Source organism: Phascolarctos cinereus, unplaced genomic scaffold (assembly GCF_003287225.1).
Source record: "Phascolarctos cinereus isolate Bilbo 61053 unplaced genomic scaffold, phaCin_HiC Scaffold_4;HRSCAF=312, whole genome shotgun sequence".
Classification (NCBI taxonomy): Eukaryota; Metazoa; Chordata; class Mammalia; order Diprotodontia; family Phascolarctidae; genus Phascolarctos; species Phascolarctos cinereus.
Genome location: NW_027555847.1, coordinates 255,800,129 through 255,911,396, shown reverse-complemented (window position 1 = coordinate 255,911,396; position 111,268 = coordinate 255,800,129). Strand labels below are relative to the sequence as shown.

Below are 111,268 nucleotides of genomic sequence, written 5' to 3'. Positions count from 1 at the left end.
CAGCTGTCCATACATCATGGTCCTTATACTTATGCTTTCCCCCAAGAATAATATAAGTAACAAGGGGGTAAGAACAATGTCAGAGTTTTAGATTAACTCATTAATCCTATTATTAATCCTATTAATGAGTTAATTTGCTGTTCTACATTGTTATAAATTAAGGGAAAGGGGACTTCAAATGCTGAGCATAAAACTGAAGAAAACAATATAGAATTTTAAATGAATTTGCTCTTTTCTCTGGATTAGAAAGACAAAACCATGAAAGTTATTTTGGAATAATAAACCCCTCAAGTAGGTAGATGATAGATAGATAGATAGATAGATAGATAGATAGATAGATAGATAGATAGATAGATAGATAGATAGATATGGATACGAATGTAGATGTAGGCACAGATGACGATGTAGATATATAGATATCATTACTGTCGAGGAGATGTGTAAAACTTGTACAAATCAAAAAAGTATTTGTGGGCAGGCACTTCAGAAACATTAAGTTTCAGGGGAAACATGACGGAATTTTAGAAACACAGTTGGGGGTAGGGTATGGAATAGAGAGGAAACGTAGGGAGGCTGAGGGTGGTAGTTCATTGCAGCGTTGAGGACCCTATCCCTGATTGGTGGGACTGCCCATATTTACCTCTATGGCGTCATTAGCTACTTGTTGGTAAAATGCCCCGTCTCCATGAGGTCACATATCCCTGGCCAATGAGAAGCCTTGGTTTGCAGGACTAGACTAGGGCTGTGGGCATTTTTTGTGAATGAAACTCTACCGAATTCCCCTCCAGGGGTCCGCAGTAGCTGCTGGCCCCGGCGCACTCAACCTATTCACCTACCGGGGCTGTAGCAGCCTTACTAGCCGCTGTGTTACCATCATAAAGCAGCCCTCTACCATCATCACCACCTTCAAGCTGCAGGGAACGTGGGGGCGGGTTAAAAAAGAGAAGGAGGAGGAGAAGGAGGAGCTGCCGCCGTTGCTGTTAATGCTGCTGCTGCTGCCGCCGTTGCCGCCGCTGCCGAGAGGGCTGCAGGCAAAAGGAGGCAGTGGCGAACTAGGGGCTTCCTAGTCTTGCAGCTGAGGCTGTTCGTAGTGTGAAGAGGAGCGTTAACTTGGGCTCCTCCTCTTCTTCCTCCTTCACCACTTCCTTCTGCTTATAGCTGCTGCTGCTGCTGCTCCTCCTCCTCCTCCTCCTCCTCTCCTCCTCCTCCTCCTTCCCTTCCCCTCCTCCTTCCCCTCCCCAGCTCCATCACCACCGCCAGAACCCCTCCACCGTCACCGACGCCACCACCGACGCCACTACCACCGAGCACCATCGCTTCCCATTCCCCACCCCCTCGCTCCCGCCCCCTGCTTTTTCTCCTCCTCCGGAGTGCATTGGTGCGGGGCTGGCGACGGCTACGGCCTCACGGGCGGGAGCTAAGGGCAATGGTCGTGGGTCCCTGGACGCATCGCGCTCGGCTCCATGAAGCGGAAGAACGAGAGGCAATCCTCGAGCTGGCTCAAGGTCTCCAACACCAAGAGCTCACTGGACTTATTGGGAGCCAAGAAGAGCAGGAGCTCGACCTCACAGGACCTGGGGGGAGCTGGAGCAGGAGGACGTTTACTTGGACATCACCGGTAAGAAGCGCAGCTGCAGGGGTGAATATGTACCCCGTCCCGCCCTTCCTAGGTGCCACGCAGATTAAGGATTGTTTTTTTGGGGGGGGATGCTGGTGAAGGAGATGAAGGGGCGTGGTGGTTGAACCCCTTCACTACTCCCAGTCATCTCCGGGCGGGGATCACACAGACCCCCTTCCTTGAATCCATGCTCACCAGCTCCCTGTTGCTCTGCGACTGGTTCAGGTGCTCTTTGGCATTTGCGGGAGCCAGGAGGAGGTGGAGAGGGAGTCCAAACCTTTTGAATCACCCCTCCACCTTTGAGTATCCCTCATCCCCCTGATCTTTCGCAGTCCTGAGGTGCAGCCCCCAGGCCTCACCTTCCCCCATCCCCGCCCCCTTCTCCACTTTCTGTTTCTTCCAGCTGCAAGCCAGGAACTATTCCATCTTGCTCTTACCCTACCCCGCTGGCCCAGTCCCTTCTTTTAGGACAATGAGAAATAAGCAACTTGGCACCAATGGTTGTGTTGGTTGAACAGAATCGAAATGGATTTCAAACTTGGAGCTTTAGTCTGTGGGGAACCTAACACTTTTTCCCATCATCTCCGGGTTTTTCGGAGTTCTTCCATGGAATCGGGCTGCTAGCCAGGATTTGGAGAGCCTGGCGCACATGTTAGTTTTGAACATCTTAAGGAACTAAATTGTTTCCTTGAATCCTTTTAGGAGAAAGAGGCTTTTGCATCTGGTTCAGGAGAACCCCGTTTGCTTTTTGCTGGGCTATCCAGTTTTTTAGTAGGAAATCAGCTAGAGAAGGTTGTTCAGTCACCAATGGAACAGCATTTCCTGAGTCATAGCACTAAGGCCCAAACACTCATTTTCTTTGGCTGTTTTGGTGTTTCCCTCCTCTCCCTTTCTTGCTTCCCCCCCAAAAACAAACAAACAAAGCCAAGACAGGGCCCAAGTGCTTGAAAAGGAAATCTGTTATTTTGATGGAATTTAGACTAGTCAAGTTATTCTCACCACAGTTTTGTCACTTCTAAAAAAGCAGTCCTTTGATATCTGTACCCATTACTGAACACTTTAATAAAGCCAAGCTAGCAAATAGAGGTCAGATTTCCCAAATCAACAGAAAAGGTTAAATGCATTTTGTACAGCCTGTATATCATATCTACTTTGTTTTTAATTCCATTTTTGTTTGCATCACCTTAACCTCGGAAAAACCAGGCATATGGTAGCTTTTCCTAATACTAATATAGAAATGGAAGATTTTAAAAAATGAATTTAGTAGGAAAGTAATGATATACCATATCTTAATTAACAAATTCCCTGCAAACAATTATGCTTTTAACAGCACTCTGGGTAGATCATGAGATGGAGAAAGTTCCAGGCTCTTGCTGGACCCAGAAAGTATGTGTCCAAAGTGGCTGAAAGGGAGAGGCAGTGAGGTTTCTCAAATTGAGGCCTCTTGTAGGCATAGCTACAGGGCTTTCAACCCCTACTCATTTTGGGGGTAGGTACTGTGGAGGTCACAGACTGGGAGAAACTATACCCAAGAGACTGGATCACTCCCCTTCTCTCTTCCTTATGCCCTCCCCTACGGGGGCTAGAGAGGAAAAACCTTTTCTAGGAAGAAGCTCCATTCCTACACAAAACAGAAGTGAATCCTTAAACCTGAAAAGCAACCCCATCCTGCCCCCCACCTTTTTTTTTCAGCCTCTAGAAGTGAAATTTCTAACCGCAGCATATGTCACTGGAATGCACCCTCTTCCTTAATAGAGATATTGCTATATCACATTGAGGGTTTTGTGAGGATGTGGCAAGTATGGAAAGCCTTCAGAAAGATAGCCAGGAAATATTTTCCTTTCTGGTTGCTTAATCAAACATTGAGGGAGAAAGTCTGTTGTGTTATTTGAAATCTAGATGCATTTTTTTCAGATTTAAAAAACCTGGCAAGATGAGATGGGAAGAGATGAAACTAGTCTGAGTAGACTCTTTAAGGAAGGCTTCTCTGATGGAAAATCATCACATTTTTCAATTTTCTCTCTGCTCTATTTTGGAAATTGGTGAAAGGGAAGAAAGAGAATTGGATATTGTACAATCATTCTATTTTAACGTAATTAAAAATAAAGAATTTAAAGTAATTTATTTACAAGTTTTAAATTACCTTTAGCTAACGAGACCAACTTAATGAAGATTTAACTCCAGGTGCAGGTTTTACTTTGAAATGCCTTGCATTGACCCTCAAGCTTTCTACATTGTTCAAAACTACAATCTACTTTCTTTATTTTGACTTGTTCTTCTTTTCTTTCCAAAAGATTTCAAAGCTCCTTTCTGCAAATTTTTGAAACTTCTAGGAAGCTTATTCTACTGTTCCACCTTGAGAGAAATATGTCAAGAAAAATTTTTGTTGTTAATTACTCACATACCTGGGGCTTGTTGGCACTAAAATTTGGTTATAACTGAAAGTATTTTGAGAAATTGAGGGGAAATAAGGGTTGGAGTTTGTTTCTTTGGTTTTTTTTTTGATGCAGTGTTCAATATTTATGTTGACTCTGCCTGCACTGTTTCCTTAAATATTTAAAAAATGAATTTCATTATTTAAAAAATAAGCCCCACTCATCTATAAGTTTACAGTATCAATTAATATAGTGTGCCTACTACAAAGGCACACAGTTTATCTTCTTTTCACCATATACTTGTAATATCTTCAGGAATTTCTGCTGCTTTATATAGCTGTTTGTTTCCAATTCAACACTCCAGAGATAAGATTTTACTCCATATTGTCCTTACAGATTTTTTCTAGGTTGGAAAGAGGGATAGAAGGAGAAGACTACTGTAGATAGTAGGGAAAAGGCTCTGTCCCTTTAGCAAGGACACTTTCCTAAATAAGCCTTCATATTATATGAAGAGGAGAGACAACAATAAAAACAAATTCTTTATCAAACCATTTTTTAAAATTACTAGGGCCTGTGTGACATTTTGATAATTAGCATGGAATTCAAAAGGGAGAAAGGTATAAAAGATTAGAATCACACAGAGGACCTTATATTTAAGAGACAAAAGTATATTTAAATGAAGCAGAGAATAACTAAATGCAGCATTTAAAACCATGCAATGTAACCTAGTATTGACTGTATGTATGCATGCTGAGTAGACATGGATTATGTGACTAGGCAGAGAGGTGGTGGGAGAAGGGGCTTTTTTTTTTTGAGGCAGTGAGTGAGTTTTGATTTGGTCTATAAGGTCCCTTCTAGTTATAAAATGCTGTCATTCTTCCACTGAAAGGAAAGAAGCCGTTGCAAGTAAAGAGGAAATAAGCAATATGTTGTAAATAAGGTAAACTGAAGTAGAGGAGAAGCTGTGTTAGGGAAAGTTGTTTTGTTATGGTCTGGACCTGTGTGGAAGCATAGTATTGAGCAATGACAGTCTGACCCAGGTTCATCTCCTTTCCCTTTTTAATGCCATCAGGAATTTTTTTTTAAATGACTAGGAAAATAACTGTTACATTTTTATAATACATTGAAATGATTCAGAGACTTGATTTTTGTATTTTGTACTGCGGTTGCTAAAGAAAATTGGCAATATATATGCAGGTTGAAGAAAGATTTAGGATATTGTGGGGGGTTTTTGTTAAAATATATATTCTACTTGGCAAGTTGTCTCCTAAATATCTCATCTAATTTTACATCTTTTGACATGTTCATATCTCTTAACACACACTTTATCAAGAGTTGATATATTATATGCCAAGACTGTAATTCTTTTTAAAGCCCTCATTACACGACTTATTCCTTATGCATGATGTTATGCTGGATATACTAGAGGAAAAGATATAATTGATAAATCCCAAGAACTTAAAGAATTTATGGTCTACAAGCTATGACATTGATAAGAACAAATTTATAAGAGGTTATATATACTCAGGGACCATTGAATAGATATTAATATGTATGTAGGCAGTGGTGCAAGCTTTTTTTTGTGATAGGAAATGAAGAGTATGATGGGGATTGCATTTTCAAATAAAGTGGAATCCAGGGGCATGTATTTATTTCTGTATTAGTTTTCAAAGGTTTCATGAAGGAGATTGAACAGAATTTCAGAGTTTCAAGAAACCTTAGATGATCTAGTCCAATCTTTCCTTGAACAAGAATCTCTTTTACAATACAACTGACAAGTCATCATCCAGCCTTCAGTTAGTACAGAACCCACTATGTTCTGAGACAGCCCATGCCAATTTTTTCTTTTTAAAATTTAATTAATTTATTTTTAGTTTTCAACATTCACTTTTATAAGATTTTTAGTTCTCACGTTTTCTCCCTCCCTCCACTCCCCCTTCCCCAGGACAGTATGCAATTTGATACAAGCTATACATGTATGATCATATTAAATATATTTCTATATTAATCATGTAGTGAAAGAGGAATCAGAGCAAAAGAGAAAAACCATGAGACAAAAAAAAACCAAAAAGCAACAAAAAAAGAAAATAGTATGCTTCTATCTTCATTCAGACACTATAGTTCTTTCTCTGGATGTGGATAGCATTTCCCATGAGTCTTTTGGAATTGTCTTAGATCATTCTATGCCAATTTTTGATAGGAAGTTTTTGTAAGAAAATTTTCCTTACATCAATTGTAATTTTGTAATTTGTAATTTTTCCTCTTTGCATCTTCTGTCCATAACCCCATTACAAGGTTAGTTTCCCCGACTCCTCCTGTGTCTATTAGTATAGACTAATCCAAGTCTATACAGGATAGCCTTTGAATACAAGGATCAGATAGTCCCTAAATATGCTTCTCTCCCCCCCCCAAAAAAAAACCCCTTATTCCACAACTGATTCTCATCCCAGTCATATTTCTCTAGATCCATGCCAGTTGATTGGTGCATATAACATACCAGTTGTAGCCTGTTGAGGGCAGTGTGTAGAAGAACCATTCCTCCTCTAGGCTTGGACATGATCCTTTTCTTTGTGGAAGCTTGATGTCATTAGCTTCTTTTCTACTCTTCTACTAACTCATGTTGTGCTTTCCTTCCACTTCAACCTGAAGATCTTTTTCATATGAATTATTGTTTAGTCATGCCTTTTCCACTTTATAATTATACAGTTGATTTTTGGAACCCAAGGGTAGAATTTAAGGAGGTTGTACTAGAAAGTTTCTCAGATCTTTTCCAGGTCTCCATCCTACAATCCCATGACTTTACATTTATCCCTCTTAAATTTTATCTTATAAGATTTAATCCATTGTTCTGGTCTGGCAATACATTTTTGTTTTTGTTTTTTTAATTCTGACTCATCTAAAATGTCAGGTATTACCTTCAGCTTTGTGCAAATCTGATACACGTCACCTATTCTTTTATAAAATTCTTTCCTGATAATTTTTTTTTAAGCACAAGGATGGGTGTATCACTAGAGAACTCTTTGAGATGAAATTGACTAATCAATGAGTAGTCATTGGTTCTGGTCATCCAATCAGTCCTCATTTTATTTACACATTTTAAACTGAATATGTTCATTCCTGAATACATTGTCTTTACTCTGTTAAAAAAAAACACAAACCACAATCTCCTTTCTTTTAAACTTTCTTATTTCTGTGAAAATTACCTTCCATCCTTACAGTCTCCCAAATTCCTAACCTGTGCTTTATCCTGGACTCCTTACTGTCCTTCACTCCATGTATGCAGATCACTTGCTAAATCTTGCCATATCTACTTTCACAATATATCTCACATGTAACCCCTTCTTCACACACGCGGCTACCACCTTGGTTCAGGCCCTTATCACTTCTTGCAATAATCTCGTAATTGGTGTCTGTGTCCCAAGTCTGTAACCACTAGAGTGCATCATACACAGTGCTGCAAAAGTTTTCTTGAAACACAGAGCTGAGAATGTGACTCTTCTACTCTCAATAATCTCCAGTGGTTTCCTGTTGCCTCTAGAATCAAATAAAAACCCCTTTTTTTGGCTGGTAAAGCTCTTCACAGCCTGGCACCAACCTAGCTTTTTAGCCTCGTTGGACACTCTTCTCCTTCCTCTTTTCTAATCCTGCTAAACTGGGCTTCTCTCTGTTCTTCACACATGATGCTTCACCGTCCTGCCTCTGCCATTGTCCTGGCCATTCCACATACTTGTAATGGATACCTTTTGCCCTCTGCCTCACTGGAATCCATCTCTTCTTGAAGACGCAGTTCAAGAATCATTTTCTGCATAAAGAAGCCTTTCCTTAAAAAAGCTACTAGTGTACCTTTCCTCCCAATCAGTTTATATTTGCCTATTTTGTATATTTCTTCTATATATGGTTTTGTATGTACTTTTTGTCTTCTCCATTAGTATGTAAGCTCCTCATGAGTAGGGATTGTTTTATTGTTTGCACTTGTATCCCCAGTGGCTTACATAGTGTCTGGCACATCATAACTTAATGAATACTTGATTTGTTACCCAACTATTCTATTGATTATCTAGCCCCTATCCTTTCATCTGTCTGTCCACGAGGACTGAATGAGAGACTTTCTTAAATGCTTTGCTGAAATCCAGTTATACTAGGTTTACGTTTCTCTGATTCATCAGTCACCTTCCCTGTCAAAAAAAGATGAATCTTCACAATTTATTCGTGATGCAAACTCAACTGTCTTAATAATCACTGCTCTAAAAGCAGTGATTTTAGCTTTAGACTTAAATTCTGCTAAAAGCAGAAACCATCCCCTTGCAAATCTGCAGCTGCCCTGTAATTTATTATCTTAGAGAGTGGCCTGAGTGGCTGGGTCACCAGTCTCCACTCATTCTGATTTAGAGTGTTCCTGACACTTTTCTTAAAATTTTGTGCATCTTAAACTACTTGCTGTTGTTCTTCTATACACTTTTTTTTTGGTCTTCTAGTTGACAAGTACACAGTTCCTTAGACATCTATCCACATTATTCTCTTCAGATAGTCCCCTTCTTTATCAAAATTGTTTCTGTTTATACTGCCTTCTTGGGTGGACTTATGCAGAATTTTAGACCAAGAGGTCCAACCTGTCATTTTGCTGAATTTCTTGAAATCTGCTCTCCTAAAATCTAGGGTTTTATTTTTCTTCTTTATCATGGGCTTGCCACTTTCTCCTGGGATTCTTCTCATTTCTACTTCAGCAAGAAGTTTTTCCTTAGTGCTTTAATAAGTCTAGACCAGCACTTTCCCACATTGCTTCCTCCACCTTTTGAAGAATGAAATAAACAGTAAAATCAAGAATTCTTCAGCTGTCCTCCTTTTGGAAGAAAGCATGCCAGCAGCTGTTTGGATAGCTGAAGATGCTATCATTATTCTCCCCTGCTGAGACAGATGCATCTTCTCATCCTATCTTGTGCTTGAGGTTGGTATGACAATCTATTGATAAAATTTTGTGGATTTTAAAAATATAATATGCTTTTCTCTAAAGTTATCTCATAAGAGAAAAACAGAAGCTCTTGATGATAGAAATGCAATTCCATTTCTGGTATCAGTATACTATGTTTACATAATGCTGATTATGTTTTGGATAACATCAAATCACCAATAAGCTTATGGGTCTTTGTTAAATAAAATAAAATGCCTCAGGGGATGAATCCTTAAAATAACACATTTTTTCCTTATATGACCTAGATTTTAAATATTGGTTTAAAATCAGGACTTATGCTATGCTCTTAAAATATCCTGGATTTTAATAAGTTGTAGTTTAGGGAATGGACCTGTAATTTTATTGGCATAGGGAACTCCCAAATGAAGAAACTCACTACCAGTGAAAATCAGCTCCTCTTTAACTTAAAGTCTTAGGTATTTGCCTAGAGCACTGAGAGGTTAAGTGATTTGCCTAGGGCCACACAACCTATATGCCTGAAAAGCAGTACTTAAACCCAGGTCTTACTGTTTCCAAGGCTTGCTGTCTCTCCACTACACCATGGTGCTACTCTGTTATTTTTAGCCAGCAAAATTGGTACCAATCATGTACATCAGCAACTTGTGTATTACAGTCCACTTGAAAGAAAAGTGGTCATCAAAAGGCTTTTCCAAATTTAGTCATGTAACACAGAGAGGTACATAATTACTTGTAGGTAATTGGCACCAGGCCAGAGGTAAATACTTGTGCTTGTGACTAGCCTTGAAAGATATGTATATATTTCTTACCATCTTAAGGGTTGCCATTTCTATGTCTTTTTTAAATCTTTATGGGGTAAGTAGAGGCATTAGTTAATACCGACATTTTCTAGATGGATGAATCCGCAAAGTGAGGTTAATTGCTATGAATCATTGAATTTTATTCTGAATTTTTTTTTATTCTGAATTACCTTTAGCAGTGCTGATCCTAGCCAGTATTCATGGGTTTCTATTTGCTGCCATTTGTTCACCTTCCAAGTTTTAAAATTTATAAGCACTTGTGGTTACTCTTTTCAGAAGAGAAAAACAAATCTTTTAACATTTGATTTCACCTTTTTAATTTAAGCATATTTTAAGACTATGTGGCATCATCATCACATCTAAATTCTCTAGTCTATATGAATGTCTGAAGTCCTCTTCTCTCTTTTTTTTTCTATAGCTTTTCATGGATACTGCTCCAACCAGGTATTCAGACATTGACTCTCATTGTAGTTCTTTCTGATGATTATAAACTGTAGAATTTAAATTCATGCTGTCAGTTGTGATTCATGGGTCTCCCCTTTCCTGTTTGTTTGTCTAAATTCAGTCTGAGTTAATTCAGTTTTATAGAAGCATATTCTCTTCATGTTTATGATTTAGTCTTGATTTTTTTCTTTTGATATGAAAACTTATCTTGGTTTCAGAAGTGCATGGATACTGGTGAGGATGGTTGCTACAGTATAAACTTATTGAAGTAATTCTGGAAGCCAAAATTAGGGCAAAGGGCATATTTTCTAATGTTAAGTTGTTGGATTTTTTTTAATGTGAAACTCACCTTTGAAAGGTCTTGCTGAAAGTAAGCTTGTAGGGAATTCCTGCACACATCTTGGTATCTAGTCACAGTAGCTGGTCTTAATGGTTTTCAGGTGTCTTAATTTTCCAAGTAGTTCTTAGTTTAATGACTAGGCTTACTTTTTAGTTTAGAGTGTATCACCAAAGAGGAAAATCTATGAAATGTAACAGTGCAAGGCTTAAATTAAGAGTAACAGTTTATCCACAGGTACCTTACATATATCTATAGCTTTATCTATAACGTGGTTTGAACCTGTGGTTTTGTAAGTGTTGAGAACTTCTGCTGTGAAAACCTCTTCTAGACCAGAAGTTGCTCTACAACTTTTCTTCTTAAGAGAGTTGCATAGGGAACTTTAAGTGACTTGCCCAAGGTCATACAAAACCCATATGTGTTAAAAGCTGGACTTGAACCCAGGTCATTCTGACTCTGAGATCAGCTGTCTCTACTACAGCAATACATACATACACGCATACACACTTACATACACACATATACATACATGTATATATGCACATATATACACACATATTTAATACACATCTATATATTTGCACAAGAGAATAGATATGTCTTTACATGAGAGGTAGTGTGGTGTATAGATAGAAGTTTGGCATTAAAGTCTGGAAGACCTGAGTTCAAATCTTAACTCTTAACACATACTAGCTAGGTGACCATAGGCAAGTCACTTAAGGTCTCAGCACACCCTAAAAACCACGAAAATACAAATTGGGAGTTGTACTGCATCAATGGAGGGAATTTAATACTATGAGTTTCCTACACGAAGAAATCACAAATCCAAACCTATGTCTGTATGTGCATGCGTGCGTGTTTGCATTTGTGTGTGTGGTATGTGAGTATGTATACGTACCCACATCTAATTATTATTTTGATTTCCTTTAATATTTGTTGCATTTGATTTAAGGACAAATACCTAAAGAACAGGTCTGAAATGCCAAGTGTGTTACCTCAAAGTATGCTTTATGTTTCCTTATCATTTTATTTCTTTAATCTTTTCTATAATGCTTTAAATACTTTGGATCACATATGTCTTATAGGACCAATTTTCAGTGACTTTCTAGCATGCTTTGTTCCATGTCCACTTTAAGATTGTGGCTTCCCTGTCTTTGTCACATGTGTAGGGTTGAGAAAAGCTAGGTTGTATAAATTAATTTTGACCGTACAACTTCATATTTAATGAATCTGTTTTACATCACTAAAACTTTGGTCTCTAACATTCTGCCTGTTGCATAATAATAACAGCAATAGCTAACATTTATATAGCACTGTGTGTCCAAGTGCTTTACAATTATAGGTACTATTACTATCCCCATTTTACAGATGAAAAAACTGAAGCAAACAGGTTAAGCAACTTGCTCAAGGTCACAGAGCTAGAGCTAGGGACTAAGACCATATTTGAACTAAAGTCTTTCTGACTCCGGACCCAGAGATCTATCCCTTGCACCATCTTACTACATAAAGAAGAACTGCTCATTCTGGCTATTTGGAATTCTCTTATGGTTTTGCAGGATATTATAATATTCTTACCAATTAAAATTTAATAATGGAGATTTTGAGCTCTCTAAAGCCCCAGCTTCCAGGAATTTGTCAGTGACTTGCAACCCTATATAGTTTTGTTATGTTAATTTGAATTTATGAAAACTTTGAAGGGTTCATGTTTGGTAGACCATTAAAACATGCAGGTATTCACTCAATAAATATGGTGGGATACAAAGATGTTTTAAGACCTGCGGAATGGGGGCACAGGATGCAGATGATCAGCTCAACCTTTTGCCTTCTCTCTCCCAGATTGTATCATGCAGCCAGCTCCTCTACTTATCTATTAAACTAGACAATGTTACTGATGCTAATAGTTTACATTTATATGTTACTTTGTGGTTTACAGAATACTTTACTCACAACAACCCTATGAATCTAGCAAATTTTACCACCTCCAATTTTCAAATTAGGAAACTGAGGCCCAGGATAGTTAAAGGATTTGCCCAGAGTCACACAGTTTCTTTTTGCTATTCAGTCTTTTCAGTCATGTCCAAATCTTCATGACCCCATTCGGGGTTTTCTTGGCAAAGATACTAAGGTGGTTTGTCATTTCCTTGTCCGGTTCATTTTCCAGATGAGGAACTGAGGCAAACTGGGTTAAGTGACTTGCCCAGGGTCACACATCCAGTAAGTATAGAGCCAGCTTTGCACTCAGGAAGACGTCTTCCTTACTTCAGTCCTAGCACTCTATCCATTATATCACCTCACTGTCCATCACAAAGCTGCTCAGTATCAAAGTTGGGAATTGAACCCCTGATCTCTTACCCCTGAGTTCATTGCTTTTTCCATTATGTTATTCTGCTTCTCAGACATGTGCCTTCTTTAAAAAAAAATTTCAACAATGGAAATTTGGGAGAATTTTGTAATGAAAAGCTGTATTCCTCATGCAAATAATGAGTGAATCAAAGTTTCTAAAGCCCTGTGATAATTGTTCTACACATGTTAGATGCGGCCTCATCTTTACACAGAGCATTTTTCTACCTTAAAAAAAAGGCCTGAAAGGAACATTTCATAGAAGTGTATAAATAGTTCTATAGCAGGAAACATAATGAAAGTTGTTAACAAAGGAGATTGGGTCTATAGTTCAATTAATTACACATCTCAGTCTGACTCTCAAAGTATCCCAGGAGGTAACTCATTTTTGTTAAAGTAATTATTGAGCACATATAAGTCTCATGAACTGAAAGTACTGGAGAACATTGAAATTTTCTATTTTGGGGTTTAAATTTTCTCTGAATCAAGCTGAAAATGCACCCTGATTTTTACATGTATTTTCACAACTGTCACTGGGAGACAGCTTTGACATAATGTAGAATAAAGTTCAGGTTGTGATTTTTAATTTCTGTTCATTTCTCAGCTTGTGTTAAAAAATGTTACTATGATGCTGTTATTAGATTGCTTCTTTGAAACTGCTAAGAGATGAAGCTGCAGATTAAGACTTCATTGCTCCCTATTTGAAAATAAAATAAATTGTCACTTCAATTCAAAAAAGCATTTATTAGGCTCTTATTATAGGGCAGCGTGCTAGTTGCAGGCATACTAAGCCAAAAATAATATAGTTCCTGCCCTCAAGGAACTTATTTCTTCTATAAAATGCAGGGGTTGAACTGGATGAGCTCTAAAAATCCTTTCCAGGTCATTCTGTAATTCTGAGTCATGGCTTAGACACTGCCTATATGACCATGAACAATCTCTCTAAACCTCACTTTTCTCATTTGTTTGATTGCTTTTGGTTTTATATCACCTTTGTTTTTGCTAGGCAGTGGGGTTAAGTGACTTGCCCAGGGTCACACAGCTAGTAAGTGTCAAGTGTCTGAGGCTGGATTTGAACTCAAGTCCTCCTGACCCCAGGGCCAGGTGCTCTATCCACTGTGCCACCTAGCTGCCCCTCTCATTTGTAATATGGTGTCTAACGCATGGCTTCTATAAAAATATATAAATTATTAGTAGTAAATACCAATGTTAGTGGCTAGATGTGGTCATCACTGGGGAATAACTACAAGAATAGCAAATTTATTAACCAAGGCTTTATTTAAAGTACTTCATTTATAAAGGATTAGGCAGCTAGGTGTTTCGGTAGATAGAGTGCTGGGCCTGGAGTCAAGAAGACTCACCTTCCTAAGTTCAAATGTAGCCTCAGACACTTACTAGACTCTGAGTAAGTCACTTAATCAAGTTTGCCTCAGTTTCCTCATCTGTACAATGAGCTAGAGAAGGAAATGGCAAACTACTCCTGTATCTCTGCCAAGAAAACCCCAAATGGGGTCATGAAGAGTTGGACATGATTGTAAAATGACTGAACAACAAAAACTAAAAAGGAAAATTATTTCTTTTAAGAAAGAGCCTTTTGCCATCAGGGCAACTCTAATGATAATGGAAATAACAAGGGATGGCCCACACAAATACATAGAAGGCATGGTGGAGAGAGTGATGGAGTTGGAGTAAGGAGGACCTATATTTACTAGCTGAGTGATGCTAGAGAAATTATTTAACTTTTCTTCATCTCTTGTATCCTCATCTCTAAAATGGATGTAATAGTAGCACCTACAGGGTAAGGATCAAATGAGATAATACATGAAAAACCTTGAAGTGCTATGTCAATATTAGCTACGATCATGATGTAAGAATTACACTTTTAATATTTCTTAGTAAACATAATTAAATCGGGTTTTTACTCCTATTAAGGTATTATTTTATTTTGAACCATATGCGTGAAAGGTCTTACTAAGCATAAAATCAGTTAATCTTTATTGAGGGCTATGTGCCTAGCTCAGAGAGATATCAAAAGATGTTTGAGAAATGGGCACCTGATCTCAAAGAATTTGCATTCTAATGGGGTGGGGGCTGAGTCTGACATATGAAACAATTAGCAAATAAAGGACTAGCAATTAAATACTAAATTGTGTAGAATATCTTGTAAGCACTAAGGAGGAGTTCAGAAAAAAAATAAAGGAACACTTAATTTAGGAAAGCTTCCTGAGCAAAAGTGAACATGGAATGATAAAAACTATGCACCTTATGACTTGATTGATGCTTTCCCCAACCTTGTCTTATCAGATTTATGGAACCATAGCAATAGTAAGATAACTTAAGTGACATTTAATGTGATGTAATATGTGTGTGTGTGCGCACGTGTGCACTGAACTGTAATCCTCCATGACTTGAATCGATCTCTTCAAAGGATGTCACAGGGAAACCAAAAAAAAATCATTTGTTGGCCAATGTTTCTGGTGACGAACCTCTCTGAACGTGGGCGAGTCTAATGCTTGAATTGTCTATTGCCAGACCCATACCTCAAACCTTTCCAGTTTGGTAGAGGGCCTGCCAGAGCTAGTGTTTTACTGGCCCTCCACCTCATGATAAGGCATGGGGAGAGCGCTTCAGTGGGCAAAACTAGAGTATATGTACATTTTATTCCAAAATAAGTTTTTTCCTCCCAAATTACTATGTGACTAGGAATGAGAGATGCTTCAAAGCATCATTATACTTGCTCATTTTGTTTTCAGGCTGTTTGGCTTGGATTTTATTTTTGAAATAGGATGATGTTCAGGTTCTGAGACAATACTCTAAAGACTGCTGTATTGCTAAAGCCAAAAAAAAAAAAAACCCAAACAAACCAGTATTGTGGATTTTTAGGTTTTTTGGGGTGTGTGTGTGTGTGTTTTCTAATTTGGACTTTCACAAAATAGAGTCATAGCATTTTAGAAGAGACTTTTGCAAGAAATAACTTGGTCCTCTCACCTGATAGATGGAGAAAATGAGGCTCAGAAGGTTAATAACTTATCCAGGTTCAACCAAATACCAACAGAGATGGGACTTGAATCTCCTGAATCCTGGGCCAATGTTCTTTCCTCTATCTCAAGACAAGCTAGTCAGAAAGCTTGGGAGAAGTTACTGACTTTAACCTAGTAAAACCATGTCAGTGAACAAGTACTGTTCAAGGGCTTCTAACACAATGGCTTGGTTCTTGACAGGAATAGCATTAAAATGAATACATCAAATGTTGGGATTTTATACAATAAAATATATTCTATCTGATGAATTCAATAAATATTTTATTGAATGACTACTGTGTTACATTTGTTAGATGACTTGGGGTGGGGGATACAAATGTATCCCTGGCCTCAAGGAATTTGTAATTTTTAAAAATATAATATGTATATATACGCACATATACATAACCACATACACATACACGCATACACATGTACATATGCATATATACATGGATATATGCATATGTGAGTGGGTATATATAAATTATAAGTATATATGTGTGTGTATACATACCTATATGTACACATGCACACATACATGCATATAAAATCAGCTACTACAAAGCAGTGTGTGATAACTGTTTGGAACACTTGTGGCAAATATGAGTTCGGAGGAGGGTAGCTACAGATGTGAGAATACATAAATTCAAGTGTGGTTTTCTATAAATACCTATTTGGTTGCTATTTTTCATTTCCAGTTATCACTACGTAATGCTTTTTAATTTCTATTCCATGTCTCCTTCTATTTTGTTCAAGGCACAAAAATATAGTGATTAAATGTTTTTACTTTCCTAGGCCTCTCAGCTCCTTGTGCCTTCCCTTCCAAGACTACCTTTCGTCCTCTCTGCATGTGTCTCTGTCCTGATTTATGTCCATAGTCATCCATCCTCCATTAGAGTGAGTTCCATGAAGGCCAAGGTGTCTTTGCTTTTTATTTGTATCCCTAGTGCTTAGCACAGTATGTGGTATATACATAGTAAGTGCTTATTGGTTAATCACTTTGCTTCATTTTCACTGGAGGAAAGAAGTAAAAAAATAGTTAAAACCCCTGACAGTTTTGTGAGAGGTAGAAATAGCTAATATGTTTGTATAGCCCTTTGAGGTAAGTACAATGGGTATTATTGAGATTTTACAGATGAGGAGACTAAGGCTCAGACAAATAGAATTGTCCATGGTTACACAGCTAATAAGTGCCTGAGGTGGGATTTGAACCAAGGGATTTCCTGACTCTTGAGGTGTGCTCTCTTTCTACTATATCAGACTTGTTCTCATGGATCTAATTAAATTTTACCCACGGTTTCACATGTGAACAAGAAAAATAAAGCTTGGGGTTTTTTCCTTGTATTATAGACATTCTGCAATAAAAATTTTCATTTAAAAGTAGTTAGAAAAAAATATTTTCAGCAGAGTCCGGAGATCCCTGCCTGGTGCTAGTAGTGCTTAACTGAGTGTTGATCAGATCTTAGCTAGAAGACAGAAAGATAGATAATTTATTAAATGCCTACTATGTTCCAGGCACTGTGCTAAATGTTATGAATATACACTCGATCAAAAAGATAGTCTCTACCTTGTCATACTCATCAAACCAGGAGTTTGTCTGTTATTAATATCTACTTAATTTTGACATCTGTTTAAATTAAAATATCCCTTTAAATGCTATATAGTATAATTATTTAGTACCTCTAATGATGGACAGATTTCAATGTTTGTTAAAGTTGCAAGTTACTTAAGTGAATAAATCAGAATTTAAGGAGCAAAATAATGAGATAGTTTATATATACATGTATATGTATATATATTTATATATGTACATACAAAAATACAGATATATGTATATGTAATTTTTTTTTTACATGTAGCATAATTGAAAGCTAGCAATCCTAGGAATCAGGTTAAATTATATTCCAGTCTCACTGCTGACACACCCAGGCTATGTGACTCTTAAACTTTCAGTATTCCTAAGCAGCTTTCTAAGATTCTGGGTTGCTGGATAGTTAGCAATCTGTATTTGTATGGGAAGTTTTCTCAAGGGGAGCTCTTTACACAGATGAAATCACAGGTCTGGGCCAAGACCAAATTTTCTAACATGGATAATCCTAATAATTCTAGGTAACTTATTAGATGAATTTAAATTGGGCTTCAACGCAGTGGCAAACATAATAAAACATACTTATTAGTATGTAAGAACATTTTGTATTATCTTTTCAAAATTAAAAAAAAACACTTTCTTTTCAAGGTTCAGAGAATTATTTTTGTAGCATAAAGTAATATAATCACCCTCACCTTGAAATATCCCTTTGATTGCCACAAAAAATAATCTGAAATATAAATGAGTAGGAATTATATTTATCAAACCACTATTTACATAAGGAAAGGTCAGTGTTGGTAAATAAAGAATTCTGACTATGTAATGAATGCTTATAAAGCTATCACAGCCATGTAGTAGAGATTCTATGTTCAGTTCTTTAAGGATTATAAACATAAGAACTCCCCAATCTTCCCATGGTTTGGATGAAAATCAGTAACTTAAAAAAAAATTAAGGTTTCTTCCTTTGGAGAAAGGGAAAACGTGTTTCATACGAGATTATTGACAGGTTGGCCCCATACACTTTAACTCCTACAGTGAGCTAAATGGCCCAGATCTGAGAATCCATTCTGATAATGATGACCTGTAAATAAAGTCAGTATGCTCCATTTGCTGAATAACCCCACTTAACTAGGGTAATAAAGGGTGTTCAGCAAATATCCCACTTTCTTTCTTTCTTAGGTTTCCCCAATGTTCTGCTGGCTCCAGCTCCCTTTGTGGTGCTCCAGGATGTATTCTTCCATGATGTCACAGCTACCACAAGGAAGCCCTGCTGTAAAGTGAAGTGAGCCCAAAAAAGGCTCAGGTAAAGTGTTTCTTTATATGGTGTGGGTTTCAGTTTGCTTCCTTTGCTCTTTCACCTTTTTTTTCCCTTTTCCTTTTCTTTCCTTTTTCTCTTTTTGTTAACGTCTTAAATCTTGAAAGCCATATCATATAAAATATGTATTTTTTTAAAAGTCACTCAGCTGAGCCCTTGGGTTATTTTTCTTGTGAGGCTTCCTTGACATAATTTTAGAGTAGTGAGTAGGAACAGTGACTGTTAGCATCTTAGGATCTTGGGGCATACTTCCAAAGACTGAGATACTTTGAGATATTAAGATGTATACCAAAACTTGGGTTGCTATAGTCACTAATACCCAGGAAAACTAATTGCTGAGAACTGTTCTATGGAAACCTAAAGTTTGACATTTTGAGAAGAATTCTTATATCACAGGATTTTAAGTTAAACACACATTTTCTCTAGGCCAACTGTGAGCATATGTGCTCTGTAAAATATAGCAAATCACTCTCATAAGTGCCTGAGGTGGGATTCAATATCTTTCTAATCAAGCGATATGCTACTCTGTGAATTATAGGCTCCTTCCAATACTATCAAATATGTCTCTTTGTCACAGTTCATCAAAACTTGTGGTTTTTTTTTTAATTACATTTGAAAACTTCTATCTACTGCTTTTGGTTTTAAGATGGTACACAGAATTGGAAATTGAACTTATGTGGTAAACATACTTAATATCTTAGGAATCTTTGAAAGTATTTTTCTGTTGCTCATTATAGTTTGGTAGGACAGCATTATGTAGAAATCTTTGCTATTTCTTGAGAATCTAGCTCGTCATAAAGTAGGGCCAGTATGTGAAGGGAATCTGTAATTTTTAATTATATTTAGTGACAAGTGTCTAGATATGCCTTTGGCAAAGCATTTTGGCATTTTCAAAGCTCCTGCTATTAGGAAGTCTATTGATGAGTTCTTTCTTTTTCCTCCACTAATAAATTTGGAATTCTTAATCATCTTCTGTGCAAATGGACTTTTCGAATCAAAGACAGGTTTTGAATCTCTCCAAAAAGTCTTTATAAACAGAAAAATATCTTCTTGTCGATGAATGTTAATAAATATTCTTCTCATCCTTTGGCAATGAGTGCTGTTTAAAAGCATCAAGGAAGCAACTGTGATAGGTTTTGAAAAAAAAATCATCAGAACATTCTTGAAAAATGCCAAAAAGCATCAATAATTAATATTATGAATAAAAACATTTTTCTGTGGGTGGTTTATAAAACAAAAACAAATTCAAATGCGTGTATTGAATTAACATTTTGAAAAATGTATTTAAATGAGTCAGTTAAAATTTCATTTTTCTTGCATATTTTTCTTTGGTATTTTCACTGAAGTAGAACTTTAAAACTATATTTCTGTGCTTTCAGTTCTAGAAAAAAATAGCTTTTATATAGCTAGGAATAATTACAGAGGACTGTTCTAAGCTTACCCACATATCTGAGGGATCTCACTTTCTTATGTCTGAAAACAGCTGACTAGTACCACCACTACTGTCCTGATCATGGTCCAGCATTTTATTGTTTATCTGCATATATCATCTTGACTAAAATAATTCACTCCCATCTTACTAACCTGCGTTACCTGCTTTTCTTTAAATCTTAAATTGATCTAATGTATTCTCTTTTCTTTAAGCATGGTAGCTTTAGTCTATATGCTTTGTATATGGTATTAAAAGTAGAGTTTCCATTCAGAAGTTTTTTCTTTTGAAATGTATCTTTTTGACCAAAGATAAGGACCTAGTTATTGCGGTAGGGGTTCTAATCCAGGCTAGATGGGAGGAAAGCCAAGATAAAGGAAGAGTGTAGTAATTCAGTGTGTGTAAAGGAATGCTGGGTGGCTCTTCTTTCTTGAATCCAATATGTTATTCTTACTATCGTTTTAAGTTTTCCCTTTTCCTAGCCTAGTAAGAATCAATTCTTTTCTGACCAAGGAAGTCTATGGTGGCTGCATAATTGTTGTCTCTCTTTATCCTCCCAAAAAAGGAGAGGGAAGAATTATGCAAGGAAAATACTTCTTTTTCTCTTTAGATCATAGGATCCAGAGCTGAAAGGTACTTTGGATGCCTTCTAGTCCAGTGGTACTTTGGGTCTTGACTCATGAGTCAGAGATGCAGACATATTACTAGAGGTCTGTGAATACAAAAATGTGTTTTGGAGGTTGAATAATATATCTTGCACACATATACAAGTATATACTACTATTTTTCCAAATTCTTTAGCTTTTGGCGTGACTAATAAAGTACAGATTCATTTAGAAGTATTACTAAATTCATAGTAGCCCTTTGCCATGTATTTTCTCAACCAACCAGTATTAATAGCATAACATTGTATAGGGGTCCATGAATTTTTTTTTTAATAATAAAGGGTCCTCTCATATTGAAACAGATTGAAGCCCCTGATTCTTTCCAACCTCCTCATTTTACAACTAGGGAAAACTGAGGCCCAGAGAAGTTAGATGATTTAGTTACTGGCAAAGTTAGAAGTAGACCCAGGGGTGTGCTTAGAGGCAGCTCCAACCAGCTCTCATTGTTAAAATTTCAGTGTAAGTATTTACAGCTCAGGAAATCAGCAAACTCTACAAATTATGGCTTGATTTATTGCTTTGTTGATTACTAGACTTGAAAGTGATGGGAAAATGTGAATAGTGGTGATTAAACTTAAAAGTCACGTCCTGCATACATTGTTGTTGTTATTGTTTTCATTCTAGAGAGTCAGTTTTTAAACACTTACCATCACACCCCCAACTAGGCCCCCAGTTTCCTGGCCAACTGTCTACCACATTGGTTCTGAAAATGGGGAGGGGGAAGGGAGACATGAACTAAAACTTTTTAAATATGATGATTCTGAGCTCTACTCACTACAGCGAAGTTGAATAGTAGCCATTTTCCTTCTGCTTATCATCTAAGACAAGTAGCAATAACCTTAACAAACACATAAAGGAACTACTAATGACTTACACAAGCATCACAAACTTAAATTTTGGATCCCTATTTTAAACTTTCTAATGGGGGCTCTTTCTAGCTCATTGCCCTTTTCAAAACACCCTCCCTCCTATTCCCCCCTACTTCCAGGATTTCTGTTTGCTCTGGCAGGTACTTGGACAGTAACCATAGTAACAGCACATAAGTAGCAGGTAGTGATGGTAGTAATAATAATCACAGCATTAGTTCATATATACATAGCAGCTTATAGTTATAGTACTTTACATACATTTTTTTCTGATCCTCTGAATAAACCATAATAATACCCTGTATTATTAGTCCTGTTTTACAAATAAGAAAACTGAGGTTCACAGAGACTAACTTGCTCAAAGTCACAAACACTGACAGAGCTGACAATTAAACCTAGGACTAGTGTGGTACAGTGGAAGGAGTACTAGACTTAAAAATCAGAGGATCTGGGCTCAAATCCAGTCTCTGGCACTACTTGAATTATCTTAGGTAAATTACTTAACCACTTTGGGCCTCAGTTTCCTCATATATAAAATGAAGGAGGTTGCCTCTCAGGTCTCTTACACTTTGAAAATATAAGATCCCATGACTTTTCCCCACATAGAGAAGACTATTAAGAATACTATGCATGTGCAGTTGGGGAAAGGAAAAAAAAAGATTTTCAGTATTATATACTGAAAAGAAAATACAGAGGTCTGAATGGTTAGAGTGAGGCACTCATCTCTGTTATATCTGGGAGGATTTTGTTAAGCAGATGGAATATCATTTCTTGGGAGACACTTGACCATTTTTTTCCCTCTTGATTTTGCACAGAGATTATGTATCAGATTGTCTGATACAATCTAGTATTTGCCTCTCTTGCTGGAGTAAGTTTTTAGAGTCATTTGCTTGCATGCAATTTTTTCCAAGACAGTCAAGATTGTATGTATTTTGAAGAGTTTTCTGGGCGTGTAAATTTTGCTTCTGCCTTCAGCATCAGAATTTTCAGCATAGGGCGCCAATACTTTTTTTTTTAGGCTATTGGGGTTAAGTGACTTGCACAGGGTCACACAGCTAGTTAAGTGTCAAGTGTTTGGTCTGAGGCGGGATTTGAACTCAGGTCCTCCTGACTTCAGGGCCGGTGCTCTATCCACTGCGCCACCTAGCAGCCCCAGGGCGCCAATACTTTTAAGGGAAAATTAGACTTTAATTTTCCCTTTCTGGGGAAAAAATATTATCTAATATGTGTAATACATGTATGTATATGTTCTCTGTCTCTCTCTCTTTCTCTCAGTCTCACTGTCTCTCTGCAGAATTTCTATTTGTTCTGGCAGGTACCTGAACAGTAACCATAGCAATAGCACATAAGTAGCCGTCATAGTATCTACATCTATTATCTATCTATCGATCTATCTATGTCTGCCCTTCTAAGGGGACTGAGCATTGCAACAGCAGCTCCAGATGTGGGGATACCTTTTACATTTTCTCCCCCAAAAAAAACTAAAGGAGGAAAAATATTTAGCATTGGTCTCCCCCACTCTATCCTCTAGTCACCTCTTGGGAATCGCATTCTTTTGTACTGGAGTGGGAAGGATAAGAAAGTAGGAAGTAGGACGTAGTATTTGCATGTCCATTGATCTGATGTCCCAGGTGGGTAGTTTCATTGTATCTCCAGCCACTTGTTTAGTTCAGCATCATCTGCAAGGCCCTGAGGTACCTACCTAAGGAGCTACAGACCGAAAAAGAAGCTAGTCAAAGCAGACCCAACAGAGGGCGTGCTGTCTCCAGCACAGACCCACCAAATATTTGCTGCGTTAAGGGGAGGAGGTAGAGAGGAAAGGGGGTGAGACTGCAGTCAAAGGATCATTTTCCTTTTCAAAAGATAAGAATGTCTTAGTTTCTGGCTGGCTCATTAAGGTACAATTGCTGGATTGCAGTTTATTAAAGCACATTCCCTGGGTTGTAGCAATCAACTAACCCACTTTAGCAGAATCTGGCGCAGCTGGAGGCGTTCATGGAGGTGGGGCCTCGGCGCCGCAGCTGCAATAACACCTCGTTCCGCATTCCATCTCGTTGGAAATAACAGGGGGAGGAGCCTTGAATCTGGAGGAAACTGGCCTAGAGACAAACTTTCACTTAGGGAGCTAATTCTGTATTTGTGTGTTTCCCTTTGCTTACTCGAATCTATATCTGTAGCCCTACTCTTTTCATCTCATCAGCTGAAGTATTTTCCCATCTCTCAAAGAATTTTTTACGATAATTGAAAAATGCTCAGAAAAATCCACTTACGTTCTTATCTTGAGAATTTTCCTCTTTTATTTATTGCACAATTTGGAAATATTGGTTTAAAGTTGTTAATTTCTTAGTTTGCTAATGTTGAATTTGGAGGTTCTCAGGAAAGTTGGCACTCCCCAGTGTTGGGTATGGTATCGAGGGAAGATTATGGTTCCTTCTCCTTTGGACTTAGATATAGCCCTTTAACCTTTTTTTCTCCTCTTTTATTTCGGGGGGTGTGGCCCGACGCTTCTTCCAAGATGCAGATCTGGGAAGTTAGATCCGCCCTCTTGTAGCTTTAACTTTCCTTCTCTACACTTTTTCACTGTTTATAGTGTCCCACCTCCCCCATCTCTCCTCCGCCCCTGTTTTCTTAGATGATTTTAAAATCATGACCGGCAAGGAGAAGTTTGTAGTGGAGGTGATAAAAGGTGAGTCTTACACCAAGGGGACGCTCAGCCTTGCTTGTCTGGAGAAACAGCTCTGACCTCCACCCGGGGAGCAGAGTGGGAGGAGAGTATAGGAGGGCGGAAGGAGAGAGTTGATACCCCGGACCCAGCTCTAGCATTTCTTGTGTGGTTTCCACGACATACGATCTTGTCTAGGGAAACCTCAACTTACTGGAGGTTTCTTCTGTCCCTAGCCCTTAGCAGACTTAGTCGGAGGCTAAAAAAAAAATAGCATGGTATTAAAAGGGGGAGGGAAGAATCCAAAAATTTGCTTCTTTGCATTTTTGTCTTGTATACTCCAAGAGTCACTACAGTGTAGAGAATGGGAGAGGAAGAATTAAGCTGAGTACTTTCCCTGGAATACAAAGTGATTGGACCTACAGGTCAGGTCCAGTACCCTGTGAGGGTCGTGCAAGTCCTCCATCATAACTCTTGAGTTCTGGAACTTGGGACTCTTTCCGAGTTAATCCTTTTAAAAGGAAAAAACTAACTATATAGGTTGCTTGGGGGGAAGTATATAAATGCTTTTTAATGTGGGATTTTATAACACTAATTTTGTTCATTAACTTATTGCATTTGGGGTTTGTAATTGATACGTTTTTTCAAGTAATGTTTAAGTGTGGTTGCAGAAATCGAGTGAGTTCAGTATAGGTCAAGACATTTAGAAGTTAACAGTTTCGAGGATCAATGCCGACTGGCGTCATTTGTTTCTTACCACCAGTTATACCGAAAATAGAACTTAAAAAAAATCAGTCTGCATTTTGCGACATTTTAAAGCACAAATGAGCATGTTATTGCTTTTTTGTGGACTTTAGAGCTATCGGTGGTTTCTGGGGGAAGCTTAAAGACCAAGATTTCCAAGGGGAGAGGGGTGGGGCTTAGTAACACTACTTCGTAGTCTGCTGCTTGGTTGCATTTGACCATCGTAGGGGACTCTGATGTATTTTCTGCAGTTGCGAAGGTCCGATTCCAAACTGATAAAAAGTCTAACCCATGTGGGGTTTGTATTTTGAATAGTACCGTAGCCTTTTAAAATAATAAAAACCTTAGTGCTTGGGCATGTAACCCTTTGTTTAAAAAAAAATGTGGCGTAAAGACATGGATTGCTTTTGTTAGGTTCTTTGCTTTCTGTGAACTTCATTTAGAAGCAAAAAGAACCTCCTTCCTTAAAAAATAACCCCCCAAAATGGTTTTATGTTTGAAATATTTGGTGTATGCCTTAAGGTGCATTAGCAATTTTTTTCAGGATGTTCTAAACACAAACAAATAAGATGTTATAGAAAAAGTTTTGCAGTGTGTGCTGGCTGTTTACAAATGCTATAATTAGCTGAAACCTCAGGGTTTTAACTATTCTGATAAACAAGTGGTAGAAACTTGTGAGTTCATCCCAAAATCAGGCAATGCAATTCTATGGGAAGTCACTTATTCCTCCTTAATTTCCATGGATGAAAGGTCATAGGATCACAGATTGAGAGCTGGAAGGAATCTTAAAGGTCAGCTAGTCCAATCCCCTCACTCTGCAGATGAGGAAACTGAGGCCCAAAGACGGTAAATGAATTGCCGGTGTCACATAATGGCAGAGGTAGAATTTGAACCTAGTTTTCTAACCACAAATCTAGACCTTTTCTTTTGCAAAGACAATAATCCCTTAAAAAAAATCATTATGGGCAGCTAGGTGGCGCAGTGGATAGAGTGCTGGCCCTGGATTCAGAAGGGCCAGAGTTCCAATTGTGCCTCAGACACATAACACTTAACTAGCTGTATGACCCTGGACAAGTCACTTAACCCCATTGCCTAACTAAATTTAAAAAATAAAGTTGTGATTGATTGAAACAGCTTGCATTTTTTATTATTCACCAATTGAGTTTCCTAGTATGTGGAAACATGAATGAAAAATAAGTTTGTAATAAAAGAAATCAGAGAGATTTGGATAACTTATGAGACTTTTTCCTCTGAAGAAATCAAGCTTGTCATTTTAAGAGTAGTATTAGTTTTGACTTTTTTTGCATTTCAGATCGCCTTTGTTTTGCCATTCTTTACCAGAAACCAAAGAGTGCTGCAAACATACACTATTTCTCCATAGATGACGAATTTGAATATGAGAAGTAAGTATGATCTTGTGCTCTTCTAAAATTATAGAGAATCTATTCATTTTTCACTAAGCTAGAAGAGCACCTTAGTACAGAATAGCCTTAAAGACATATTAGTTTTTTGGGATTATAGGATTGGATAATTGGATTATAGAGATTGCATTAATACATTTCATCCTTCATGGTAAAATAGATCTTGTATGGGGGTGGGGTGGGGAAATCATACTTTTCCCCCCCTCAAGTTTCGGAAACAATTTGTATGAAACCATAGAATGTTAAGAACTGGAAGGGAGTTTAGAATTCATCTATTCTAGTTCAGGCATATATATTTTGAAATTTATGCTAATATTAAACTGAGTTTGATAAAATAGGATATGCTTTACATTACTTAGCAGTAGAGAAAAAAAATTTGTCAGATGTAACAGTTTTCCCCCCAAAGGTGTTTTCCAGTTATTAGTGTAAGAATAGAAAATACTTGGTAAATGTGTTCATTGTGGTCATTTATTTTTGGAAGCTTTGTGTTTGCCAATATGTTTCCTCCATAACAAGGCAATATCTTTAAATTGTTTGTCCAGTAATAGGATATTATGTTGTGTGTTTTTCTTGTAATTTGATCTGCACAACAAAAACAGGCATTTATTCAGAAAATCCAAGCCATACCTATACAATTTTGTTTGTTTTCACTTTTAAAGCTTCTTCGCAGATTTTGGACCACTCAATCTGGCAATGGTTTACAGATATTGTTGCAAGATAAATAAGAAATTAAAGGTAAACTATTTTTTTGGTAGCAGATTGGTTTTAAGTAATCAGCATTGGTCTAGTCAGAAAAGGAAAACATTCCTCTTCTTCAAAAGAGTAGTCTCAGGTATTTTAGAATGACTTGTGATGTTTCCTATGCATTTAGAGAAGGCACCTATATATTTTATTTTCTGTTTTGTTTTAGAAAGAAACTACATATATATGTACATATGTTATCATTTTTGTTGAACAGTTCTTGTTTATGCCTCTCCTGTTTTGATTTTTATTGATTGTATTTGTGACAATATTTTAAGAATCATAATAGCCACTGTATAATAAGGACAACACAGTAGTATCTATACCAGTGGAGTTGAGGCATAAGCATAAACTGATCTCATGTTTTCATTAGTCATTATTTTTTTTTGCATTATATTAGAGCTAAAAGGATCCATTTTACAAATGATGAAACTGAAGCCCAGGAGATGAAATTACTTCCCCAAACCCACATAGACATGGAGGAAGTGGGAGAACCAGGTCTTATCCTATGCCCAGTGTCCTTTCCACTATACCTCCCACTACTCACCTTTGATAAGAAATGCCAGCAAACAAAAGGAGTGATTTCTTTGTTCCCTTGGGAAATTTTGAACCTTGTTGATCATGTTCTAGGTCAGACTATTCTGGGCCAGGCTTAACTTTAACTCAGTCCAACAGTTCTGCTTTGGGGGAGTAGGGGGCAATAAAACACTAGTAACCAAGGATAAAAAAATTATATAACTCCAAAAGAATTATCTAACTTCTAACTCACAACATTACAATGTTAAACTCTCATAGGCTGAGCCTTTATGCCTCAGGCTGCAAGGAAGTCAAACAGCCTCTTTTTCCTCATAGGACCTGCCCAGCCTACATAAAACTGGTGACACTTTTATCACATAGACCTTCTTAACCTCCTCACTCTAATGTAAATACATGGTACTTTTGTTTGTCAATGTGGCATAGGTCAGTTGAAACAAAAAGGGTGTCAGGTAACTTGCTCCTGCAAGACAGAATGTGGTAATATATTTTGCTTGCTTTAGCAATACAAAATAAGAAAGCCAGGCAGGTTTTAAAAAAAAAGGAAAATTAAAGCTCTATATTGTCATTGATAACGTATCTTAAAACATTTTAATAAGAAAAGGTCCTGTTTAACATCATGAATAATTAACATTAGTCCATTTTCCATTATAATCAGAGGATATCAATGTCGGAAGGGATCTTGATGCCCATCTAGTCTAATTTGTAATTGAACAAGAATTCTCCAGCTCTTGCTGGACTAATAATCCACCAGTCTTTGTTTGAAGCTCTTTAGGGAGGGGAAGCTACCACCTTCCAAAACAGCCTCTTATAATTTTGTAATAACAAAATTGTTAAAATAAAAAAAAAACACCCTTCCATCAAGCCTAAATCTTTTTTTTCTTTTTAAAAAAATCATTTATACTCATTTTTAAAAATTTCTAGTTCTGCTTTCTGGGACCAAGCAAAAATGTTGAATCCCCTTTTCATATGGCATCTCTTCAGATACTTAAAAATGATTATAACATTCCTTCTAAGTCTTCTGTTCTCCAGGATAAAAATCCCTAGTTCCTTCAACTGAGATGTGGCATCGTCTAGGGTCCCCTCATCATTCTAACCATCATTCTCAGGACCCTCTCTAGCTTATCAATATCTTTCCTATAAATAATGCCCTGAACTGAATATAATATGCCAAATGTATTCTGATCAGGACAGTAGAAGAAACTTCACCTCCCTCTTCCAGGACACTATACTTCTCTTAACGGAACTTAAAACCCATTAACTTTTTAAGCTACCTTATGATGAAGTTGACTCATTTAGTCTACAGTTAACTAAAACTGTACATCGTTCTAAGGCTAACTGCTTGGTTGTCATGCCTTTCCCATTTTATACTTCGGAAATTGATTTTTGTACACCAAAATATAAAACTTTTTTTGTCCTCATTAAGTTTAATCTTAATGAATTTGGCCTAATATTTTAGACTGGCCAGATCTTTTGAGATCCTGATTCAATCTTGTATTATCTATCACTCCTGCCTTTGTGCCATTCTCAAGCCATTGATTAAAAAAAAATTGAACAGCACCTTGTCAGCCAGGATGTATCTACATGGGTAGGTAGTATAATAAATTGATCAGTGAACTAAGAAAGATCTGAGTCCATATAGTGCCTCAGCCTTGGGCAAGTCACTTAATTTCTTTCTGCTTCAGTTTCCTCATCTGTAAAATGAAGATAATAGCACAGAGTTATTGTGAAGGATCCAAGGACATAATATATATAAAGAGATTTGTAAACTTTAAAAGAGCTGTTAGTATAGATCCCTAGGAAACACCACTAGAGACCTCTTCCAGAGTTGATGTTAAACTGTCAATGACTCTTCTTTGGGCTTGGTTTAGCCAGTTCCAAATTCACTTAAATGTGCTATCACTTAACAAACATCTCTCCATATTGTTCACACTTATAGTCAAGAGACTTTATCAAATACTTGGTTAAAATCTAAGTAAATAGCTACAGTATGATCAACCAGTCTACTAATCCTCTGATGTTACCTGTCCAAAAAAAAGGGAAATGAAATTAGTCCAATATGACTTGTTAGTCTTTAGAAGTTAGACATAGACATATTAGTCTAGTATGAAACCAAATTGGCTCATTGGGATTATTAATCCTTTGCTTTTTTTTTAAGAAAAAATATTTCAGTTATTTTCTACTAAGTGTAGTATGTATACATTATTATACCCAAACATGAAGTAGCTAGTGTTCCTTAACTTTAATAACTGTGTTATGCATATATTTATGAGTATATAGAAGAAGCACTCATTTTCATTTTATAAAGTTCCCCACCTGCTCCATGATGCAGTGAGGTACTAGCGCCAGCTGACAGTGGAACTTCAGACACTCTCCCTAACTTTGGGCAACAGATTTCCATCACCGTTTCTTCTTTCTCAACTGTTCACCAGCCACAGTCGATAACAAACATTTATCAAGCACCCCCTATGTGCCAGGCACTATGCTAAGTGCTGGGGATATAAATAGGAAAAAAGAGAGTCCCTGCCCTCTTAGATTGCAAGCTAACGGGCAAAGACAACTTAAAAAAAGGAAGCTGAAAAGCCAGGGAGGAGGGATGGTGTGGAAGTCAGAGAAGTCCCAGAAGTCACCCTCAGCCAAGTGAGAAACAAGATGTTTTGAGCTGGCCTCCTTCCTTAAATGGAGGTTTTGGAGATTATGGCTCTACCTTCGAGGCAAAGAGGCAGAGGGAAGTGATCCCACTGAAGCTGATGGGATCTTGCAGGATGATGTTTTCTCAATAATGAGATTCCTGGAGCATGACATAATAAAGATATCACTTTAATAATATATTCCCAAGCTCACCGGCCTATATCTTTAGTCTTTTTTTTTTTTTAATCTAGACAGTACCTGTCCTTCCATTTTGTGCTGCCTCCTTTCATTCCACAGTTTCTTTTAAAGATTACTGACTGTGGTCCTGTAATAACATGGGCCAGTTCTTTTACTATAACCCTGTGTTGTAATTTACCTGCGCCTATGACCTGCACTCATCAAGGGCAACTAGTTGCTCTCTTACTATCTCCTTGTTTATCTTGGCTATCAACTCCTCCACAGTTACTTCTGTGCAGTTCTTTCTAGTTCAAAGGTCTTTCTCTTTGACGTAGAAAAGAGCAGCTAAATAAGAGCTGAGCAATTCCACCTTCCCTCCAACATGCATTATCATCACATCTGCTGCAAGCAGGGCTGCTGACCTTCCTCTTTTCCCCAATATAGCTTGTTTTGTAAATGGCTTTTTTGTTCTCTTTGTATTCCTTCCATTTTTGTTTACCAGAACCATACTTTCTTTCTGTCTTTATTCTGTTAACGTGGCCTTACTTTTCATTCTCTTTACATAGTCTTAAAAATCTGCTTTGATCAATCATTTACCTTTAGATCCATATCAGTCTCTTTAAACAATTTCCCCCTTTTCTCCTTACTGAATTTCTTTCCTTCTCATTTTGTGTCTTCTAGATTTCATTCTTGAGAGTTTTGCATCCTTCTTGAAGTTATTTCCCTTGTCAGTGTTTATTCCATGCTACTGAAATCCTTTAAAAGCTGCTCTTCCAATTAGCGTGCATATCACACTGTGCCCACATTGCTTAACCTCTGTCCGAAATTCTAAGGTGGAGTGGTAACTTTTCCACTGAGGTTACCATTATTTCCACTCTAGCAACCACTTCCTATGTGTAGATGAAAACCAGATCTAGAAGAGAATTTTTCTCTACCAGTCAATCAGAAAGCATTTTTTATTATTATGCCAGACAAATCTGTCACTGAGGATACGCAGAAGGGCAAACACAGTTCCTGCTTTGAAGCAGCTCACAGTCTGATGTAGGAGACAACATTCAAAAACCTATGTACAGACAAGATACCTACAGAATAAATTGGAGATAATCTCAATGGGACAACTTCTTGCAAGGAGTGGAATTTTAGCTGAGACTTGGAGGAAGCCAGGAGGCAGAGATGAAGCTGGAGAGAATTCAAGACATAGGGGACACCCTTGTTGTTTCTTCCATCTATTGAAGGCCAAAATCATCAAGCGAGGTCAAGAAATTATTAACTGCTCTGCTTTTGGCAGAGAAATGACTTTAGCAGATGTATGTAATATCATCCTGCCAGGCTTGAGATATTTTCCAAACTGCTCATCTGTTTCCTCTTTCTGTCCAGGTTGTCTGTGGTATACTCAGATAATAATGTATCTTCTATTTCTGCTTCTGTTCTTCTTTACCATACTTCTTTTCTTCTGCAGCCTGGATATCTTCACCCGTTTATCCTACCCTCTCTCTCCTTTTATCAATTCTATCCATTTTGATTTGATTATATCCTTTACAGTTATAATCTAGTCTTGAACCCTATCTCTCCAAATTTCCATGATACCTCTGATGTCAAATTTCCTTCTGCCTTAGGATCTGTTACTTTAGCTTACTTGTTTTATGAATTTGTGTATAGACATCCGAGGGCTATGGGTTTTATTTTTGACTTTTTTTTGGAGGGGGATTTATATCTCTTGTGAATTTTTGGCACTATTCTTACATTTTTGCTACTCTTCATCGTATCTGGCTTGATGGGGTAGGGGGTGTCTGGTAATTTACTTCCTATTTCCTTTTCTATTTAACAGTATTTTGCTTAGATTTGTAGGAACTCCAGGCAAATACATTCTTACCAACTGTCCTTTGGTGCACTTCATTCTGAGAGTCCATTATTCTATAATTGAAGCAGTGGTCCAGAAATCCAAGACCTGTTGTCAGATAACATCTTTTTAAACAGCTCTTCACTCCCCAGATCTGTCTTTCTCTTTTGAAATACTTCCCATTAATTGTCAGCAGTGATGAAAATACCACCTGAGGTATTGCCCAAGATTTCATAATTCATAAAAATGTTTTCTTCCTTCTGGCAGTATCATTTATGCCCATAGGAATCCCCAGATAGTAGTCATCCTTGACAAGGCTTAGAATTAGGTTCCCTGTCATTTTCTGGATACATGCCTCAAGACGATAACAAACCCCTCTATTATTATCAGGTCTACAGAAAGCTGCCTCAGGACCCCTCAGCAGGAAATCATCAGCTACAGATACTTAGTTCTTTTTCATCTGACCTTTACAGGATAGCATATGTGCTTCTGTATCATCCTTCCTTTGTATCATCGGTACTGTACACATTGTAAATGCTTAACATATACTTCTGAATTGAACTGAACTGAAAGACAAATGGCTGTTGCCTCCTTAGCGTCTGTCTCCTTCCTCTTCAGGAAGAGCTTCATATCTATTTGGTGGGCCCAGATGTTCAGTTGACACTTTCTTCTACTCTCTTATCTCTTAACATAGGTAAAGATTTGTTTTTCCTGTTAAAGTTCTTCTTGTTTAAGGAGCACTTGATTTTCCTCCCCATAGTATATCACAGATTTACACAGATTTATAGCTCTTTGGTTTTTTTTTTCTTGGCTTCATTCTTTTTTACTCCCTTTTATATCATTACTACTCATGAAACAGATTGGAGAGTAGAGGTTAACCTCAATTAACAGTTACAGGGATGATTAGCCACAATTTCTTTTTACTTTACCTGTGGTCAGGAAGCTTGTAGTGAAAAATGCATATTTAAAAATAAATACAAAATTTATCTAATTTTATTTAGTGTCTTTAATTTTTATCAGAATTCATTTGTGGCTTTTGGGGCTTTACAATACTTTGTCAGTTAGATTATGACTTCCTTTGTCTGATCTATTAACATGCAGCTTATTTGCCCCTAGGCCCATAAATTGTGAATAAGGTATCCAGAATGAGTGGAGAATTAAAGTGTACTAGTTAGAAATAAAAACAACCCAGATATCATAATTCAAGTATCTATTATTTAAACTGCCTAAGGGAAAGTGTGTATATACACACGCAACAATATGGAGATCTGGTATCTTATGTTGAGTGAAATTTATCAAAATTAATTTCTGTTGGAGCATGAACATGCTAGTCATTTATGGTAAAGTTAACATTATTTAATGATATATGGACACAAATATATGTTTATGTAATTATATAGTAACAACTTTTAATAATCTTGGTGTTTTTAGCATTAATGATTCATTTAGTATTGACTCCTTATGTCTCAGTTTTGAAAATTTTGAATTGGGATAGATTGAATGTTTTGTTTCTAAGGAAAGTGCTTATAAATGTAGAGGTTTGGGATTTTTTCTAAAATCACAGTATAAAGGGAAATGTATCAGGCCACAAATATTTAATGAATTTTAACAATAAATGGAACACTGACAGTTATTCATTTTTAATGCAGTCCATTACAATGATAAGGAAGAAAATAATTCATTTTACGGGCCCTGATCAGAGAAAACAAGCAAATGCAGCTTTCCTCATGGGGTGTTACCTAGTAAGTATTTCACTAACTCCCTAATTTAATAAGTGAAAATGTACTTGATGCTCTGCTAGATGTTTTTAATTTGATGCTTGCTTTAAAAAAAATGAATCTCTTGCTTTTGCTTAATAAGCAAATGTAAAAAAGGGATAGGTTTTCATTGTGGTTTTTCCTGTACAAAGTGGTCAACTTTCAGACTGAATTTTAAAAGGTTATAGAAACCTTTTTTACGTACAATTATTTTGATGATGTTTACAATTTTAGTATTTTTCAAAGCTTGCTTTAGAAAGCAATTTGCTTTAGAAGAAAGGCAGAAAGAACAAATGATGATTATAACATGCTTAAAAATGTTTGGTGCTCTTTTTCTACATGAGGTAGAATCCAGTGCCAACCAACCCTTTCCTTCTCAAAAACACTAATTGTGACTTGAGCACATGGAGAGATTCAGAAAAGCAATATACTGGAACTATTCTAAATAATATGGTGATTAGAGAGTAGCAGATAAGTGTATAGTATGGTTTTCATTTATTTGGAACGTACGTTGCATAAATGGCAAGTTCCATTCACTGTGAAGTAACAGTAAATTGGGTTCTTTTATTTGAGGGGAAAGATTTGAGGGAAATTTCCTAACATCATTGTTACCTGAGAGGCAGCATGGTATAGTGGATTTGAAGGCCAATCTTGAAGTTGTGAAGACCTGGGTTTGAGTAAAGCCTTTGATATATATGCTAGCTGTGTCATCAGGACCAAGTTGCAACCATTCAGTCCTGTAGGTGACTCTCTAAAACTATTAAGTTACAAACAAGAGTCCTCTCTTCCCCCCTCTTTCATTTTGAAATATTTGCTTCCTGTGGGATCTACTTGCGTAGTATCTAAGCATCTAACTTTCTCCTTCATACTTGACAGCGTAGACTCATATGAAGCGAATAGGATACCGGACTTAGAGTCAGTGAGAACTGGGTAAAAATCCCACCTTAATAGCTTATATGACCCTATACAAGTCACATCTCTCTGAGCCTCAGTATCCTTGTCTGTAAAGTGAGGGGGTTGGACTCATTGGCCTCTACTTCCCTTGTACCTCTGGATCTATGATCTAGAAGGGAATGAAGATTAGCTATTACCTATAAGAGCCTGGCTGTGTGCTCTTATAAGTCAGCAGATATTCTGTTAATCGGAAGAAGTAGATTTTTAAATATTGCAGTCATTCATTTCTTATTTAGGATTCATGTGCTAGGTCTATCAGAAGCTCCTAATTTGATTTGATGCAGCTTTAATACAGGTATAACTTGGAAACATTGCAGGTTTCATTCCAGAGCACTGCAATAAAGTGAATATTGAAATAAAGTGAGTCACATGAATATTTTGGTTTCTCAGTGCATATAAAAGTTAATGCAATATTGTAGTCTATTAAGTGTGCAATAGCATTATTCTAAAAAAGAATGTCTTAAATTACATCACCTTAATTAAAAAAAAATGCTAACCATTATTCAGCAAGTTGTAATGTTTTTGCTGGTGGAGGTCTGGCTTCCATCCTGATAGCTGCTGACTGATAAGGGGGGTGGTTGCTGAAGGTTGGAGTGTCAGTGGCATTTTCTTAAAATAAGGCAAGTTTGCTTGCATTGATTGACTCTTTCACAATAGATTTCTCTGTAGCATGTGATGTTGTTGGATAGCATTTTACTTACAGTAGTTCTTTTAAAATTGGAGTCAATCCTCTCAAACCCTGCTGCTACTTTATCAACTAAGTTTATTCAATATTCTTCCATGTTATTGTGTCTCAGGCAATAGGGAGGCCCAAGGAGAGGGAGAGAGATGGGGGAATGCACGGTTGGTGGAGCAGTGAGAACACACAAAGCATTTTTTAAGTTTGCTATCTTATATGGGTGTGGCTTGTGGTAACCCAAAACAATTACAATAGTAACTTCTAAGGTCACTGATCACAGATTACCATTAACAGATATAATAATAATTTAAAAGTTTGAAGTATTCTGAGTATATGACATAGAACCATGATGTGAGCATGTGCTTTTGGGAAAATGGTGCTGATAGACTTGCTTGATACAGGGTTGCCACAAACTTTCACTTTGTAAAAAATGCAATATCTGCAAAGTGCAGTAAAGCAAAATGCAATAAAATGAGACATGCCTGTAATAATAATAACTCCCATTTATATATGCCTTTCATCCACTCTGTATATGTCTTGTGTATACCTAGTCATTTAGAGACAACCAGATGGTTCAGTGGATAGAGTACTGGGCCTGGAGTCAGGAAGACCTGAGTTTAAATCTGACCTCAGATACTAGTTGTGTGACCCTGGGCAAGTCACTTCACCTCTGTTTGCTTTAATCCACTGGAGAAGGAAATGGCAAATCACTCCAGTATCTTTGCCGAAAGAATTCCATGGAATACTACTAGTGTACTATGGTCCACGGGGTCATGAAGATTGGGACACCACTGAATGACATGAACAATATACCTAGTCATTTTCCATGTTTTCTCCTTCATTGGAATGTGAGTTTCTTGAGGAAAAAGACCATTTTGGCCCTTTCTGTCCCCAGTGCTTGGCATATTGTTGTCTGCCTGCCTGCCTGAAGTAGTATGCTAAGTTTATAAAGTTCATTCCTCATAACACACCTTTGAGGTAGGTAGAACAAGCTTGTTCTGTATGTGTGTTTCAGACTTCTGATTTTACCAATGTAGGGTACTACTAGGGAAGAAAATCGGCAATTCTTAGAGAATCCTAGTCTTACAGTTGGGACACTTAGAGTTTAAGTGACTAACTCAGGTATATGCAGCCAGTATGTGTGAGAGGCATGACTTGAACCCATCTCTTTTGAATCATAGGCCAGCTGTCTATCGGTCCACACCATCTCCCCAGCCCTCCAGTCATGTTATAGACAGGAAACTGAAGCTCAGAGACTCAGCTCAAATGACTTGCCCAGATCAAGTGAAAAATGATAGTACACAGCAGTGACTGGATTCAAACTCAGGTCCTAAGACCCCATGTTCAGTACTCATTCTATTATACCATGTAATTTTACAGTTTTTAAAAAGCATTATTTAGAATTGCATGGCTCACAGTTGAATGTCCAGAACTGCAAACTCAAATGAACAGGGATAAATAATGCAATACTGGGAAAGCCTCATTTTTTTTGTTCTTGATTGCTCTCTCTTGTTTCACAAGTCAAGTCACCTCCTGCTATGATTCTTCTGACACAGAGGAAAGACTAAATAGGCACTTGCATTTCCTCAGAGGTGACTTTTTCTCCCAGTAGGAAGTCATGGAAACTTGACTTTTTGCAATAGACATTGCCCTGTATAAAAGTGAAGAATTGTTTAAGGAGTTTGAGAGACAAATACTTTCCTCTCTCTGTGAAAACAGCATTCTCTCTCCTCCTTTTTTGGAGGGGTCTGAAAATTTAGAATTTGGCAAAGATTTAGAAAGATTCAGTTCCTACTAATTATTATGTTTAGTTACCTAAAACCTTTGCTATTTACTGATAGAATTTTCTCTTTGGAGAGATGAACAGCCCTAAGGGAGATGTTTAAAAATGTGTGACCCCTAAAATAAATATTATTATCTGTTCTGTCATTTCCAGTGCTGTTGCTGTTAACCAGAAAATCGTTTTTGTTTTGCTGTTGCGTGAAAATAATCAGCCTAGGCCCTCCTTGAGTTAAAGATACTTGATTTCTTAACATTCTGAAAACGTGTATTACCAATTGTTTTCTCCTCCTTTTTTCCCTTTCTCGACTCCTTGGATAGCAACCAAGTTTGTTCATTCTTGGCTCAGAGCATGGGAATTGTCCCGAAGCCTTTCTAACAGCTCCCTTTCTCTACTCTCGGGAAATAATGTAAATGCTATGCTTCCCTATTGCCCTGCCTCTCCTACCATAAATACTACTATAGACCGGCTTCCTCCTCCATAACACACAGATCTCTCTAATCGTCTTCCTTCTTTCCCATCTCTCCAACTTTTGTCAAGTAACATCAGGGAAATCTATTTCCCTCTCTTCACTCCATGTATAAGCCAAAAAATTTACACCACTTATATCTAATAATGGTGACACACCTGTACCAAAGCAAAAGAAAGCAAAAGGACAAGAGGCAATGCTGTCAGCTTTCAAAATGATTTGAAAGTACAAGTGTCCCATCTATTTCATCATCCTTTTCTATATATATTTTTCTTTTAGCAGCAGCATTCCAGATAAACTAAATTCCCCTATTATTCAATTTTATTCTCTCTGTGTTTCTTTTTTTTTTTCCGGCTGTTTAACTGTTGCTAATTCAATAGTGTTTTTAAAATACATTTGTAGCATTTCACTTTTAGAAGGGGACCTCAGAGGTCACTACATTTAAACATTGGATCCAAATCCTTGTTTTGCAGATGTTGAAAATGGGGCTTGCTTAAAGTTAAGTGATTTGCCCAAACTTTATGTAGTTAATTAATGGCTGAACAGGAGCTGGATCTCCTCAAGTGTTCTAATGCTCAGTGCCATCCTTTCTCAATTACACAACTAGGTTAATGATTTTATTAAGAGTTTAACAATCAGTGTATTAATTTTTTATGATTTAATCTTAAAATCTAACCACTGTTTATAGTATTATATTGTTAAGTTAGGAGGAAATATGGTGAGTTTCAAACATCTGACAATGTTGAAATACATTTATAAACTGGAATGTCTAATGTTTAGCAGACTGTAGACCTTGATGGTTCCAATCGTTGCTCTAATATGCAGTCTCCCTGTTCTTAATTTTAGTAACCATGCTTTTAAGTTAACAAATCATACCCAACCCCTACTCCTGCTAGATTAACTTAAAGTTGCTTCTTTTTTTTCTCAATCTCTTGCTTTTACTTTATTGTTTCTTGATTTCTCATATAGTCATTAGGTTCCTTTTGCTCAATTCTAATTTTTAAGGAGTTATTTTCTTCAGGGACCTTTGGTTTTTGCTAAGCAGTGGGGTTTAGTGACTTGCCCGAGGTCAAACAGCTAGTAAGTGTCAGTGAGGTCAATGAGTGTCTTCCTGACTTGGGCCAGTGCTCTATCCACTGTGCCACCTAGCTGCCCCTTTTTTCTTAATCAATTAATTAATATCAATCAATGAAGCAATTAAATAATTAATTAAAATAATCAATGAATTAAATAATAAATAAATTAAAAAATTTAGTTTTCAACATTCACTTCCATAAGATTTTGAGTTCCATATTTTCTCCCTATATCTCCCTTCTCCCCACCCCAAGACAGCATGCAATTTGATAATGACGCTACATATACATTCATATTGAACCTATTTTCACATTAGTCGTGTTCTAAAGAAGAATTAGAACCAATGGGAGAAACCACAGGAAAGAAGAAACAAACAAAAAAAGAAAAAAAAAGAGCAAATAGTATGCTTTGATCTGCATGCAAACTCCATAGTTTTTCTTTGGATGTTGATAGCATTTTCCATCATGAGTCCTTTGGAGTTGTCTTGGATTCTCGCATTGCTAAGAAGAGATGAATCTATCAAAGTTAGTCACCACACATTGTGGCTGTTACTGTGTACAATGTCCTCCTGGTTCTGCTCACTTCACTCTGCATCAGTTCATTCAAGTCTTTCCAGATTTTTCTGAAGTCTGCCTGCTCATCTTTTCTTATAGCACAATAGTATTCATTCAAATACCACATTCATATACCACAACTTGTTCAGCCATTTCCCAGCTGATGAGCATCCCCTCAATTTCCAATTCTTTGCCACCACAAAAAGAGCTGCTATGAATAATTTTGTACATGTGGCTCCTTTTCCCATTTGTATGATCTCTTTAATCTTGAATATTGAATATCCTAGAAGTGGTATTGTTGGGTATGCACATTTTAATAGCCCTTGGGGCATAGTTCCAAATTGCTCTTCAGAATGATTGGATCAGTTCACAACTCCACCAACAATGCATTAGTGTTCCAAAGTTGCTTCTTTTTCCTGATAAGCATTTATATAATTTTTTAATGGATCATAGTATTCATTTATTGGTAAGAAATTCTGTTAATTCAACCTCATGTGTAGAATCTTAAACCCTTAGGATTTTAAAATAGTTATAAGGGTTATGGTAAGAATACACAATTTGCCATGTAACTACAATGCTGTGTAACTGTGATCAACAGAACAGCATATAGACATTAACCACCCCCACACACTTCTGACAGATTGTGAGTGGCCTGTTTTGTCTCACTATCTCATGGGTCACCTGGGTCTAGTGATAGCATATCAGAGAGATATAAGGGGACACTAGGTCTAGGGACATGAAGCCCATGTGAAAGTTGGTAGGTCAGTGGTCAGGTAGGCAAACAGATCCAAAAAATCAAAGGACTAAGCAAAGTTGGAGGTCAAAGTCTTTGTAAATAGCTGGCAGTTGTAGTGATGTGGCAGTACAAAGCAGAGAGTTAAATAACCAGGCAAAGAGCAATTGGGAGATCCACTGGACTTTGAAGAAACACAGAAGACCAGCTAAGAAGGAAGAACCCTGTTGCTAATGCAACATTGCTATCCAAACCTAGGATGATTTTATTCCCATTTTATCCTAATGAAAACCAGTCCTAAATCGAGCATGGCGTGGAGATCTGATGGTGGTGGTATCAAGACATTCAGCCTACTTAGTGAGTTTGAAAGCAAGTTGCAGAATGCAGTTACCTGGTCAAGACATATTTCTCAGACAGTTTAAAAGAGTGGGTTGCTATTCTTTTATATTCTGAGTTTATATTCCCTTCTTGTCTAGCACTGTCACTTGTCCTGGGGTTCAGGTCCTAATGCTGTTTATGAACAGTGTAACTCTTGGATAAGGGATTTGACCTCTTGTGCCAAATTTCTCCTTCTGTAAATTGGGAAAATTCCACTAACCTCATGTGCCTCACGTAGTGTTGTGAAAGGAGAATTAAATAATATAAGGAATAATGCTTTGAAAAAGTGAAAGACTGCATTTGAATGTGAGTTATTATTTATGGATGAAAATCTGATTTGGGACTTAACATGTTGAGAATTAATTTTCATCAAACTTATTAGTATTTGCGTGAGGACTTTGCAGAATAAATCTGTAGTTTACTGCCCATCTTTCATGTATCTAAAATGGATGGAATTCCCCGTATAAAAGTGTGTCATATTAAACCTTTCCATTAAGTCATCTCTCCTCCTACAGGGTGTGTAAGCATATGTCTGTTTTTTTTCATTTCTACGTAGCTTCAAGGACTATACATATTAAGTCCCAGAGTGACTAAAATGAAATCTAAATAAAGTTCTTGGCTGAGAAAAGAACATTATATCTCCTTACTAGTTACATGTATTGTAAATATGTATATGCATTACCATTCTTTTAGAGGACAAATTAGATAGTCTAGTGGTACATCATGCTGTCAGATGTTTGATGGGACTTTAAATATCCTTTGTGGCTCTTATATCTCTAATGTGGTGAGTAAAATGTTATTTTATTCTTTAAGCTGTGTAGCAGAAGGCCTCTAAACACACACACACACACACACACACACACAATTTTGAAAATTTGTATATAAAACAGGAAACGAGCAGACAGATGTCTAAAGCAATGTGGTTCTTTTACCCCTTGCTTTTCAGAATCTTAAACTGTTATATAAAACATATTCAAGTGATTTCTTTGAGTAATTCATTCTCGTAACCTGAATTCTCAATATGATCTTTTTTACCTTTTTAAAAATTAATTCATTTTTGGTTTTCAACATTCACTTCCATAAGCTTTTGAGTTTGAAATTTTCTCTCTCTCTTTCCTCTCCTCCTTCCCCAAGACAACATGCAATCTGATATAGGCTCTATATATACGCATTACTATTAAAAATATTTTCACATTAGTCATGTTGTAAAACAGAATTAGAACCAATAGGAGGAACCACAAGAAAGAAGAAACAAAACAAAACTGAAGGAAAAAAAAGGAAATAGTATGCTTCAATCTACATTCATACTCCCATAGCTCTTTCTCTGGATGTGGTTAGCATTTTCCATCATGAGACTTTTGGAGAAGTCTTAGATCCTTGCATTGCTGAAAAGAGCTAAGTCTATCAAAATAGAATGTAAGTTTTTTGAGAACAGTTAGTATTTCCTAAACCCCTAAAATGAAAAGGCCCTCAGTCCTTGAACTTTCTCACACATTTCAGCAACCTAGTCCCTGAATTTTCCCATACGTTTCAGTAGCCCAGATCACTGGTGCCTCTGCCCAAGGCCAGGTTTAATTGAGGCAGGGCTGGACGAAGTAGCCAGCCTCACTCTTTCCTCCAGAGCCATCTGGGGTCCAGAGGTAAGACATAGATCAGGACAACTAGAGATGGCCCTGGATGCTGTGGAGACCTTGGCCTTTTTAAGCTAAGGTCTTTCCCAGGTCTCAGTGTGTCTGAGGCAACACCCATTAAATGATTAAGAAATGAGGCAAAAAATGGTCTCTCTTACCTACTCAAAAAAACAAAATAAAACAAAACCAACCCCACAATATAATGAAGAAAGAAATGGCAAACCACTCCAGAATCTTTGCCAACAAAAATCCACAGACACTGATCTACGGGGTCACAAAGAATTGGACACAACTAAGTGACTGAACAGTGACATAAACTCCTTGAAGGCAGGAGCTGTTTTTCTTTTTCTTTTTTTTTTCTTTTTTTTTTTGGCTAGGCAGTGGGGTTAAATGACTTGCCCAGGGTCTCACAGCTAGTAAGTGTTATGTGCCTGAGGCTGGATTTGAGCTCAGGTACTCCTGAATTAAGGGCTGGTGCTCTATACACTGTGCCACCTAGCTGCCCCCTGTTTTATCTTTCTTTGTACCACCATGTTAGCATGGTACCTGGCATATTCCTAAAACTCTTGATTCATAGATTGAGACTACTATAAAAGGGCTGTTTTATTACTTCTGTATTATTATTACTTTATTTATCTTAAAAATTTTTATAAGGGGCAGCTAGCTGGCGCAGTAGATAAGAGCTGCGGCCTTGGAGTCAGGAGGACCTGGACCTGAGGTCAAATCCGAGCTCGGACATGATACTTACTAGCTTTGTGACCCTGGGGAAGTCCCTTAACCCTGATTGTGTCATCAAAAGGCAAAAAAAAAGGTTTATACTTTTTGCCTAGAAAAATCCTCCTTACTCTTAATTTCAATATAAATACATATTAGGCACCAACCCCTAAAACTTCTTACTTGATAATATGAAGGTCTCTTAAAAGTTTTCCCTGGAGGGAAAGAAAAATATTAATTTTATTGGAGAAAAGACAAGGCTATGTTTTAAATACTGCATAGGAATAAAATTCAGTATTGTAATATAATGAACCATAATGGTACTGTTGCAGTGTGAGAGGTTGAGAGGTTGTGACTCCTCAAAGACTGAATTACACAACGGGTCGTCTGGAATGAATTCACAGACTCAAGCATTCTTTAAGCCAAGGTGGCAAAGTTTATTGTTACGCTTTTCAGAGGGCAAGGATTCTTAAAGGATCCTGCAACCTTAGAGAGGTACAGTTGAAGTTTATATAGGATAAAGTGCAATAAAACATGTGCCAAATATGCTAACTAGATGATTCAGGGTGGGATTAGGGAGTGGTTAAGGGGTGGTTAGTTCTTAAAGGAACATGCACTTCATGTACCTACTGCGCAGGTGTTTTACCCAGAGTTCACTGGGAAAAGCCCACAGGAGGGGGGGGAGCACATGGAGATGTGGTTTTAGGCCTGCTACGGCACTAGGTTAACTAGAGTTCAGGGTAACTGAGAGTTGTCCAGTCTTGTTTGACAAGATGGATGTAGGGAGGATACATATGTATTAAGTCTAGAATACAGTTAATGAGGAGGCCAGGATGTAGATAATGAGGTAGGGCGGTAGTATGTCTTTATGACCCAGTGCAAAGGCAGTTTAAACTAATAATTCCTTCAGGTGCTGTTTGGAACTGCACCAAGGAGAGAGAAAAGGAAGGCTTGCTGGGGCCCACTCATGAGTAATTGCTAGGCACAGTGTCCTTGGGCTGGGGAGAAACTGTCAGGGACAGTGTTTCTGAGGCTAGAGAGAAATTGGGGTCCAAGTACAAGCACCCAAACATAGGCACCCAAGCACCACATCAGTACAAGTTGCTAATTTTTCTCAGCAATTTTTAGGTTACTTTTTATTCCTCCAAGAGGAAGGTGCAGGTTTTGATGTGGTTTGGGGTGCTGATATGTGTCAGAAAATTCAGACTCATCTTTTCATTTTAGGGGTTCAGGTTCCATAACCCCATTGGTTCCATTATCATTTTAGTATTTTAAATTGTATTGCCTAACATTGCAAGGCAGGATTCCCAGAGCTCTCCTTAGCTTTTCAGTTGCTACTCTTGGGGGCAGGTAGGTGGCACAGTGGGTAGAGCACCAGCCTGGATTCAGGAGGACCTGAGTTCAAATCTGGACTCAGACACATAACACTTACTAGCTGTGTGACCCTGGGTAAGTCACTTAACCCCATTGCCTAGCCAAAAAAAAAAAATCAATTGCTACTCTTAGTTACTGTACTATAGAGGTCATGTACCATTCATTGTACCACAGTGTTTCAACAATGCTATTTGACAATGGGGCAGTTTTATGTCATGTATTTCCTGTGTGTGTGGATTATCAATAGAATACCAATAGAAATTTTAGAAATTCTTTTCTAAAAAAAATTCTTTCTAAAAAATCTTTAGCTAGGAGTTTATTGATAGGTATTGTGGGCAAGACAGAAGTATCCAGGATTTGGATACTTACCAGAAGAATTTATCAGATTAAGATTAAAAACCTTCCATTTTTTCAGGTTTACCTAGGCAAGCAGAGTTAAGAATAGCATTCATTGGATTTTATTGGGGAAAGGAATCCTAGCTTTCATTAAGCAGAAAGCCCTTATTTTAGAGATAAAGAACCCTGAAAGGGGCAATTGGTTTCCCTGAGGCCACAAAGTTAATTAGTGGCAGAACCAGAATTAGAATTCAGGTGCCCAGATTGGTGGTCTATTGCTTTTTTTCTTTTTTCCAAGTATATTGTGGGTAGTTGGGCTTGGAGTCTGGAAGACCTAATTTCAAATCCTGCCTCTGGTACTTAGTTGAATGACCTTGGGCAAGTTGTTTAACATCTCTCTGTCCATAAAAATGGGACAATAAAGGAACAGTATTGTTGTGAAGATAAAGTGAGTTTATATAGGTAAAACAGTGGCTAAACCTTAAAGTTCTGTTTAAATACTAGCTATTATTATTATAATTACATTGCTCCATATCTTTAAGTGTTGCTTTTTTTTCCCTAACTTCTAACTTCTAAATCTGACTTGTAAAGTTTTGATTCAATTTTCTTCAAATTGGCATGTACTTCTATCCACTGAAATATTGAAGTGAATTTTACCATGTGACTTTTATTACCAAATGTCTTTGTCTCTCTTTTTCTGTGTCTCTCATTGTTGGAGTTATGTGATGGTGGCAGAAGACTATTAACTTAGAACAAATTATTTTTCTTTATAATAGAACTACAAATAAAATCCTAGTTCAATCATGCAATTAATCAACAAGTGTCTTATTAAGAGCCAGGCACTATGCTTCATGCTATCATATAGAGACAAAAAAATGTAAGAGTTCCTGTCCTCAAGGAGTTTGTATTCTATTCAGACAACATATACATATGTAAGTATATTCTGAATACAAGTATAATACTGGGTGAGCCCAGTTAAGTAGGTAGTCAGGGCTACCAGCTGAGCTGTCCATAAAGATCACCACTGCTCTCATTCAGCCTTTTCTTGAGGCTTGATTTCCTCTTTAGCTGCTCCTTCCTCCCTGTCACCTACCCACTTCTAGGGGTATATTTTCCTTTCAAACCTGGCTGCTTAGCAAAGGAGATTATGGCTGCCTAACTCAACCTAGCCAGCCACTGCAGTGCTTACTCCCACTCTTTAATCCTAGGGTATGCTTCTTGTGCATGCATTTTTTCTACTCAGGGATATGCAAAAATAATTAATAAATTAAGTTTGTTTAATCAAGTGTAGTTCTCTTTTCCCTCAGGGTTCCCAATCACTGCTCCACCCATCCAGCACTACATTAAGGCATTAGTTTAGAAAGGAAAGCTTAGACAGAAACATTCCAAACACCTGTGACTCAGCCACCAAGGTGAAGAATGGGATTTTTCTTTCTGGGTGCTGTTAGACAAGAAAGTCAGTAACACTAGAATTATATGGCATGAGGTAAAATGAAGCTTCTCACGTACACTTACTGTCTCTGTTTGGTCACTCCTCCACTTTAGGAGGAGGTAGAACTGATGGGTTATATCAGGAAGGGTGAAAAGTCAAGGAAGACTTTGCGGTTGAGAATCTGGATGACTGGAAAGATGAGGTACCGTTACTAGAAAGAGGAAAGCTGAGAAAAGGGGTGGGTTTGTAGGGAAAAAAAGGTCATGTTTTGGACATGTTGAGTTTGAGATGCTTATGAGACATCCATTTAGAAATTTCCAATATACTGTGAGAGGGGACTAGAACCTAAAAGGAGTTTGTACTGTAGATCTAGGAATCATTTGCATAGACATGATAATTAAGCCCATGTAAGCCAATGAAGTCACCAAGAAAGAGAGTATAGAAAGAGAAGAGGTCTCGGGACAGATACTTAGAGTTTACCTGGAGTTATGGATGTTGTATGAACCCAGCAAAGGAGACTCAGCAAAGTTATATGAACTCAGCAAAGGGGAAAGAATCGTTCTAAGTCAGATCCAAGCTAATCAACATCTTGATCTGACTTTTTGTGAATAAAGTTTAATAACGTGGTTTAATTGTAATCCTGCTGCTGATGGGGGTGGGGCCCAAGCCAAGATCTTCACAACTGGTATAGCTGGCAAGAAGCAGGGCATTTGAAGCCTGGAGATACAGTTTGTTAGTTTCTGTTCTCTAGCAGCAGGCTTAAGGAAGCTATAGTTACAGAGAGAAGATAGGAATGGTTTACCTGTAAGCATAACTAACATTCAATTTAACATGTATTTATTAACAGCCTGCTATGGGATAGTGACTGTGCTGAATTCTGGGACATCAAAGAGAAAAAGAAATTAAATAGTCTTTGCTCAAATAGGAACTCATTTTGTACTGTGAAATGAAGAAGGTTGGATTTTGGAGAGGGCAAAATTATCAATGATCTTTTAATTCCCAAATTTGATAGCCTGTCCTCAGACCTCATCCTTCTTAAAGTCTGTAGCTTTTGACCCTGCTGGCCACCCTGTGCTCCTGGAAACTCCTCTGTCTGGGTTTTCAAGACACTGCTCTTGGTTTTTCTCCTACATGTCTAAAATATCTGAAATATGAAAGTCTTGATTTCTTGTAAATGTAAGCCTTTGTTCTCTTTCATGTCTCAAATCTTCAGCTGACATCTCATGTTTCAGCTTTTCTTTGACAGTATCAGGACTCTCCCATATTCTCTGAACACCTGACTTTTAAACTCTATTATCTTGCATCTGATCTTGATAACAAACTGTCCTCACACTGTCATTTGTTTCTTGATGCTGGTTTCTTGGGCACAAAGTACTACTATAAGTATTTGGATATGTGTGCTATCTTTCCTTTTGTTATTTATTTCCTGAGGTTATACAATTAACTGTGGAATCTCTGGGTTTAAAGGGCAGGGATATTTTAGTCGCCTCTCATCTAATTCTAAATGCTTTCCTGAATGATTGAGCCAGTTCACAGGCATTCCAGTGCATTAACATATTCATATTCCGAAAACACCTGCGACATTGACTATTCCTGATTTTTGTCATCTTTACCTATTTAAAATACTGCTTGTGATGTGAGACCTCAAAACTGTTTTGATTTGCATTTTTATTATTAGTGATTTGTGATAGTATTTCATATGTTTATTAAGTTTCCTGTGCATGTCCTTTGACCGCTTTTCAATTAATGAATTGTTTTTATTGTTTCCCTTTTACTAATTGTAATGATTTTGCTAATGCAAAAGACGTATTAATGTCACTTAATCTTTTTTAATCTTTTCTGATTGGGTGCATCTTGATGATGTTTAAGAATACTACACCTAGCCATAGCTGTGAAAGGTACTCATTCTTATCCTTTTCAAATTTTTTTATAGTATGACCTTTTACATAAAATTTATATAAAATATAATTTATATAAAATGTATTAAGGTCACATCCATTCTGAGCTTATCGTGGTATACAGTACAAGATGCTGGTCTAAACCTAATGTCTGCCAATCTGCAGTTCCATTTTCCAATATTGTTAAATGAGTACTTCCCCAAATAATTTGTTCTTAGTTTTGTCAAATACTGAGTTGTTGAAATCCCTTGTTTCTGATCTTATTTATCTTCATCAATGTTCCACTGATGTGTGTTAGAGTTAGAAGGGCATATGTTTCCACAGGTAGAATAATGCAGAGATTTAAAGAACAACAGCTCCAGGAAGTAGTACATTGTAGGTGGGCTCCGGCTTAGCCAATAAAAAGTAAGCTGATGGTTCCATAAAGACCCCAAAATCAAGATAAGGGTCGAGCCAGCTCAGACCAGTAAGAGTCAACCTGAGGACACCTGAAAAATGTTAGTGTGCCTGCTTAATGAACTTCATTACTATTATCTGACACACCCTGCATATAATTAGAGCCTCATTAATGAGTCATGGGATGTGTGACCAAGGGAGGGGGAACATACTTTAGCATATCAAGGGGAAACATGTAAGGAAAGGTGTAACTGGGAAAGGATGGACCAATCCAGGCCTGGGAGGTTTTGGGCCGAATTCAACTGCATAAAAGCACACTTGCCCTTGCACTCAGGGCCCACCCCTCCTGAAGAGGGGTGGAGTCTGCTTCTGGCCAGAAACGTCTAAATCCTCTGGACTTTCTCTGTAATAAATTTTCTTGATACTGAATTTTTGGCATCAAGGCTATTTCTAACATCTGCTTCCACATTTTCTTATATTTAGCACCATTTGCCCTTAAATATCAGCCCTTTAAAATCTACTTATTCACCTAATTGGCCATCATTTCTAAGACCCTATATTCATTTATTAATTCAACAAGTATATATAAGTACTGTGGTGCCACACACTATACTAGGCACTAGCACTACAGAGTCAAAAAGGAAACAGTCTCTGCCCACGTGAAGTAATTTCTTAGTGGGAAAATAATACTAGTAATGAGGATAGGCTGTCTATAGGAAGTAGGACCTGAGCCAAGCCCTGAAAGAAGCCACAGATAAGGCAAAGATGAGGAAAGGAATACATTACAGAGGCCTAGAGAATAGATGGTATGGGCAACAGGAATAGACAGATTGGATGAAGGATAGTAACATGTAGCCAGACTGGAAAGATAGGTTGGAAAACAGAATGTTTTCTGAAGGGCTTTAAAAGATAAATGTGTGAATTTGCCTTTTACCCTAGAGACAACAAGAAGCCAGGAGCAGGGGAGTGACATGGTTAGATCTGTGCTTTAGGAATAACAGTCTAGCAGATATGTGGTAGTTAGGTTGGAGAAAAAGAGCCTGGAAGCAGGAAAGCCAATTCACTAAACATTTATCAAGTGTCTACTTTGTGCCAAGCACTGTGCCAACCACTAAAGGAAGGCAGTCCCTGCCCTGAAGGATTTTATAGTCTAAGAGGGGAAGAAAACACACAAAAGGGAGCAGGAAAGTGGGGTATAGGGTGGGGATGGGCACAAGGTGGGGTACCTGGGGTGGGGATCCTGTAGAGTCAAAACCAAGCAGGGTTGCTGATGGAGAATTACCTGGAAAGTTCTTAAAGTTCTAAGCCTCTAAAAGAAGGCTTTGGGTGGAGGTTAATAAGCCATTCTCTTAGCCCTCTAGTCGAAGAGGATGCTGAGGGAGGGCGTCTAGGTTTGAGTTAGCAACATGGTGATGAGATAGTAGATGTGATTGAGCTTCTCCTGCAAGGGACATCTTGTTCTTGGAGTTGAAACCAAGCAGAGCTGAGTGAACTAAGAGTCAAATTTCTGCCCTTTATAAAGGAAGGCTATTAGAAGGGTATTGAAACATTCTAGGAGAGATATGTGAAAGCATGTGAACCAGGGTGGTGACTATATGAGTGGAAAGAAATGGAAAGAAATGAGATATATCATGAAAGTAGAATTTTTATTAGGTATTTGGGCAGAAGTGTTGAGGATGAGAATGAAGCCAAAATAGGGGTAATTGAATGTCGTTGTCCTAAACAAAAATGGTGAAGTTGGGACGAGGGAAGGGTTTTGAGGGAAAAGATAATGAATTAACTGTTTGGGACATAATGAGTTTGAAATGCCTACTGTGATAGGTAAGAAACAATTATGATTCCATATAAGGAAATTGAGAGGAAAGTAGCTTTGGGTCAGAAACTGGTTGTTCAATTAAAGAGGCTGGAAGTACGACAAAGGTTAAGCTTTAGTTAGAGTGCCCCTGCTTGAAACTTACCTAGGGGAACATGTGGTAGGTGTTTTGGGAAGTCTGACCTGTGCTGATCTATGAAAGTCAGCTAGGAGGGACTTGTGGCCGGCAATAGAGAAAACCTCTCTATAGCTTCTCAGGGAGACCAAAGTGTTCCCTAAAAGAAGGAAGAATTGTTCACTTTAAAGATCCAACTGAACAACTGTCTGTTCCTTTTATTAGAGAGACAGCATGATGTGATGGAAAAGGTGATAGATTTAAGAATTAAAACACCTGACTTCAAGTCCTAACGTGGAATACATACTAAGTCACTTAGCTTTTCTGAATAATTTGTAAAATAGGGATAATATACTCTATCTTGTGGGATTATTGTGAGAAAATTGCATTGGCACATTTTGAAGCCTATACTTACAGTTGTAGTGATGATGATTCTTGACATCATAAGCTTATTCAGAGTATTGGACCATTTCAATAACCTGTTCATTGGTCTCCCTGACTTGTATTTTAACAGTCTTAGCTGTCTGTACTCCACTTTGGATGAAAGTGATCTTCCTAAAGTACAGGTCTAGCCATGTTACCACACACATAGACACCTACATTTGCTTGCATGGGTGCGCATACACACACACACACACACACACAGACACGCAACTTCAGTGGCACCATGTCACTTCCTGGATCAGATATAAATCCTCTGCTTGACTTATAAAGCCTTTCTTAACCTGGCTTCTCTCCATTTTTCCGTTCTTCTTTCTCTTTGCAACTCTGGCTTTATTGCTGTCTCTCACAGGAGACACTTCATCACCCAGCTCTGTTCCTTTTCCCTGGCTGTCCCTATGCTTGCCTGGCTTCCTTTAAGACTTAGTACCCTCTGACATTACTTCCTACTTACATTGTATATGTCTTTTATATGCATAATTGTTTGTGTGTTGTCTCCCCCATTAGAATGTGATCTGCTTGAGGGTGTGTCTCAGCATTTAGAACAGTGCCTGGTATGTAAGTGCTTAATAAATGCTTGTTGACTGACTGATATATGTAAGAATACCTTCTACCAGCTGCTTTTATTCTAGCATTGACTTCTAATATATGGCTCTTTTTTTTCCTGCCATCATCTTCAGTGATTTTCAAAACTATGCTTATCTATCTAAAACACCAGTTTCATAGTTATTCATCCTCTAGACTTCTCTTGGATTCTCTGTCAGCCAGTTTACCAACACAGTCACACCCTGGGCTTGGTCTGCACAGTCAAGTTAACTGTTTCCTGAATCTCAAATTTAGTTTCATCTCATTGACCGTTACCATGACTTCCTTACTTGCTACTACTTCGGTTCCCTCATCTCTTCTGAACTAATTTGATCCCTTCCTCTTCACCCAATCTCCATGACTTCACTTTTGGCTCCACTTTGACTCATGTTGCCATTTCAGTATTGCTGTCAGTGACGTTCTAGATTGAATGCCAATCTTCAAGCCTGAGTCATCTACCAGTTTCTGTGTTTTTGCTCCCAGCTACATGAGTGAAATGACTGAACGATAAAACAAAGTATTGCACAAAATCACCCACACAGACCAAAGTCATACTAACTGCAATTGGACCCCCTCATGTAGCCCTGCAGTTCTCTCACTGACCTTCTCTTTAGAGTCTCCTGTTCCTAATCTCTTCTGGTTCTCAGTTGTACTAACCCTGACTCTTACTCTCCCAGATGACCCCTTACTTTACTGAGAAGATAATGAGCTTATCTTGCTTGAGCTGTCTTATCTATGCTGTCTTCACAATGATTTCTCATTCTTGCCCTCAGACTCCTAGAATTCTCTTAACTCCTTTAAAATAAGTGGTCCTTTTATTTCTATACCACTTCTTCCCTCTTTAAGCGTCTGAAGTGTTTTGTCATTCTGTTTTGTCATTCTGTTACTGTAACTAGAATGTTGAAGGTCAGTGATGAATTCCTCATCACTTCTCAGTTTACATTCTCCTTGATGTCCCTGTAGTATATGATCATAACACCCCTTCTTTTAAAGCTCTCTTCTCTTAGTTTTTTTTTTAACTTTTAGGCAATTGGGTTAAGTGACTTGCCCAGGGTCGCACAGCTAGTAAGTGTCAAGTGTTTGGTCTGAGGCCGTATTTGAACTCAAGTTCTTCTGACTTCAGGACCGGTGCTCTACCACTGCACCACCACCTTGCTGCCCCGACTCTGTCTTAGAAGACATCTTAGTCCTCCATTTCCTTTTCTGGCTATTCTCTCTGTCTTCTGTTTGTACTTAATAATAGTTAATAATAGCATCTATATTATGCTTTAAGGTTTTACAAGGTGCTTTACAAATGTTGTTTTATTTTATTGTCACAGTGAGCCAGGGAGGCAAGTGCTGTTATTATCCTCATATTGCAGATGAAGCAACCGAGGCAAACATTAAAAAACAGGGTCATACAGCTAGTACCTGAGGCAGTTTCAACTTGTGTCTTCCTGATGCCAAGTGCAACACTATCAACTATTCCCTCTAGCTGTCATTCTTTGATAATAGATGGTCTTCAGAATTTGCCTCTCAGTCTTCTCTGCTTGTCTTTCTACAGTCTATTTTTACTCATCTAATCTTATTCTTCCACTGTCACCTCTTAATAGGAGACAACCAAGTCTAAATCTCTAATGTATATTTCTCACCCAGACCCAGGACTATATCTCTGAATCTCTACTAAAAGTTTCATCTAAGATGATGTCTTAGCATCACCTCAAACTCACACTGCTGTACTTCGAGATTGCAAGATTTTATTGTGTGGATACACTCTCTATTGGTGCAGGATACATGTTCGTTCAGTTTTTAGTCAGCATGGGTTTCTATGGTTTTAAAAAAATATTTATCTGTTGACTAGACAGCTCTACAAATATGCCTCCTCTGAGTTTAAGTAGACGGGCTTCTCAGATGACAAACATAAAGGCCATCACTGGGTCCCCCTTACTCATCTAAAATCTTTTGGAATAAAGTTTCTAAACCATTTTTGTATATTGTAGATTCCTTTGGCACTCTGCTGAAGCTTATGGATTCCTTAGAATAATATTTTAAATGCACGAAACAATATAATAGGGTTCCAGAGGAAAGCAAATATACTGAAACAGTTATCAAATATACTACAATGCATGTATGTATGCATATGTATATGCATATATTACATATGTGAATGTACATATATGCATGCATGTGCATAATATATACACACAAATATGTGTGTGTGTGTATATATATATGTGTGTGTGTGTGTGTGTATACACACACACACATATGAAACTCATAGATGCTAAGTTAAGAACTTACCCTTTTAGAGTATGTACTACCCAACATTTAATACAGTGGCCATCACATAGCAAGATAAGCACTTAATAAGTGCTTGTTGATTGATAATTGTTTAGCCTTTAAGAGCTCAAGGTCATACTAAAGGGTTTGTGGTGTAGTGGAAAGAGTATTGGACCTATATTCAAATCTTGGTTCTGCTACTTGTTTCATCATCTCTCCAAACCTGGGAATTGAGGTCCTCATCTGTAAAATGAGTGGGTTGGAGTAGATGACCATGTCATCCCCTTGCTCAAAAACCTCTATCGCCTGCTCCTGTCCCCATGGTACAGCTTAAAAATTTATGAGTATGAGTTTTTAATCTCCCAATTATGAACCATCTAGGTAGCAGTCTCTCAGTTTTAACTTTGGCATCGTTCTGCAAAACATTCAGGATTTGGGACAAAACCCTGTCAAACTCCTTTCTATCCATTGGGGTTTTGTGCTTATCCTGAAGGAGGTGATAAACTCAGATTTCTACAAATTTTTATATCATCTGCAAGTGTCAGATTTTTACAGTTATTATTAAGAAACACTGTTGAGCAGCTACTATGTGCAAAGCACTCAGTATACATTACAAAGAACCATGACAGTGCCTGGGCCTGTAAGAGTAGAGATCACTATACATTACCGGGTGTAGAGTCTCCTACTGGGCTAGTAAGTCTACTGCAAAACATCATGGCTGATGAGAGTGGGGAGGAAGCAGAAATCCTCTTCTCTCTCTCCAGAAGTGAAGTCATTCCCTTTCAAAGTCTGGGTTTTCTCTTGACCGTTGGCTCTTAGCTGGACTGTAGAGTTAGCAAGGTAGGGTTTTTTTTTTAAACGCCACCGAGATTATGGCCAGTGGCAGTTGCTTCTTCCAGTTTAATCAAGAAATATTTTCCCAGTTAGTAAAGGATTATAGGACATAGGTGAATCTTTACACTTAATATCTCTATGTGTGCAGTTTGCTTTCTGTTATTACATCCTGAGCCTCGGGTGAACCTAAATCCCCCCCTCCTCCACTGCATGTAAATGGCCAGCTTGCCATTGCTTCTATCAAATAATATATATTTGAGAGATAAAAAGCATTTCTATGCATCCTGCTCCCTGAGAACATATTCTATTCCAAAGTCAAACCTTGTGCATTCTTATCACCCTCATTAGTCAAAACTGGGTCTTCACTCTCTAGTCATCATGCTGGGGTAAAGAGGCTGCTCTAAAATGAATAACATTTTCAACATTTAACATTTGGTCCCACTCCCCAGGGAACTTTACCCGTCATATTCTCTTTATTCCCACCCCCCCAAAAAATCTAGCAAGGGGACCAAACTATTCTTTGGTAAAAAGCAATTATTTGAACAATTTGGTGAGAAATTTAGTAGAGGAGTCTACTTAGAGTAGAATATTATTACATTTACAAACTGTTGTGTGACATAAGATTCTGTTTGTAAAAAGTATATGGAGCTAGCTTTATTCTTTGTTCACTCTTTGCTTTGGAGTGGTAACTTGATCTCTTTGGGCTTTTAATTCCATTATAATTACTCTTGGGAGAATTGTCTTTATACTTTGGTCTTGAATTGGCTAGTCATATCTTCATGTTATGTGTTTTGTCTTTGCCTACTCTTGCCAAGAGGTAAAGATGATCCTGTGAACAATGGTGTGTTACCATTTGATTTAGAAGTAGATACAGAACTCAATTCAGATATCCTTAAGTGCTAGACCCTGGAGATTTCAAAAATGGAGTAAGATATGTTTTCTACCTTCAAGGTGTTTACCATCGTGTAAGGGAGAAGACATGTACACACATGACTCTAATACACATTAGAATATGATAAATATATGGGAGAGATCCAAAAAGAATAGCTATGAAAAAACAAAGATGAAGGAGATGCTTAATGAAGATGACATCTGAGGTGGATTTTGGGGATCGTAACAAGGCAAGGAGTGATCGCAGCAAGACAAAGAATGGGGTGAAGGGTGGGAATCTCTCCAAGACATCAAAGACTAGACTGTATGAGCATGAGAAAGATGAAGAACACTAGAGTATGTTAACTGGAGTAACATTAGGTTAGACTGGAAAGGTTGGTTGAAATCCTATTGTGTAAAGCCTAGAACACTAGGCAAAAGAACTTGAAACCTGAGCTAACAGGTTTCCCACATTTGTTTATTTATATCGAAGCCCTATCTATTAAAACTTAAGGAACTATAGATGAACAGTGTTAGTTTTAAGTCAGGATTAACTAATTTTTTAAAAATCTCTAAGCCTAATTTTTTTTTTACACAGTTGGGGTTAAGTGACTTGCCCAGGGTCACACAGCTAGTAAGTGTCAAGTGTTTGGTCTGAGGTCAGCTTTGAACTCAGGTCCTGACTTCGGTGCTCTATCCACTGCACCACCTAGCTGCCCCTAAGCCTAATAATTTGAAAAGAAGATAATTGCTTATAAGCTTTTTGTAAAGTATAGTAAAGCATTATTTTTTTAGTATTATGTAAATTCACAATTTATGATTGGGGTTTGATAAACAATTTATTGATGTAGAGAAGATTCCGAAGAGCATTTGAAAATATTCAAAAGCAATTTGTTCTCTGAAATATGTAAATTTGAATGTTTTTTGGTTGTATCCATAACAACTTATACTGGTCCTTCTGATTAATTACCTGAGATCAGGGCATGTCAGACCAGGCTTTATTAATCTGCTTCATATTTCAATACGTATAGATAAACCTTCTCTAATATTGGGCAATAATAAAAGGGAGTTACTTCCATGGGAACGATTGCCTGAGTGATGTCAGAGCAGGTTTCTAAAATAAACATTAGATAGAATTTGGTACTATGATTTTAAAGTGGTAACATCATTGATGCAAAGTTATAGGAATGAATAATGAAAAAACAGGTATTATATATTTACTACTTGTTTTAAGCACTGAAGATAGAATAGAAAAGGTCTCTAGGAGCTCACATTCTAATGGTGAACCTGTATATATGGAAGGTCCCATGGTTCTCAAGGTGCAAAGCAGAAAGGAATGCCTCTTTTTTAATGTCATCTCCACTGATAAAATTATATCCATTTCTGATGTTGAAGAATTTGACGATGCCAGAGAGTTTTGTGGCGAGAACTTTTTGTTTTTCTGGGAATGTTGGTATACTTAAAATTAATGAAAGACATCTTTTAAAATATTTTGCTACTCTTTCTTTTTGTTAACTTAGCTAAATTGACATTTTGGGAATTTATATGATTAGTCTGTGAAATAGAGATAGTTTTATCGGAATTACATAGTTTTCCTGCAGTTGCTCTTAATGTCAATAGTGACGTAATAAAGGATTGAACACGTTTTCCTATCTTTAACGTACTGCAAATATTTTCAGTCTTAATTAACCGCCTAGGGACCCAGCAGTTTTGGTTTTAGGCACTGCACAAAGAGATGTAGTATCCTGGTGTATGGTTTATAGTTCCTTTTAAAACCAGAATAACTAATTAAAATATGATTTTTCTGACCTCGGGAAAGTTATCAAGAGGGGAATAATCTTGAACCTTTATGGTGAAAAATTTTATAATATTGATAATGCTTTCTGTGTGTTTTTTAAGTGTCAGTTTTTATATGAGATATCCAAAATGCATTTCAGAGCTCAGTGCTTTTCTTTCACTAGGTTGAAGAAAGTTATGCCTTGAAATTATTGGCCTTTTTGTTTCCTCAGGTCTTGTGCTTGGTCAAATGTGTGCTGTTAAATTTGACCTCCATCTAAATTGGTTTGTCTCTTAAAACTTATTGTGGGTGACTCTCAGCTCATCACAGCTTCATTAGGGTTGAAGCATTTTAAAGAGTATAATGAATGGAAGTGGAATATTTCTTGTTATTGAGTGATTGTATTGCATTAGTTTAGGCAAGTGAGTAGGAGTTGTTAGCGAGGAGGGTTGTTGTTGCTTATATACACATCATAATATTCTTACATCTATCACAGTGTTTAGATGGGGAAATAGTACTGTTTTGTGGACTCTCATTTCCTTCTTGATGAAATATAGTTATAATGTATGTGCTTTATGGAAAAAATAAATAAAATGTAACTTCTGAGTAATTCGAAGGATTTGTATTATTTCCACTTCATACTTACACAACCTATCTTAGGCATACTTCTTTTTTTTTTTTTAAGAAATTGAACAATAATTTTGGCTTACTCTTATCAGAAGTATCAATTATAAATAACTAGTTCATAATCATTTATGAATAAATTATCTTATGTTTTTTTCCCTTTTTAAACCTAGATAATATATTTGGAGAAATCCCCAGAAGATACCTATAGGATGCTGTTGGTTGGAAACATATCCTATGTTCCTTTCAGGTGAGTATGAGAAGTTTTGGAATCATTTATGCCTTTTGATTTTATATAATTCTCATTTCTTAGATATACCTCCTTTTCCATTTTCACCTTCCTTCTGCTTGCATACACTTTTCGTTGTAAACAATTAAAAAGTATAAGTGAAATCAGCTAGCCCAGGAACCATATCCAGAAGTATTTACAATATTTCACAACCATTTCCACCACTTTTCCAAGAAAAGAAAAATGTGTTACCTCATCTTAGCTCCAATTCCAAGATTAATCATTAGCAAATTTGAGAACTTTACTTATAAGTTTAGCTGTATCGAATTAGGCCTATTCATGGACCTTGTGTACTCACCCATCATCCATAGCACATTGAAAATACTTGATGTTTGTTTTTAAGAGAGGAGTTGGTAAATATGCATGGAGGTATGTACATTCATGACATATGTGCAAAAGAGCAACCAGTAACTGGAAAGAAGGCTTGTTGAAGCAACTGAGCTATCATGCATGGAGTGCTGATTGAAGGCAAGTTATAGATTTAATTCTTATGTTAGTCTATTAGTTTTTCCATATACAATGACCTTTGCTGGTAAAAATCATCCTGTGCACATGGGCAGGTGATCTCCAATTTATGTGTACCATGTAAAGAAGAAGCAAGGGAAGGAATTGGATAGGATATGTTGCTAAATTATTGGCTGCTACTGGAAAAACTATTGAATCATACTTTCTATAGTTGGTATGTGAGTAATGTCTTCCTTGTGTATAAATAACATTAGCTTAAGTTCAAAAAATTCGTTATAAAACAGCAGACACATTTAATAGGCTACTTTCTACTAGTGCCGTAGTTATTATGGTAAACAACTTGTCTAGCTTTATAGAAAGTTAATTTTCAAAAACATTATCCATTTTAATGTGTTTACTGGCGTACTCAAACCTTATTTTGAACAAATGTTGATTAATAATATCTTAGCTATTTGGTAAGATAGTTGTACAAAATAATTATTTCATCTAGATGCAAAATAGTGAAAGAAATTTTGAAAATTAGGCATCTGCTTTTGGAAGTATCCATCCTGTGTAGTTTCTTAAGTCATTCTCCACTGCCTCATTGAGGCATGGAGATGGCATTGGATTCTTGAAGGCTATATCCATGAAGCATCCGCTCTAGAACCAAAGTTCTTTCCCCCCCCCCAATTTTATTAATATATTGATTTATCAACAATCACTTCCATATGCTTTTGAGTTGAAAATTTTCTCCCCCTTCCTCCCCCCCCCACCCTCCCCAAGATGGCACACAATCTGATATAGGTAGAACCGAAGTTCTTAAACTGAAGTATGAAGAGTCCATGTATAGATTTCAGGATATCCAGAACTTGAATTGGGAAAAAAAAATACATTTTCATTTTCACTAACCTCTGACTGACAGTTAACATATCCTTCTATTATAAATGTAGGCAGCTAACATTTTTCAGAATTTGGGTCCACAGGCTTCATGAAACTGCCCAAAGGGTCCACAACACAGAAAAATGTTAAGAACTCCTGCTTCAGAAGGTTCTATCTAGCTGGAAAGGCTTTGAATGGGAGCCCTACAACAGACTATATATCTGCCCCATCACCCAAGGAACCAGTGTCACTAACCTTAGAACAACTAATAACTAAGTTAAACACAGTTTGGTGAATTTTGAACCATTATAACGAAATCTGTCCTTTTGGAGTGGAGTTTTATAACATTTCTAGACATGAAATTCCTAACCTGCAAGAATTGGAGATAGAATAGGCTACAATACAAAACCTGGCCTGTATTTTGAATTAAGTCAGCAGAAATGATTTAAACTCAATAGGAAAAAAGAAGGAAAATATCATGGATTACGAAGTCTGAGTTGGGAAGGGACAAGAGAAGAGTTGAGACCTAAGTGATGAATTGTTTGTACAGAGATTAACTCTCTTCCTCTTCTACATTGCAAAGAACATATAGGCTGATGGATGATGTCATTTAGGAGGGAGGCTGTTGCCCAAACGAGAACCAGAAAAATGTTATATTATTCATCAGTGAGAACTTGTGATCCAATAAACAAGATTACTGTTGCTGTTGTTTTACATTGCTCTTCTTTACAATGTTTTTTGTGTTAATGGGCTTCACTAGGAACACCTATGGATCCTGAAAAATGAACACATGTATGATTTGCTTAAATCCTGTGAAGCACAGTTGAACATGGGGAAAAGATTTAGGACTAACAATAAGAATAGCTAATGGAAACCAAGTGAAAGAAGAATTTTTTGGCACAGAGTTAGAAAATCATATCTTTCCCGTAACAGTGTCCCAGCAGAACTGAGTATTCAGGCATTATGCTCAAGAAAAGAACTATTTAGAAAAATTCAGTTTTCCCGGGCAATTTGAATCTCTCTTATCACAGCCACCAGGAAAGTAGTTTTTCTAAAATGAAATATAATAAAATTTCATTAGCTTGAATTAATTGGAAGGAGGGTCAATCTGAATGAATGAAAAATCTAAATGGAAAACTATTGTAAAAGAAAGAACATTGTTATTTCTTTTAAGTACTTCTAAATCTAGCACACTTTTTGAAATTAGAGGTCCTGATAGGTCTTTGAAGAATGGACTTGTTATTTGCAGATAAGAGCTTCCATTTACATATGCTTTTATACTACTGTTCCCACCTCCACTCCCATTAGACAATGGAATTTTCCACTAAAGTAAATTTTTCCAATAACTTAATTTGGCCCACTTATAACGAATCATTTTAAAAAACCATTGTTGATAGAAAATAGTTTCCTGCATTGTTAAATAGCAAAGCATACAGAATATAATTTAACCTTTTCTTGATATTTAACAGTGATGCTGAAATGAATTAGATGATCTCCAAATTCCTTTCCAGTTCTAATATTCTATAATTCTTTTTTTAAACTGGACCTATGGTTTAGATTACTACATCCATAGAAAATATGAAGATAAACTTTGGTTCAGCAAAGGCCAAATTATAACATTTTAAACTAATCAAATCCAAATGAAGGAGATTTTATTGTATTTTCATTTAAGAATTTCTTAGTGGAGGTAACTGATAGCATTGTTTAGGATTACATTATAATTTGAAAGATAAGTCTAGAGAACTTTTGTTTTTAAATGACATGCAAAAATTATTAATAGTCTCCATGGACAGTTCAGACCTAAAGGTAATATTGCCGGTGTGCCTTATACTTGACCTTTGGGAATCCTTGAGTAGGCTAAGAGGATGTTAATAGTTAATTAAGGAAAGGGAGGTAAATGTTGGGATGGTAATAGCATCAAGGTTAAGGGCTCTGACTTAGGTTGATCAACCATTCTCACTAGTAGAATGCTCCTTGACTTACTCCTTGAGGATTGCAATATTTAACCCTAATCATCCCAAACTCCACTTCAGGTGTTGTTGAACTGGGGTCCATGGATTTGTTTATTTTTCAAAACATTTTGTAAATGTATTTCAGTGTAATGTGTTACTCTTGTGATCTTATGTTTTTTATTTTATGCATTTTAAAACATTCTGATAAGGAATCCAAAGGCTGATTTAAGGAAGTCCAGGAGTATGTTTGTATGTTTTCTCATCAATCAAATTTCAATATGTCTCTCAATTAATAAATTAAGCTCACATCCCACATCAGTTTCTCAGATATTATTTATCTAGTAATCTGGAGAAACATCCTTTCCCAATAATGGTTATTTAGTTTTATATATGTATATAAACTCTTTTCTATATTAAAAACTTTCATTTTCTGATTTTAAATATATTGAAACAATAAAATATACAATTTATTCACAAGGAAATCAATAGTAAAACAAAGGCATTGATAATTTAAAGCTTTTTTATCTGTGAGAAAACTCATAGCTGAGGCCACTTCATAACTTCTGTTTAATGGCAGATGACTTCCTTTCTTAAACACAGTCCCACCCCATTCAGTTTCTCTCTAAACTCACTTATGAATTAAAATTCTCTTTATACTGTTTCTTTATAAAATAAACTTTGAACAGTTCTCAGAAGAAATTTCCCCTTCTGTCAGTCTGTATTCTCCATAGTTTACCTCCTAGAGCAAAAGTTAAAAATATACAATTTCTCCCTGAATCCATAGAGAGAAGCACTTCATAGAATGATTATTATAATTGTATCTCCTGACTTCTATATTTTTAGACATTGTGAGTTTCTATAGCTTCTTTAAGAAAGGCTTTGAAACAGTTATTAAACAGTTTACATAGCACTTTACTTGAATTTAATCTGCGAGCCTGGTTTTATTAAAGGAAATTATATTATATATTTTTTTGAGGCCACTTTTTTGTGGCATGGGATGGGGGTAGAGAGGAATGATTTTTTTTTAATTTTTAAAATTAATTTGTCTTTAGTTTTCAGCATTTACTTCCACAAGATTTTGAGTGCCAAATTTTCTCCTAACTCTCCCCTCCCCATACGCCAAGACAACATGCATTCTGAATACCCGTTTCCCCAATCTGCCTTCCCTTCTCTCACAGCCCCCCCCCTTTTCTGTTACCCTCTTCCACTTCTATTTTCCCATGGGGCAGGATTGATTTCTATACCCCATTGCCTGTATAGCTTATTTCCCAGTTGCTGGTAAAAATTATTTTTAACATTCGTTCTTAAAACTCTGAGTTCCAAATTCTCTCCCTTCCCCCCTCCCTATCCACCCTCACTGAAAAGCAAGCTATACGACATAGGTTATACTTGTGTAGTCATGCAAAACACTTGAGAGGAATGCTCTTTAAAGAATTACAAATAGAATCCTCTTATAATTCCTAGAGGAGAATCTTCAACATCAGAAAAACCAACATTCACTCAAATCTGGTGATTTGGAGTGATGACAATAACTATCTAGTCTCCTTTCTTCTCAAGCTTCATAATCACTGACTTTCTCCATGCATTTCCTATTTGAAGGAGAGACACATATATGCAAGTGAGTCTAATAAAATCAAACCGCAATTGTCCTTTTCCTCGTTTGTTTAATGGTATTATATCACAGTATCCCAAACACCCTTGCAAATCTTCTGCCCTAAGGCTAGGAACAAGAATAAAAATTTAATTTGTTACAATGTTTAGTTTTTCAAGTAAGAAATATATAGCTCAAATCCAGTGTCTTTTTGTCTGCAGGATTGATAGCACCATGAATAATCCTGTTCTGTAGGGCATACAAATTGAAATAGATTTAAATAAAAGTTAATAGCAGCATTTTAAGCTAATTAGAATTTTTTATAATTTAGTGCTTTTAAGTTGGCAGAAATGCTGTATTATATGTGACCTCCATGTAGATTTTCTGAATGATGAGGGAAAATAATTGCTTCTTAGTCTATGTTCTGGTTAAATTTTAAATGGGTCTACTATCATGAGATAAGTATTGTACTTCAGCTTGAATTTAAAATACAGTTTGTAAACACCTTACTCCCCCAACACAACATTAACCTTATTTTCACAAATAATTCTGAGTTCTGAAAAAAGACATGTAATTTATATATTTGATTTTAAAATGTTTCTCTTTTAAAACGTAAGAGTAATTTGGCACCTGTAAAGTTAAAGAGAAAAACATGTTATCAGTAGTACAAATCATAACACCAATAATGATTGTCGTCTTTTCATTGAATAAGAGGAAAAGAAACTTTTTTTCTAGAAACAAGTTTTAGGATCTATACACATAGTACTATGGAGAGTAAGGGGTGCCCAAGCAGTAGCATGATATTACTTGGATCATCCAACAATGTTTTAGAAAAAAAAAAATCCCTCCCTCCCATCCTCATAGTTTGCTGTCAATATTTTTCACACACACACACACACACACACACACACACACAGACCCTAATTTCTTTTGGGATGAAATCTAGTTGATGTAAAAATTAAAGATGACTTATTTTAAAAAATCTAGTAATTATAAAGTTAAAAGTGATCCATATTTGGAGTTAAGACAAAAGAACTTAAGATCTCAGTAGTTAGAATTAATTTAAATACTATACTTGATTAATCAAATAGGATTATATTTTTGGATGTTAAATGAATAATATTTGATTTAAATTGATCTTTTTTGCTAAAAAACCCTTTTTATGAGCTCTTGTTTGATTCAGCTATCTTTAGATGGAATTATGAAAAAACTAGTGTTATTTATGAAAACTGAAATACTGATTCAAATATTTGTGGAATTGCAGGGATGCTTCGTATGGTAATTGCACTTTCTACTTAACACTACTTGACTGTTTCCAGGCAGTACATAAGGTAAGTGAATTAAATGATGCTATTTGCAGGGCTGTATTGGAACGTTAAAATCTAGTCAGCATTTTCAGGGGCATCATTTCTTTTGAGAGGTTACTATGATTTCACATATTCTAATTTCTGAGGAATATAATGTATCATATGATAGTTGGAATGGAATGGGGGATGAATTTAGGGGTAAGATTTTCATTTTGATGTTAAGCTTAGTGCTATTTAAATAGTAGTAGATGTCTTGCTTATTTTACTGATGCTTTTTGTTTTTATTTCATTCACAGTTATTTCAGGATACCCTCATTTTGAAAAGATTTCATGGAACCATTTGAACTAAATACCTCTTTTCACATCTAACTCTGCAGAGCTTATTCATAATATGCAAACCACTAGTCTTACACACAGAAAGAACACAAGAATTACATGTGCCAATTAGCTCCATGGTTCGCCCAATTTCTCAGCTGTCTGTTTTGGTCCCTGAGAGGTCAAGGGGTGCATGGGATAATTCTATGAAAACTTGGCCCAGTCTAGAACTGCAGATTTGATCCAAGTAGCAATAGTGGTTAGGGGTATGGCAGTTTTATACTCATGAAGATGATATAGGCACCTGGAATATTTTTCAGGTGATAAAATTTCAGGTGTTACAGATACCTTGATAAAGACCTTTTATTTTACATGAGAAAAAAAATTGATAACTTGTAATTACTTCCATATTAGTGTAAAACTTTGTTGTTAAATGAGACACCATTAGAAGACAAACTATTAAATTGCTTGACTTCTCATCTTTCTCTTATAAAAATACCGTTACACGGAAAAATCTCTAACAAAATTTTTTTCAACTGTTTCTAAGTTATTTATCCTCTTTGACCTATAGATCTCACTACTGAGTTTATATCCTAAAGAAGTTAATGACAGTAAGAATAGATTCATATGATTAAAAATATTAATAGTAGCACAATTAGAATTGAAAAGCTGGAAATAATATATGTGGTCAACAGTTATGAAATGGCTGAGTAAACTGGTGTGTGGATGTATTGGAACATTAAAGAATGATAAATTTGAGGAATTCAGATACAGAAAGACAGAAACTGATGTAAAGTAGGAAGAACGTTATGTTCAATTACTACAATAGTGTAAGAAAAGGCAACTAAATTAGTCTGTTTCAGAAGTTCAAGAAATAGAAACGTAGCCACAGACTCCTTAAATCCTTCAGGATTTAGGCAGAAATGTAAAATACCAGTACTTTACACAAAAGAATGCAAAGACTGGATGTGCCAGTTGCCTCCACTGGCCACTGAGTTCCTTGTCTGTCTGTTATAGTCCCTGAGAGGTAAAGCAGCACATGGATAGTTTCAGGAAAACCTGTTCCTAGAAACTTCAGTTTAGACCTGAGTGGTATAGGAGCCAGGAGAAGTAAGTATTATGTTATACTCAGGAGAGTATAGAGAACTGGGGATTTTTTCCAAACGTACCCATGGACTCCAGGCACTTTTTGACTGGACAACAATGAATATGCTTCAGAAGGGGTTAGTGGAGTTCCTTTGTTTCTGTCTACCTTATCCTCTCGTACATCTCAAGTAAAATAGGATAGATACTATTGGTACCACATTGTCAAAGTTAAAGAACTTTCTTTTCTTTCTTCCTTCCTTTTAAAAATAAGTAAACAAATAACAAGTGATTCTTATTATCAATTGCAGTCATTCTGTTAGGTGGTTTAAACTTTTTAGGGAAGGTACTTCATGGGAAAGTTTATTCAGGTGTGTTCTAGCAATACACACATTTTGATACATCTGGGGTGTGTGTGTGTGTGTGTGTGTGTGTGTGTGTGTACTTGTATATGTATGCATACACACCCTTTCAAGCCCCCAGCTCAAAGTCAAAGACTATTCTTTTCAAACACCATTCCATATAATCAAATTCTGGTACAGCAGAAGAATTTCGTTAGTTAATTAAGTTATTTTAATATGACTCAGTTCTTTTTAAATTCCCACTGATTTTGGCATGTATGTTGTCTGCTTGTTGAACTTATAATTAAAGATCCATCAGGGTATAAGAAATACTTATTAAGATAAGTTATGTTAGTACTTATAGAATAATAATTAGAATGGTATATGGCTTATTTGTTGCTGTAATGAAAAACAGCAACTTTGTAAAAATCTTCATGGTGATTTCTCCCTATTCAGAGAGAAGAGTAATTAGGGTTTTTTTCCCCTTTAAGAGAAGATAATCCTCATATAGAGATTTTTAAAGTTGTAGAATTGTTAAATTCAGGCACTAGTTACTTCCATGTTACTGAAGATCCAGATGGATGCATTATGCCAGCAGTCCTTCCTATACACTTAGGGAATATCTTCATCTGGCCTCAGCCTGAAGCAAAAAGGCTGAGTTTAAAATAGCATTGGATGAAAGCCAGAGAATGTGTCTCCTCCTAATTGCAGCTGCAGAGAGCAGAAAAGATTTACAATTCTAGGCACACCCTAACACACCAGAGGGATGTGCTGCTTCTGTTAGGACAGCCAAGCCAGCGATCAAAGCTCACCTGTCTAAAAAGCAAATTTTGGTCAACTTTTCAGGGACACATCAATTCTCTACATCAAGGATACTTATATTTAGTAAATTAATGAGAAGGAATTTGGCAAGGATATGGTCTCAAAATTTGAGTTTAGAAATACATTTAGTGGCAGCTAGGTGGCACAGTGGATAGAGCACCGGCCCTGAAATCAGGAGGACCTGAGTTCAAATCCATCCTTAGACCAAACACTTGACACTTACTAGCTATGTGACCCTGGGCAAGTCACTTAACCCCAATTGCCTTTAAAAAAAAAAAAAGAAGAAATACATTTCCAGAATAGTAGAATTGGTCAGGGGAAAGTAGTTGATTTTTCAACTTATTAAGAAATACATATTTTTAAATATTTTGACTTTCAAAATTGGCTTATAATCAGTTATTGGTAAATTAATTTTAAAAATTGGTTTCCTTGGTACTCTTAGGTATTTTACTTTGTGCATTTAAAAATCATAATCCTGAGAAGGGGTCCATAGACTGCACCATACTGCCAAAGGAGTCCATGACACCAAAAAGGTTAAGAACCCCTGCTTATTCAGGTTGCACCTTTATAAATCCTATATGTTGATTAAAAATTCTTGTGTAAGTGCATTGAATACTAGTCTATTAATTAGTTCAGCCAGCTTGAAAAAAATTAAGCACTGGCAGTGTTTAACTCATCTTCTTTCTAGAAAATAAATACTATTTTTCTCATTTCACTATAGCAGCATGTCTGCTATAAAGGTTAGAGGACAGGATATTCACCTACATAAAGAATAGCGTCTACTTCTATTTTTAATGTTAATGTTGATTTGTGGGATTTCTTTTCAGTACACAGAACATTTGGTTTCTTAATTCAAGAATTTCTAAAATGAAAGTTCTTCAGATGTTATTTCTTTTACAGTCTATAAATTTCATTCAAAGGAGTATTAAGGAGTGTTACTGAAGGTTAAATTTCCCAATCTTTTTTTTTTTTAAACACATAAGGGTATTGTTAACCCACATGGTCTTGGTAGATTAGAATCACTCTGAAGTGGTTGCTAATTAGATTTACATTAATGGCACAAATTTTTAAAATAAAAATATAGGTCAAATAAAGTATAATAAAAACTGAGGCAATTAGACATTGCTGTAGTATAATAAATTCTGAGGAAGTTTGAAAGGCAGATTGGTGTAATGGATAGAGAGCTAGCCTTGAAGCCAGAAATAAGAGTCAAGTCATGACTCTGACATGCTGGCTGTGCAACCCTTATCTCTCAGTTCTTCAGGCAACTCTCAAAAACCTATACAATTGCAGAGAAGGTGCTGACCTGCATTGGTAGAGATAGCTTCCTCACCTGAGAATTTCTTATACTGATTAAATCACAGTCCACTCTCCATCCCTATAATAAATACGTACTGTTGCAACAAAGACTCCTCATGATGAAGGCATTTCAAGAAGCTACAGCTCACTTATTTTGAGTTATGTTTAATACAATATAATTATGCAACCATTGAGAATGCCTTTCAATTGCTATAACAGGAATAGATCTGTAATTATTTGCCTTTTAAAAAGTTTTTTTTTCATTTTAGGCAGTCCAGTATGGCTTCCTAAATTTTGAAAAATTTGACCTTGATGATTACGAGCATTATGAAGTAAGTCTACATGGTTTTTCTAATCCATTTCATATTTATCTGTGTGACTCCAAAAAGCTATTTGTTTCCATTGTTAACACATTTGTATTTATCTTGTTGAAAATTGGGAGGGAAGGAAGAAGTATAACATTTCCACATAACAATTATAAATGGCAATGTCCGTGATCTCAGGAGTACTTTTCTTTATATAAATCCAATATATAGAAGTCTAATCACATTAATTGGGAGTTGATTTTATTTCTATCACCAAAATATGATTCTTATGCAAAAGTTAAAGAGTATTCCTTTGAAGCTCATTGAGATGGTGCATTGAAATGTTTATATGCAGGTTCAGAATTAAAGAGAGTTTAGCAACAATCAGATGTAAAGCAGACACTGACAGTTACCAGCATCACATTGAAGCCAGTCAGAAATTGAGATAAAGCATATTTAAGGATTCTTGAATTGCTACCTGTGCTTTAACTCTAGAAGTAAAAATAACTCATGCAGTTATTATGCACAGTTGTGCATTATAGTTATCTGTATCTCTATCTTATGCGCCTCTTAAATTGTGAGTCTCATGAGGTCAAGAATATGTTTTATCTAAATGCCCCGCCTATTCCCTCCCAAGCAGTATTCTGCCCATAAGAGACATTCAGTAGAATTGAATTTCAGGGGCCAGATAAGATGGAGATTGTTTATACCCATTGATGACTGTGAAGAGTGGAATCGATCAACAGGCATTTATTAAGTATCTATTATGTGCCAGGCACTATGCTAAGAAGGTACAGTGACACACACTGCACAATTTCAGAGCCAAGTCTTGGAGTTATTGGTGATTTGGGGTGTGAGGGGCGTGATGACATGAAGATAACTTCAGGAGTTCCCAGAGCCAAATTAGAGCCAAGCTTCTGAAATGGCTTAACCCATTATCTCTTTCTTTTTTTTGGGGGGGGGTGAGGCAGTAAGAGTTAAGTGACTCACCCAGGGTCACACAGCTAGTGTCAAGTGTCTGAGGCCAGATTTGAACTCAGGTCCTCCTGAGGCTCTATCCACTGTGCCATCTAGCTGCCCCTCCTTTTAAAAAAATTTTTTTTAGTCTGTTATCTTAAATGATAGTTGTCAAATTTGTTGCAAAGTCAATAAGTTCAATACCACAATAATTGTTGTAGCACTAAGATGAAAAACACTATGGAAATAAGAGTTATGCTTATGTTTTCCCTTTTCCCCATACTCTGCCTTACGTCCGTTCCTGAGACTAACCATTCTTCCAGACACTCAGGCTCATAACCTCAGAAATCTTTAACTCTTGTTCTCTTACCATCATCAGTCTGTTGAAAAATCCAGTTGATTCTCATTTCTGAATATCCCAAGCATCTTCCTCCCACCTGCCCTTTCCAGTGCTACTGTTGCCACTACCAGAGTTCAAACCCTGATTTCCTTTTTTTTTTCATAACCTCAGAACCATTCTTCCTCCTCCGAATCAACCTACATCCTTTTCTGAGATGCTTTTTCTTTTTTCTTTTTTTGTTGTTGGGCAGTGGGGGTTAAGTGACTTGCCTGGGGTCATAGAGCTATGAGATGATTTTTCTAAAGAACAGTTCTAATCACTCACTCCCCTGTTACAGCAGTAGCTCTGAAATTTACTTTGTTGAAAAATGTCCCTGGTATTTCCTAGTTGGCTACTTGCCTCTTTCTCAGGAAGATGAAATTGAGTGTGAAGTCCCTTACAGGACCTCTACAAGAATGTAACATAGCTGACTTTCTGGAAAATTAGTTGGAGAATCAAAAGTTTAAGTAGCCATCTTCCATGTGGTTTTTTCACTCTTCAGAAAAAAAGTGATCTTCTTTCACTACTAATATCAGTGTCCTTAGATTCATTGGAGTTATCATAAAGTTTGAGATTCTGTGCATCACTAACACAGTGAATCACAGGTACCTTCCTGGCAGCTCATATCCACTTACTTCCTTTAAATTTATTCATGAGATGTGAATGATATTCTTCATGACTTGAAGAATTTGTACTAAGGTGTTTTAGGAAAAAATGAAAGCAGACCAATTCTTCATCGTCATGGTAAGAAAGTGACACTTTGGCAGTCTTGACACCCAAATGACAGTTTTCTTTCATCTCTATCTTGTGTGGTGCAAACACACTGAATTAGGAATCTAAGGACTTCTGTTCAAATCCATCTCTGCCATCTGTGTATCCTTGCATAAATTACATAACTCCCAAGCCGCAGTTTTCTCATCTCTAAAATAAGGAAGTTCAGTTACATGATGCCCTTCCAGTTCTATACCCTGTGGTCTTAATGATTAACTTAAAGCTGAATTCCAGACAAGCAAAAATTTAAAATTGCATTATAACAATCGAAGGTTGTGTATTTATACATAATGGAACAACCTGGTGAAATTCCTTATTATACTAAGGTACATTATTTCTGAATCATTTCCTGATTAGTAGACCGAATCAGCAAGTTATTGTTGTGAAGGAGTGGAAATACTGAATTCAACAAATATTTACTGAGTATCTATTATAATAGATAAGGCACTGTGCTAAGTGCTGTGGAGAAGATAAAGGTGAAAACCTAATCCTTCCCATTAAAGAGCTTATGTTCTGGTTTCCATCAAAGAGCTTATGTTATGGTTTGAAAAATCACTAACCTACTTGCTATTTTCTATATAAACATCTCCAGCTTCCTTGGCATCCCCTATGCCAATTCATTCTCCCTACTGCCATCTTGAGGAATTCCTACCTCCATTTAAGGCTCAGATCTAATGCTGCCTCCTACAAACATCTCTTCTAATCCTCTCAGTAGTTAGTGTGCTTCCTCTCTGCCATCTCAAATTACTTTGTACTAATTTACTTAACTACAAAAATATTCTTCCCTCTCCTCCTAGGAGAATGTAAGCCCTCTGAGGATAGCTGCTGTTTTAAATTTTGCCCCATTGCCTAGCAAAGTTCTTGGCACATTTGCTTAATAAATGCTTGTTAAATTAAAAACATGTGCTACAATTGAGTGACTTATGAGAAGTTTAAGCAAAGTTCACTGAAAACATGGAGGAATGAGTGATAGCTTTCTGTTGTGTGTGGTTTTGGGGTTTTTTTTGGTTTTGTTTTGTTTTTTGAGGGGAGAGTGAGAGACATCAAGGAAGGCTTCCTGGAAGAGATAGCCTTTGAATTAACTACAATTCTGTTGATCGTAAGGACCATTAGTAAAGCAGCCAAATGTATGTACCTAGAAGCAGAAGGTAAAGAAATCAGGGACCTGAGTAACTGAGGCCCTAATACTTGAAATACTTCTAGAGATAAGTAGATAGAGAGCAAATCTCGGAGTCAGGAAGACCTGAGTTCAAATCTTACCTCTGACACATAACTGGCTGAGAAGATGATAACCAGTATGAATAGACAGGTTTTTTTCATTGGGGTGGGGGCTATGGTAGTAAAACCAGTCACTATCCCTACATACAGTTCCTTTTTAATTCTTTAAAAAACTTACTCAAACTAATCAAATTAAATATTAATTATCCTTGTTCTTACTCAGGAAAGCTCTTTGAGTCAGTGGAATTTAATTAAGGAGAGAATAACAAAACAGTTTAGTCCTAGTAGCTAGAATTTATATAGTGTTTTAAAGTTTTCAAAATGCTTTTCAAAAATTATCTCATTTTATCTTTATCCTCACAGCAGCCCTGGCACAGTTAGGTGTTATTATCATCACCATTTTATAGATGAAGAAACTGAGGCTAAGGGAGGTAAAATGACTTGTCCAGGGTCATACAGCTAATATGAGGGGCTAAGGCTAGATCTGAATTTATGTCTTCCTGCATCAGATCCAGTACACTATTCATTGTGCCACCAAGTAAGTTTCTAAATGGTTCTTCTTTTAAAAAAGTGATTTCCCATTCGTTGGCATCAATTCAATTAGTCTTCTAGGATATGAGAGGTAGAGTGGAGTAGTGAATAAAAGGTAACCCTGAGAGTCAGAAAAACTCAGAATCAAGTCCCACTTCTGAGACATACTGGCTGTATGACTCTGTGCAAATCACTGAACCCCTTAGTGCCTGCCCTACACAGCTCTCTGTGATTATAAATAGCAGAGCAGGTATGGCTGTGCTTTGGTAGAAAGGGAGTTTTCTCACTAGGAATTACCTATACCAATGATCTCAAAGGTAAAAGTGTTCCAAAGACAGAGTTTTCTTTGATTGAAAATGTTTCAAATAGATATGTTTTGTGAGATGCTGGGCAAATCACTTCAAAGTTTCCTCAACTGTAAAATGAGACTTGAATTAGATGACCTTTAATTTCTCTTGCAACTGTAGATCTCAGATCTGTTGACCAAACTAAAGAGGCTAGTTTCCATATCCAATAACTTTATCAAAAGAAAGCGATTCTCTCATATATTTGGATGAAATCGTTTGGTGAATTGGAAATATATTTGTTAGGCAGAATTTTAGTTTCTTGTTTCATGATCATCAACTAAGCAAAGTCATCCCAAGGACATTTAAGGATGAACAAAGGAGGACAAATAGGAAAAAATGGAAAAGATCTATAAATATTTTTAGTAACAATTTTTCCCTTCAAAAACAGCAGAACCTCCACACTGACTCTTAACACTACATTCCTAGATTTGCTTTTAGAGGAGGTAGAAATAACAAAAGTGGACAAAGTCAGAGAAATCTGCCAGACTCGATCATAGAGGAAATCTGCGCTGTAGGAAACATGATTGTGGGGTAATGATGGATCTGTTTACATGGTATCTGAAAGGGGGAATATACCAATGGCATGAGAAAAAAAACTCATATCTTATTAATATTTTAAAAGACCAGCCAAAAGAACATCAGCAACAACCTACCTGTGTGTATGTATATGTATTTATTTTTATGTGTGTATGTATATATATACATATATATGTATATATATACATATATGTATATTTGTAAGAAAATAATCTGTACATCCTTTGAAGGCATCTTCAGTGAGAGTGTTGGTAAGCAATGTGCTGGCTTTCCCAAGTCATTACACAGTTTTGTCAACTCCGTGTAGAGAATGTAAGATCTCACTACATTTTTTTTACATATTATAAAACAGCATTTGCTTCTGCAGAGCAAAACATTACCTTGAAGCATATTTTCCAAGAAGTATCCCTGTATCAATTCATATTAAAATTCCTTGAAAGCTATAATAACAGACACAACCTTGTTCAACTCTCTAATCATAAATATAAGGCTAGGAGATGGTGGGTGGCACAGTGGATAGAGCCTGGACCTTGAGTCAGATGGACCTGAATTCAAATCAAGCCTCACACATTTTCTAGCTGTGCAACTCTGGACAAGTCACTTAACTTCTCTCTGCCTCAGTTTCCTCAGTTGTAAAGTGGGGATAATAATAGCACCTACCTCCCAGAATTGTTATGAGGATCAAATAAGATATTTGTAAAGTGCTTAGTACAATGTCTGGCACATAGTAGGTATTTTAATAAATGCTTGTTTCCTTCCTTTTTTCTTACTCACCAAAAGTGCTTTCCACTCTCATGGAGGAAGCCCAGGTCAGGTTCCAAGTTGAAACATGATTCCTATAGATCAGGGTTTCTTAACCTGGGATCTGTTAAGTTGGATTATGAATATTTTGATAACCACATTTCAATATAATTGGTTTCCTGTGCAATCCTATATATTTTTATTTATGCATTTAAAAATAATGTTCTGAGAAGGGGTCCATAAGCTTTGCCAGATGGCCAAGAGGGGTCCATGGCATGCAAAAAAAGGTTAAGAACCACTGCTGTAGGTGGTGGGGTCCTCCAGATCCTCCAGATTCTCCTCTTTACAGATAGCTTCATCTTATTTTTGTTGAGTGGCGTACTGTATAGAGCACTGGATTTGGATTCAGGAAGACATGAGTTCAAATCCTACTTAAGACTTTTAATAACTATCACTAGGTAAGACATTTAACCTTTCTGGGTCTCAGTTCCCTCATCTGTAAAATGAGGATAATAATAGCACCAACCCCATAGTTGTTATGAGAATCAACTAAGAATGTGTAAAGCACCTACAAGCCTAAAAGTAATGTATAAATGCTTATTATTTATTAAATATCAATAGACACTCTAGAAAAAAATCTGTGATCACTCAAAAGAGTTTGGTGCAACCATTCACACAAGAAAATCCAAGTGGATGAAACACGCCTATTGTTTAGATTACAACATAGTGTTATAATGGATAAACTATACAGAGTTCATCCGTGTGTGTGTGTGTGTGTGTGTATGTGTATGTGTGTGTGTACATCTGTATGTATATCTCAACAGACAATGTAAATGGATAATGAGTTGAGTCTAGAATAAATGAGAAGAAGGAAAATTAACTTGATTGTTTTTAGGGAAGCTCTTTCAATAACCCCAAACTTCTACCAGAAACAGACCAACTTTTTGAATACTAAAATTCTACTGGTATTATTGTATGATTGTGGCTCATGGAACATTCCAGTCTGGAAAAATAAAAATGGGTATAATTTGGGGGCTCCATGAAGAGATACATTGTGGCTGTGAGCAGGCTGCCATACATCCCAAACAACATAATGTTACCATCAGGGAAATATATAATGAGAAAAAAGATATACCAGGCATGTGGGAAAGTCCAGTAGTGACCAGTTACCAGCTTATTGATATCCTCCCAGTATCAGCAGGAAGTGAGGAACATTAGGTGGGAACCCCCTTTAGTAAACTTATGGTAGACCTGGGCATGAGTCCCATGGTCTGGATGAATAGCCATCTGGTTGGAAGCAACATCAAAATTGATGAGATAATGGATCCATTTTAATATTTATTTCATAGTCACTTAATGGCTTCTGTAAATGTTACAATTAAGTTTATAGAAATGTAGAAGGAAGGAAAAGTGTTGAGAATAAAAGTGTGTATTCCTCTATTCACAGAAAGCAGAAAATGGAGATTTAAACTGGATAATACCAGGCCGATTTATTGCCTTCTGTGGCCCTCACCCAAGAAGCCGACTTGAAAGTGGTATGCCAGAAAATGGAAATAAATCTTCTTGAGAAGTTGAATGAGCACATTGTACTTTTCTGGATGCCAATCCATTTGTGTGTTGTTCGAGGGAAATAGAAATCTGAACTAAGCCCTGAATTTAGTTATATAAGCTATGCTTTTGAAAATCAGTCATTTGAGTGTGACTTTCTTGTTTTATAATGATAACTCATTTTGTTTTTTATTCTATTATTAAAAAAAAAGCCTCAGATCTGGTGTAGTGTTAGACTTGGAATCAGGAAAACCTGCTGTTAGATTCTACCTCAAAAGATTTACTAGCTGTATGGCCCTGGGCATGTCTCTTAACTTCTTTGGGCCAATTTCCTCATCTGTAAAATGAGAAGGTTAGACTTAATGACCTGTGAGAAAGGGTAGGGTGGGGGGAGGGAGGAAGGGAGAGAGAAGGAGGTCTTTTGTTATCTCTACTTGTCTCTACTATAAAAAAGCATTCTAGAAGACAGTCGCTTTTCATATAAAACCAAAATAACTTTTAGTCTGTCTTAATATTGTTCAAAGAAAAATGTTTTCTTTTATTCTCCATAGGTTACCACTATCATACACCTGAAGCCTATGTTCCATATTTTAAAAGGCACAATGTTACCACCATTATCAGACTCAACAAAAAAGCGTATGATGCCAGGAGATTTACAGAGGCTGGTTTTGACCATCATGAACTTTTTTTTGCTGATGGCAGCATACCTAGTGATGCCATAGTGAAAGAATTTCTGAACATCTGTGAAAATGCTGAGGGTGTTATAGCAGTTCATTGCAAAGGTATATTTATTTTATTGACCAAAAATGCTTATCAGTGCTTGGAATTCTTTCTGTACTTATATAAATATAGTAAGTAGTAGACTGTAAGTTCCTTGAGGATTTGGACTGTTTTCTCCCACACAGTTTATGGCTCTAGGTCCAGCTGATTAATACTTTGTATTTTTGATGCAGGTGTCCAGACCTATGATTTCATTGGCATAAGGTAGCTCAATCTAACAAGTACAATGAAATCTCTTTGAAAAGCCAAACCCTTCACTTGTATCCTTGATCTCATTCCTCTCTTCTGTTATCCATAGTCCCAGCTATCATCTACTCCATCCCTTCCTTCCTCCCCCTTTTTTCTTTCTCTTCTCACCTCTTCCTCCTCACCCCCACATCTTTGATCTTTTGTCTTCATTCTCTGATGCCTACAAATTTTAATTTTTTCCTATTCTTTGACAAGCATCAACAAAAATCAACATTCCCTACACAAGGTAAAACAGGAGAATTGTAGATCATATTTGTAAAATGTTTCTCAAACCTTAAAGCACTATATAGATGTTATTCTGCAAAGATCTGTTAAATATGAGGGATTTTAAAGAATATGTAAATAAATTCACATTAGTTCTAAAGTTTCCTGCTTGTTGATATCTGTCTCAGTTTCTCTTCCTTATATTTAGAAAATTTGTCACTAGTAATATATTTTTCTTTTCTTATTTTTTGACAACTCTATTCCCCTGCACTACCTTTCCATATTTCCTACCTTATGACAGATAACAGTCATTCAGGACAGGTATACACATTGGCCGTATCTGAAAATGTATGGGTATGGCTCAGGTAGTCTCTCACCTCTCTTAGGATGTGGGAAGCATGCTTCATCTTTATTCTTCTTACTTAAGTGTGAGGCTTTAGAAAACTGACTGGACAGAGTCATTATCTTCAACTTGTTTTGGGCTCTGGGGAAGGATAGCAGGCATGCTGGGTTATGTGCTGGAACTGAATGGGATTCAGGCACAAACCTGTGATTCAGTTTGGATCCCTCCAGTGGGAACATGGAGGCCATTACAATGTGAGTGCTTTGAGGATTAATGTTTCCTGGTGTTAATTCTTAATAATTTTAAGTTAACAGGTTTCTCTCTTATTAGACCTGTTGGTTCAGCTGTAGTTCCATAGTTGTGTGGCACCGAGTACCTTTATTTCCTTAAGGTTTGGTGAGTTAAAGGCTCTAAAGAACATGTAATCTTGCCGGTCGTGTGACCTAGTTATTGTTATTAAGTCCTAGTTACAGTTTTTAAAGAGCAGAAAGCAAGGAATATTTCACATGAAAAATATCAGTGTGTTATGTCAGTAACAGTAATTATTAGAATAAGTAATAGAGCATTAGTCTTAAAAGCTGTTACCCAGGCTTGACTAACCCATGATGAACTTTAGCCACAAATTTGAAGCTCCACATTATGTAAAAACAAATCCATCCACTATTGAAATTGTCCAACTTTTCCAGTAAGTTGAAAATGGCTATAAAACAGTGCCCCATAAATCCTAGGCACCAGGTTGTCTTACGAATAGCCATTTCATAATAAGAACTAATATTTTCATTATAATCTTGCTCAAATACGTAGCATTATGCTTTATGCTTTCCATGCGTTCATATCCAGGATTTATCATAGCAACTGAAGAGTGGTAGTCCATAGCTTAACATTGGACCACTTGGTGCAGATAGTAATGGACATCTGACTTGAGGGAAGTTTTCAGAATTTGCAGCTGTCGTTGTACCTTTCAGCTCCTTGGACCCAATCCAAAAGAAAAAGAAAGGAGTAATTAATAGTGTAAATGAAAGGAGGAGCCAGATCCTTTGGTATATATGTGGCTTAGGAAGTATCCTAGCCAGATATAGTTACTTCTGTGAGACTTTCCAGACATTGGATAGACCATCTAACAGATCATCAGTATCTTTAATTTGGATTTTGAACTGAGGATAGAAACCTCACCCTTTTCTCCTTGAAAGTTGAAAAAAAAAGCCATTAGGCACTTGATCCTAGGTGTAGAGACAGATAACGAAACCATTTAATGAGCTTCCTACATACAGCAAATTTGTATGGGACTTGACCACTTTCACTTATTAATGTATCACTGAAACACAGTCCGCCATTGAAATCACTGTTGTATAATGCTTTATTCTTCTGAATGCTACACTAAGGGTTTGCTGCAATTTCTTATTAACAAGTATGTCATCTTTTTAATTTAGCATAAGTAAAATTGATTAATTGACAAGGCAGATGAGTGACACAGGGTAAAACATAGACTCTGGAATTTGGAAAGCCTGGTTTCAAATCCTGCCTTAGACATTTATTAGTTGTGTGATCCTGGGCAAGTCACAAGCTTCTGTGTGCCTCAGTTTCCTCAACTGAAAAATGAGGATAAATAATAATACCTACCTTATAGCACCTACCTTATAGGATTGTTGTGAGGATGAGGTAATCATTTTTTACAAAGTGCAAATCTATAGATGCTAGCTATTAATTATTTAATGAAATGGAGAAAGTTCTTTTCTCGATAGTAATTACTCTTAATAATAAACATAAAGATATATTATTATTTACAATTTTTGCCTATGACTGTTGTTACAGCCTGATTTACCACGAACCATCAGTATAACAAACAGTAGTTGATTCCTCTTAATTATCCTCATTTTTTTTAAAGTCATGCCACAGTTTAATGTAGTTCCATGAAAGAAAAATTTTCTTCTCCTCTTCTTCCTGTTTGTATTCAATTTTTCTTCAGGAATGACAGTAAACAATCTTAGCTTCTTTTTGTATAATTTCACTTATAAGCTTTTCTTTGTAAGATTATTTCCTAAAACAACACTGAAGACAGTTTTTCCAAGAAGGACATCCATTCTCGCCTTCATGTATCACAAGTAAAACAATACCTTTGTTCTGCCACCATAGGAAAAGTACTTTACATAGAGCTAAATTCTCAACTGATTCTATAATAAGACATTTCTGAACTGTCAGTTTCTAAAGTGTCAGGACAAAACTGCTTTCCCCCCAGTATTTTTTGAGCACTTAAAGTTACAGTAATGTTTTCTCTAGCTTCTATAAGAGATTCAATTGAAACAAGGGTTACAAAAGCAAATCTATAATGCCTTTCTGGGAAAAATAAAAAACAACTTCCTTTCAATGGAAGAGCCTATACTTGGCTAATCCTTTTCTTAAAACAAAAAATTGTATGAAGTTCACAAAACCATGTAGTGTGTTTCTTTTCTTAGCTGGCCTTGGACGGACAGGCACCCTTATAGCCTGCTATATCATAAAGCATTATAGAATGACGGTTCCTGAAACCATTGCCTGGATCAGAATCTGTAGACCTGGCTCTGTGATTGGACCTCAGCAACATTTTTTGGTGTCGTAAGTAAAAATTCCTTAGTTATCTGTGTGACATGGAGGTAACCATTGGTTCTCAAATTAAAGTGCAAGTCCTGGTAGATTCTAACAAGCAGAAAAAAATTTCTAGTGATTTTCTGGTGGCAAACTGTAGGTCTGGACTTTAAGGACTGACCTTGTTAAATTCAGGAGAGTCTTGTTGCTAGGTTGATGAATGTTTTGATTATAGCAACAATCAGAGACCATATTGAAGTGGTTGCCTTTGGTGTCCACAAAGGGTGGGAGTACTCCCATTTATGGCATCACAGATGCTTGAAGGATTAAAAAATACTAAGATTTACATAGTGCCTACTGTGTGCCAGGTATTGTGCTAAGTGCTTTACAATTATTATCTCTTTTGAGCCTCACAACAACCCTGAAAGATAGGTGCTATTATCTCCATATTACAGATGGGGAATCTGAAGCAAATGGGTTAAGTTACTTGCCCAGCGTCACATAGCTACTGAATGTCTGAGACCAGATTTGAAGTCAGGTCTTCCTGACTTTCAGGCCTGGTGATTTATTTACTGCTCCACCTAGCTGCCTCAGACTTGACTCCTCAGAACCCATCTTTCCTCTTCTATATTCCTGGGCATATGTGTTTAATAGAACTACCAACTAAGAAGGCAGACCAGGAGCTATTGCTGAATGGTCTTTTCTTGCTCCCAGGAAATCAATGGTAGACACAATATTAGTTTTGGAAGGGTGAGAAATAGTAGATTCAGACTTCAAAGCATCGACAGAGAAGAGTGCCAGAGCATTGGCCCATTTCTGGAAAAAGTCATGACGTTATTTCACTTCTTTAGGAAGCAGGCAAGCCTTTGGACAGAAGGAGACTATTACCGTAAGAAGTTAAGGGATCAGGAAAATGGAAGACATGCAGCTGCAGTCACGAAAATCCTAACAGGGGTCGATGACATTTCAATAAGTGAAATCCAATGTGAAGAAACAAAAGATTCTGAATCGGTAATCGCTTCAAAATCCTGCTGTGTTGTTTTGGTTAGATGTTTTTGTCAGTTGTTTTGCTGCTGTTCAAAATCTTTTAGAGTGTGGAGAGACTGCGGTTGAAAATAAAGCCAAGTTGTGAGGGATTATTGTCCACATTTTTTTTCATTTTTTATATCCCTCTTCAGATGCTTTTTTTCCCCTCCGAAAGCCTTGAGAGTTAGTCACAAAAAAGGTTGGGTGACTGTTAGGTTAAAGTCCTTTTCACACCTAGGCAAAGATTGAAACAGCAATGAGGTAGGTGAAATGGTTTTTCAGGTGGTCCTCATTATGTTTTTTCAGTATTTTTTTCCTCTCCGTATCTGTTAATAAGCAGCTGGTTTAGTTCAAAATGAGAACCTGAGGTACAAGGGCTTCTGTTTTGTTGTTTGTTTTGATTGGGTGGGGGTGGGGGTCATTGCACATCTAAATAGTGTTAACATGCTTGGGAATAAAAATGTTTTCTCTCATTTTCTCATTATATATATATAGATAGATAGATAGATAGATAGATAGATAGATAGATAGATAGATATAGATATACATATAGGTATATGCACAGATATATACATGTACATATAAAAACACATATATGCATGTATGTATTTTAAATCATATCTATTTAGTGTTTATATGTGTAATAATAGCATTGTTGGGTTACAATAATCACAGGTTATTATTGGAAACAATCCAACAGATTTCTTGAAATTCACTGGTCATTTTATTCTAAAGTGAGAAGACATTTTAAAAGTTTAAGTACAAATTTGAAATATACCTTCACACTGTGTCAGAAAGTAACTGTTGATCTTTGCTGCAATTAAAGATGCAACTTAAAATCATTAGCTCAGTGTTTTTTTACTTATACAGTACAGTGATGATGGTGATGAAATAAATGGAATGACACAAGGTGATAAGCTACTTGCTCTGAAAAGTAGAAGAAGGGCAAAATCAGCTACTTCAATTCCTCTAACGTAAGTCTTTTTTTTTTGGTTGGTTTTGTTTTTGTTTGTTGTTTTGTGTTTTTTTGCATATGCAAAGTGTGTTCTCTTTTCAGGTTTTTCCTTCAATGCCATTTTAAAGTTTCAGGTATATCATTGCATTTCAGAACAGTTTATAAATGCTGTTTTAAAAAATGGTAGTAGAGGTTGCCAATATCTATATATGTATAAAGTATTATACCTCATTTGTTTTTCTGTTTCCAGGGTATTTCCATGGGGCTCCACCAAGCTTCCTGAAATCCTGGATAATTGGTCACTCTGTATCCATATTTCCTTTTAACTTTGTATGGATTTGTGTGTGTGTGTGTGTGTGTGTGTGTGTGTGTGTGTGTGTGTGTGCGCGCACGCGCTAAAGCTGCAAAAAGCCTATATTTTGAGGAGACAGAATTTAGTCAGCTGAGACACAGAGTTATTAGTATTCTTGTCTAATTATAGGGAAATAATTAATTGATTAAACTTAGTGAAATTTTGCATATGCACATAAAATTCCTCTCAGAGAAATTACTTGCAGAATCACAGAGAAGATTCTACCATTGGTAAGGGAAGGAGGCAATTTTGGTTGTTGTACTGATGTTTTGTGCAAGCCTGTAAGTTACATTGTTCAGAGCTTCTGGTATGGCAGAAAAATAGTGGCAGAGTTCTTCCTTCCCAAAGCAATATAAGAACACAGTACCAAGTATTGTGCTTGCCTGGAAAGTAAAAGATGAAAGTAAATTAGCTTGAAGTCTGGATATCTTAACCTAGTAGGCCATCTCTGATCTTATTGGGGTCCTACTACTTTTTGAGCTCTCCAAGCTAAACAGTTAGTGCTTGTGGTAACTAGAGAGTGGAGAGATGTCCAAGACCCTCAAGGATGCCCCCCAAAACATACAAGCTGTATAGTTTTTATAGTTTTTCCTTTCTCATTTTTTAAATCCCCATAGTATTCTCTCTCTCTTTTTTTAAAGACTTCACATCAACTAGCTATAGATACAAATGAATCAAGTTTTTCTTAATATTGGTTACATGTTGATGTTCACACTAGAAAGTAGCTCTTTCTAAAGTAGAATTCTTTATTAGACATCTCTGCCTTTGCTACTATCCAAGTAATTACCAGAAATATTTCCCTATCATGCCATTTCACCAATAATGCCCTATGGATCTCAAGAGTAACCTTACAGTGAAGCTTCTGGATAGCCATTAATACTAATCAAGCAGCCATTTCCTACACAACACAGTAAAACCTCAGTTAACTAGAACACTTGGGAATGGTGTATTTGGGGAAATTAAATTTTCTGATTAATTTCTAGTTAGCTCTAAAAACCTTTTTTCTTTCAACTCTTATTGAAAATGTTTTTAGATGTTAATTATTACTTTATTGCTCCTGGCATTAATTACTTTAGGGATTAATGCTTTGGTGTGTGTTCTTTCTGCACTGATACTAATTGAAACCTCTCTCTAATATACTAGACAGTCCTTGAGAATAGCTGTGGCCAAAAATGCCATCATCTTACAGCCAATCTGATGATGAATTTCCAAACATAGCTAGTGTTGGTTCTTAGATAATGACTTCTATTTCCTCACTAGGTTTATACTTAGATCCTTTGTAGCATAGTAGGTCTTCTCTCCCCCAAAGTTTTGAGTGGCTAGCATAGGCTTTGAGAACCCAAAATCACCTCCACACTATAGTGAGGCATCTGAGGAGGATTTCAGTGGAGTATAAAATATTGCAGATGAAACATAATTGAATCCTGGATGATTTTAAGGTCTCACACTGCCTCAAGTAGACCATTATTGGCCTTGTTTTGATGGTACAGGTGGGGGAAGAATATGAAACTAAACAGAACCTGTGCTTATCCCAGGACATACCCAATTTTTATTTTTTTTAGATGAGTCTGTTGTTCTTGAGTTGTTCTTGAGATTAGCCCTTTTCTTTTTAAAGTCAAACTCTGAGAAGGAGAAATAAGATCTGTTTAATAGAGAGTTCCAGTTAGGTACCAGTTACTCAGGATTTTCTGAGACCCTGAATTCAATTGTACTCATTTTTCCCTACAAGAGTTCAAACTGTCTAAAAACATATAAGGTTTGAAATATTTACTTCCTTCTGTACCAAAGGCTGCAGGTGGAGACAGAAGACAGTCTTGTGATGGCAGAGTTGTGTGATGAAGTAAAAGAGGCGTCACTGAGTGAAAATAAAAATGAACTGTGTGAACATTATCAAAAGCCTTTATTTGAAGATTATGTATGGTCTGCAGTGGTCAGGTTCTTTTTGATTGAATGTGTGTGTAGTTCCCCAGGCTCACAATGGAATAGAATATGTAATGGGATAGCAGGAAGCAAACAAGCAAAAACAGAAGAAAAATATTGAACAAAACCAATAACCTGTTACTTTCCCTTTTGCCAATCTGAGCATCTGCCTCCATCTAAACACCACCTAACCCTTACTTTACCTAGACATCTTTGGGCTTGTCTAACTTACATGCTTTAGAGAAATAAATAATGAATAGGTTCAAACCTCTCTTTTATTGATTCCCTATCCATACTTGCAAAGCCCCAGTGCTATCAGGGGATCCCTAATTCAGTTATAGGTATTAGGTTAAGCTATTTCATTTTGTTTGGGGAAACTGAATTCAAATGATGGTATACAGATTAGATTGTAAATTCCTAGAAGTTAAGAACTGTGAAACTGTTTTTTTCTTTGTTTTTGGTTGTTTTTTTGTTTGCATCTCCTACAATAGCCAGCACAGTCTTCTGTGTGCAGTAGAGATTCCATAAATATTTGTTGAGTGAATAAAGTTTTAAACCTGGTTTTCAGAAGGAAACAAAAAAGCAAAATTATAAAATACTCTTAAGCCCTTGGTTATTCTTTGTGGGTGTTCCACGTCTCGGATTACCTAGAACAAATCTTGCTTTCTACCTTCTCGCAACATTATAATCTCCTGCTTATTTAGCTTCTTTATTTCCATTATAACCATCTCTTTGTTTTCTTGTTCTGAGGGGAGCCCCATTGAAATTAGGAGGAAGGCTTGAGATGCCCTTAACAATAAATTTTAGCTAGCAGTAAAGTCCTTTTTAAACAAACAAACAGAATGAATATCATTCTGCTGAGGCAATGTGGAGCCCTGAATTGAGAATCAGGTTAAGTTCATTAACTCTGCCGTTAACTGGACATATCACTATGGGCAAGTCTCTTAGTCTCTATGTTACTTTTATTTGGCCTATATTATTTTTATTAGAGCCATTTAAGTTAACTGTGGGTTACCGAAAAATGGACCAACCCTTCCTGAGAGTTTCCAGACCAATATGTTGTGAGGCCACATGCCACATGCCACACAAGTACACAGAGTTGCTGTGATTTAATTTATGTTACTGTGGACCTCGGTTTCTTTTTCTATAAAATGAGGGGTTTCACTAGATGACTTCTAGGCTTCATCTCCAAGTCTGTGTTGATGCTCTGTGGAAATTGCCTCTGCTAGGATGAAGTGCCACTTTTCTGATCAATCAGGCTACTCTGTGTGAGACACTGTGCTAGGTGCTGAGGATACAGAGGAAAAAAAAACATTTTCTCTCCTAAAATAGCTTATCATCTGTTGGGAAGGATAATATATACATATATAACTGTGTGAAAAATAAATACACAACAGTTTGAGGGGAAAAGGGCACTAGCAACTGGAGGAACCAAGAAAGTCATCATGTAAAAGGTGACACTTGAACTGAGCCTTGAAGGAAACTAGGGAACATGAAGGGGATTGATGCATAGAATAAGGCCAGAAAGTTAGGTAGAAATGTCCTAGAGAGTTGTTGAGGCATTTAGGGATTAAGTGACTTGCTCAGGGTTACATAGCTAGTAAATGTCAGGCAGGATTTGAACGCAGATCTTCTTTAATCCAGGTTCAGCCCTTTGTCCATTATACCATGCTTTTTCTCTAGGTTGAGAATGCTCAGGCTGAAAAGAGGTCTTTAGCTTGTGTTAAAAACTATTCAGAAGGGGAAAAAAAATTAAAGAAACAAAATTATATTAGATGCTCATAAGGGATCATAAACTAAGGAAAACTAAAATGAAAATTTTGAAAAGGAAACTGTTTTCTTCGTATCATAATGTCTGAAGTGTGTATGCTTGTATAATGTTACCAAAAGTGCTATGTTTTTTGCTCCTAGTACACACACACACAAGTTATATAAAAAGCAGATGAACAGTATTTTGTCTGTGTGTGGTTTATGAAATCAGTCTCACTAGTATAGACGCAACACATAACCTGATAGTACCGTAGCACAATAATAACATTTTAAATGATCTGCCTTCGAACATCATCAATGGCTGTGTTGCTGTGATCTTCTATAGTTAAACTTTTTTCATCTTCTTTTTCTGGCAGGGAATGTTGGTGAGGAAGGGAGTTAAGAGCCTGGAATTTCAGTTGTTTAACTATCCTGAAATTAGAATCAATGTCATTATAAAATAGAATTAGTTAACACAATTTTCCCAGTTAGAAATTAGTTTTTGACTGTCAAAAAACCAAAACAAAAGCATGCTATGGTTCAAGCTGAAGAGCAGTGTCATTGAGTGACATCATTATTGGATTCATACCTCATTTCTGTACCATTCATCTCTCTCCTACATTAAGTGTGCTTTCTCTGAGTTTTATTTTTTTCTTCTAACCTCTGAAAATTAGTCTACTTCTCCTTTTTACATTGGCTCCAAATAAAATGATAAAATTATTTTTTCATAAGACTTGTCAAAATCCCATTTAGCTTTTATTTTTTACATTACTTTCCCCAAACTTCCATGGGGCTAAGATTCAACTTCAGCTTACTTTTTTTGTTTTTGTTTCCCAATTTGAACGTTTGTTCTTTTCCTCCCCCATCCCTTTCTAGATGTATCCTAGCTGTGCTGACCTCTGCACTATGTAGTATGGTCATCTGGTGGATTGTTTGTGACTGCATTCTTCCCATCCTGCTATTCTGTCTAGATGGTTTAAGAACCTAGTAACCATCAGGACCCTTTGACAGATAGCCACTGTGTAAGTGTCCCATTCCATTTCTCTACTATTACTCACTTTTGGTGTCCAGTATGTTTCTCATGATGCATGTGTTTATCCACATTCTCCCTCTCCTGGCTTTATTGTAAAGGTTAATTTGATTTGCATTTTTTTTAAAGATTCTTTTGAGTATTGGTGAAAACTGTTCATGTCAACTGTTTGAAGGGGTTAATAACATATAGCACATTTAAAATATCCATCTTTTGATTTTGTCTTAGAAATAAAATATAAATAGATGAAATAAAAAATATAAAAATAAGGACAGTGATAATTTTTGTCTCATCCCATACTCATGAAATGAAGTTAGTTTTGATTTTGATTTTCTTCTATTGAATTTGTGTGTGCAATTTCTCTTAGAGAATGTATTCTTTAGTTTACTCACCTTTCCGGTTCAATGAGAAGAATTCTTCTGTTGGTGTTTTATTAAATGGTGATTGATGCCCTTCAACTTCCTTCTTAAAATCTGTTATCCAGCCATTATGACAGTTTTGTCTTTTGTCCACATGACAGCCTCAGTGTTTCCCCTCTATTAAGTTTTGGTTGTTTTCTTTCCCCAGTCTAAATGTTCTATTTCCCTCACTTTGGGGAATTGCAATAGGTACAGCTTTTCAACACTTTCTGTCAAATCAAAATAAGAAGGGAAGAAGACTCACAGGGGCAGGATTCATAGGGTTGTTTATGAATGAAGATGACTGCAGCCTCCCACTACCACCACCACCATCATTCTTCTCCCCGTACTTCCCCTAAAAAGTTGTTTTCATAAAAATGTTCTAAAAGATTGTTATTGAAGTAAACATTTTCTTGGGATAATCAACTTCAAAAGGAAAGTCATGGCAATGAAGAGTCAAGACTTCTTTGTTACAGAAGAACAATTTGGGAAGAAAAAATATCGAAGAACTTATACCAGAGTCCTCAGGGTAACAATAAAGCGAAGTTATCTCTTTTATTTTCTTTGATATTCCTTCTCTAGAATTTCTGACTTGTCCCATCTTGGGCTTAATTTACAGTCTATAATAGATTGCCAAGATCTTCTGCTCCAAAGATGAAGTAGAAGCCTGCTTCAACCAAGAGTAAAATCTGGTACTCATTGGGCTCGTAGTATGGCTTGAAAAGACTGGAAATTCCACTTGTAATTCAGAATTTAAGATCTTGAAAATTCATTTCTCCCCACTTATTCTTGAGGGGAAACTAACTCTCCCTCATTTTATTCTTGCTTATGACATTCTTAACTAATATACAGTTATAAGGTTGTACTGCCTTTTACTTTTTCCTTTTAGAGGTACTTTTTACTTTCTTAAGGTTCCAGAATATTTGCAAATTTTGCAAGGATTGGTTTGTTGGAAAGAGGTGACAACTTAACTTTCAACTAACTCGTCCTGCACTAAGGAGGACGAGCATTTAATGGACATATTAGCCCATAAAGTAGATGAGGAATATAAGGAACAAGCTGCAGCTTTTAAATTATTATAGAGATTTGATGATACGTAGAGTTCATCTTGAAAGATCCGTCTCTTAATATCTTCTTGTCTTCTGTAACTATTCCTGGCTTTTGTTCTTTTGTATTTCTAGACCAACTTAAAACTGTCATGTTTAGAATTCTCATCTGTATTCTGCAGACAGCTGCAATCTTATTTTTATTTAATTTTGCAGGTGGCTGAGATATAAGCTATTCTTTTCATAGGAGATGCACCGATAGCAGAAGAAACAAAGTGTTATCATTGTTGTTTTTTCACATCCGTCATTGTTCTTAATCTCCTTTCAACAGTTGCTTATTTGTGAGGCAAGAGTGGAAGTAGCATTAGGGTTGGAGTCCCAAGTGGGGAGGGCAGAGTACAGATGCCACCTCTGACACATAGTGTGTATGGGACTCTGGCCAAGTCAGAGTAACCTCTTGGAAACTGTTTCCTCATCTATAAAATTAATATAATAACCAAAAATATACAGCACCATAAGGTTTGCAGAGTACTTTCCTTATATTTGAACCTCACAAAAGCCTGCAAGGAGGCATTATAGGTATGTTGTTATCTTCATTTTACAGAGGAAGAAAATGAGGATCTGAGTGATAAATTGATTTGTCCAGGCTCACACAAATAGGAAGCATCAGAGAAGGGTTTGAACAAGCTCTTCTTATTCCAGATCCAGCACTTTGTCTCTTTCATGGTAGTTTTGTAAACTTGAATGCAAACCCTTAAGCCCTATGGGCTGCCTTTTTTTTCCCCTCCTTGTTATGCGGTATCTCTTTTCACATTTGTTTCTAACAGTTGCTTACTTCAGGGATCACAACAGGATGAGGGATCAAAATTAGATGGTATCATTCTGTTATCTGTTGGCTCTACAGCTCTGAAATAAACTGTGTTGACTACCACAGCTGTCTTCTCACCATCCTCTTGGCAGATGAGGTTATTTGATTCCATCAGTAACATAGCTACTCTTTTCTGATCAGTATTTTTTTTTTTAAACAGCAATCTGTGATCTGGCATGTTTAAAAATTAGGATGAGAGACTGAAATGGTGCTTTTATTGCTAGAAGGAACTCTCATTTACCAATGCAGACTAGAACCTCCTCAATGCTGTCAGGGTCACAGAGCCAGGAGGTGGGTGTCAGAGGTGACAGTCAATCCCAGACCTTCCTCCTATAAGACCAGTTCTCTGTCCACTATACCAAGTTGCAGAGATTAGGATGTCCTAGATAGGAAAATCATATATGTGACATGCATGGACTCCCTATTTTTAAAGAATTTGAATAAAAGAAAATATCTCTAAAACTATACTGACTATAGCTTAAGCTTTCTTTGATCCAATGGGAAGGTACTTCAGGAACTTGGATTGCTTCAGTGTGTTCCTGAACACCATTTGTGGTTGTTCAGAAATTTCTTTTAATTCAGTTTGGTTCAATAGAATAGCAGATACACCAGCTCTTTCCATGTTGTTCTGTGTTGTTCAGATACTGGAATACTAGGTGAAAACAGTGGAAAGAATAGCCAGATGGATGAGGCCTTTGATTCCTCCCCTGGGAGGAGCATGTTCACATTAAATATTCAGTTTTGTGGCATGAAAGGCATTGAGTACTTTCCCTTTCAGGGTAGCAAATTCTTTAAAGTTTCAGAGCTGACAGAGGCTCAAAGACATGAGAACCAGTGAGAAGAGAAGGGGCTTGTAAATAAAAACCACGGGAAACAGAACTTTGATGAAAGATTTGACAGTAGAAGGGGGGAAAGTATACCTGAAAGGTACTGTATTTAATGAAGCAATGTCAGTGGCTTGATTTGAGGGATGCAACAGAGTAAGATGAAACATTGTATTTCATCAAATGATGCTACCTTCTCAAAAGTAGTTCTAGTGCACCATGATAGGTGCTAGAAGGAAATTCAACAATGGTGTAAGACACAGGCCCTGTCTTCATGAATCTTAATAGTCTAATAAGGGAGTATTATTAACGCATACACAAATAAATGTAGTTCAAACTGAAGCATAAGTGTATCAGGACATAAATAATATTCTGAAGGAGTAGAAGTCATTACCACTTGAGAGGATCAGAAGAGGCTTCTTGGAAGTAGCACTTTACTTTGACTATAAAATAGGCTTCCAATAGGCCAGGATAGATGGGGGTAAAAGTTTCTAACCCAGGCATAATAGGGAAGAGTATGAGCAAAGGTTTGGAGGCAAAAAAACAAAAATGCAGGAGTATGGAGAGACGTGCATGTGATCAGCTGGGCTAGATCACATGAAGGGAGCAGTATGAGGTTAGAAAAGCAAGGTTATGCCCATCAGATAATGAAGGGCATTGAAAGTGAGACTGCAAGAAATTGGATTTTATTCAATAGGCAATAAGGAGTCATGAGAAAGTGTTCAACAGAGCTGTGATATAACAAGATCTATGCACAAGGAAGATTAGTCTGGCAATAGTGGTAATGGATCAGAAGGGGAAGAAAATGGGACCAGATAGATGAATTAAGAGATTTATATCAAAGTTATAGCATTGCCAGTAGAGAAGAGGAGAATGAGTATGGGAGAGATGGTAGAGATATAATCAATAGATGTGGAAGCTAAGGAAAAGGATGAGTGACCATGACCCTAAGAAGACCTAATTTTGGGGTATCCTATTTCCTCTCACTTTCATTGATCTATAGTAAATTCCGAAGACTATGGCTCAAGCTATGTGTTTAATAAATGGTTTAACAGCAAATTCTGTGAGGTTGAAAAGTCATATAATGTAGTAAATTTCCCAGGGTTGAGCACAGTGCCTGGCACATAATAGGTGCTTACTAAATGTTTTATAGATTGATTCATTGGTTGGCTGAATTCCCCAAATGAAAACTATTATTCATGTACTTTCCACATACGTGTATTACTAAACATTTTCTTATTTTACATAGGCAGGTGAATGAATGAATGCATAATCTCAGCTGAGACCAGTGATGCCCTGTTTAACTGTCTAATTATAGTTCTGTGCCCTGGAGATTTTTTTTCCCTGGAACATTCAGCACAGGTGACTTGACTGTGACAAATTCCAAATCAATTGAAAGGTGCTTATTGGCTAATTAGTTCACAATTCATCTCCCTCTGAAGTGAGGGAGAGAGATTTTAACAAGCTGTTGAATATTTGAAGGATGATTTCATGCTTTGTCTTCTTTGAAAACAAAGCCGTTTTTCCCCACCATCAAATATGTCAGTCTGGCCTGGAAAGCTGTCGAGAAAAAGGCTTGATTTTTCTGTTATGGTCTTGGCACAGTCATGGAATGGATTAGATAATGAATCCCTGAGAAGCGCTTCCAGATTTCTAGTGATTCTGTGATAAGCAAAGCATACTTGCTGTCAGCAGTAGTGGTGGAAATTAGTCTTTTGGCTTATTACCCTGCTGGGCTGCTTTGCACTGTGGTTAAAGAAGTGCTAACCTTGTTATAGGAGTTCTTCATCTTTACTGGGTCATAAAGTGACTAACTCCCTTTGGTTAAGTAGTAGCCACAGCCCCCAAAAATGTATACCTAGCGAAAACTGTCAGATGCGGGACTTAAGTTGGAACTGCTGTACCTTAGGATCATTAAATTATAAGGAATTATTATTATTACTATTCTTGTTGTTATTCATGCAGAAATAATTGGAGGAGGAAATGGTAGAATATATTCTTAGGATTGAGGAATGTGTTCTGACCACTAGTCATTGCTCAACAAAGAAAATAATTTTTAAAAGCATCATTATCCAGAATGGCAGCATGGCATACTCCACAGAGTGCTGGCCCCAAGTTGAAGTCCTATTTCTGGTCTTGGGCAAGTCATTTAAATTCCAAACTCCACGGCCAACTTCTCTAAGACAGCTGCCCATAAGATGCTGATCTGAATTGGTAGGAGTTTCCTTGCCTAGAGTTCCCTATACCAATGAAATCACATGTCCAGTCAAAAATATATGTATAATCTTGTAAATTATCATTATTAAGATACTGTATCATAAGAATGCACAAGTGAAAAGTGGAAAAAAATAAAAATTTCCCCCTCCAGTTAATCCAAGTTTTGTTGTTGTTAAACATCAGTATTTGAGCTGAGCAGCTTGAATGGACTTGGAAGTTTAGATTTTTAAAATGTAATCCAAGTTCCAAAGCCATTGGAATGGACTCTCAACTTATTGGTGGAGATCAATACCATGAGGGGCAAAGGAGGAGGGACTCAAAATCACTTCCCTTCTTCTTTGAGCCACCATTCTGTTCTCTGCTGTTGCCTTGTAACAATATTGTGAAACATATGATTTATTCTTTATGAAACGTGAATTTTGTCTGGGTTTCTTATTTCTAATCCATGGGCACAATTATGTTAAGTGTAAGAGATATTTGGTTTTTGTTTGCTTTTGTTTGTTTTTTGAGAAACCAAGTTCTTTAAAGTGACCCAAAATGTATAACTTTGTTTTTGCTCCCTTAATACAATAACCGAATGTTGAGAGACAGAGTGATTTAGTGAATAGAAAGCTGATCTCAGAGCCGTCAAGACGTGGGTTCAAGTTCTGGTTCTAACATATACTGGTTGTATAACCTTGGGCAAGTCACTTAATCTAAGACTTTTCAGTTGCAGAGAAGGCGGCACCTGCTTTGGAAAAGGATTTTCCTGACCTGGAAATTCCCTATGCATATGAAATAAGAGATCCAGCCAGTCACTATCACTGTCCTACTTTTTCCATACTTTGGAATAATTCAAGCATTAAACTTTTATTTCAGTAGGAACTTGTTGCCATACTAATGTATAATTGATATAACCCAGATGAGACTCATATTTGCTGAATAGATGATGAAGTCATAAAAAGGCATCTTATTTAATGTTCATAGCCAGAGAGCTAAGTGTTTTTAGTTCTTTCTTACTGTTTGTAATTGTATCAGTTATGGACTTGGTGGCTTTGAGAATTGAAGTGACTTCTAATTTTTCATAGCTGAAAACCATTAGGCATTAGAAGTTACATTTTAACTTTAGACACATAGGGGTGATGTTTTTCTCTTTTGTTTGTGGTTGATTTAAAAGTCAAAGGCTCATCTAGATTCCCCAAAGCACACTAGATGGGGCGCGGAAGGGGAATTAATAATCCTGATATTTCTCCTGAGAAGGAGGATTAATAGACAACACATAACACATCAAGAATGCCTTTCATTACAGAGGACATATGCTACAAAACATGCTTCAGCATCTGTGAACAAATTTGTTTCTGGAAACATCAATCCATAATGAAAATATGTTTTATATTAGAAAAAATGGCTTCTGTCAACAATTTGAAAACAGTTACAGTTCTTATGATTTTATTTTTTCCAACTTTTCAGAGTAATTCTTCAGTCCAGTGTTCAGAGCAGTAAAACATCTGAACCTAACATTTCTGACAGTTCAGGCATTTTTCAAAGAACTACCAGATCTGCTACAAGAAAAAGCAGTTTTAAAAGGTGAGGAAAGAATCTTACCTTTCTAAAAAGATTCATGCTTTGCTTTTTTAGCACAGCTTTTTGGACCACCCCTGTTCACCACAGGAACTGGAGTTTACCATTGGAGAAAACAGATTCCCAGGGATCAAAAACAATACTAAAATCTGCCCCTTTTAATGCACTGTGAATTTCTGGAACTTTTAATGTTGTATCATGCTTTGGTTTAGCCATAAATGATTCTGGACACTAGAAGCTTTGAGCTCTTGTTTTTGACATGTTATGAAGTTAGGAATTGCTGTGCTCTCATATGTTCCTATCAGATGATCTCAGAGCTCCTTCTTAGAGTTTGGAAGAACTCCTTCCACATATGACCGTTAGTGAAATTGTCCAAATTATTAGGATAGCTGATGTGGACAATTATGATGAAATATGCCTTCCACTGCATTTTCTTTTGTGACTGTTCCTCTCTTTTTCTCACTCAGAAACTATGCCAAGTAGTTTGGACTTAGCAATTTTTCTCAGCCTCCCATAATGAAAAGTGAACTTTGTAACAAAATTAAGTAACATAGCCATATCATCTATCCCAATTAGGCTTCAACATTGTTATTGAAAGTACCTTTGGGGTAGAAGAGGGAATAGAAAACAGAGGCAGTGGGAGTAGAAATAGAATTCATTCTGAAGGGAATAATCTAGCTTCAAATCTTGTTTCTGCTACTTAATAACTATGTCACCGTGGGTCAGTCACTCAATATGGTTGTGCTTCAGTTTTCTTATTTGTAAAATGATGATAATGAGACTTGCATTATTTCTTTATTACAGGGTGATTGTAAAACTCATATGAGATAAATGGGTCTTTATAAAGCTCTATATAGTGGTCCTCTTAGGTATTTTTTTTTAAATCACTCATTGAGCTGTGCATGTGATTTTTTTAATAGTCATATAAATTAGAATTGGGAGGGACCTTAGAGATACTATTCCAACCTTTCCATATTTTATAGATGAAAGTAGAGCTTATGGAGGTTAAATGATTTGCCTGGAATCACACAAGAAGAATGGGGCTTGAACTCAGGTCCACTAACTCCAAGTCTAGTGCTCCATCTCCCATTTCAAATGTGCTTTTATTATGTCCCAGTTATTTCATTCGATATAGCATTCTCCTTCTCAACTTGAATGTGCGCTAAATAGCCATATGAGTGAGGAGCAAATTTGTTAAACTAAAGTAAAGTAAAAAATTTTAAGGACATCCCTGTAGCAAGATCTGATTCTGATTCTAATTCTTTGCCAAATGGTAGGTGCCAAGATACAGTCACACCCGACAGATACACATTTATGAAATAGCAAACCTATGTCACAAACCTCACAAAGGTGCGACGTTATAACCAAGTCTTACAAAGCATAAATTTCTAAATAATGCTAACCAAAATAATTTTTCCTTACACGGTTAAGGGCAGTAATATAGGAAGCAAGAAGGAGCATTGCTGAGGGGGAAAGAGTCGGCCTTGGGGTTGAGATAATCTGGGTTCAACTCCTGCCTCTACAATATACTAGCCATGCTGCACTGGGTATTTAGCCTCTTAGTACTCCCAGGTAATTCTGCTAAGGTTATAATTTACATGTGATTTGGTGATTGTCCTTAGTAGAGGGAGCTTTCTTTCCCAAAGCCCTGCTCCGAGATAAATCCACATGTTTGAAAAATCCAGTAGCTGGTATTTGGTTGTTTCAGTTGTATTCTTCTCTTCATAACCCCTTTTGGGATTTTCTTAGCAAAGATACTGGAGTGGTTTGCCATTTCCTTCTCCAGCTCATTTCGCAGATGAGTAAACTGAGGCAAACAGGGTTAATATCCAGGGTCACATAGCTAAAAATGTCTGAGGCCAGATGTGAACTCAGGAAGATGAGTCTTCCTGACTCCAAGCCTGGCTCTCTATCCACTGCACCAGCTAGCACAGTAGTATAGCTGGAAATTAATGTTATCAAATGTGTTGGGGGGCAGGTGTCAAAGATTGCAGAAGGTCCAGAGGACAAGGGGTAAAGAATGTTCTTTGATGGTTGGCTTATTTTACTGTGCATTTGCAAAATGAGTATGCCAATAAAACTCTGTAATAGAAGGTGGTAGACCCTCTAGTTAAAAAGGAAAGATATAAAAGTAGCAAAACATGATTGCTTTGTTTGCATACTTTTCACTGAACTTTTTTTAATATGCCACAGAAGGGCTTATTTTTCCTTGTCAGTTTAGAGTTTCAAAGATGTGGAAATTAAATTTAAAAAAAAAGTCCTCACCTCTCACCTTTGCAACATTTCCAGTCTAAAAAACTGCAGATCATTAGATGATACTTTAAAAACTCATTTCATATTCCTACTCTCTGCTCTTATGAGATGCATTATGTTGGGAGTAAACTGCTTAAATTATCACATTGTGGGTACATAGAGTACAAGAGAAAGAATTGTGTGAACATCATCTTAAGTCTGTTTGGGTGAGAGTAAAAGGAAGAAAAGACCTGCATGGATAGATAAAATACAGAGCATCTAACAGCTTTAAAAGGGACATACAGAATTGGCTTAGCCATTTCAGCAGGCTTGAATGCATTTTTTCCATTATCAATGTCGGTAGTAGTTTTGCACACATTGCCCCCCCCCCCATGTAAAGTAAGGAACAGATAACAGTGTAACTAGCGGGGCATAGTGGATAGAGAGCCAGAAATTATCATTATTAATGTAACAGATAACAAGGTATCAGTGTGTTAAAGTATAAAGAGATGTCTGTGCCCTTTACAGAATCTGAAGAAACTTCTCTGCAGGAATTGAAAGGGCTGCTAGTCATCAGCTGGCTGAATTTTGGCCATGCTGTTGATATAGCATCTAAAACAGTCAGTCAGCCTACCCTGCTTACTAGCTCTGTGACCCTGGGCAAGTCACTTAACCCCAATTGCCTTTACAAAAAAAAAAGTGCTAATTTTGGGGCAGGTAGGTAGCCCAGGGGATAGAGTGCCAGCCCTGGAGTAAGGAGGACCTGAGTTCAAATTCGGCCTCAGACAAATAACACTCACTAGCTGTGTGACTCTGGGCAAGTCACTTAACCCCAATTGCCTCATATTAAAAAACAACAACAAAAAAAAACAAAACAAAACAGCCTGCCCTGGAAGTAGTGAGACTGGGAGTAGCTTCATGTAATCCTTGTGCTTCTAACAGAGGCCAGCAGAATAGGATTATGGATGGGAATTCTTTCTCCAGTGGCCATTTATTTTGCAGCAGAACTACTTATTCAGTAAGAGACAGCAATCCAGCAAAGAGAGGGTGAGAGCAAGAATCACATCAAGAAGCATGACCTCTGACAGCTGAGAAGAGATGGCTGGGTTCGAGAGATCTAGCCCTGACAGTCCAAAGTTGAGCTGCAGAAAGTGTCAGACACAGAAAGATTGGCTGATCAACTTGCCCAACAAAGATATTGGGTCTAGAAGAGAATACCATAAAAATACCATGAGAAAAGAAAGGATATCACAGCCCTGTAATACCAGAGGACTGAGTTACCCTGTCTCTATGTGTGTCTCACTTCTTGTTTGCTCTTACGGCCCACTCTTCCCCAGGATCACGGCGTGTATTTGTGAGGGTGCACTCTAGTTTATGGCAGTGAATGTTTGGAAGCTACTGTTCTTACTACACTGTCTTAGTCAGTGCCTTTTTTTTTTTCCTTTCTAATTGCGATTCCTGACTAGAAAGGGTAGCCCCACTGGTTGGGGCTTGTGAGCTATAGTTTTAGGAGTATATAACTACAGAATACCCATAAATCTGTAAGTAGATGTGCACTTTCCCCTCCCTCCCCCACCAGGGACTCAAACTACAAACCTGTATTCTCCCCTAAACTTAGTTTTCCTTTTATTTTTCTTTAAATTTACCTTTCCTGATTTCTTTAGCACTGTAGATATATAGAGACCTTTTATCACAGAATTGAGTTAGATTACAAATTTGGTAGCACCAAAAAGTGGGTTACTAGAAGTATCCTTTAGTATAGATTGAGTTTGAGCTCAGAGATTATTCTGAATTATTTGGAAATTGATTATCCAGTTACTTCTCATCTCCCTTTTCACAGTACATTTGTACCACCATTAAAAGGTGGAAAATTACCATGGAGAATTGAAAACTATGTTTTTAGCTTATGATAATGATATTTTAAAGTTTTCATTCCAAAGTGTTGGATATGCTTTCCCATTACCTTTAGAGGAATTAAAAACTCATTGTCCAGATAAAGAGTATACTGGTATCTAAGTTTGTCATATGGGCCATTGATTACTGTAAATGGGTTTGTTTGTTTGTTTGTTTTCTTTTCAGCATAAACACCTGGGCATTCAATATGAGCCAGGGTTTTGTACACATCTAAGCGTACTTTTGCTTTTTTCTGGAAAATGACTTCTAGTCTTATCGTGAAATGGAACCCAAGACTCTGGCTCAAGACTAGAGTCCTGCTACAATGCATTTCATGGTTGTCCATCTAGTGGATACTTATCACATCCACTGAGGGCTTTCCTGTTCCTTTCACATCCATAGCCTTCTGGAGAAGTCTGTAGTGGTCCAAATTTGTCCCTTCTGGTGGTGGAGGTTCCTGAGCAAATTTTGAGGATTCAGCTTGCGTAATTTTGAGAGTGCTTGAAATAACCACTTTGGAAGAATGGATTTCCAGCATGTTTCAGTGTTACAAAGCATGTGTGCAGGTAGTTTGCATAGCTGTGAGAAAGACTTTAAGTCATCCAAACCCGCATTGAAAAGAGGAGATTTGGGGTAGTGGTGAAATAGACTATAAAGCAGGAATTATGCTATTTTAAAGGGAAAACTCCTTATACAAAACATATAATCAACAAATTCTTTGCCTCTAATTTGCATATGTTTGTATCACTTGTTTTTACTCATAGGCCTAATTTCTTGAAATTAAGAAAACTATACCGGCATTCTGGAGAAAGAACTTATGTGACGTGCAGTCACTACCTTTTGTTGAAAGGTAGAACTTGTGACCTAGTTCTTGGTGAATTTGAGGGGAAATATGTGCATAATCTGATTCATTTTACTAGAGTTCAGAATAGCTAAAGTAAGGATTTTCAAGCATTGGAGTCTGTTTTAAATATCCAACTTATTACAAAAAATCATACCCTGTTCTTCTCCTGGAGTTTTAGGTAGCTTCTTCGGGGCCCAGAGATTGATTGTATTGGTAGTTTTGTCTGTGAGGCTTTCTCTTGGTATGCTGTTCATGTGTTTACATCTATGGGTGCTCTATTTATATAGCAATTCTATCATTTACTTCTCTTATTTGCTTCTATTTATGAAGTGATTTCCTGCTGAGATGTTTTATAAGCACTCTCATTGAAATTCATAAAATGACTTCCTATTGGTTTTCATTCAGGTTGCAAAATTCTACAACTTTGGAGAGCTTCTTTGCCAAACTGATAAAGAATCATCAAATATGATTGGGAGAAGAAATAAAGCACAAGTGTTAGCCATACTCCCACTCCCTCTCTACTTACGCATCATCCTAAAGGAAATTCCACCATGTTTAACATGGCAAGCGTGCACAATAGTAATGTGTGTGTGTGCGCATATATACACATCCCTATACCTACAGCTATATTATCCTTTGCCACAAACTTCTGATAAAACTACAGCAATTTAAATGGAGAGAAATGGCATTTAAATCTTCCTTGATTAGTGGCAAGCCAGCTCATTGACCAACAGAATCCTTTGACTTTGAAGTGTTAGGTTGGGGAGCTGAGTTACATGCTTCTCTGTTCCCTAGGTCTACAGAGTGAAGGTGATAAAATATTGATCCCTTGATGTAGCTGAAGGAATGTTTAAACATTTCTCTTTGGGGAGTAACTAAATTCATTTACTAGCTAGTTATATAGGATTTGTCTATATTTAATTTTCATTAGGAGATGGAAAGAATTTTCACATTGATTTTTCTGAAACCCTTATTTTAGCGTAGATCACATCTTGCAGTGCTAAGAAATTTTCAGGAGTCTGATTTCATCATCTTGTTTTCATTTGGTTCTCTTAAGTAGATCTTCTATTTAAATAATCCCATTCTTTTTATAAGGTTACATACTCAGACATCACTGATTTTTTTCCTAGGAAGCCATCCTATGTACAAATTCATTCATTCCCACTACAAAATTATTTTTATTGTAATTTCTATTACTTTTAGTTGACTTGTTCTCTTTAACACCTGCCTTTCCGGATCATCATAGTATTTATTTATGCCTGGGTTTTTGCTTGCTAGCCATTCATTCACAGTGAAGGACTAGGGATAGAGATCGAGATAGAGACAGTACCTGTGATTTCATTAATTTAGGGAGCTCTTAGATGAGAAAACTCCCTCTGCCAGTGCAGAGCAGCACCTTCTTTTCAATTTCTTGTCTTAGAGATCCTAGAATACTGAGAGGCTTAATTGACTTTCATGGAGTCGCACACAAGCAGGATGTGTCAAAGGCAGAACAAAAATCCAGATCTTCCTGATTCCAAAACCAGCTCCTCTTATTCTGATTAATCCATGTTGCCATTGAATAAATGCAGTTTTACACACTTGTTGTAGTAAACAAAGATAACTGTCTAAGGTCCTGTTGCTTATAAAATTTAAATATTTCTTTGTTAATTGTTCTTTTGGATGCTTTTTAGTTTCTTTACCAAAAGACTTCTTAATTTGTGACATTTCATTCATTGTTTCTTTGCCTCTTGTGATGGCAGGAACTCAGATAACCATCTCTAGTACTGTGACTACTGAAACGTTAGAATTTCTGTCTTTTCCATCTGGTTGTAACAGTCCCAATATCATTAGCTTGTTGACTATTGTTTTTTTCCGGTGGCAGGAGGTAATGAGTAGTGGATCTGATTGCTTGGCAAAGTCAGTAGATCACTTTAAAGTTAACTCCAGTAACAAATCTGACAACTTAGACCCAACATGGTGTGTACTGTGACAATTAAGAGAATTAAATAAAAACTGTTCTAGTGGAAATGAGTATATATAGATGGCAGTCATCCTGAATCTGTTCTTTCCATGACAGGACTTGAACTTTAAATTGCTTCAGTTAAATAAAGCATGTGCTTTTTATGACTTTTTGCTTTTAGCTCTTTTGTTGTATTGCACTTAAGGAAGTGGGGTGGGAGGGATTAGAACAATCTAGGAAATGAGTTATTCCTAAATAGTTGAGGTGTAGTTCTTTTTCTTTTTTTATGGAGTTTCAGATCATACCTCTCTGCCCTTCCATAATTAGAATGGATTTCACCAAGGATGTTAATGTATTCAAATGCTGTTCCACAAGGCAGGTAGATGTCCTTTGTATCATTCTGCTCTTAGTTAAACTGGAAACTGCTGGAGCTGCCAGAGCCTTTTCTGTTACCTCATTCTGTCTTTTAAGTAGTTAATATTCCTTTATCTGTCCTTCTGGGGGAGCTAGATGGCTCAGTGAATAGTGTGCTGAGCCTGGAGTCAGGAAGATGTGAATTCAAATCTAGTGTCAGACACTTACTAGCTGTGTGACCCTGGGTGAGTCACCTAAACCTATGTGCCTCAGCTTCCTCATCTGTAAAATGGCAAACCACATCGTGTCTTGGCCAAGAAGATCCCAAATGTGGTCATGAAGAGTCAGACAGGACTGAACAACAAAAACGTCAGTCTTTCTCCTTTCCTTTACACTAGTTCTCAAGAAGGAAGGAAAGAAAAGAAATCCTTTGTGACAAATGTGCTTATACAAATTTTGTTGTTTTAATGTTCTTTTCTTGCAGAATTGAATCATTTTTTGCCCAGCATCATCACTTGTCTCTTCTTTTATGGTTAATAATTATACTATACTTTTAAAATATTTGTCTTAAAAATGTACCCCAGGAACCTTATAATTGTTCATTTTAAATGTTGTGATATTTTAGCATATATTGGCAAAAGTGTTTTTTTATTAGAACGTTGTATCATTTTGTCTTTGACCAGTATTGTGAATACAGGACATTTTTACAGATTCATTTTAAACATCTTTTTTTTTCCCCAGTAGCCACTCCACTTCAAGAACTAGAACAGTCTTGCGTTAAGTTATTAAAAAAAAAATGTGGCTGGAACTGAAGGAATCCTCTAGGAAAAGGAAAACAATAGGACCCAGCACAGTTTGTTTGAAAAACAAACAAAAAACCAAAAAAAAAATTCTCAGTTGCTTCCAGCTAAGAGACTTGGTCAATGAAGAAAATGTATATGAGAGTTTAATTAGTTGAGTCTTGAGGCCAATGATTTGATGACGAAGTCAAATCTGTGTGAAGAAATCTTTGAAGTTTGGCAAACAAAAGTAACCTATTGTAAATTTAGTCTCAGGTGTAAATATGAAGCCCTCTATTGTCAAGAGGGTTCAAGAGTCTGTTTGGTGCATGTGTATAAATTGTGATGGCAATCATTTTTAGCTCTTGGCCTCCAAAGGAATGGAGAATTCAAGGCAGGCTTCTGTATATTTATTTTCTGTTTGTCCTTGCTATGTTCTATTAAGATGTAGAAGGAAACTGCTTTATTGAAAGAGTATTTTTTCTTGATTTGCTGTAATTTGATTTATTTCATGTTAATTAGCAAAGTACCACCAAACTGTTGCTTTTCACCAAAAAGCGTTTCACTGGTAACCTTATATAAACACTGTTGTGTGTTTTGGTACAAACAAAGTGGTTCTTTCAGAAAATATTTGAAAACTAGTGAAAGAATATGATCATTACTTTAGAAGGTCAAGGAGAACTGGTTTCAAATAGTACAAATGCTGCATAACTTCATTTCTCATCCTTAAGACCATTTAGTAAGTGAATAGAGCCCTGTGACTGGTCACTGTTTTGTTGTCCAGTAACACAAACAGAGAAAGCTTTTCTTTTAAAAAAAAATACTGTGATTTTTCTTTTCCTTTACAAAACAAAAATTACCAAGTAATTGAAATTTTTCTTATGGTACTACTTTAATTGAATTTTGCTGTTGCTTTTTTCCCTTATCTGATCTTCTCCCTAGTTTCAAACCATATGTATTGGTTTACACCTATGGATTTCAGTTATTGGTAAATATCAGACCTCACTTATTGCCTTTATTTAGGGTATACAAAAATGTAACTCTTTGTATAGTGCCTTCTTCAAACCAACGAAGCAGAGTAGATTCTGTGAATATTAGATGACAGTTGCAGAAATTTAATTTAAAACTTGATGTATCTTATTACATACAATAATGGGGGGCCCAGTGGCAAAGACTCTTTGAGTATCCTGAGTTCACATGTATTTCTTTTCCACATGCACATGAATGAAGTGTATGATTGTTATTGCATTAGACCAGTTTCAGGCAGTCCAGTTTGAGAAGTTGGAACATTGAAATATAGAAATGGATAATTTTGTAATATAAATACAAATGCATAGAATAAATGTCAGCCATGTTTATTTTTATACCTAATTTATTTTTAAGAGCTGTTGTTAAAAGAAAAAAAAACAGGCCCTACTAGGGCTGAAGGATGATTGTAATTATAGCCTGTAAGTGCAAAAAAAAATGGCTTTGAAACAGTGGTTCCATTTGGGGGGAAAGGGATAATTCTCTCACATAACTCACTGAAATTGGTAACTGACCTAGGTTCCTGCAGTTTAGCACAAAATAATCCTCTCCACCCTTGAGACAGATGATTTGAGGGTAGGACTGGAAACAATGGCTGCTAGGACATCAACTATTAAATTAATTGGCCAACAGGCGGAGTCATTTCCCCATGTAGCTTCTGGCTCCTCTCTAGGCCATATGGGGAAAAGAATATTTTGCTATACTATGGTAGGGGTGGAAGAAAAAGGAAAGAGAAGCCCACAGTTATAAAAAGTGAATATAACATTAAGCCTCTAATTCTGAGGTCTGTTTTCTCATTCTGACTCTCATTTCTTTAAAGATTTTCCTGTATTAATAACCATATATATATAATCAAGCTGAAATCTAAACCAGTTATAGTTTCTTTATTAAACTTATTGGTCTTTTAAACAAAATGGGAAAACTTCTGCTTTCCATCTCAATAAGACAATTTTGTTTTGGGGCTAGTAATAAAGAATCTTGGCTGAAGTGTTTCCACCATAAACATTTTAGCCTCCAAATTGCCATCACGTGGTGAGTCCTCAACTCAGCCTTTCTTGAATTTCTAACCATTTTAAATGTCAGCAAGGATCTTTCTCCTTCATAGTTTAATGTTCATCTGCTCTGTTCATACCAGAATTAGTCATAGGACGTCTGAGTTTGGTTAAAAAGCATTTCTTTGTTGGCCGCCCTCAGTGACTTGAGCTGGTATGTGCCAAAGAAAACAGCAGACAGAGCATGTGGGTGGGGGTGGAGGGAGAGGGACATATTCAGGGATTAAGAAGCATCTGGGAATGGCTGCTGGAAAGATTCCCATTAGAAGTCAGTTTTCTTTTTCCTTTTTGATCTCTAAAAATATAATCAAATTGTTCTTCTAAGGTTTCTCACTCTAAGCCCATTTTGTAGAAGCACTACTTAAACATAAAGAATAGTTTGTCAGATAAGGAGATTTCCTGTTTAAAGGAAACCAAATACCCAGAAGAGGTGGATAGAAAACTAGCCTCAGAATTAATAAGGTCTGGATTCAAGTCCAACTTTTAACAAGCAGTTGCCCTGGGGAAGTTTCTTAACTTCACACTGCCCTTGGCATCTCAAAGACAACCCAAGTTGAAAAAAAAGTGCCCATTTGCATTGGTCAAGGAAATTCCCCATCTGTTGCTCTCTACCATGACGAAATTCAGATAGGATCCCCTAAAAAAACTGTACTCAACAGCATTGTTGATTTCTCATGACCATTCTGCATATTCATGGTTAAACAAGTTAAATAGCTCTTCCATCTCTTTGGGACTGAAATAGTGACATTTAAAAGAGAATAAAACAGAAACAATTGTATCTGAATTATTTTGATCATGAAGTAACTGTTTTGTTACCTTTTCCTTTTCTCAGAACAAAACACCGAGTCTGTGAAGTGTTAAAATTTATTTATTGGAAGCAAAATGAAAAACAAAAAACCCTTATAAAACCCTTAGCAGAAAGGAAGATTAGAGATAGATCTGTCTTAACTGCCAGGTTTAAAATTTTAGAAAGTATTTTTTTACCTAGCTGTGAATAATTGTTTCACCAAGCATTGCCTCAGTACAACAAGTAGCCTTACTTGTCCACCAGTGTGGTTGCTCTCCTAAACTTCACAATTGTTTAGTCCAAAAATTTAGTACTAATCCTCAGTCCCCTTACCATGGGGATTTTCATGGGAAAATTTTTCCAAAATTTCTACCTCGATTCTTTCCTCCAAGTTTTAGTTAGGAGCTGATTTCCCCATCAGAATGATTGGGGCCAACATGTTTGAGACTGAAGTAAGATCCACTGTGATACATACTGTGGAGATGTTGCTTTCTTGGGAGACATTCTCCTGTAAGAAAGACCCAAAGGTGATGCCTTTCATTTGATTTACATTTTCTCTCTGGGCAACAAGCAATTTACTCAAAGAATTTTGTGAAAAATAGCTTCAATTTTCTATTTTCATACATCCTCTCTCATATCATCTCACATTCCCCTTTGTGGAATTTTATCAAAAGCTTTTAAAATAATTGTTGCTTGGCCCCATCTTGAAGACAGTGGTTTTTTTTTTTCCTTTACTCTTTCATAATTCGTTCTCACCAAATAATGGCAGAGTGGGATTAACTTCCCCACCTCCTCTCTCCAGATCTTTGTATTCTCCATGTTGCTAAATGGAAATGCTGCAGATGTGTTTTTAAAGACTGGACACTTAATTGTGTGTCAAAAATTACCTCCAGTTCATAGAGAGAGAAAAAAAATTGACAGCAGCTCAGTTCATCTGATTTGAGAACTGCAATTTTGTATTAATAATTTGCAGACTTTTATCTAATGTGCACTCATGTATAGGTTATAAAATGTTTTCAAGTGTAACTGATTAATCAGTACTTATTTAATCATTGTCTTGATTTTTTAAATTAAAATGTATATTTCTATTCATATTTTTTAAATCAGAGGGACCTGGTAGAGCGAATGTTTATTTTACTTAAGGTATTTTTCAGGTAAAGCTTCATCATAATGTCTTGTAAACTAGCTAGTTTAATAAGTATTGTCTCATTTGAAAAACTTGTGTATTATAACTGATTTTATACAAAATGTTAAATAGTGAAAATTGTATGCCTAAGATCATGTACAATTAAAACTATTAACCAGAAGCTGTTGCTTTATTTTCTGTTCATATTTACTGATACTCAAAAATTTGTCACGACTGGAATACAATTCATCATTTGTGGCCTTTTCCTGGGGTGGTAGCAACAGGAAGCATCTCACACTGAGGAATTTATTGAAATAAAATCCTGTGGTAAACACTTGCCATTCTGGCATCAAGTGATATAAGTGAACTTTTCCTCTTAGGAAACAATTCAGATTAACAAAAATATTTAAAGTCAAATCAAATGATCGTAAAATCACAATCTGGAGTACAAAGGATTTTACATGTCATGTAGGCTAACTTAGAAATTGTATAGACTCACTCCCTCATTGTAAAGAGGAGGAAAGGAAGGCCCAGAGGTTAAGTGACTTGCCCAAGGTAACACAGCTAATGAGTGGTAGCTAACAGTAACAGATACTATTCCCTGACTCTTTCCACTATCCTATGCTTTGTCTCCCTTACCCATCTACAGCATATTGTCAATGATCTGTGTAGCATGAAAGAGAGAAGAGGCCCAGCTAGAATCAAACCAACAGTGGGAAAGAAAAGATGTACGTTTCATTTGGAATTGCTTTCCTAAACAATCACACTGTCTTGGCCCACTACTAAGTGTACCCTGGATGCACAAGCAACCCCTGGAATGGTCTGGTCAGATGGTCTGGCTGGCATTATGAGAAGAGGAGACACATATTTAGGTACACAGACAAAATCCTAATAGAAGAGAACTACTTGACTGAATGGACATCAGAAAAAGATGTTGATTCATTGAACAATTATCTCTGATGCAAGACCAATATTTGATGAAAGTGCTGTAAGGTTTCAGAAAATAATTTAGCTTGACAGTGGTTCTTAAGACTATCAAAACTCAGGTACTTGTTGAATACGCTATGGTGTAGGAGAAAGATGGCTGGATATAGAGTCAGGTATCTGAATCTTAACTTTGCCACCATATAACTATCTGTGTGACCTTGGGCAAACTACTTAAACCTATTTGGGGGTTTGACTAGATGAAGGTGGCAGCTTGAAATTCATTTTTCTTGTGATTGGACCAAATAAAGGTTGAAGGAAAAAATACTTCCCATTTGTAACTGGACATACAGTTTTATTTTTCAATATTTCATGAAGTGCATTAAGGGGGAAATGAAGTGATGCACAAAATCAAAATTCCCCAGGGCATATTAGGAATTTATTTTTAATTACATTTCTGTAGATAGCTACCATTTCTACAATTATTTATATTTCCCACTGCATTCTTTCCCTCATGCCTTCACTTTAAAATCAAGTATGATAATTTTTTTTTTACTAACTGAAACATATCAAAAAGGCCCAGTATATGCATTAGCCACACCTGTGGTTCCTCCCACTTCTACTCTTTAGGAATGAAAAAAATAGGAAATGGTTTGAGTTTCAGGTTAATGAAACACTTTTTGACCACTTTTTCAGATGAAATAAATGACCTCACTTATTGGTTTTCTAAGCTTTATTTCCCAAGCTATCATATTAATACTCATAGCTAGAAATTTAGGCACTGAAGTTGCTAATTCCTAAAGCTAGGTTATAGTTTTATTGTGTGAATTCAGAGCTTATTTGACAGTGCCCTAAGCTATTTAATATTGGGAGGAGGGGGAAAAGTGTAACATGAAGCTAGTCTGCTAATGATGCATCTAGTTCAAATTCATACATATTATTTCCATTGTCCAGTTCCCTTGGTTTGATCAGGATTAAAACACAAAGTTATATTTTTCTCCTAATCAGGTGTAATAGAATGCTGCTTTTTCCAGATGTTGCTGCCTCCCACAGATATTTATGCAACCGGTGATTTTTTTAAGTAGGCTTATTGGATGAAAGTAAATGTAAGTTTAGTGGTCATTCAGGTGAGTCTTCTTGACTCTATAGTTGGGCCCCTCACCACCATTCCTCAGTTGATAACACAACAAACAAAAATCTGTTTTCATTCAGTGTCTCATTGAAATAAATTTTCCATGATATATGTGTATCTATATTTATCAATACCTATAACTGTGTGTTATAGAGATATAACTGAAGCTATATACAGCTACCTTACAGTGGTGGTGTAAGATAACATTTGTAAGCTCAAATTCTGTGATCAAAAACAATTTATACTACTACTTTGTATTAAGTTATTATCAAAGTTGTTTAAAGAGAGGCGAAGATGCACTATCCAAAGAGATTAGAGTTTTGATAACAGATATAATCTTCTTTATGTAAAAAGGTATTAGGATATTTTGGTAGTAAAACAATTACATGTGATTGTAATGGTGTAAAATCTTTTAAAATGATCAAAGGCACCATTTGTTATTAATTTATTTTTAGGTTTCAACATTCACTTCCACAAGATTTTGAGGTGCTAATTTTCTCCCCATCTCGCCTCTTCCCCCAGCCCCAACATGGTGTGCATTCTGAATACCCCTTCCTCTAATCTACCCTCCCTTCTATCACCTCCCCCCTTCTCTTATCTCCTTCCCCTTCTAAAGACATCATTTGTTGGGAGGGTACAAAATGGAATCATGCAATTAAGCATGATTTGAGAGTTAGGGGCTTGCTACAATAATCACCATTCCTAATGATAGTAAAGACTGAATTTTTTTACGGTAAGAAAACAATGTTTTTATGGGCTACTTATTGCCTAGCACTGGGCAATTCCTTGGTTATGTTTTTTTACACATTTTTGACAGGACTGCTGTAATCCATGCCTTGTAGGGATTTTACTACTTTGGTTAGGGACAATAAAGACAAAACCAGTGAAGTTGCTAAGGTAATATCTAGCATCATGGGGTTTTCAAGTTAGGGTTTTTTTGGGGGGGGTCCTTCCCCTTTTTTTGCATTTTCCTGAGGTAAGTCTATAGGCAAGGCATAGGAGTGTGAGACTGGGTGAAGTGACTGGGAAAAAGAGATGGCTTTTTAAGTCCAGGCTGCCTTTACTGTTAAGGAAAGAGAGATATGGGAGCTAAATAGTATTTTACATTGTTAGGTACCGAGTTCTCCCCTACAAAAAATTAGACATTTTGCCATAAGTGAAAATGTGTAGACATGAGCAGTAATAGGGTAGCACTGGAGCTGGCATCACTGTAACCAAATACTGAACTCAGTTATCTTGAAGATTTTTTCTACACTCCCCCCTCCCCTTCCCTGGGCACCATATACAGGAGACTAAGATTCCCTAGCCTAGCCCTGGGGACAAACTTGAACTAGGATATTATAAGCCTAAGGGATCCATACTATGAAGAGGTAATTTGAGAAGCTGCTCATTTTTAGTAGTGAGAATGGACACTAGTAGTGAAAAGACCCCATGATGTGTACTACAGTTGCCATTTCTGAATAGGCACACTGCTATTTATTTGAATTTTGTTTTTATATGCCACTATGTTTTTGTACTGCATCTCCTTAGGATCATAGATCCTGAGCTGGGACATTATAGACCATCTGTCCAACTCCCTGACTTTATAGAACTGCCCTAGGGGGGTAAATGAACACTTTTTACATACCTGAGCTTTTGGTGGGATCTTTATCTGGGCTGGCCACAATACAAAATCTTAAAAGTCTGTACAGTCTTCAGACTCGGAAATGGCAAGATTTGGAATCAGGGATATTAATGATTGGCAATTAAAAGAAACTTCAGTCTCTTTTGAATAGTTTGAGCAGAACCTACATCTTACTTGATAATTCCTTTTTCAACTAGAAAAAGAAAAGGGACATGTTGGGAAAGCTCTTAAGTTCTTTTTCACAAGAAAGCTTTCCCTACATTTCTTTTTCTGGACCTGAGAGCCTTTGCTCCAAGCCTTTGCAACTTCAAGCCTCATCTCTTCGGAAAAGCAGCTTCATTATGAAATTTTCTTCCCCAATGAGCAGATGGTAGGCCATGCTGAATTCTACCTATGAAGAGACATTTGTACTGTGGAAAACTAGACCTGGCATCCCAGGATGATCAGATCCTAACATTACACCTGGTTCCTTTTGTCTCCCCACACTTACCTTTTCCACACACCCCTCAAATCTAACAGGAAATATATGAGGAAATATTTAAAGTGAAACAATATATGGAAAAGTTTGTATCTTGTTTTAATTGGAGATAAAAGTTAAAGAGATAGTATCCAAAGACAAATTTAGCAGCCAAATCCACTTGAAGTAGAATGGCCTGTAGCCCTCCTAAATGTGGTGTCTCGTATTTTTTCCCTTTTCTCTAAAAGTACCCTGGCTTCCTAAGGATGCCAATTGTTTGAATAAGGTTTTTTTTTAAGTGCATTTTGGCTGCCTCTCTCTATTGGGATTACGACAACCACCTGAAGGAAAAAATGATAGATTTTTTGTTTTGTTTTTTCTCTGATTCAAAAAATAAGTGGAAATCGAGTGGAAATTGTAGCATGAAAGTGCTCTTACGAAAGTACCTGGTCCACAATTCAGGAAACATCTGCACTTGGGACCTTGTGATTCTTCAGGTGTTCTGGTTCTTCCCTCTCTCTACCCCTAATGTGGTTTGCCTAAAAAAATACTTCCTTGTTCACTAAGGCAGTAGGGTTGCACTGTGTGGTTAAGCAGCCACTTCAGTCAGGCATGCTTGCCCATTCTTTCCAGCCAAGCAAAAATCTAGTCCATCCCAGAAAGGAGGTAACGGCCATCAGATGCCAAATAACGGCACTTAGCAGAAATCTACATTGGATATGTATTGTAACAATTAAAACTGATTCTCCAACCCTGGGCATGTTAATCAATGAACAAGCATACATTAAGCACTTATTTGCCATTCACTATGGCAGCACATAATCATAAAAGGCAGGCTGCTTGTGATTTTTAGCAGGGAAAGAAGAGAGAAGACTAGGATTTTGGTAAGACCCTACCACATGTCTGCCATTACCATCTTATGCCTGAGTTTCCATCAGGTATGGAAGACTTGGAATAACTGGCAAGTGTGATTATTAAAAAAAAAAAGCTCATATACAAGGATATCTGATCATATGGTTGATTACTGGGGGGCGAGGAGCAGGGAGAATAAAAGATTTCCCTGCTGTCATTCTCAAGAATGACAACTTTTGGGGGAGGGGGGACAGCTAGGTGGTACAGTGGATAGAATACCGGCCCTGGATTCAGGAAGACTTGAGTTCAAATGCGACCTCAGACACATAACACTTACTAGCTGTGTGACCCTGGGCAAGTCACTTAACCCTAGCCAAAAATAAAAACAACAACAACAAAAACCAAGAATGACAAGTTTCAAGCAGTCCCCACAGAAATGGAAGAGTAGGGTGGATAGAAATGCTATCTAAAAGCCAAACTGGCTTTGGGTACTACATTGTAGCATGGAAAAAAAAAAGATAGTGTCTCTAAGGATGTAAGGAGGAGAAAAC

The 111,268-nt window shown here is 36.8% G+C and overlaps 1 protein-coding gene across 1 annotated transcript; it reads left to right on the top strand.

Moving 5' to 3' along the window:
• Window positions 1–1,220: 1,220 nt before the first annotated feature.
• CDC14B (cell division cycle 14B) lies at window positions 1,221–105,909 on the top strand. The gene is given in 15 exon segments (XM_078153012.1): window positions 1,221–1,577; window positions 1,579–1,618; window positions 26,446–26,536; window positions 27,214–27,289; window positions 34,127–34,219; window positions 58,128–58,204; window positions 64,374–64,440; window positions 68,546–68,608; window positions 75,510–75,597; window positions 76,162–76,392; window positions 79,640–79,778; window positions 80,600–80,759; window positions 81,645–81,748; window positions 93,583–93,699; window positions 101,700–105,909. Coding segments are annotated over 15 exon segments (1,500 nt in total). The 5' UTR covers window positions 1,221–1,463; the 3' UTR covers window positions 101,740–105,909.
• The last annotated feature ends 5,359 nt before the right edge of the window (window positions 105,910–111,268 follow it).